Source organism: Canis aureus, chromosome 9 (genome assembly GCF_053574225.1).
Source record: "Canis aureus isolate CA01 chromosome 9, VMU_Caureus_v.1.0, whole genome shotgun sequence".
NCBI lineage: Eukaryota > Metazoa > Chordata > Mammalia > Carnivora > Canidae > Canis > Canis aureus.
Window position 1 is genome coordinate 35,944,619 of NC_135619.1, and position 144,179 is coordinate 36,088,797.

Sequence of the window (144,179 nt, forward strand, 5' to 3'; positions counted from 1 at the left end):
TGAACTAAACCCTGTACTGTATCTGTACAATGGAGTAGTTTTGACCCCTAAAGCACATATTTACTATGCAGATTTTTAAAAGGGTTTCTTTTATGACTTATCTATTGATATGAAAATGTCCCCATCCTAATATAGGTTCAATTTAAGATTACAAATATGTTGCAAATGTATCATATCTTAAATATCCATTCATTGCCAAATGCCTTACTTCTTTTTTTTTTTAAATGATGGCATAAATGGAGCTATTTTACATTCAAATTAAACTAGCTATTAATTTGAATGCAAAGCAGCTCAATGTACAGGATGCAATTTCAATGACAGGTTTACCCCAAGACAGAATGCAGGAGTGAGTCAACATGGGTGAGTCCTGGTGGATTGTCCCCTACTCTTGGTGCCTGGCAAACTTGCTCACTGTGAATAGTTTTTGAAGTGAAGATTAAAAGAGTGGAATTATAAAGTATAATTACATTTTATTGAAACTCTAGAAATCAGAAAAAATTCAGCAGGAAACTTTTAGTGAAACATGATGTGTTGTCATTATCATTAAAAGATAAAAGTTCCATACTGTTTTTATCTGTTTATTTGGAAGAAATCCAGCCTTTACAGTTATGCAGGAAACAAAAAACGGGAATGCAGGAGTAATTATTAAAACTGTGTGATTTGTTATCTCAGCTACTGTCTTTCCAAATGGTAATGCGATATCAGCAGCTGCAGACGGTGGCTGGTTTCGTCTATTAGTAAACAAGTGCTTTGGAGACCTGTGTGAGGCACTTTAAGCTCGCTACTCCCCGAAGTGCTGTCAGGCTTAACTACTAATCCATGGTATTTCAGAGCACTGGAAATTCATCTTTATAAAACCTGAACAAAAAAGGGAAAAAAGCCTGGAGGGCATGAGCTCCCTCTGGTGAGACAAATGACATGTTCATTTATTAATGAAACAATAACCCTGGAAAGAGGATCAAAGCACATTCCATCCTCACTTTACAATCCCCAATTTTCTCAGGCCAAACCATTTAATTGAGCCATGACAATGGAATACTTAATTGTTGCCTTAAAGTTTTGAAGAAGCGACTTCTTCGGCATCAATGTGCATTTCAGGATTATTATCCAAGTACAATATAGCTGGATTGAAGCTGGTGGAATTTGATTCATCCTACATTGGGGGGTCTTCAGGCGGCAGAAAAGGGGTTTTCTTGAACCTGCTAGCAGCACTCACCACCAACACCTCTGCCCCTTTCCTTGCCTGATACCGCCCTGATGGGTTGCTTCCTCAGGATGGAATACAGGTCTCATTTGTGAGTGAGTGGGTAAGACTCTGGTTCTTTTTGGCTTCTCCTTGCATCTGGGATGTAAGTGAGAACAGAGAATTGCCACTCCGAGAACCCAGAAGTTGATGCCTTTGGGAGTACCCAGCATGGAGTCAGAAGTGAGTCTTCACAGGCCTTTAGCACGTGCCGTGCTGAGGAAGAGTCAAACTACTACCCTCCCTGTGGGTTCTTCTCCAATTGCGTTTGAGAGTGATTATCGTGATTCTATCCCATCAAAACTAACAGACATACATATAAAAATTTTGAAAACCCTGAAAATATCTGTATTTAATTTCTACATTAGTTAACCTTGGATTTCACCACAGCATTCTGGCTTCATAATGTATTGTTTATATCCACATAACAACTTCATGTGACCATGGCATTTTTCAAATTAAGCAAAACTTTCAGGAGAGTCTTAAGGCACAGAAGTAGAGTGTCCAAATGTGCTTGCAGATCCATTGGGCAAGAGGACCATGAAGATTTTATATGTAATCTCTACAACTCACCTGTTTTGCATTCAGATATTCTAGGCCAGTTTGATTCTCGGCCCAATTTCCTATTACATGGCCTCATTTGGAGTTTATAAATAGATTTCTTTTTACTTTGCACCTGCTCATATTTATTCCTTAGGAGATCCATTAAGGCAATGAAAACCAATAGTCAGAAATGAAGGTTGCGAGCAATAAAAACACTCATGTTTCTATGTTCATGAGCACCATCCATTTCATTTTATTTATTTATTTATTTTTATGTAAGCTGTACACCCAATGTGGGGCTTGAATTCATGACCCCAAGATCAAGAGTCACCTGCTGTACTGACTGAGCCAGACTGGCACCCAATCACCATCCATTTTATTAAGCCTTATGTGAGATGGACAATGTATTTTAAGATGATTTTGATTATCTCTACCCAGCATCTTTTTTCTGATCTGCTTTTGAACACCAGCCTTATAAAATTATTTCTTTTTGCTCTAGGTTAACAGATTGATGAGTAAATGTTAGACTTAGGAATATTTTTTATGTTGAATTTTAGTGAAGTACTTAGAGAATTCTTTACAAAGAAATTTTTATGATAAGGTCATCAATTTGAAAAAGTTGCATTTAGTTGGAGCTCTTCTTAGAAAAGTTTTCTGCAGTATAATTATTTGGGCAGGGCAGCTCAGGTGGCTCAGCGGTTTGGTGCTGCCTTCAGCCCAGGGCGTGATCCTAGAGACCCGGGATCGAGTCCCACATCGGGCTCCCTGCATGGAGCCTGCTTCTCCCTCTGCCTGTGTCTCTGCCTCTCTCTCTCTCTGTTTCTCATGAATTAATACATAAAATCTTTTAAAAAAATAATTATTTGGGCTGCACATAGGGGAATGATGATTATTCAAAGTATATGGTATAGTTCTACATGAGCCCTTTGGAAGAACACAGAACTCTCTAAGTCAACAGCTGTAGCAGGGACTGGTCTAAAAGCCAAAAGGGGGATGCCTGGGTGGCTCAGCAGTTGGGTGTCTGCCTTCAGCTCAGGGCGAGATCCTGGAGTCCTGGGATCAAGTCCCATGTCGGGCTCCCTACATGGAGCCTGTTTCTCCCTCTGCCTATGTCTCTGCCTCTGTGTGTGTGTGTCTCTCATGAATAAATAAATGAAATCTTCATAAATAAATAAATAAATAAATAAATAAATAAATGCCAAAGGGAATTTCAAATGGAAGGTCTGTATCTGCAGCAGAAACAATTATTTTTCCAGTCTCCTCATTTGGCTATCTTTCATCCTATAATACAGAGCACTTATTTTCAAAAATATATATCTAGAAAGACTTCGTGGGCTTGGTATATCAGTGTTCAAACTGCCGTGACATTGATGGTCATGCCACAAATTTCATACAATTCAAAGATGAGACAGAGCAAAGATATTTACACCTGCCAAAAAGATAGACTTCCACATCTCCATGTGCACGTTCAACTAATATTTATATTATTTACTCATTGTTTTTTTCTTTCACTTAGTCTGTCAGTTAATCATTCAATGACTACTGATTGAAGTCCTACTGCATATATATCATGTACATGACAACAGATGTAGCTTGGGTTGTGTGTGCTTTTGAAAGGTGTGTGGAAACTGAGGTTATATAAAATGAAGGGAAGCAAGGAGTGGGTTGAGGATGAATAACAAGGGGACAGAAACCGAGTTCTCCTTTAGCACTGTTTGGGAAAGGGGCAAAGACCCTTTGGTGTGTGTGTGTGTTGAATGTATGATGGAAGTATTCATTCAGTAGTATCTATCAAGCAACTACCTCATCCCATGTATCATGCAGAACATTCACTCAAAACAAGACACTGTTATGTATGGAAAATAAAACAATTTAAGAACCTAAAAAAAAATTTTTTTTTTCTCCCAAGATCTTCCATTCCATAGTCTGGATGGGGACCCATGATGTATACACATAAAACACTTAATTCAGGGACGCCTGGGTGGCTTAGCGGTTGGGCGTCTGCCTTCGGCTTGGAGCATGATCCCGGGTCCAGGGATGGAGTCCCGCATAAGGCTCCCTGAGGGGAGCCTGCTTCTCCCTCTCCCTTTGTCTCTGCCTCTCCCTGTGTCTCTCATGAATAAACAAATAAAATCTTAAAAAACAAAAACAAAAACAAAACCACTTAATTCAAGGTAAATGATGAGGCTCCATATTGAAAAGTACAGGTAATTTCAAGATGAATCGTAAATTTTGAATACTTATAATTTTCATGATGTGGTCTGAAAGTTGGGGCTTGGTCTTCCTATCTCCCATTTTGTTGAGAAATGTATACTCTGAGAAGAAAGATGACAAGAGGGACATAAACAGGTGCATACAGTCACCTTTTGGCTCTTCTCATCTCCCACTCTTATGAACTTTGTTCCTTGAAAAAAAAAATAACCTCATTACTAAGAGTGTAATGTTTGATCATTTTAACAATAGCAAATACTTAAACTGATACTGCTACTATAATGGTGAATGACACTTTATTTATTTATTTATTTATTTATTTATTTATTTATTTAAGAGAGAGAGAGCACATGCTCATTCAAACCAGAGGACAGATAAAAGGAAAGGGAGAGGCCAAGAATATCAAGCAGACTACCTGCTGGGCACAGAGTCCAATGAGGAGCTTGATATCATGTCCTGTGAGATCATGATCTGAGCTGAAACCAAGAGTTGGATGCTCAACTGACTGAGCCACCCAGGCACTTCTGATCCCATATTCCTTAAACCTGCATGATGAAAGATTACTGACATTTGAAGTAGGAATTTAAATAAGATAAATGTATATGTATATATGGTTACATGAAAACCTTTAATAAGCACTAAGAATTAAAAACAACAACAAACTACTATATGCTTTGCCTCTTTTGCAGCCTAAATAACTAAAATATAAAACAACACCAAACCACAAATGTAAGGAAAAATTAAGATAGGGTTTAAAAAATTATTATGATGATGATTACTTAGAATTATTTAGGGATTATTGGAATTCCTTAAAAAGTCCATCACAAAATTTAAAATATCTGTTTTTACCTTTCTCCCCTGGTGCCTCTGGGATGTTAGTGATGGGTTATCCTGCACTGTTTCTTTTTTTTTTTTTTTAATACTTTATTTATTTATTCACGAGAGACAGAGAGAGAGACAGAGACACAGGCAGAGGGAGAAGCAGGCTCCATGCAGGGAGCCTGACGTGGGACTTGATCGCAGGATTCCAGGATCACGCCCTGGGCCAAAGGCAGGCGTTAAACCGCTGAGCCACCCAGAGATCCCTCCTGCACTGTTTTTGTATTAGAGTTTAAGATGTGATTACACTGTTCTCCTTGTCTCCTTTTTACTGAAAAATGAGCTATCAGAATACTCTGGTGTGGATTCAAGTTCTAGTTTCTTTCTATTCCCAAATTCTGTGCATAGCATACAGGAGGTCTAATAACATACTTAACCAGTTTCACTTCAGGGCAATTACTTCTCTTTAGCATTCTCAGCTATGGTTAAATTCTCAGAGATGTAGCACAGGGACAAGGGGCATGTATTATCTCTCTAGGTTCTCCTTGGTCTGCATCCATTTCATCCTAAGCTGCAAAAGGAGCTTAAAGTGTGGAATATTTGGAAAATATATAAATAGTTCAGGATAAACAGTTCAAAATAAGATCATGGCTCTTTATTTAAATTAAACATTTTATGCTTACTGTTTGCTACTGGTTTCATGAACTTAATAAAGAAACGAATAATTGCTTAGTAAATGCTGAGATAATTAGCAGTAAATACTTAATAAAGTCAAACCACAAAACCTAACCAAAACCGTTTAATTTTTGAGGTTGATGTTTATATTCAATATTCTTAAAAATCATGTGATAAGTATAATAAAAGGGGCACTTTAAATAATAAGGAAAATTCTAATTAAAAATTCAACACATTTATTCCTAGTTAAGTTTTATCTTTCTCTGTTATCTAAGGTGTTACAAATCATTTTTAGAGTTGCTATTGTATTTTTTTAAAAAAATCAGTAACTGGTAATAAACAAATACTGCTTCCTCCAATTACTTCTGTACTCTCCACTCCCACTGGATATATGATTTTATGACATAAAATAAGTTAATTTCATTGATTATATGTACTTGGTAGCATAATAATATCAATATATAAAAATAACACACCAAATAGACACAAAATAATTCATAACTCCTCAAGTAATTTCTGATTGCATTCCACAGGTACTGTGTTTATATCAGGGGTGAACAATTGTCAGAAATATAACTGGAGGTCATAAAGATATAGCTGCTCTCGGCACTGGGGAAACGAAATGGCTCCCACAGTCTATGTGTGGGAATACAGAGGATAGTCTATGTCACTTAAATGAGACTAAATACCAAATGCCTGAACCATTTTTAAATTTGCTGCCATATTTCTAAAATGCAAGTGGTTTATCATAGATACTGAATGTTATTAATTAATTAAGTAATACATCACCTCAAGGCTTAGGTTGACATTTAGGTCCATGTTAGTGATAGCAAAGTAAGTCCTAGAATAGCTTCAAAAGGAGACCATATTCTGACAGAGAAACAGACGTAACAAATCTATGTTACCAACGTGGAGCTAGCCACAGAGATAGATGGGCCTTGAGGTTGTTTCCTGAGGGCCTCTGACGCTCAGGACAGGCGCCAAGAGGACCAGTTTTAGAAAGGTGAAAAGTGGCTTAGGAGCATCCCTGCTCAATTCACCAGCCAGGCAAAAATGAGAGCTTATAAACAAAACAGAAAATAACTTTCTCAGACTGGAGAGAGAACACTTGGCATTCCTGAGAACAGCTGCTTGCTGGTAGAAGTTTATGATAATAAACTAAACTGGGTGAACATTTCTTAAGAAGAAATATTTAATTATCCTGCTCACCATTATAAGGAACTTCTGCCACTCTTCAGGTTATTATACAGTAAATAACCATTTTTCTAAAGGACAGAGCTGTTTTAATTATATGACAATGAATGCATAATTATTGTGTTTGTTAGGAATGAATCACAAGACAGCAGACTTGATATTGCTGCTCTGGTTAGTGCCATCTTAATTACTTTTTCATTTATTTTGCATATAAAAGCTATTTGCTAATTGTCTTTGCTGTAAATATGCAAAATATAATTAGTCATTCATAATTCTTTATGTGTTATCTAACTGTACATTTGTTTCTGAGGAACATATATTAAAGTGTGAATATTTAATGGGCTTTTTTGTGCGTGTGGATTTTTTTTTAATAAAGTTTCAAGTAAATATTAGGCACGTAATAGTTTTAACCCTATTCTTAGGGAAACTTGCTGTGAAAAAAAACAAGGATGAAAAACTATGGAGTTTAGATTGAATACCAAACTGCGTGGAATTTTAAAAAATCTTCCATGGGAAGATACTGATAATGACAAGAAGTATCTCTTATTAAGCCTTTAAATTAACCTTTTAGATAATCTCCCAAGCTACTCAGATAAATCTTTAAGCATTACCAATTTCAATTTAAGTTTTTACATATTTCTGTGGATACTTATCAGAAGGAGAAAAGAAATCCATGGATGTGCTTAAACAGGGCTTTTTAAACACTACAAATAGATTGTCTTTTATTTCTGTTTAAAACATTGGGCAAACACTCTCAAAATTTTAAAATGTTAGCTACGAGTACTTTATAAAATCTATGTAAATGGCAGTATGAGAGTTCTTTTCAATAAGTTCTTTTTTTTTTTTTTTTGGTGAATAATGTGGACATTCGTTACAGACATAACGGCATCTCAAAAGTGAACCATACTGGCCAGTTTTTCAGCCTTAGGCACATTTTTTTCTTCTTTTTTTATTTATTGGAAACAGAACTTGGACTACTTTCTTCTGTGGCTATCACTTCAATATGAACTCATATTGCTGGGAATGTCTTAATGTACTCCGATTCATCACGGTGACTGACTGGTTAAATGGGCCACGTGCTTTCAAAATTGTACAGATATCAGGAACATCGATGAATGATTACAATTTTTCTTTTCACTTGTCTCCATAAAATCCTGCCAGTCCATCCTTCTGATGCATGTCACATTCCACTTTCTTCACCTCAAACATTTGATTTACTAACCGGTTGTACTGTTAATCCCATGTCATGACACTTCTATTCACTTCTGCTTTTCAACTGAAAGCAGCTTCCTATGAAGATAAAGCTAGGTAAAATCTATTGTAAAGAGGAGAATAACTTGAATGCAGCTATCATATCAAAATGAAAACACACTTCTGCTCTCTTCACCCACTAGACATCCTGAATACTTTTCTTAATGATGGAGTCAAATAGGATAACTGAAGAGAATACAACCGGTGATCTTTTTTTTTTTTTTTTCTTCAGAAGTAATCCTGCTCTGTAATGCTGTAATTATTCTTATTTATGTTTGGCAAATCTTTTTAAATGAACATATAGAAAAACAGAATGATGGCAGGGTATGAATTAGAACAGAACTAGTAAACATGCTTTGGAAAATTGTGATATGAATACATTATATTGATTCCTGTTTATCACAGAAGTATATTTCAAAGCAGCTTCAAATAAGGATTTTTAAACCAGCACTTGCAAAAACTGTAACTGTTATATAGGATTCTTTGTTTTCATTGTGAGATTTTCTTTTTGGTTCCTCAAATATTTTTTTTTCTTTTGCTTTCAGAGTAGCCAAAAAAAGGGGTGAAATATATATTTCAAATAGCATTTCACTTATTTAGGAAAGTGGTAGGGATAACACTCTACCCAAATCACAAAAACCTACTGTCCTATAGTGGAAAGATTTAGTTGGATGGGGTTGTAAAATGAAGAACGTTGTGTTAAAAAAAGAATCATTTCACTCTACCATCTAAAATGGTGAAATCCATATCGATGAATTTCTGTAAAGAGAATGTTTCATACCTTTTATGCATGTATTGATAACAAAAGGTAGGTTTGAAAATGAAATTTCCATTCATATTACCGAATACCTTCATTATTACAAGAATAATCATAAGAGTGATTTTGTTTATAATTTTTGCAAACCTATGGCATTTATTCAAGTATATGGGAATAACCAGAAAATGCAATGTGTCTTTTGAAATATGACTAAATGTTTGAAAGAGGCAATAGGCCTCAGGAAAAAAAAATCTAATATGTCACCTTGGCAAAAGTAACTTCAATTCTACTATGTAGCATGCAAATATAAAACATTGACAAATTCTAGATTTGCCTTCAGTGATGACAAGGATCACTATCTGTCTTCCTTTACAAGAAGTTTGAGAACATAATCATTTGAGGGGCTTTTGGTCTTTTAAAATAATCCTTATCAAGCACCTATTTCACAAAGAATCATGTCAGAGAAGTGAACATGATCTTCCCAGTTGCATTATGCAGGATAAAATTCAGAAGGTTATGAATGTGGAGTGACTGATGTTGAACAGATGATAGGAAAGTAAGAGCTATAAAAGCTCCCTATCAAGTGTGTTGACCGAAAAATTCATGGTCTTTTGTAGTTTTCAAGATTCTGGATATTTTTTACATAGAATTTTCCAAAACATACTTTAATTTAAAGTCTTCTTTACAAGATCTAAGAAAGGAACTATTCCAATCTTATGGGTTCTGAATTGTAGGCCATTAAAATAAACCACTTCATGGCCCTGAGTCAACTAGCTCTAGGATCTCAGTGCTCATTCCTAATGTTAAAAACCTCAAGAGAGGGGAATGGCAAATTGCGTGTGGAGATGTTTTAATTGTGTCTGTAAACTTGTGAAGATAGTAAATAAAAATTATTGCCATGAAAACCCCTATGACATCGTTGGAGGAAATATTGCTCATCTAATGTTGTTTGGCTGTTAGGAGGATGTGTTTGTGTCATGTACCATGTACTATGGACTATGCACACACACATACACACACATGTATTTATCCTAACCTTCCTTATGGGGAGACAGGGTTTGAGCTAAATCTATCAAATAATGTAATATCCCAATGACAATCAGTATGACCTGATTTCCTGTCCCTTTATTTTTATATTGTCTGTTAATTAGGATTTGAAGTCAAGAGATAAGACACTAGTTCATTTATCATTTATTTTTCTTTTATGTCCAAGCTCTACTTCCTAACTCTTTACAAATTTTACAACCTTTAACAGTTCAATCAATTTTTATCACATGGTGCCATTATTTTTCTCCTGAAAAATGGTCTCAGATGATCATCTGAAGAACCAAACTTAAAATAGCCTACATTTCTAGAAATAAAAACAGCATCTTCTTCTCTGGCTTTAGACAAAGTCTTTGGGCTGGGGGAAAATTATCCGCCTAAGAAAAAACAAACACTCTTTCTACTCTGTGTTTGTGTTTGCATGGATCAATTGTGAGACAAACAACCTTCATTGACAGTTGCTGGCCATGAGTCTGCCTGTTTGAAATACCTTAGTCAGGAGAAGTACCACAAACTGAACCGAACAATCTCTCACAAAACATCTGCAACCATCTGACCCTGGCCTTAACCTTTAAATCTATCTTTTCATATTCATCTCAAAAGACCTTGTCAATGGCCAAGGAGACTCAAGAAAAGGATTCTTCAACAAACAAAAAAGATACAGAGGAAATTCAACCCAGATTAGGTGGCAGAAGATAATACAGTTTGCTCATTTTTATTCTGCTGCTCAAACTGGAGTTGAATTCATTTTCACTTTATCTTTATTCATGTTATTTAAACATAACATTCATTAGGATTGTGAACTGCAACAGATAGAAGAGAACAAAACTACTCGCCAAATTTGTTGGGCATCTGTTCCCACTAGAGGCGGCCCTTTGCCAGCTCCACATCATGTCATTTTTTTTTTCCTGAATTCATTTCAAAGTCAATCCATCAGTTTATGAACTGTTTGATCAAACTTGTCATTAACCAAGTGAAACATTTAATTTGTATTAACAAAAATGGGACAAATAATTAGTACAGGGATTAACCATTTTACTTTTTTTTTTGCATTCTTATTTATCAAATGTGTTCATTGTTGATATAATTTTTTTCATGTGACACTATCTGGTTTCACTGGAAATAATGGGAAACATTTTTTTTAATGAAAATACTTATGAACTGATGGCCATTTAAAAAGAAAACTCATACAAATGTTTGGATCTAACAGTTTCTACGAGTAAGTGCTAATTTCTAGTCACCATCTTCATTAAGGTAGAAGCATAGATTCCCCAAAGGCAAAGAGAGAGAATGAGCCAACTGGCCAAAGATTTATGAGAAAATCACTACAGCTATATCAAGTATCAAAGGAGATTTTATTTTCAATTTTGAGTAAAACTAACATATTGTTTTAGCATCCCACCATACTCTAACAAAATGGCATCGGTCATTTACCACAAAGAGCTCTTCTCCTCCCAACAATTGCCTACAACATTTAGTTCAGTCTTTCTACCCCAAATTGCTTTTTATATAACACATGAATTGGAAATGGAAGGACTGCTGCTGGTTGGGATTTTTGCTCTCAGGAAGACTTAGTCATCATCTCATGCAATTGCCATGACCGTGACCTCATTGGGCACTTGTCGGCCTAGCTATGACAATTTGTTAATGAACTAGTTTTGTTTTTAATTGCTTACTTAATTATGGAGCACCAACATAATAACATTTCTAATTTGTATCATAATTGCATGCAGAGATGAAATGTTGGTGTCTATCATATGCTTGCTTCTAATCATCTCTTGTTCATGGAAAATTTTCCAAAGAGATATCTTCTTTAATGTGATGATGTGGTACCAGTCATTTGAAATGTGTTCCTCTTAAATGCAATTGTGTCAGTAAACTAATTTCAATCTTTCTGCCTCTATGCATGTATATAAAGTTATTTAAATGTTTTCTATTTTTAACAAGATAAAAGTACATAACCATGAAAAAAAAAAACCAACCTGTCATTGCCTAAAGAACAAACATTGGTATTTTGACAATATCTGTAACCATAGCAGTTTTAAAGAATAGTTTATAAAAATAGTTAATTTAAACTGTAGGAGGTTCTCCTCACTACTGTGTCAATGTTATTACTGCTCTGTAGAATGTTTAAGATACACCAATGGCATGCATTGTGTGAACCCGTTTTCGGTATGCTCTGAATCCATCAAGAGAAATTGAGGGCCATCATTCTTTAAAATCAGATTGCTAATACAATAACCCTTCTTTCTTGTCATGACCTAAATTTGAAAAATTTAGAGGATTAAACCAAGTCTCTTATTAGGTAAGGAACAAGTGAAAACAAGACTTCAGAAAGGAAGTCATGATAGAGGCCACTGAAGTCACCATTGACCTGTGTCCTTCTCCATGAATTTTCTTCAGTACAGTTAGCTGCCCGTGGAAAAATATATTCAATGCCAAACATTAGTTATGGACCTAAAAGCACAGTTCAAAACATGTGTAGCTGACGTATGTTTCCCCCCAAAAATACAAGTATTGGCCTGTTCATTGTCATCTACACAAAGAACTGAGTCCTAAAATCCTTTACTCAACTAAATTCTTAATAAGTAAACTGAGACTAACCCTCTAATACCAGATTTGTTAAACAACATGATTTAGGTCCTTGCTATTCATGCACCTCGTACAACTAAAATGACTGGTAAAGCTAGAATCATGAAAGAGTCATTTTATGTAGCTGCTAAATTCCTCTCAAATCTCCTTGCAACTTAACGAGTAAAGAAAGCTCAATGTGTAATGCCGGCTAATGTGGTTTATGCTAGAAAATAGTATCAACCTATCTTTGTAGCTTATCTAAGCCAGGATAATACTTTTAGCCTTTATAGTAGACCCAACTCCATTTTTTCAACTCTTGACTATGTATTTCCTGAAATCCTTTTCCAAAGAGTTAAATTGGATGTGAAATCTGTACTAGGCTATGGAGCTGTCTTTGTTCTAAGTCTCGCCAGCAAAGCCTCGCCTCTGTATCACTTTCATTGCGTTCTGATTGAGCTTGACAGTGTGACAGGAAAGCAAAGGGAGGCAATACCAAACTGAATGAGAGTCTTTTTCAGCCACACAGCAGCCTCCTCCTTAGCCTCTAAGAAAAAGAGGTAACAGATGCCGATAGCAAAGCATCCCTAACAAAGTCCTAACTTTGATGCAGGCAGAAGAAAAAAATGTAAAAGATTGTCTCAGTGCAGGAAAACCTTGAATGGTGCACAAAGGAAGCAACAGGAGAAAAATTAGGGCACAGAAAATGGCTGGGCGAGTTATACAGCTTTGGTGCATTTAAGAAATTATTTTCCTCTTAAAAGAGGTTAGGATCTTCAAAATCTGCTCTGCCAGGTGTGGTGCAACCGTAATAGTTCCATTATATGGGGCCTGAGCAAAAGGTGATTAACGATGCTGTGATTGCTTAGAGGATGTTTGTGGGAGCGAACATACTGTCCCTTGAGTGGAAAGTAAAACTCTGGGAAAAAGGCAATTTGATAATATAACCCTTACCTTTGTACACTGGACAGTAGAGTTTTTTCCAATTGAAAAAAAAAGATGAGTGGTTATTATCATTTTTTACTTGAATATGTTCTGTAATTAAATGGTTGGAGCTTCACCTACTTTGCTTCACACTCTCTAAGGTTCAGCATCTAAAAATCTGGCCTCATCAGAGAACAGCTTCTGAGGATACTTTGAACTTGGAAAGGGAACTATGTTTAGTGGCATGAAAATAATCTTGTGAAATATAAGTACTTGGAATGCTTAGTCTTCTTTACTTATAAAGGAACCAATTTAAAATATCAATATCTGCACCATCTGCTTTAATACTTGGGGCAAGAACGTGAATCGAAGTAGATAGACGAGGTCTATCCAGTGGGATCAGGCATTGCTGATGATGCCTCTATCGCTGCTGAGCCCACTGCTAAGATAAAGATTGGGAAACATGGAAACATGAATGAGCCCCTTGCATCCACATTCAAGGCGTGGGTTGGAGTGCTAGGTCCTGAGAGTTTGTAGAAATAAGTCTCTTCTTTGGTGGTAGGAGTGGGAGACAGAGAGAGAGAGGGAGAATGAAGTCTCATGGTGCTCTTGTCTGTATTTGTCTTCATTTATTTCCAGAGACTAAAAAAAAAAAAAAAAATCAATATGATATAAAGATTGTTATAACTTCATCATGAAAAATAGTGGGGAGCATTTAAATGAAGAATTCCTTTCTTGATAATCCCCTGGCTGATGTGCTTGGTGAAGCTCTGTGAATTCAAAGCTCAGTGACATGATAAATATCCCCTAAAGAGTCGTTATTGGCTCTGGTGATATCTGTATGCTGGTGGTGCGGCAGTACAAACACTACAAGCATTGGTCCTTTTTGCAGGCTAGATGTGTGCAGGACCCTGGACCACTACATTGAACACATTTGTTTTATACTCATATTGTGGATAATTTTCTTTTTTGTTCCTTTTAAGTAGACTTTATTTTTTAGAACAGTTTTAGCTTCATGGCAAGATTGAGCAGAAAGTACAACCAGATACCCCCTGCCTCCACACATGAGCAGCCTCCACCACTGTCAACATCACCAGAAGAATTTTTAAAGTACAGATCCTGTGGCATTCCTTTTCCTCCAGAAGTTTTATGACTTTTTTTTCCATCTCAAATATGATAATGCTACTTCGTCTCAGGTTGAAATGTTGAAACTGCATACATGTACTGAACTAACAGTTAGTGAGAATCTATGAAAATAGAGCTTGGACCATGAACATAGGTAGAGCCTATGATAATTACAGCTGTGTTAAAGTTATCTGCACATTTTTGCTAGAATTATGCTTGGAAATGTACTGAAGATAAAAGAAATGAGGAAAACGAGACTAACCTGGATTTCTAGAACTCCTTATAAATGATTAGCTATCTGTGCTAAAATAAAGTCTGTGTATATTCAATTGGTAATCATATCTTGAGGGCATATATTATAATTGAAGTGTGCAGATAGAGAATTCATATATGGGATACTTCTGTAGGTTGACAGGTACGTATACATGAGCTCTCATTTACTTAAAATGCTAGGAAATTAACAGTGATTTAAATTATCTCTCTCATACTCATGTTCATGTACAGGTTATGCTATTATGTTTTCCAGATAATTAATGTCCTCTGTCTATATTTAACATGATTTGATTTCCTTTAAAGATAGCTAATGAGATAAAGCAGGCACTATGAACCAGTTAAATCAACCACCTAATCTTGCACATGAAACATTAAACAGAAAGGAAGCATCTGCAATTAGTAAATTGCTTTGATGTGACTAAATATCTGGCTCTCTGCATCATCAACATTGTGGGTCTAAGTCCCAGATGAAGCTGCTGATCTAGACGTGCTGCATGTAAATATAATGAGCGTGCATCTTTTCATGTAGCTCACTTCTTGAGGATGGTAGTTCTATTCGAGATTCGAGAGAGCTCAGGCGCTGTGGACAAGGTGTAGAGGTGGAAGGGAGACAGGGAGAGACAGTCCCACTGTTCATCTGGAAGATCTTTATTTCCTTCCTGAAAAAGAGAAAATAGCACATTTCCAAAATGCAGAAGGGGGTCACATTACCTAAGAAAATGCTGAAATGCAGAACTGTTTAGGGGACGGCAAGGTTCCAGATGTTGTCAAAAAAGTGGATCTGGCCTATCTAGCATATATCTGTTGGACACAGGAAGAAAAACTCCTAAATGAACTTCTTCATTGTCTGTCTTCACTTCTTCACTGTCTTCACAATTCTAAAATTTACCCAGGATGTGGATGGAAAGGCACAGGTGCGACTGTGGGCAAAGCCATATGGAAAGGACCAATGGACCTTAAAAAAAAAATTCAACATGTGAATATTCATTTAGAAAAACAACTGTTTTACTAAGAAAAATAACTGCTAGTAGTCACTGTTCTAAGTCTCATTTAATTGTCTCAAAAATAAAAACAGGTGAAGGAGGTATATTTTTTATCCCTCCCAATTAACAGATGAGAAGACAGAGGCAGGAAAAGTCCTATAACCTGCCCACCATCACCCAATCCTTTGGTGGGTGGTGGAGCTGGGATATAAAAGCAGGCAATCTGGCTCCTGCTCCCATGCTCTTCACCACTGCCCAGTAGCTGCCATCAGGATTTGTGATGCGAGAAGACTTGCTGGTGAAAACAAGACAAGAATAGAGTGGCATCGTGGGAAACAACTAGAACATGAGCATTTTGAAAACGATCTAGATGTATTAGGGAACATGATGCTCAGATATTGCAAGTAAAGAGTTGTAGGTGTGACCACTGTCAGGAAAAACCCCTGTCAGTGACTAGGAAGGGGGGCCCCAGACGTTTGACAGGCAGCATGCTAGAAAGTAGTTTCTAGGTGCCAGGCAGGCTCATGAGTGTCACCTTCTTAATCCTCTTGACAACATGGGCAGGTAGATGTTCAAGTCTATTAAACAAATCTAACAGACTTTTTGTTTATTAGAGAAGTTTTAGGTTTACCGGAAAATTGTGTGGAGAATGTGGAGTTCCCAAAGTTCCCATAAACTGCCTCCCAGTTTCCCTTATTATTAACATCTTGGGTTAGTGTAGTACACTTGTTCCAACTAATGACCCACTACTGGTACGTTATTATTCATGAAAGCCCATAGTTTGCCTTAGGGTTCAGTCTGTGTCAGGAGGTTCGGCAGGTCTTGACAGATGCATAATGTCCCGTACCTGTGGTGGCAGTGTCTTACAGAGTAGCTCAGTGCTCTAAACTACCCCCCCTCCCCGCCCCCGCACCGGCTCCACCTATTCATCTTCTCTCTTTCTTTCCTCCATCAACTGAATTTTCACTCTCTCTAGTTTTGCGTTATGTAGTTGGAACCATACATTACGCAGCCTTTTCAGACTGGCTTCTTTCTCTTAGCAACAGGCGTCTCAGATTCCTTCACGACTTTTCAAGGCTTGCTAGCATATTTATATGTACCACGGAATAATATTCTATTGTAATAGGTATATGACAGTTTCTCCATTCCCCCACTGAAGGATTCCTTGGTTTTTGGAAAGCCCCATTTTTTAAATGTGGAAATGGAGACTCAGAGAAGTTACGGATGATCCAAGCTCCTGCAGCTAGAAGGCGGTGGAGCCAGACCTCCTGCGGCAAGGCCTGGGCTTCTCTGCCCCATGACAGCTGCTTGAGGAGGATTAGAGAAAGAATGGGTGCGCTGTGGGTGATATCATAAACTGAGGCATTCAGTCAAACCGTTTTTCTTCGTAAGTTGTCTAGCTGTATTTTCATTGTTGCAAAATTTGTGCTTCTGGAAGGACTAGCCCCAGCAGAGTCACATACCTCCCCTGAAAGTAAGAGCTTTGCCCGAAAGATACTTTTCGGGAAGACAGACTCTATACCAGGCCCTGGTAGGCCAAGTGACGTATCTCGGAAGCCCTGGCCGTAGGTTGCCACCTAAGGTCGTCTTTTCAAGGGCCCTACGAACGATGTATTGGCTGACTGCACAAGTCACCACTCTGAACTTTACTCCTCTCACTTAAGGGTTTGGAATTCTTGCTGAGGGCCTAGGCCCCGGGGGAAGGAAGCAGTCGGCCTTCCTATGAGTAAGGCACTGGCAGCCAGGGAGGAGAGGAGGGGGGCGCTGGGGTAGAAGGAGGTGAACAGGGGTGGGATGGGGCTGGGTTCGGAGTAGGAGTCACCGTTTCCTCAGCCAGGCTGCTGTTTCCTTCTCCTCAGAACACGCTGCGCTGACGTGACACCCGGGTCTCCCGTGCCCTGGCTCCTGGCAGCAGGGTGATGGCTGGTTAGAGTGAGTCTGTGAAACCTGGGCCTTTCCCCCTGGAGCGGGCTCATCCATCCTTCTCTCGTGGGTGCAAGTAACAGGAGGCCTGACTGACGTGGGGCGCAGGTAGGGTAGAGGCGGCCTGTCTCTGTGGTCGGCACCTAACGGCCACATTCCCCAGTCTCGGCTTTGCCAGTGGTAAAGGTGACATTTTGGTCTTTATTTGCTTTACTATTTCGTCTGTTTCTCTTTGGCTCAGAATTAGTGAGAGGAGAAGTGATATTTTTTGGGTGCTCATCAAACCCACTTTGTGGGAAATCAGAGACCACTTTTTATTCCTTTATAAATGTCCTTAATTATGGTTTTTCTCTCCAAGGACATCTTGGACTTTGACAACAAGAGAGAGGGTGGTGGCGGAGGTTTGAAGGCAGCCATCAATAGTCATCATAACTACTATTGTCTCATCGCGGCCTTATGAGAATTATACCTGTGGGGTTGATATTATTATACCCATTTCATAGATGGAAGGCAGAGGGACTTGCCGAAGGTAACAGAGCTAGTATGCGGCACATCTGATTCTGGTTGAGTCCAAAGCCTCTGGGGCTTTCACCAAGAACTGTTATGTCTTCCTCCTGGATGTTCTTCCCCATCCCCCTTCCTTTCCCTTCCTGCTGCACTCTCTCTGTCTCTGGCTCACATCTGGAGTCACCATAGGCCCCCTCCACCTCAAGACTTCCGTGGAGTCCACTCTACACACTTCAAGACCAGCCTTCCTAACATTTAATTTAATATATACCTTCCCAGATCCAAGACTCTTCTTGTATATTCTGTCTCCTTCTAGAATATGGCCATCCCTTGAAGACATAGCATACTTATCAGCTGCTCTAGTTTAGAGCCAAAATCTGACCTGGTATGAACCATGTATATAGAAGTCTAAGTAAGTCAACTCACCCTTCTTTGGATAATAGCACTCATTTTTTTTCTCCTCCCATGAGAGTTATTATAATCCACTCAATAATCCCATTTCTTAATGTGGAATTATAAACCGTTCCCCTGTGGGAGCACTACACAACCTACAATATTTACTTGTCCTTGGGCTTCTCTGTAACCTCCTCAAGGGATGTCACAGATGTATCCCTTGAGCCCAGCAGAGCATGGGAAAGACAGAAATTGCCCCATAGACGTCTGTTAAATGAATTAAATGAGCTCCCCTTTGTGGTATTGGGCATGAAAGTTCCAACTTAATATGTGGCCCTTAAATACTTTTGAATAAATGAAAAAATACTTATTTAATTACTTCAGGTAGATAAAATATTTATCTTTCCTATCTCCTAAATATTTCACTCAAATCATACAAGTACAATTTGAGATTTTGTAAGCTTTTTTTTTTTACAAGTGGCTGCAGTGGTTGTACTGGGACCTTCATTTCAGCCGAGCTCTATTACTTACTAGCTGTGAGTTCTGGGGCAAATTACTTAAACTGTGATTTGTTTCCTACCAGGGGATAATACTTAGTAGGATTCTTTTTTTTTCTTTTTTTGGGTAAAGATAAAGAGCTATTATTTTAAATACTTACAGTAACAAGTAGCTCAGAGGACACTCAATAAATATGTTATCACCATCATCATCATCATCATTATTGATAGAACAATCATGAATGATACGGATCTTTTAGAGCTAGCATATTTTTAAAAGTGCAAAGGATAGGAAAGAGTTGTTCTTAGACTCGTGTCTTTTATTTTTTTTAAAGATTTTATTTATTTATTCATGAGAGACACAAAAAGAGAGGCAGAATCATAGGCAGACGGAGAAGCAGGATCCTTGTGGGGAAGTCCCAGGACCTTGGAATTATGCCCTAAGCTGAAGGCAGATGCTCAACCACTGAGCCACCCAGGTACCCCTAGACTCGTGTTTTATTCAAGTTAGCATCCTTTGAGATCCTTCTATCTTAACCATTATTTTTAGTTTTCAGAGGTATTTTGGAAACTTGCTGAAGTTTTTGCTCTGATATGGATGTTGTGATTTGGGGGGACCAGTTTTCTTTGAGCAAAACCACCTACAAGTGATTTTTGAGCCCATGCTAAGCAGTTAAGGGTTCACTGGATAAGCACAGGGAGTAGCAATGGTAGTGTGAAAAGGAAAATAGAGCAGCTGGCAGCTGCTGGAACCTAGAGTTAGGTGGAGAAATGTAGTGCTCTAATTAAGCAACAATTAGTTCTTTAAGCAGGAGATGGGACACTGGAGAAGTAAAAAGAGCAGTCTCTAGGTCTCTAAGAAGGAAAATGAACAACTTGAAAGGTTGATACTGACACCCATGCCTTTCCTTTTTAAAAGGAAAACTTTTGCTGATTAACTTGAAGGCATTCATTGGTTGCCCTGAGGGTGCATCTGTACCTGTTGTTTTTAGTGAACTATATTATTGGCATAGAAATGAGAGTGAGGCCCGTGCATGTGGCTGATGCAGCCAAAATTAGGATATGCAGTAAGACCCTAGCTCCAGCACAGATTATAAAGCCTTAGAATGTCCATTAAAAAAAAAAAAAAGATTTATTTATTTGGAAGAGAGAGACAGCGTATACGTGGTGGGGAGGGACAGAGGGAGAAACTTAAGCAGCACAGAGCCTGACCTGTGGCTTCATCCCATGACCCCCCAAAACCAGACCTGAGCTGAAACCAAAAGTCTGTCACCTAGTCAACTGTGCCACCCAGATGCCCCATAGAAAGTGTATCTGTAACCCATGCTTCTACCTCTAAGAATTCTTTCTGAGACTATATTTGAATAAGTGGGAAAAACTCAAATGTAAAAAACTCAGTTTACCATAGCAAATCACACTACTGCCAATCTATTAGCAAATTATTATTATTTTTTAAAGATTTTATTTATTTATTCATGAGAGACACAGAAAGAGAGGCAGAGACACAGGCAGAGGGAGAAACAGGCCCCCTCGGAGGGAGCCTGATATGGGTCTCCATCCCGGGACTCCAGGATCACGCCCTGGGCTGAAGGCAGGCACCAAACTGCTGAGCCACTCAGGGATCCCTCTAGTAGCAAATTATATGAAATAACTTAAATATCCCATAACAGAGGATTGAATCCATATATTTTGGGACATCTGTCATTTGAATGCTATGTTCATTTAGAACAATATGTACGGGCACCTGGGTGGCTCAGTCAGTTAAGTGTCTGCCTTCAACTCTGGTCATGATCCTGGGGTCCTGGGCTCTAGCACGGTGTCAGGCGCCCTACCCAGTGGGGAGCCTGCTTCTCCTTCCCTTCTGCTGCCTCCCCCTGCTTGTGCTCTCTCTCTGTCAAATACATAAATAAAAAAATAATCTTAAAAAAAGCCAATAATGTGAATGTATATTTATTGACACAGGGAGAGGCTTATACTATATTGTCAAGGAATAAAACAATATGTAAATATTGATCCCACTGTAAGCAAATGGATTAAGGTATAGATATAATTACCTGGGAGAGTATTTGCCAATATGTTAATGAATGATGATCTCTGGATGTATCCAGACAAATTTTAAAAATATTTATCTGTATTTTAAAAATAGTCTATGGAGTATTTAATTTATGATAAAAGTAAAAGAGCAAACAGCAAAAACATGAAGAGATGATCTGGTCAGCAGCTGAAGCGGAATGCCTGGGCCCCCCTGAGAGGCAGATATAGGACTAAAGAAGCAGTCTCTCTCCTGGTCTCAAACCTAAAACAGAGCACACATGTTGCCTAAGCCAATTCTCCTTTACAAAGAGGGTTAGGGGCGCCAGGTTGGCTCAGTCAGTGAAGTGTCTGCCTTTGGCTCAGGTCAAGATCCCAGGGTCCTGGGATTGAGCCCCGTGTCAGGCTCCCTACTCTGTGAGGAGCCTGCTTCTTTCTCTCCCTCTACCACTCTGTCTGTTTGTGTTCTCTCTCTCTCTCTTCCTTTCTTTCATAAATAAATAAATAAATAAATAAATAAATAAATAAATAATCCTTAAAAAAAGAGTAGTTAGGTTCTTTTTGTTATAACTGTGCTTCTTGTGTCGTGTTCTTTCTCAAATTGGTGAAAATTTAGCCATTTATAATACATCTGTGGGGCACCTGGGTGGCTCAGTTGGTAGAGCATGCAACTCTTGATCTTGAGGTTGTAACTTCGAGCCCCACATTGGAGATTGGGATTACTTAAAAATAAAATTTTAAAGGTGACTGGGTGGCTCAGTTGGTTGAGCCTCTGACTCTTGATTTCAGCTCAGGTAGTGAGTGATCCCTGAGAGGTCATGGGATTGAGCCCCGCATGGGGCTTGTCCCTACCCTCCTGCCCCACTCTGAGCTCTCTCTCTCTCTGAAATAAATGAATGACTGAATTAAATATGTCTAATGCGTAAATAGGCAAAATAGTTAGAATAATATGCTAACCCATCTCTTACACTAGATGGTCAGCTCCATGAAGGGCAGGGCTCCTGTTTGCTAGTTTGCAAACTACTGTAAGTACTTACAGAGGTGATCAAACCTCACTGAGCACCTTATATTTGCCACTGAAAAAGAAAAAAAAAAACTAGCATTAATTAGTTATTCAACAGATGCTCTTTGATCATTCAATTGGATTATATCTTATCATTATACTGAGAGTTCAAACCTTTGGCATAGATTCATCTCTATCAAGATAGATGCATTTCAATTCTATTAGGGTTAAGGGAATAAAGTCTATTCATAACTAAGAGAACAAATCTTACTTACATTTGGTAAATCATTACAGTCACTCATGTCAGAAGAAATTTTGGCAGCATGTGAAAATTATCCACTGTGGCAAAATAGGGAAAGTAGCTTGAGAATTACATTCTTGGGAATATCTTTACCCAGGTTTTTGTTTTGCAAGCTTTTTCTTTGTTCTCATTTTCTCTTAAAAAGTTCAGTACATGTTTTAAAAAAAAGATGAACCCCAAACTATTTCTTTTTTTTAATTTAAAGGTTTTATTTATTTACTTGAGAGGGTGAGTGCAGAGCAAGAGAGTGTGCAGGGAGCTGGGGAGGTGATGGGAGGGGGAGAGGCAGACTCCCTGCTAAGCAGGAAGCCCCATATGGGGCTCAGGACTCTGAGATCATGACCTGAGTCCTAAACTGTTTCTAATTCCCTGAATTATAAACCATTACCACTAGTTGCCCTCTGGAGATCTCCATAGGAATGTCTTATAGTCACGTTAGACCCCAAACTGAACATGTTCCTCATGAATCCAGTTCTTCATCCTCAGTTTCTTAACATAAGAATGTGGAATATCTCTTTAGTTCCCTGGCCCAGAAATTTAGAATTGTCCTCAGTCCCTCAGACTTTTTCCATTGACTTTCTCTGTTGAATAGGTCTCAAAGTCCTAAATAACTCAATTCCATTCCCTTTTCTCTATTCCTACTGCCATTCATTGATGATGAACAAATGTCGATGAAGCACCTACTATGATCCAGACACTGGGCTATGCACTGGGATTACAGTGGTGAACAAACCAGATTAAGTCCCTGTCCTCATGGAGCTGATCATCTAGTGGGAGAGACAGATGATAAACAAAGCTATCTTAAGTAACAATTTCAGAGATTGATAAGGGCAAAGAAGATGAACCAGAAGGTTCTGGGAAAGCAGTATGTTAGATAGGATGGTAAGGCATGGCCTTTTTGTGGAGTGGACAAACAGGAAAACTCAAGGCATGTGAAGGGTGAGTCATCTGAAGATCTAGGGGAAAAGCTCTGGCAAAGAGAAAAGACAATGCAAGGATGGGGAGTGGAAGAAAGTTTAGTGTGTTCTAGAAGGCTACAGTGTCTGGAGTGGAATGAGTGGGCAGGAAGTGATGAAGTTGAAGAACATGCAGGGGTGAGGCATGCAAGAGGAGGTCTGCCTTTTGCAAGGAGTTGGGATTTTTCTCAGTGTGTGACAGGAAACTATTGGGAGGTCTTGAGGAAGGGAGTGACATCACTTAATTTACATTTCTGAAAACCCACTCTACTGTAGTGTGGGCAGCCAGGCTGCCCCTGTTTTGTTTCTTTGATCTATTTATTCCTGACCACACTTCTCAAATTCCTAATTAAAAATTAATTAAAAGTGGGGAGACTGTGTGGCCCAGTTTGTTAAATGTTCAACTCTTGATTTCGGGTCAGGTCATGATCTCAGGGTTGTGAGATTGAGCCCTGTGTTGGTCTCTGTGCTTAGCATGAGTCTGCTTGAGATCCTCTCTCCTTCTCCCTCTGTCCCTCCCCCTACTCATTATTTCTCTTTCTCTAAATAAACAAATAAGGGGTAGCCCCGGTGGCTCAGCGGTTTAGTGCCACCTTCAGCCGGGGGCCTGATCCTGGAGACCCGGGATTGAGTCCCGCATCCAGCTCCCGCATGGAGCCTGCTTCTCCCTCTGCCTGTGTTTCTGCCTCTCTCTCTCTGTGTCTCTCATGAATAAATAAATAAAATCTTAAAAAAAAATAAATAAGTTTTTTTTAAATTAAAATTATTAATGTATTATCAATGTATGCAGTATATAGTAGGTTATAAATAAATTAATAAACAGTAAAATTAATTTTCTAATCATTCTTACTTTTCCAGCTCTGTTTTAGTTTTTCTCAGATGTTAATTCTACAAGTAAATTTAGAATCACTTTTGTCAAGTTTCTCAAAGAAGACCTGTTAGGAATTTGATTGTTTTTGTATTGTAATTATAGCTTAGTTTAGTCTGAAATAACATTTTTTTAAAGATTTTATTTATTCATGAGAGTCACACACACAAAGAGAGAGAGAGAGAGAGAGAGAGAGGCAGAGGGAGAAGCAGGCTCCATGCAGAAGCCTGATGTGGGACTCGATCCTGGGTCTCCAGGATTAGGCCCTGGGCCAAAGGCAGATGCTCAACCACTGAGCCACCCAGGGATCCCTTTATTTGGCATTTTGCATCTTACTCATAAATAAAATAAGTTTTTCTTTTCTTTGCCATTTTTGCCATCCTTTGGTGTCATTGTTGTGCTGGCTTTGTGAGGAAAAATTCTTCCCTTCAACTGATAAAATTAAATGACAACTGATCTACCAATGCATGGAAAGCCATCTGGTTCTGGCCTTTGAGTAGTATTTTCTTAACCATGTTGTAGCAGCTATATAGGCTCCCCCCGCCCCCTTCTTTTAACGTAATCTGTACACCCAATCTGGGGCTTGAATTCATGACCCTGAAATCAAGAGTTTCATGCTCCACTGACTGAGCCAGTCAGGCACCCCTGCTATCATTTATTAAAAAACAAAATCTATGATTTTGTAGATTCATATATTTTTAGGAAATGGTTCATGTTACCTAAGTTTTCAAATTTATTAGCACGGGATTATAAATATTGTTTAGTATTCTACATAAAGTTGGATTTTGCTTTCTTTAGTTTTTTTTTTTTTTTTTTTTAGGTGTTCATACCGTTTACATTTATTGTTATAGCATATATCTTTGGCTTTATGTGAGTCTTCATACTGTATCTTTTATGAGTTTAATGCTTTCTTTCTGTTTTCCTTGTTACTGTCTTTTATAATAATAGAGATTGTTTGTTTAGAAGACCAAACATTGGAAACATTCAGACATTGGAAATGTTCTACAAGTCTGCATTGTCATGGTAGCTCAATCCAAACAACATATGCAAGATAGAGAGCCTATAATGGATGAAAATTAGCTTCTAAGTTGTTTCATATTGTAAAACATTTCCTAAATTTCATAAAAAATAGGGATTTATTTCTAAGAAGGAAATACTCTATATGTACGTCCTGAGAGAGAAATGTGGGAATGAAAAGATTCGTATGTGCAAGCAGACACCTCTTTCCAAGAGAATTTGTTGCTTCATCATTCTCTTTTCTGCTTTGCAAAAGTTGTTACTATATATCCTGATAACAAGTGATTTTGCCACTATGTAAAGATCAACCAGGATTTCTTGGTGAATATAATTTCATATATTCATATTCTTTCATGATGTGCCTTCTTCCTCTTCATTTTTAAGGAAATGGGTGTCAGTTTTACAAAATAATATTAAGTAAGATGTATTCATTGTGTTTAGATTACTAAATAGTTAGGATTTTGCATAATTCGAGCTTTTTTCTTTCAGGTAAGCCTAGGTTCTCATTGTTCTTTCAAATGTGTCTTCTTGGGGTGCCTGGGTGGCTCAATAGGTTGGGTTGAGCATCTGCCTTTGGCGCAGGTCATGGTTCTGGGGTCCTGGGATCAAGCCCCATGTGGGGCTCCTTGCTGAGCCGAGAGCCTGCTTTTCCCTCTCACGGCCACTTCCCCTTTTTATGCTCTCTCTCTCTCTCTCTCTGTCAAATGGATAAATAAAATCTTTTTTTAAGTTCTCTTCTTGTATGTCTTTATATGTCTCTTTTCTACGTCTCCCTCCTTCCTCCCTTCTTTTTTCTGCCTTCCCTCCACCCTCCTTCCTTCTCTTTCATTCTTCATTCCTTTAATAAAAACTCTCCAGATGGGTTTCATCTGCCACGTATGTAACTGTGGCTCAGATTATCCTCCGGACTCTTGCTTGCTTCCACACTTATTCTCTTCACACCTGCTGGCTCCCACACAGGCCTTCTTCCCTAAATCATAGAGGCCAAGCAGTTCCATCCTGTGAAAGGGAGGATATTCTTTCTTCATTTTCCCCCCTCCATTAAGGCTTTCAACAGTACTACTTCCTGGATTCCAAATCACTGTTTAGTGTTGCACTTCTCTGAATTCATAAGCATTCAGATTTTTTCCCAAAGTATATATGTGGTGCTGCATTGGCATGAGTTGCTAACATCCATTGTGCACTGTGCCTGAAATCAGTACAGCTCTGAGGATCCAAGCCTTGGAGCTGACTTTGGTCAGCAGCTCACCCTAACTCCTCCCATGTGATGAGTTTCTTCTTAGGAGTCCCTTTGTTCTTACAGCATGTCTTTAGTCAGACACTCTGGTTTATTAGATATATCATAATACTTTGAAACTCTGGTGGGGAGGACAGGTTAGCTACAATCCTATTCTTTTTCTCCTATGAGGATGCTCTGACTCTACATGAATTTAGGCTAATCACCTTCCTTGAGTGGCATCCATGACCCAAATTCTCATAATGTTTAAAGGTCAATAATAACTAACTCCATACCTTAACTCTGTGCTCAAGATCCTTTCATGTTTCCTACTTATACCCAACATGCTCCAAGTTGCACATTACAGCAAAAAGTGGGATTCAAATGATCTTTGCTCCTGGACCCATCTAGCCCTGTGGGCCTGAGCAGCAAGTGTTAATGCCCATATAATGTGGCTGTTACATAGCCAGCCTAGTGAGTGATATATTTTCTCAGCACTTTCTTCAAATAGGAAAAGTTGGACCTACTGGTACCCAATTACTTTAGCTTCATTCCTCCTTTTAAGGTCTAGAAGTTCAGACTCATTCATGCAATAAAAAGACCTTATAATGTATATTAAGCTCTACTCTGTGTTAGGAATTATTTAAGGTTCTGGTCATACAATTGTAAATAAGAAATAAATTCCTGCCCTCACAGAGCTTTCAGACTGAAGGATGGAGTTGTTCTTCTCCTTGCCATCCATGAAGAGAGTTTGCATTCTTGTGGTTTGTGTATAAATTCAAAGATGGTGCCTCTTCAAATGGGAACAAATATCAGGAATATGAATTCTTGCTGTATTAGTTCATCTTTGCTTTGCAGTTATAACCCCCCTTAATTAAAAAAAATGTATGTATGTATGTATGTATGTATGTATGTATGTATGTATGTATTCATCCATTCTTTCATTTTAAGTAATCTCTATATCCAGTGTGGGACTCAAACTCACAACCCTGAGGTCAACAGTTGCATGCTTTACTGACTGAGCCAGCCAGGCACCCCCAAACTCCCTTCCCTATAATAAATGGATTTAAAATGTATTTCCTAAAGTAAATTCACACAAGAGAAAGTTCTGGAAATGCTGCCTGGGCCTGCAGGGCAAGTTAAGCATTAGCATCTCTCCTTGAAGTTTCATTTCAACACTCCACAGGTCCATTTGCAACCTGTATTTTGAATCTGATTAGTTGCATAATAACTCTTTACATTTTCATGCAGTGTGGCACCTTTCTTTGGATGCGCTTAATGTGTTTTACAGCCATTATCCTATTAACCCTCACCCTAGGGAGTGTTGGGGGTGCATGGAATATGTTATTATCTTTATTTTATAGAAAGGACAGGATGGCACAAGAAGTCAAGGAATTTGAGCAGTGGCACATGTGAAGTTGGGTGGAACCGGAGACAGAAACAGGTTTCACAAACAGGCTTTTGCTGCTCTGGCATAAATCTCTCTGCTTCCTTCTATCAGAAAGAACCAAATGGCCTTAGTGGTAATACCGAAGATTTGATCTTTTGCCTGAAAGGAGGGGTTAGGTGTGTGCTGGGAGGAATCAATGAGCAGTTGATTCATCTAGGATAATAAGAGCTGCTCAATAACCTTCTGCAAGCAATATGCTTATGTATTTCACATCCACTTGACTATATGGTGTCATGCTGCCAAATGCTATAGGAGCAACCCAGTAAGTGTTCTACTTGGCAAAGAATAGCTACTAAATGCATATTTGCTGAAGGAAGCAAGGAAGAAAAATGGGAAGACTGGGAAGGGAAGATGTCACTCTCATCTTCAAGGAGCTTATAATTAGGGAATGGGAAACACTACAAACTAATATAAAGAACGATTATGTGCTGAACTAGGGAGTATTGTCCATCGATGCAAAAATAGAGCAGAAAGGGAAGGAGCCACTGTGGCCAGGAGCCATCAGAGAAACCTTCTTGCAACAGATGGAATCTGAGTGAGCCTTGGAGGAGGGAGGGTTTCTGCCCAGATGAAGAGAAGGAGGGAGATTATTTTGGGAAGTACAAGAGCCTCTAGCGAGTATATGCTACAGAAAGAGTGCTTTTAAAAAATGTATTTTTAAAGGAAGAAGTAGATCTTGTGAGATTGAAAAGAAGGGTTGTTTCTTTCATTAGATATTGCAGAGTGCCCTCAATTTACTAGAAGAAAAGGGGAAGGAATCAGAGCAAAGTCCTAGATTTTGCGATTGAAAGCATGCTGTTGTTGAGAAGGAAAGCCTGCATTTTGAAGCCTTGTTCACTTTTTGAGTCTGTAATAATTTAGGAACCAGTCTCAACACATTTATTTTGAAACTATATGGATGCCATGCTGTTGGGAGTGTTTGTTTCTCTCTCAAAGGTGAGACTGAGCTCACAACTATTCTCTATTGTGACTGAAATGGTATTCCTTTTTTTTTCTATTTTTGTATTTTTTTTACTTAGTTTTAGTTAGCGAAATACATATATGTATTTATCATTATTGTTCTGGTATTATTTTTACTACTATTTAGTTCTTATTACACAACTCCATTCATCACGGTCCTATCTCCTCCACATTTATCCCTGATCATGGTCCATGTCTGGCAAAGTTCCCTAGCAGCTTTCTTCTTCTGACCTGGGTTGAATAATTAGAATTGTATATTTTGAAAATAGTTATTATTGTCTTTTGGCATTTTCGGTATCTTCAGGGATCAACACTCTTGTTTTATTTAGGGTTCTCTCTTCCTCCACAAAAAAACCTTTAGAAACTGAAATCTCTTCTATTCCCAAATGATGCTGGCCTCTGACTAGAAGTAGATAATCAAAATAAGAAAAAAAAAATCAAAACCTAACTCAGTATCATGGAAAATGCGTATCAACCCACGTAGGAGATTTCAAGGTCTTAAAAGGTGATTGCCTTTATTTGGAGGTCTGAAGAAGGAAAGAGAGCTTGTTGCTGGAGTCTCCAAGGTTCTGCAGGCTCTCAGCAGGGTGGCTGAGTTCGAGTATTCATATGCACCGGAGCAGAAGAATAGGATCTGTAGATTTGCAGCCCGGTCCCAGGTATGATTGGTGGCCAAGCAGGGTAGAGGAAGCACAGGAGCAAGAACCCCAGTTTTCTATGCTTTCAGCATCCTAGTCCAACAGCAGCAGGGGGGACATATTTGGAGGAGACTGGCAGAGTTTTCTGAAATGCATTCTCCATTTATTACCTTTCCATCTAATGAAGAGCCTGGCTAAGAATGAGGTTCATATCAAATTCCTATTTCTCTTTTCTCTCTTTGAATGTTCCCAGTTTAATTCGGGCACATGCATTATCAAACATCTGTTTTAATTACAGCCATTGTTAAGGTAGTTAATCAGTTGTCGTCTCTCACCAGCCAAAATCCTATATTGCTGAATTTTTGTACAATCAAAGATACAATAAATATAAAAGGAATTCTTGTATATCAGCGCGGAAAAAAAATGCATACAACTTCTTTGCTCACTGATGCAACCAAAACACCCAGGAGTTATTATAATGTGCATTCCCCTGACACAGACTTTTATTTCATGCAAATGACTGTGATTAAGATTCAAATACTTTTTTTTCCATTTTCACACATTACTTAATCAATGTGAAGTACTGTGTAAAAATTGCATCTCTTCATAACAGTGATTTTGACCAAGTCAAGTGTTGCTCCTAGAATTATAATCCAGACTTGTGATTCAATTATCATTTGGAGACTTTCTAAATTCAAATTAAGTTCACTCTTTCCTCCTCCTCCCAACACTGTAAACTTAATATCAGTATGGATCATTTGTAAGGTGTGACCGAAATAACTTTCCATTGCAAGGAAATATACAATGTGATGTGTAAATTTTACCTTACTTGCAAAAATAAAAGCATAGCAATCAATAGTGACTGGCCATTAAAATGTATGAAATGCACAAAGTAGAGTCTATTTATGTTACACTTAGCTTTTAGGCTGGATAATACTGACATTCTGCAGCATACTTATCTATTTAAACTTACTTGGAACACTTGTACAAACCACTATTTAAAAAGTTAAAAAAGAACCCATGGAATACATAAAGTTTGGCGTCGCTGTTTGATGATTTAACTATTGGACATTCAAAAGCACATTCTTATAGGAGTCAGCAAGGAATGCATAAAATACCGTAGATTCCAGAGGCCAACTAGGTAACTCTCATACAACTACACAACATCGATCTATTTACAGTTTACTGCACCCAAGCCAGAGGCTGAATCTTGTTTTGTTATTGTCTGTGACTATCTCTTTCTTGCTCATCTTGCATTTCATTTATACTGGAAAAATTAGATTTTGCCAATGACTAGGTCTGAGTTATTACTAGGTACTATCCACATCAATTTTCTTAAAATACGTTCCATACTCTCTGAGATGAAAATAAAATCTAATTTTAATTGTTTTCCTTCTTTTAATATTTCCCCCCAAATTCCTCCTTTTGTATCCAATTGCAAGGAGCAGACAAAGACACTCATCTTTTATTCTCCATGGTCCTGAGAACACAATGCTATCTCCATGCTAGAGCTGAATCTGTTGAATTTGAATTTTTTTTTTTTTTAAGAGAGAAGCAGAATTTGCATTTGACAGAGTTTGATGATGTTTGAATCTGGACATTCCTTTTGGAAGTTGTTTCTTGAACATTCTTATGAAGATATCCACATTTTCTGCCAGGAAAGATGGAGACATTAGCAGTTGGTTCATATGAGGGCCCCAACTTGTAGAGACCTTCCAACTGACCACTTGGAATCAAAGGTCTAGTCCTGAGTTTACTAGAAGACTAAGAAACATCTGTGAGGTTGAGGAGGAAGCCATGGTTGTGTTCTACAAGAATAAGTAGCCAGCCATGTCTAGGTCTTTTGAAGCATTTGAAGTCGGTGAGGACTACTTACAGAGACACAAAGACACAATTCCTATTTCTTCTGATCCCATTCAGGGAGTTTTATGGGGGCTTTATGATAAAGCTTTGAGGAAGAAAGGAGATTGGATCAGAGACACTGGTCCCCATTGTCTCACCTTCCTTATTCCATAGTAATAGAATAGCTGTCCAGAAGAATGTGGTCCTTTCACATAGCACTTTACATCACCCTTGGAGCTAGTGGTTTAGGGGATCCATGAGTAAATTCTGGCCAATAGAATACAAGAGTGGAGATCCAAAATTCCTTATCCCAAATAAGGAATAACTTGGGGCCATATATGGTTTGGAATTAAGATTTTTTTTTTCAGATTTTGAAGTGATATGATGCATATACTGCTAATTATAGAATATCTCCATTGGAGTCAGAGGGAGCATCTCACCTTCCAATTGCAGCAAAACATAGCAGTATTCACTCTGGATGGGTTAAATAAAGACCATGGTTTCATGGTGATGCAGGCTGGCTGAGTCTGAGAACCCAGAGGAGGGTCCCACAGGACCAGCCAACTGAATCCTTGGCTTTACCCAGGATGGACGTCAAATGGGAGCCAGAGAAAGTGAAAACAGAGTTTATTGAACGGTGTAAGTGACAGGTAGAGAACAGCAGACAGAGCGTCTGGAATACTCAGAAAAGAAAGGAGGATGAGTCTTGTCAGTGCCTGGGGTTTGGGGTTTATATTAGAAAAGGGTCTAGGGTATGCCCTCCTCCAGGAACCTGGGTAGGGTTCAATCAAATGCAAGTGTCAGGTGAACAATAGGTGTCATTCCATAAATTACCAAAGGGAGGGGTACTGTTGCCAATGTCAGCTGAGGTCCTGGAACATATTTAGGATCTGGCTCTTCTTATCTGTTATGTGGTGTTTGGGGCACAGGACAAAACTCAGAGAATGATTAAGTTTCTTGCTTCCTGCCTGAAATTGGAACATAGCTTCCTCTTTTTAAAAAAAATATTTATTTGACAGAGAAAGAGAGAGAAAGAGGGGACTAAACTTTTCTAAAATGAAGTCCCGGGCAGCCCAGATGGCTCAGCAGTTTAGCGCCGCCTTCAGCCCAGGGCATGATCCTGGAGACCTGGGATCAAGTCCCACGTCTGGCTTCCTGCATGGAGCCTGCTTCTCCCTCTGCCTGTGTCTCTGCCTCTGTGTGTGTGTGTGTGTGTGTGTGTGTGTATGTGTGTCTCTCATGAATAAATAAATAAAATCTTTAAAAAAATAAAATAAAATGAAGTCCTTTCAATGGCAATTTAGGTCAGGTTTTCTCCTCAAATGAACTTTTGTTGGAAACCATGAAAAGAATTTTGGTTTTTAAAGTTTTTTGGATCCTAGCATTATGTGTCATGTAGCAGCTTCTAGAAAACTGTAGAGACAGCTGACAAATATCCTCCGTCACTTCCTTGTTTCTTTCTTTCTTTCTTTCTTTCTTTTTTTTTTTTTTTTTAGATTTTACTTATTTATTCATGAGAGACACAGAGAGAGGCAGAGACATAGGCAGAGGGAGAAGCACGCTCCATGCAGGGAGCCTGAGGTGGGACTCGATCCCAGGACTCCAGGATCACGCCGAGCCAAAGACAGATGCTTAACCCAGACGTCCCCCCTTCCTTATTTGTTTGTTTCTTTCTCTTTTTAAAGATTTTATTTATTTATTTACTCATGTGAGACACAGAAAGAGGCAGAGACACAGGCAGAGGGAGGAGAACCAGGCTCCATGCAAGGAGCCCCATGTGGGACTCAATCCCGGGGAATCTGGGATCATGCCCTGAGCCAAAGGCAGAGACTCAACTGCTGAGCCACCGAGGCGTCCCTCCTTCCGTATTTCTATCTACATCCTGCCTTCTGTAATGTAAGGCTTCCTTAGGCCATGAGGACTGTGGTTTTAAAAACAATATAAATTGCCCTTATTTATTATTTTCCTCAAAGAGCTATCATTTTTATTTATTTATTTTTAAAGATTTTATTTATTTATTCATGAGAGACACAGGGAGAGAGAGGCAGAGACACAGGCAGAGGGAGAAGCAGGCTCCATGCAGGGAGCCTGATGTGTGACTCGATCCTGGGTCTCCAAGATCAGGCCCTGGGCTGAAGGTGGCACTAAACCACTGAGCCACCCGGGCTGCCCAGAGCTATCATTTTTAAATGTGGATATTTTTGTTTTGTATCATAACTTAATATTGAACACACATTATGTGCAGCACACTATACTAAGTATCTCATTTAATTCTGTGATCAATTCCATTTTACAGATGAAAAGACTGAAGAATAGAAAGTTTATATAACTTGGCTAAGACCCATATTCAGTAAGTGGCAAAGCTAGGATTTGAAACTAAAAGTTGTATGGTCTCTGTCAGGAGACCATGGTGCCATATTAAAAAGTTTGGGAGGGACACCTGGTGGCTCAGTAGTTGAGTGTCTGCCTTTGGCTCAGGGTGAGATCCCAGAGTCTTGGGACCGAGTCCCTCATTGGGCTTCCTGTATGGAACCTGCTTTTTCCTCTGCCTATGTCTCTGCCCATCTCATGAATAAATAAATAAAATCTTAAAAAATAAATTTGGGAAACTCATTGGTCAAATTGTATGTTTCCCTGTGGTTCTGGAATTGCATTTTTTAGATGCACCATTTTAGTTTGGCAAGTTTTAACTTGCAATTAGTCAGCTTTCTAACCATGCCAACAATGGACAACGCCTAAAAGTAAAGCTAAAAGCTTACTGCTTTCTGTGATCTGGCTAACAACACTCACGACCACGGCCCATCATGATGTAAAGCACTTGTCAGAAGACTTTATGATTATTTTATAGCCATACTTCCCAGCTAAACTAAAAAGGAATATAAATTTGGGAAACCAATCAACCTGTCATCTTGGCCATATTTTCTGGGTCACATCTATGTCTCATTTGAGGCATCATACACTCAGTGGCAGGTGACTTCTTCCTGTTAATACTTGAGTGCAAAAAGAAGTCACAGTCTAATAGCAAAGCAGTCCCTGCTGAAATCTAAGATTTCAGAAGTTGTAACTGTTATATTCACAAGTAACTGTCATTACATTATTGGCATTTCTGGCACAGTTAACCTAGAAACTGTGGGGAAAAAACTTAACTAGTTAACAATAGAGAAGGACAGTGCTATTGGGATTGGTTTGGACTCCAGAGAGATGTGTGTATCTCTGACTAATGACTAAGCCATTTACAATTTCATATCTTTGGTCTCAACTCATTAAAGTAGTTGGACCTCAAGTATTAGTGTAGCAAATATGGTAAAATATTAAGTTGTTAAATCTAGGTGATGAAACCCTACTTTTGTGTAAGTTTGATAATTTCATAATAAAATATTGGAAGACAAGAGAAAAGTCCATCCTAATGATAACTTTAAATATCAGCTCCCAAGTGGCATTATTTAAGTGAGGTTATCAAGGGGTTTAACCCTGTACTGCCCAACACAGTGACCATTAAGCACATGACACTATTTAAATTTAAATATAAATCAAAAACATAAATAAATATAAATCAATTTAAAAAGAAATAAATTAAAAACTCAGTCCCTCAGTTGCAGTAGCCACTCTTCCTCCTCCTCCTTCTTCTTTTGTCTCCTTGTCCTTCCCTTTCCTCTCCCTCTCCCTCCCCCTCCCCTCCTCCTCTCTTTCCCTCTCCCTCTCCATCTCCTCCTTCTTCCTTCTTCCTCCTTCCTCCTCCTTCTTCCTTCCTTCCTTCCTTCCTCTCCTCCCCCTCCCCCTCCCCTCCTCCTCCTCCTCCTCCTCCTCCTCCTCCCCCTCCTCCTCCTCCTCCTTCTTCTTCTCCTTCTTCTTCTTCTTCTTCTTCTTCTTCTTCTTCTTCTTCTTCTTCTTCTTCTTCTTCTTCTTCTTCATCATCGTCTCCTAGAGAGAGAAGGGGAGGGCTAAAGTGAGAGGGAGAGAGAGAATATTAATCAGGTTCCACACTCAGCACAGAGCGTGATTTGGGCTTAATATCAGGACCCTGAGGCCATTACTCGAGCCGAAATCAAGAATTGGATGCTTAACCTACTGAGCCACTCAGATGCTCCAAGCCACCCATTTCAAGTACTCAGTAGTCACTGGCTCTTTTTAAAATAATTTTTTAGATTGCAGTAAAATATACATAACAAAACTTATGATTTTTAAATGCACAGTTCAGTGTTTAATTACATTTGTATTGCTGTGCAACTAGCACTACCGTCCATCTCTAGAGCGTTAAAAAAATAATTTTTTATCTTAACTATTTTGTATTGTAGTAAAGAAATACATAAAATTTCAAAACCTTATACATTAACTATCTTTTTTTCTGAAAATGTTGAAGCAGGAGGAACTCCATTCTTCAGCCATAACAATGAAACAAACCTCACTCCACTCATAATGCCCCAAGTTCTGGTCCTTTTGAACATAATTTGTGATGCACAATTCAATCAAGCACAGACATTGATTCAGTCAGCAAACATTTCTGGGGAGCCTACCATGAGCCAGGCACAATGCTGGTGGTGGGAATATAAAGGAAGATAGGCAAGCGTCTGGTTTTTCACGGAGTGATGTGGCGAGACAGACAATAAAACAATTACTCAGTTGTAAAGACCAAAGATATCAGATGGTCATAAATACCATAAAGAACATAAAGCAGGATGATGTGTTGGAAAACTTCACTGACCCTAAGTTAATGTCATATTCAGAAGCAAATGTCAAGTTAAGTTGTAAATCATTCAAAAACAATGAAATATGATATTCACCAAAAAGAAGTTTGAGTTTCTACTCAAAAACTTCTACTCAAACCGCTTCAGTGGTTGCTTTTCTTGCCTCTGACTATCATTTATTGGCTGGTTCTACTCAGTTACTTCATAAGCGTGAGTGGTATAAATTTGATAATCATTCGGGGAACTCACATCTTATCTTTATGTTCAAAAAAGAAGACACCTATAACTTGTGCAAAAGAAGTTCATCCAGATTGGAACTGTGTTGCAAATGGAACCCTAGGTTTTAAATGAATAAAGGAAAAATCTGAAAAAAAACATAGAGAAGAAAAATTACAGATACACACAGATGCAAACAGATGCGCATAGATGCACACAGATGCACACAAGTACACATAGATGCACACATGTACACAGATGCACACAGATACACACAGATGCAAATACACACATATGCACGCAGATACACACATGCACACAGATGTACACAGATACACACAGATGCACAGAGATACAGATGCACAGAGATGCATACAGATACACACAGATGCACACAGATGCATGCAGATATGTACAGATAATGGCTGTAATCATCTCCTCGAACCCACTCAAGACCTAGAGCAATGCAGGTTAGTCTTTCCACCAGCTTTTTCTCCACTGCATGTTTCCCAAGAATCACCTCTACTCTAGGGACAAACACTGATTCACAGAGTGTGCAGCTGTGTGAACTTAGGAGGAAGGCAAAGTGATTCACACAACTTTCCTTCTTTCAACAAGAAATACAGCAATGCGTGTCCCATGTTCTTCATAAGTTCTTATAAATTCTGTGAACCTATTACTGATCAGAGGAAAAACTATATGACAAATATTTTATTTCCATTGAGTAAAGGTTCAAATTATTGACATGAGTAATATTATAACTGTCCACATGAAAGGAGATAAACCAGTTGGGCAGTACCGAAGAGAGAAATGCAAACTGTTTCAAGTTCTTATCTTGATTGTAAACCTTAATCATTTTCAAGCCTTCTTGATTTTCCTGCCTCCGTCTACACACTTCTGCCAATGTTTCATCTATAAAATCTATTTACAGCCTTCAAAACAGTCCAGGGCGAATAGCAAGAGGGCCAGAGAATGTGGTTTTCAATTACTCTACTATTTGGGTGGCTCCTGAGCTGGAATGATGTGATTTTTTTTAATGGATTTTTAATGGTAGTAGGGGGTGGTCAATATTTACTTATAAGTTTTCTTAGCTGGCATGCTATTTCAATTTTTATACATCTCATAAATTTTGGAGAAACATATTTTCTTTTTTTAAAAAAATTTATTGGGCAGCTCCAGTGGCTCAGCGGTTTAGTGCTGCCTTTGGCCCAGGGTGTGGTCCTAGAGACCCAGGATGGAGTCCCACTTCGGACTCCCTGTGTGGAGCCTGTTTCTCCCTTTGCCTGTGTCTCTGCCTCTCTCTGTGTGTCTCTCATGAGTAAATAAATAAAATCTTAAAAAAAAAAAAAGAAAATTGATCAAAATACAGCTATCCTTCAGTGAAATTCATAGGGATTTGCCAGCCATAATAACAACAATACTAATAACAAAACTGTATCGACTGTGCTAAGAGTTTACTATATATTATCTCGTCTAATTGTCATGACAACCTCCATGTCAGTGATGAGGAAACCAAGGGTAAGAGAAATAGAGGAGCCAGCCAAAGTACTCCCCAGCGACTCTTTGTTATATGTCCCACGTTGGCAATGAGGTCATGTTGTAGGAGGGTCCATTGAGGAGTGTTTAATTGATCAAATCTTTATCAGAACTGCCTCCTCCAAGCTGCCCCAAATAAGCATTTTATTTGAGTGAGGGCGGTATGGTTGCTAAGTAAATGCAGATTGCAATTGTGAAGGCCATCCCAGGAAGACATCTGGAGCTGTCATTATATATCCACACGACTATTATCATCAAATTCCCATTTATTTAATGCCCATCCTGTTTGGAACACTAGACGCAGACACTGACATGGTCAAGGGGCCTCAGGAGATATGAGAGGAACCCAAAGCAGGAGAGCAGCATGGGATGGTGGGACAAGACCAGCCCCTGTGGTCAGACACACCTATCTTCTAGTTTTGGATCTTACAGATTATTTCCTTGACCTTAGACAAATTAGTTTCTTTGAAACTGAGTTTATTGGCTATAAAACGAAACTTTTGATTTAGTGACTGTTTAAGTTCTATGTCACCATAAAATATGGTGATTCCATAGGTCCTGCCTTCCAGGAACTTTCAGTCCAGTATGACGATGAAACAATATCAATATTTGGAAATGTTTCTAAACTTTATATTGTAGTTGCTCTGGTGTATTTTATTCCTGGTGGTCTTGAACCTCAGAGCCAGGGGCATATTCTTTGTATCTCCTCCAAGGTTTTGCATGTGGTAGACATGGTAGGGGCTTCATGAAGGTCTGTTGCATAAGTGGATGAATAATATAATGAATGAGTATACAAATAAACACAGAAATTTCACTTCCCACAGAAACAGTGTGTATGTAATGACACCAGCTTCTTCTTACATTCACATTCAGGCCCCATTTTTGCATCATTTATCCCCAGGAGCAGTTCTCAGTTTTGAAGAGCTCAGTTACTACAATTTAAGGGCCCTTCTTTAAGAAAAATTAAAATTTCAAATATAAAATTAGATCCAGCACCCTTGCAAGCACCTATGCAAGTGAGGAACAACAAGGTGCACGCTCTATTGCTTCTTGGCCAACCCGTTTCTGGCCATAGGTCGGTCCCCTTTTGCCCTCTGCTCCAGTTATATCTGCCTTCTGTCTTCCTCAAAAGTTTGCTTCTACCTCAGTGCCTTCAAAAGTGCTTCTCCACCACCACCCCAGTCATTCTCTACCACAACTCCCTGATTATTTTTTTCAGTTGTGGTAAAATATACATAACATAATGTTGATCATTTTAACCTTTCATAAGTATATAATTTGGTAGCATTAAATACATTCACCATGCTGTGCCATCATCATCACTCTCTATACCCAAAACTTTCTTTTTTATTATCCTCAACATAAATTCTGTACCCATTAATCAATAACTCTCTTCCCCTCCCTCCCCCTAACCCCTGGTAATTTTTATTCCATTTTCTGTGTCTATGAATTTGTCCATTCCAGGTATGTCATATAAATAGAACCATATAATATTTGTCTTTCTGTGTCTGGCTTATTTCGCTAAGCATAGTGTTTTCAAGGTCCATTCATGTTGTACTAAATATCCAAAGTCTATTCCTTTTTATGGCAGAGTAATAGACCATTATATGTATATACCACATTTTGTTTATCCATTCATCTGATTTGGGTTGTTTCCACTTTTTGGATATTATGAGTAAATGTTGCTATGACCATTATGTATCTGTTTAAGTTTCTGCTTTCACTTCTTTTGGGGATATCCCTAGAAATTGCCAGATCTTATGGTAGTTCTGTGTTTAATGTTTTAGAAATGGCCAAACTGTTTTCCACAGCAGCTATACCACTTTTACTTTCAATAGTAATATATGAGAGTTCCAATTTCTCCATATCCTTACCAATGCTGTTATTTTCCATTTTTTAAAATTATAGCCATCCTAATAGGTATGAAGTGGTATCTCATCGTGAGTCACATGATTATTTTTCCATGACCTTTAACCTTATATGGTCCTGTTTATTTCTTTTTCTTTACTTGTTTTACTAGTCTAGAAATCCATGGACCACTTCCATTATGTTCACTTCCATATTTTTAGCACCAAAAACTGTTCCTGTCACACGTAGGCATCTTGTTGAATAAATGAATGCACAGGTAGTCTCCCCACAACACCACACGACTATTGATACGTTGCTTGTGCTAAAATCAATGCTCAAACAATAGCACATGAATTAGATAGCAAGTCCACAGTTGCTTGTATCAGGCATCAGAAAAATCTTTCTGGTAGCCTTGAGCCAGTGGACACCATTATCTTAGGATCTTTAAAAGTGAAGACTAATCACAATTTTAGTGAAGAGATGTGTCATAAAAGATGTCCATACACTTCAGTAATCAGTACTGGAATTCAAAGTGAATCACTTAATAATTTTCAAAAAACTTGCATGGACAACTGCATCCAGCTCCCTTTCCAAGCTGCCCAGCACTAAGGTTGCTTTGGATCAAGTATAAATGGAACGAAAATTTTGCACTGGGGTTCAGAAGGAGCTATGTCACAGAAACCCAGGTCTAAATGGCTGACTACTGTGTCAAGTTGGGTTGATAAGAAAGTCATGGCGCTGCCCGACTTTCCATTTATTAACTGTAGGGAGAACAAAATTTCATTTCTTAAACTGAAGGCTGAAAATTACTGAATCATTCAGAACAATATGTGATCTTAACTCTTAACATGGCTTCTGGGCATTCTATAAACACAATTTCACAACTGAAAGCTTTCAACAATTCCATTCCCTATTGCTGAGAGCCAGTCTCTGGATGGAGAGATCCCGGAAATGACCTGAGGGGCTAGAGCAAACAGGACCTGTGTGCAGTGTTGCACCATGGCAAATTGCAAAGCACACTGCCGTGCCATATCAAACCTGCCCACCTGGGCACCACCCAATTTCATATGATCTGTTTGCTAATGCTGCAAACACAAACCAAATCGCATCCTTTGTGTAGTCCACAATTGTTCCTGGCCACTCTTGGAGTTACTAAACCAAGTTGCATAATGTTAATATTTTGAAATCAGGAAATTTGTGTCTCTGAAGGGCTCAAGGATGTTTTATTAAGTGGTCAATGTAACTCCTGTAAAGGAAGCAGAGGAAGGGATCAGATGGGCTCCTGGGTAGGAAAGGAGGACAGAAGACACACTCCAAGACAGCTGTCCTAGCCAGAAGCAGATTTGCCCTGAAGCTAACGAAGACGGCACTTGCCAATACCCAACCTATTTGGGTGCCTTCCAAGGGAAGAGGGAGGAGGGAACATTGTCTGTAGATAATGAAACAATTTTGTGACTTTAAAAATTTGGCATATATACCATTATATTTTGTTCTGTTTGTTGGCAACTTATAAAAGATAAAAACCTGTGCCTTTTAGATTGGGATATTATTTATTTCTATCCAAATACCACTTCAATTAAAATAGATTTGTTCAAGGGTACCTAGCTGACTCAGTCAGAAGAGCATGAGACTCTTGTTCTCAGGGTTATGAGTTTGAGCCCCACATTGGGTGTAGAGATTACCAGTAATAGTAATAATAATGATAATAAACTTTAAAAAATAGATCTGTTCAAACTTCTTGGGATGTACTGCAAATCTCTTTGCACAGCTAAAGTTGACTATTCGTATAAGAAGTGAAATTTTAAAAATGGCAATAGCTCCCATACACACACAAAAATGTCTCTTCTGTCCTTCCTGGGTTTTGAAATCCAGGCTGAGCAGAAGGTCTCTCTGTGAGAAGGCCTAGCTAGTTCAACTCAAGTTAGTTAATATGAGTACTTTCAGGTGAGGCTTCTAAGCGATTGCGTGGAAAATTCTTCAAAGAATCCATTCTACAGCTGCTCTGTAAACGTCCTCCTCACACAGAAGGAGCTGCAACACCCACCCCCACCCCAGGCCCTGGGATCTGTACCCCACACCCATTTGTCTGTCCTGCAAGTGACTCACTTTTTGAGGCCTTAAGGGTAAAACCTGACCCTCCAGTTTTAAAAGCTGTCATTCATCTATGAGCTAGGAACTTGGTGGGCATTTCATATTTCTTTTCTTTCGATTCTGAGAGAAGCATTAGCAGGGCAATTCAAAAGCAAGCAGAAAACTGGCATAGCTAATTTAGGCTAATTAGGGTGGTGGACGCCGAGCCTCTTACTTCAGAGCTTCCCGTGCCCTCCCGGGTCTCCACCTGATTGCTTTGTCCAGCAGCAAACCCAGGAGGCACTTCCAATTACATCATATCCTCTTCAAACACCAAACCACTCAAGCTAATTTTATCCTATTAAACAGACTGAAGGATCCAGAAGAAAGGCTCTCTCCACCTCCCCAAAAGCTTCAATTACCAGGGTCTCTGATTATCATCGCTTCAATCCTATATGCACTGCTAAATACTTTTTTTTTTTGCTTAGCGTTGCCTTCTTGATTCAGATGAAAAGCAAATATTATAAGCATGTCTTTACAGCTCTGGTAAGTGACATTAGGAGTAACACTAAAAAGAAACTCCCCGGTTATTAGTGTGGTTAATCAAAGTCAAGTTTGAAGTTGCCAAAGACATTGGAATCTCAGAAATCGCAGCACCTCTTAGAAAAAGCACTAAGGATTTCTTTTCTTCTCTTTCCCTATCCTTCTCTTCCCCATCTCCTTCCCACCTTCTTGTCTTCCTTTTTTCTTTTATCTTTTTAAGGACTATCAAAAAAGTTAGTAGCAAAAGGAAAATTTGTGATTTGTGATAATAACTATGGAATAAACAGCTTGGCCATGAAAGAAAATGTAAGAAGTTTTAGAGAGAATAGCATAGTCATTCATCATCGGTCTACTTTTTTCCTAGCCAACAAAAGTGCAGAGTGTAGTTTTCATGACACATATACACAAAAATTAACAGAGAGTATGAACTTACTATTTCCAAACTCAAAATCAACTTTCCATTAAATTTTGACCCATTTCAGAAATCTTAATCGGCATATCTCTCTTCCAGATTAAGGCTCGCTCTATCTATCTATCATCTATCATCTACCTATCTATTCATGCATGCATCCATCCATCTATATTCTGATTATAGTCAGAATAGAGCAATGTTCTAATTCTGAATGTAAAGTTCTTTTTTAAAAAATTTTATTTATTTATTCATGATAGACACAGAGAGAGAGGCAGAGACACAGGCAGAGGGAGAAGCAGGCTCCATGCAGGGAGCCCGACGTGGGACTCGATCCCGGGTCTCCAGGACCAGGCCCTTGGCTGAAGGTGGCGCTAAACCACTGAGCCACCAGGGCTGCCCTGAATGTAAAGTTCTTTCCAAACTCTAAGTTTAAGACTTGGAATCGAATGGAACATTTAATTGTTCTCGATTCATTTTGGAAGATTTATAAAAGCCACCTTAAGATGTTCCATGCTTTAGAAGACGTGTCAAGTTAAAGATATGAATTTACGTGAAGGGGTGGTGATGTCTGAAAGACTTAAAAAACTGTTTTTTAAGGTTTATAATACATTTACTGTGCCAGCACTGTTCCTCTTCTCAAGGACAGGAAATAGGTTTGACAAATCTTAAAAGCTACAAGTGTAACAAAGAAAAGTTATCTTGCCTTCAGTATCATCCAGCTGCGTGGAGGAGCTTTTTGCAATGAAAGGAAGAGTGATTTTTTTTTTCATTTCTCCTAGAAATGTACTATAACTTAAAGAAAAAAAAATCTTTCTAAGACTTTTGGTGGTCCTCAAAGTATCTGTCAGTTTTGTTTTCAGAAAATCTCATTTATATTCTATGTAGTCAGTCCAAACGATTGAAATTAAATGTTTGCTTGTTTAACAATCTCTTTCCTTTAGCAGAAAATTTGCCCAGTGGCTCTCACCAAGTGCCATAGTTTCACAGGTATCAAGAAGCCATTGTCTTGCGACAATCACCCCTCCCCCACAAAAAAGAAACAGCCACTAAACAGCAATCCATCCAAACTCTGTTTGGGCCAATTTTCTTAATGTTTCAGCAAGGCTTAATCTGTTGGCATAAGTGTTTAGTCCCATTAACAGCTAAAGTCACAGAGTCCACAACTCACTGTGCTGACAGTAAACAAGGAATTTGAGGAATGGCTTTTAAACAATGACTAAGCCTCAAGCCATTTTGTCTTCAGATGCTGTGAAACTTGTCCATGCCAGAGTTGCCTCCTCGCTGCATCTATGCTTTTATTTAAAACGCATCTCCTTCCCACTGTCTTGCTCTGTGCTGATTAGATTTGTTTTGCTAACTTCACTGTCCTCTGATTGGCCCCAGAGGACCCACATGATCCTGAAGATAAAACACTCCATTATTTTTTTTAGGAGAATAAGCTTTGGTAAAAACTGGAAAATGGGCGGGTGTGCCCACACTGGATTTCTTTGCAGAGAAGACCACTCAGTCTCTGGTGGGATATGTCCTTTTGGTAGGAGCAGGAATTTCTTGACCTCTGTTCTAGTCTACTATGCCCAGAGAGCAGAAAAAAATGTGCACAAATGGACCTCCTCACTGATAGAAATGATTCCAGAAGAGGTGTCAAAGCAGGATATTCACTAGAAGTGGTTCATTCTTCTCTTTATTTTATTTTTTTTTTTTTCATTCTTCTCTTTAAATATCTAACTTCAAGGTGCCTGGCTGGCCTAGTTGGTGGAGCACGTGACTCTTGATCTTGAAGTTGTGAGTTTGAACCTCAAGTTGAGTATAGAGATCACTTAAAAATAAAATCTATAAATGAATGAATGAATGAATGAATGAATGTCTGACTTCAGTTTAAAGACTCAGTGTTTCAGCAGGAGATCTGTCCTATTACCTCCCACCTAGTATTCTGTATTCAGCAGTTGCACTATAAGCAACAGCCAACAGCTTCACTTCTGTGACTTTTTTTCCCACTCTCCATCCTTTTGCTCTCTTCCCATCACCCCCATTGCCACCCAGGACTTACAAACAATAACAAAGGAGAGTATTCTCTGCCTCTGGATCTTCATATGGTTCCAGGATTATGGAGATTTCCCAAGGGATCCAGGCTCCACTTTGGGGGCTTTTTTATCTGTGTTTTTTTTTGTTTTGTTTTGTTTTGTTTTGTTTTTTAGTGTGAGCTCACATCTTCTACTTGGCCAACAATAATGCCAGTTTCTTTTCCTGGACCTATCATTTCCCTCTGAAATGTCACATACCTGATATTCAAACTCTCTCATGCGTGCCGTCCGGGATTGCTGAGCAGAAAGGGGTCCCGTTAGGAGAATCGTATTATGGCAGGCTCAGGTTAGACTTGTAAACAGAGAGCGTAAGGAGAAGGACCATAAATGGAGAAGTTGACCTAGGTGGTAGGGAATTTTGAAACTTTTCTTGAGCTCTATCAAATTAAAAGTCAGAGGCAGAAAGAGAGCAAGGAAAATGAGGAAGTGATATATTTCTTTTAACCTTTCAGCAACATTTAGCAAATGCCTACCCTGTGTCAGACATTGTGTACTGAGAGTCCTAGGGGCTGGAGATATGGGTATGGCAAGATGTATTTACCTAGCTGTGGTCTGGGACAGGGAAGCAGACCAGAAAATCTCTGGTTGGTACTAGCCACTACTAACCACTAGTAGTGGTTGCTACTAGCCAGAGTGTTAAGGTGCATTGGGAACCCAACTCTAGGGGAGAGGCACCTAAGTTATCGGGGAGTGGGGTATGCTGGAGGTTAGGGATGAAGGCTACTCAAAGGAAAGGGTGCTTTGGATGGGCACCGAAAGGTAAAAGGCAACCACTCAGGAAATGCAGGTGGAAGGTTGCAGGGATGCAAGGTATGATGAGGAGAGGGGTGTGCTAGGCTAACAAAAAACCCTTCAAGCCCAGGATGCAGTGCATTTGGATATTATAAGCATCTTGGTATGACAAGAGATTAGTGTAGCCAAGAGTAAGCAGAGTCCTAACTCCTAACTTATAAAAGACTATAAGTCTGTGAAACATAGCTATAACTTAGTTCTATACTTCATCTATTTTAATTTGGGGGAAACATTTAATACTCCAAGGTCTATGGTCTTAACCAGATAACACTATTGCAGTGTCTGAAAGTCTCATAAATGTCAATCATGAGTCTTACTGCTAGACTCGTAAGTTATTTTCAGAGTTACAGTTATCTTCAGTCCCTACAGAGTCCCTCAACTCTAAGACCACCCTGCTCTTTCTCAGAAGCCACTCACCAAACACTGATGCTGTCCAGGGTTCCATCTCCACAGTGTTTGGACTTTACTTACTTTCTCTGGGCAATTTTAACCAACACTTTAGACCAGTAACTGTCCAATCGATACCCCAGACCAGGTCTTCTTCTGAGCTCCCAATCCTTATTCCACTTGCTGACATCAAATGCAACACTTTCAAGATTGGACTCTTCCCAGTACCAATCTGTTTCTCCTCTTTCAGTCACCTTCTTGTGCTGCCACCACCATCCATGTAAAGCTGGACACTTGGGGATGATCTTAGAATTCCCTCTTTTCCTTCCTCACTCTTGCAGCTAAATCCAAAGTCTTGTCCATTCTATCTCTGAATAGCTTTTTCATCTTCCTCTTCCTCTTCATCTTGATTGATCATTACACTAGACCAATTCAATTCAGTTCAGTTCATCAACTATTTATTGAGTGGCTACTATCTGCTCTTTATCAAGTTGATAGCCCTGTGGGAAATCAGACTAGTGATGGATTGCCATTGTTGCAGATCTCTCTGCCTCCATCTTCTCCCACATCTTCTATCACGTTATTGCCTGCTCAAAAATTTTCAATGGCTCTCATTGTCTAAAATCCAAATGTCCTAATATATAAGGAGCTTTAAAACTGGCTCCTGACATTCTGTTGAATATCACCTCTCCACACACTCTCTATAATAGCCATTTTTTTATTCATGAGAGAGAGAGAGAGAGAGAGAGAGAGAGGCAGAGACACAGGCAGAGGGAGAAGCAGGCTCCATGCAGGGAGCCTGACGTGGGACTCGATCCTTGGTCTCCAGGATCGTGCCCTGGGCTGAAGGTGGTGCTAAACCACTGAGCCGCTCAGCCATTCTGAAGAGAATGCAACGTTTGTATATATTTTGTAAGCATAGTATACTCTGGCATATCTCCATGATAAGTTATTCCCCTTCTAGGAATACCTTAATAGACTCAAACAACTTTTCTTTGTCCTTCAAGTCTCAGCACTTATGTTACTCTCCCCCCGTCTTGATTACCCTTAACTCTTACCCTTGTGATTCTACTCATAGACATCACCTTCCTTGTTCCCTTTATACTGTGTAAAACTCTCCTTTAAGCAATTTCTATATTGTTTTGTAAATGATTTCTTACAGGTCACAGTTCTCTCCTCACTGATCATTAATTCCATGAGAGTGGGCTCTATGTGTGTGTTTGTTCATCTCCATATGGAGCCTGGAATACAATGGGTGCCCAACGCATCATTCAAGCTTTTCTGGCAGTGAGATCTTACTAAGTATGTACCTCAAGGCTTAATGAGCAACTTTGGTTCCTAGGCAGAGATCTTGTGAGTGACCCAAGTGATCCAGCTCCTAGCTGCTCCTCAGTTGCAGGGATAGTGAGACCTAAGCCCCATAGGTTTCCTGGCCACACATGCCTCGTTTCTCTTCCAGGGATGTGAGAGAGGGAGGACTAGTGGAGTACCACTCAGACGGCAGTGCCTGCCATCGTCCCCCTTAGCCAATCTTCCAAGGGACCTGGTCCATTTCTCCAAGAATCTTCATCGTGTGTCCTCTTGTTCTCCCCTGCCCTCCCAGCTCAGTCAAGTGCAACCATTTGTTTCTCAGGATTTCTCACCTCTGTGGTCTTGTTCATATCGCCTTGCTTGGACTGCGTGGCTTTTGATTCTACTTATGAATGCATGTCCAATCATCCTTTGAGACTTAATCCTAAATGCCATTTTGTTTGCAAAGTTTTCTCTATACTTCTAATTGGAATTGATCCCTCCCCCTAAGAACCTTCTGTTTCTACTTTATAGCATTAATTATATCTGCTTGTTATTATTTGCATCCCTTCTACCAGATGGTGAGACTAACTCAGAGTTGTTTTCACTGCTCAGAATCTAGTACAATTTCTTGCATAAAGTAGGTACTCAACCAGTTCAGGTCTCAGCTTTGATATTTGTGCATCCAGGGAGCCTTCCTTAGTTTGAGTCGTGTGTCCCTTGTATGTTCACATTTAGCATCCTATGTTGCTCGGCCTGTCTGCTTGGGATAGCAGGGATTGTACTTCTCTTGTCCACAGTGATATGCCCAGTATCTAGAATAGCACTGACCTCAATTAACACTTGTTGGAAAAGATGACTAAACAAAGCAATTATGGGTTGTTGAAGATGAAGAACTCAAGAAGAATGAATCATCCTGGGGCCTGCGGAATGGCTGCCTTTTAATATATTTGATTGAGTGGCTCTGTGCCTTGATTTCACTCTCCCAAGCTATGTTGCAAAATGTCGATTCTACCTTCAAAGCAAAGGAATATCCCATAGCTGGCCAGAGCTATTAAGGAGTCCTGGCTCGTTGTGGAATGGATGTAGTGATGGTGGGAAGGAGTTGGTGGGGAATTGGTGGAGATGAAGTCACAGTGAGCCTCAAATTCCCAGCTCATCTTCCTTTATGGATTGGTAAAGGGCATGTCCTCCCCTCCAGATACTGCCTGTTTGTCCGTTCCCAACCACTTACAGTTTGGAGAGATGGGTCGTGATGGGTCAGAATGCGCTGAGGGATGTCCTGATACTGTAGTCCTAGAATAGATTTCCCATCCTTAGAGCACGTCCTACTCTTAACAGACTCAACCATAGCTACCCCTCAGCCAAGGAGCTTTGGGAAGGGTGGCAGGTTTATCCGGGTGGGGGAGGGGGTTAAAGGGCTGAGGGCAGGGTGAGGCGGGCAAGGTCCAGGTTCATTTGGAAAGGGAGTCAGGATGAGGAATTTTTTTTCTTTTCAATTTTAAAGGTTATTTAAATTTTGTAGTCAGCCTACTCTGTTCATCATTCTTCAAAGAGTGAGATTCCTTTTCCTACCTCAGCAGTAAGCCTCCAAACTTCACATGCACAATTTTCACCCCAAATGGGAAAAAATAGGCCATATTCAAAACTGAAAGGGAAAAATTCATCATAAAACCTTCCCAAGAGCTGTATTATTAAAGTTACCATCATTCGGTTGGATATTATCAAGGCAAAAAAAATTAAGGTAGAGATTGTGAACACTGCTGCTCTCTTTTCCTCCCCTGCTTGTAAATGAATGTTTTTCAGCTTTCCCATCCATCTTCATTAACATTGTGAGCAATTTGTATTGGCCTGCAATGCAGCATCTTTACATTGTGCGAATGTATGTGATGTTCTGGAAATGGGCAATTTAATATGAAAAGCACACCATATCTCAGTTTTTTTTTTTAATTTTCTAAACAGTAATTTCTGTTAGGAATTATTCCATGATTTGTGCATAATTTCATGCAGATGGTTATTTAAATATAAATAGAGAAATGTGTCCTTTAATACTGTGCCTGCCTCTACTGAGGTTGGCATTCCCACATTTTAAAATAGTGCCATAAATAAAAGATAAAAAACATCCCTAAGCCACACACTAGTCGGAAGATAATTGTGCCTGTTTGTTAATTGTCATTTGAGTGACCTCCAATTAACTTTCTTAATATTTTCCAGTTTCTTTAAAAAGAAACTTAAATGGGTCTTTTTTGTGAAATGTGTTTACAATGTAATGAAAAACCTCTTTGTTTACCTAATTAAGACTACATTCTCCCTGTAGTGAAAACAGAACTCCCTTCTTTGGTGACCAACCCACTTTCCTCCTCTGCAAATGCTAACTTAGGTTGCTAAGCTAACATGAGAGTGATTGGGGTTTGAAGCCATATACACAGACGGATGAGGGCCTGATCCAGGCATTTTGTAATTCATGTATATTTTTGGCAAAAAAAAAAAAAAAAAAAAAAAAAAAAAAAAAGGCCATGCAGTTGTTTGCCTGGAAAAGCTTTGTAATAATTAAAATAGACAATGTGAGGAAAAATGTGCAATTAACCTTCTTTATTTGAATAAGATCTAATTCAGTGGCAGTGGGTTTAGAACTAAAGGTTTTATGAATGCTGGTCCAAAACATTGCTTAAATAAATATACCACAATACTTTTTAACCAAAACATATGATCTTGAACAGTGATAATGAGAACTTATAAAATGGAAAAAGAAAACATACAGTCCTCTCAAAGCTCTGCCTTCTGTTTTGTTATTCTGTGCACTATTTCCTTTTGTGTTCTAGCTGAAGGGCTGTGGAGATTTTTCCAGACCAAGTTTACTGCACTGAGTATGAATTGGAACCCTATTTAAGACAAAGGTGATATTTTCCTATCCCTAAATGGAAACTTGAGGCAAGAAGTAAAATAAGAGAAAAGGTGAAGATGTGTGTGTGTGTGGGCGAGTGGGTGCATGCACGCATGCAAAGGATTTATTGGATCTCTTGATGTCAATTCTTGGCTTGCATTGATCCTCTCTTCTACACTCCTGGCCTAGAACTTTCTTCCCTTTTGTATTTCCAAACTTCTTAATGGCAATATAGCATCTGCCTTTGGAGATCCAGTTTCCAATTAAAAGCAGGCGTGCTAATACTCAATAGCTTATTTTCTGTCCTTGTCTCTCAATTTCACCAATATCTTGAAATTGAATTTTTGATGCCTTCTTTTATTTTCATGTCTACTCTGTTACATGACGCTTCAACCTACAGACGCTTGCTTTTCACAACTTCAGGTCACTTCAGCGTTGTCTGTGCCTACCAGCAGAAGCAGGCACCATTGTCATACATATCTTTTCACCCACTTTGCTCTCTCCCAGAGAATTCTGAAGTGGTTTATTGATTTTGAATATTGGAAAAGCCTTAGTTTCCAACTGAAAAAAACTGGGAATTCTTCTCCCAGTTTTGCCTTTGACAGGGTAAGTCTCTTCATCGACTGAGCCTGTTCCCTTCATCTGGAAAACAAAAGGGTTAAACTTAATGAACTATTAACTCCTTCCCAGCTCATCCTAGGTAGAGGTCTGGATTAGAACTCCCAACAAGGAGGGTAGGGTCTTAAAACAATTGCTGTCTATTGCAGGTCCTATTGACTCCATCTAAATCGTCTCTTGTTTCCTTGGGTATGTGCTTCCCACTGTAAGAACCTTGCAGGCCCAGATGTAACTTGATATTTTCAGTTCCGTGGAATGCGTGAAAGGCGCTAGTGTAATGTGGCTCGAAAGAACTCTAGTCAGATTACTTGGTTTTGAATCCAGCTCCATCACTTACCAGCTGCATGACCTTGAACATGTTACTTGACCTCCCTAAATCTCAGTTGCCTCATCTATAAGGAGAGTATAATCATAATAGCATTTCATAAGGTTATAAAGACTAAATGAGATCGTTGTTGTAAAGCCCTTAGAACAGTGCCTAGATGTTGGTTAGGACTCAAAAAATACTAGCCATTAAAATGAAGTAGCTCCTGGGACACTCGGGTGGCTCAGAGGTTGAGCCTTTGGCCTTCAACTCAGGGCGTGATTCTGGAGTTCCGGATGGAGTCTCACATTGGGCTCCCTGCGGGGAGCCTGCTTCTCTCTCTGCCTGTGTCTCAGCCTCTCTCTCTCTGTGGCTCTCATGAAAAAATAAATAATATCTTAAAAAAATAATGAGATAGCTCCTCAGGGACACCTGGCTGATTCAGTCAGTAAAGCATGCAACTCTTGATCTCCAGGTTGTGGGTTCAGGCCTTATATTGGGCATTGAGTTTGCTTAAAAAAATTTTTTTTTAAGATTTTATTTATTTATTTGACAGTAAGAAAGAGCACATAAGTAGGGGGAGCGGCAGATGGAAAGGGAGAAGCAGGCTCCCCGCTGAGCAGGGAGCCTGATGTGGGGCTCCATCCTGGGACTCTGGGATCATGACCTGAGCAGAAGGCAGACACTTAACCGACAGGCCACCCAGGTGCACCCCCCACACACACACCAATTTTTTTAAAAGAATAAAATGAAATAGCTCTTCTTTTCACATTATAGTCAGTAAAACATACAAATGTTTAATACAAATGTTAGATACAAATGACTCATATTATCTTTTTTAATTTTTTTTGAACATTAGCTGTAACACTTGCCTTTACAGCTATTTCTGGTAGGGAGGTATGCTTTTATCACATTATAAAAAATTATACGTGCTTATCTTAGCTTTATCATAACAATCTCTACTTGTAAGACACAGAGTCTCTTCTTTCTTCATAGTAGAGTACATGTACAGCGTCAAAAAGCCAGTTGATTCAGTCATACAGAGGTAATGATCCATTTAGGAAAAAATTATACTAGATCTACCTACAAAAATTAGTTTAAAACATCCTAGTTATATACATTAAAGTAAACAAATGTTAAAAAATAGGAACTATGCCATAATTATAAATTTAAAATGCTAAGTCTCTTTGTTCTTCCTTAATAAAAGGCACAAGGTTTGTCAGGCTAGAGTCATATTTAAATACCCATAGTTTGGAGAATCTTATTTTTGTCTTTGAAGGCCTATCTAATCATTGAAAAATCTTTTGCTAGTGATATTTAATGAATGTGTGGCACTGACTTGATGACATGTTATATCAAACAGCACCTGCCATTATAGTGATTAAACTTTCGGAGGCACATTATTAATGTCATAGAAAGATCAAGTAGGTTAATCTGAGTACCATGCTCACACCATGTAAACAATGTAAAATGTACATACAATATTCTGTATAAAAATATCACATTGCTAGTGATACATTGAGGAACTAAAAATATTAAAGATACTATTAAGATTAGCAATTAATATATTTTGATTGATCACAAATTATATTCTTTTTTTTAAAGATTTTATTTATTTATTCATGAAAGACACAGAGAGAGAGAGAGAGAGAGAGAGAGGCAGAGACCCAGGCAGAGGGAGAAGCAGGCTCCATGCAGGGAGCCCAATGTGGGACTCGATCCTGGGACTCCAGGATCACACACTGGGCTGAAGGCAGACCCTCAACCGCTGGCCACAAATTAGTTTTCTTTAAAGCTCAAGGCTGATAGAAAGGTATCTGTGCTGTTTCTCTGTGTTTGATCATCAGAACATCTAAAGTAGAAAGTTTGTCATCACTCTTCCCCCCTTCCCCGCACCTCATTATCTCTGTGAATTCTCTGTCCTGCGGGGTTTTCTCTCCAGCCCACGCCCTTCCATTCTCTGTCCAATATCGACTTGGTGCCACTCCCTCATCCTGAATAACAGAAACATCACTTTACAGGATGCCCTCCACATCTCTGTGCCACTGCCCTCAAGTCCTTAAACAAAACTCCTGAACCCACTTTCAGGTTACCCAGCAGTGGATTTTTAGTGTTTGTTTGACATTACCTTTCTCTGAACTCAACAATTTGAACTCTAGATTTAAGCATCATTCTCTTATTACCTGGAGCACCAAGAGCCACATTTCCGAGGCTGGTCCCCTGAAGGAACGTCCAAATCTCTGACCTCTGTGGGTGTAAGAGTATGTGTGCATGAGAAGGATCTGGGTCGTATGTCCTGAGCAGAGGGGAAGACCATAAAACTTCTGTGAATAATTAAATAGCCAATGATTTGGGGACAACAAAACACAAGTTTGATTAAACTACTTCCCTAGAAAATTAGTGGAAGTGTTAGTGACCAAGGCTGACTTCATGAGCAATCATGAGCAACTGCATACATGGCTAGTTTCTTGCAGGCACTGACATTTCTGTCCACAAGTAAAAATTACAAAAATTATGCATTATAGAAATTACAAAGACTTAAATAGCAAGAGTGATCTTTAAAAAATATTGTCATGGTAATGAAAGAAAAATAATTAAAGATGCCATCTCTAATTCACAATTTTTACAGTAATTTTATTTTTTAAAAAGATTTTATTTATTTATTTATGAAAGACACAAAGCGAGAGAGGGAGAGGCAGAGACAGACAGAGGGAGAAGCAGGCTCCCCACAGGAAGCCCGATGTGGGACTCGATCCCCAGACCCGGGACCATGCCCTGAGCTGAAGGCAGATGCTCAACCACTGAGCCACCCAAGCATCCCAGTAATTTTATTTTTATTCTTTCTTCCTTGCCATGTTGCTAATTGCACACATAGTCATCCATGGACACGTCACGAAGGCAAACCAAAGTGGTCTTCCCTAAATAAAGACAACACAATGGAATTCTCTGTACTACCTAGGTCCACAGTTGATTTCTAGCCAACAGGGAGCCATTTGACCCAAAAGTTTAAACTAGAAGAAATATGAAAATAAGGAGCCAGAGCTGAGTTCTCTAATTCCAAGAAAAAGCTCAACAAACGCTCCTTCCAGGATCTTAAGTGTTATGGAACTGAAATAACTTCTTCCTATGGACCTAAGTGTCCACTGCCTCTTATTAACAGTTAAAGTAAGCTAGTTTTTGAAATTATTGCCACAAAGATAAGCTCAGAGTGTCCTCAGAAAATATGAAATGGGGGATCCCTGGATGGCTCAGAAGTTTGGCGCCTGCCTTTGGCCCAGGGCGTGATCCTGGAGTCCTAGGATCGAGTCCCACCTCAGGCTCCATACATGGAGCCTGCTTCTCCCTCTGCCTATGTCTCTGCCTCTCTCTTTCTGTGTGTCTCTCATGAATAAATAAATAAAATCTTAAAAAAATAATAACACTTAAAAAAAAAAGAAGATATGAAATGAAGTTGAGCCAGAAGCAATGCTGGGATGGGAGAGTATTTTGTGGGGGAAGGATAGTGGGACAGGAAGAGGCTACCCATAGGAGAGGGAATAAAACCAAGGTAAGTCTTAAGGATTCAAAACTAAGAATCCGGAAGAACCCAGATGGACATAACAACACCTAATCTGTTAAACAAAAACATCGGCTATCTCAAGAAATTTAAACAGATGAAACACTTTTACTTTTAGTGAATATTCTGTTAAGTCTTAAAAATACACTTTTGGGGGGAAAACCCTTCTTTTTCCTCTCCTCTCCTCTCCTCCTGGGCTTCTCTGAAAGCCTGAATATCTGGAAATATAAGTAGATAGCCATCCAGTGAAATAGGAGTTCATTAGACAAGTCTGCTTTTACCTACGTGCTGAATGTAAAACTGCTTAAGCGTACACCTCGAAGAGAAGAGAGGGGAGAGAGAAAAGCAGAGAAAGGGAAGGGATCCAAGACTTCTGTTTTCTTACTTGCAGATAAACATTTTTCACACCTACGAACTACGAGGGGAGTTGTAGACAGCTTTCAGCAAGCCCCACAGAATTATTCACTAAGAGACCCCAAATGCACATTTTACTGCCTTCAGTTGCCCAATTACATTTTTGATTACCCGGTACCTTTCGCAGAGTAAAATGTCATCGTGTGAAAACCACACATTTCCTTTAGAGCACTCCCACCCCCTCCAGAAAAGTTCTACATTCATTTAATCCCGAATCTGATTTCATCGGTCTAAAATTTTGAACGTGTTCAACTACACAGCGTCTCCCTCTTAGAAAACCTGAGACAATGACAGGAATTCATAGCAAGTTTTCCCATTCAACCAGACATTTCTTGAGGGAATTGCAAGAGGCTCTGCAAAGAAACAGTTAATATGTATATATCTCTCTGAAATTGGCAACTGTCTTTTATTTCCTCTAATATTCTCGCCAAAGATCTGAGCTCATTTTTTTCTGTCCATAGGCTCCAAAAAAAAAAAAAAAAAAAAAAAAAGACTGTATTCTCGCTAATTATACATCCTGAAAAGAATTTGGTTCAGTGTAAGATGATCCTAGTGATATGCTAATCCCTTTTTCTGCTTGGTGCTGCCTGAAGCTTGTGTCTAACATTTTTTTCAACTGTATGACAATAAAAGTTCTGGCAACAAAAGAAATAAATGGGCAGCTAAAGAAGGTATGGCTCAAACACATGGCAGGCCGGCGCTCCCCTCTCCTTCTGGCTGCTCTTTTGTAAACTGCAGTTTGGTATCTTCAAGTCAATAGCTGAAATCCAGCCACCTTAGCAACTTAGTATGACACCCAAGCCCTCTCTCTTTACATTCATGAATAGTCAGCACCCAGCAGACAAAATAGAACTAATCTTTTTTGACAGAATTGTTCAATTTTGGAGGAAAAGCTTTTGAGTCTTCCACACATTTGCAGAATATGAGACAACAATGGCTGCAATCAAATTTTAAAAACAACAGTGGCCAACAGGGCTGGAAAAAAAGTCTCTTTGAATTCAACAGCACATTCAGCCGGTCCCAGTGGTCATAAACTTGGGGCAAACATTAATTTCAATATGAGAGAGATTGAGAGAGAGAGAGAGAGAGAGACGGGAGAGGGTACCCCACGGCCCGCTCTAGCTTCACGCAGTAATTCCTTCTGCTGTGTATGATACACGCATCTTTTTTTTTTTTTTTTGGTTGCCTTTTTATTTTTCTTTTGTGTGGACCAATACAAATATTCCTCCCTCTCTAAAATAATTTTGTCTGGGGGAAGGGGGCAACGAGTCTCAATTTAAAATGCTTTTTATCCAGCAGCCTTTTGTAGTCATTTGAAAGCGGTTTTACCGTTTAGAAATCCTGTAATGTATCCGTCACTTACAAGTCTAACATGTGCTAAAAACGAATCTTCTCTCCACTCGCACCCCCGCCCCTCCCCATTTAATACAAGGCATCGCTATACCTTTGGAGACAATATGAACAAGAGGAAAAATCTACCCAGTTCATGGCAAAAACAGAAGTTAGCAACATGGTCCATGCAGCTGCAACATTGCATTTAAAATTCAGTTTCCTCATAGGAAGAGGGCTAATCCTGCCCCCGTAATTCCCTACAGCCAAAATGTGCCCCCTCCCCTAGTGACAGTGCAATGCAAAGACACTAGCACGCTTATCTTGCCTAACCAGATGGCCGACTTGGATCAATGCACACACGCCACGATCAATGGGAGAGATAAAGAATTAGGAAAACAGTGGTACATGCTCCCAGAAAGCTTGTACACTGCATAATTATTTTATGATTCTACACATGGCTACATGTGATACTGAAGTAGAGAAGGAAAGGATAATTAGAGTGCTAGGAAGAATTTTGTAGGAGACTACACTGTGTCTGTCAGCAGTTCCCACTCGAGCAGACTCACTGCCCTTATCGGAAAGTGAATTTAGAAAACATGAGCAAAAATGTCAGGGAAGGTATTTCCATTTTTGCCAGGTCCTGTCACATCCCAAAGTTTAGTTCAAAGCCGGAGGAGGAGGCTTGCTGGGATTTGGATATGCCTCTCGTCATTAGCCACCCCTCGTTCCCCAGCCAAGGAAACCCACCGGATAATATTTGGATGTGAGGCAGACTGTCACGAGGAAGAATTTGGTCTCCAAGCGATTCAGTCAAGTTCATTCAGTAAAATAGAGCAGGACCAGGCATTCCCCTTAATTTCTGCTTCCTGATTGGCTAACCGAAGCAATGTTTTTAAGCAGGTTAGTTACCCACGTCCAGCTAAGAAAAAAAAATGTGGACCTACATCCCTGTTAACCACCCAGGTTAGGAGGGACGTATACGAAGCAGCTGAAACTGGCACCGTGCCGCTTTATTCTGAATTCAGACCAAGATCATAAACCAGAACAATAAACTGCTGCAATCCTCCACTGTGGCAGTGTGCTAATCAGAAAAAAAACAATGTTCCTTCAGCTCCTAGCACACGATGGGTGCTTAATAAATGATTATACTGTCGTTGCAAGTGGCAGTAATAATGATGTTTTACCCTATGCTAGTCCAATGTTGTATTCTTTCATCACCTTGTGTTAGATGCAGTTAAAAAGTAGTATTAGGGTCTCCTTTGGATTTAAGACTCAGCTTGCATGCTAATTGAAACATTCAATGAACTTTTTACACCATTTCTTATGTAAAGAGAGACGGGAACTGGAATCTTGAATTAGACACAGCTCTCCACCACTATCAACCTCACAAAACCCGGTGTGTGTGTGTGTGTGTGTGTGTGTGTGTGTGTGTGAGCTAGTCATTTTAAATAGTCTATTACATTCAAAATAGTGTGAACATTCAATATCCAAATAATTACAATTACTATAATTTAATTCCTAAGCATAAATAAAATACAGTCTGCGTAAAAATGCAGAAGGGAAAAGAAAGAAATTCTGACAATCATAAAAAGCCATAGTAGACCTCTTTCTCGTAATTTTAGGTAGGTTAAATGTGATGCTCTGGATTTTTACATGATTCAGTTGTTCTCTGGGATGTTCTTTGTAGAGTTGTTTTGCTATCTCTGCCCCGAACGCTTCTTTCCTCCACCTCAGCACAAAAAGGATAGCTATATATAACTAGCATTTAACTTTGCTGCCCATAATCAGATTTAAAGAGAGATCCTGGGTTTGGGGATATGATGCATATTATCAAATCTATTTTTAGCTCAAAACCCTTACAAGACAAGGCTATCATTTTACCATTTAGGGCTCGCGCCCCTTTTCTCTGAGGCTCCAAAAGATGAGTGTAAACATGCCATGCCCTCCCAGCAGCATAACAGATTCACTGAGGTTTCCTTTTACTGTAAAACAGCTGATCCACTTGTGCCATACTTTCTGTCATGTAGCTAGGTTCCCAGGCAGTACGAGAAACCTCTGGGTGTTAGGGAGAGGAGAGATTCATGAGGTGGAACTGGAGCATTTGAGGAGAAAAAGCATGTGAGTTTTCTCTGAGGGCAGAGCCAAGGTGGGCTCAACTTTGGGCTGGAGACAAGGTTGGTGGCTGGACCTGAGTCCCACCATTAAGCTGGAAAACATGGGAAGCCGGTATGCTTTTGGCTCAGTTTTACCTCTGGCTCCCTGTAAAAGCAAACCCAAATCCTGTCTGCAGTAAAAGCATCATCAAGTTAGACCTCCAGGTTTTCAAAGGATTAAGATTTAATGAAATATAAACTTCCAATCAAAGATCACCAATGACACAAGAAAATAATCCTCTATAAGTGAAAGTCAGTGGAAACAGTTAACAGCATTAGATCTTTTAGGACTAAATGATCAGAATTTATCAGATACAGAATACAAGATAAATAGGTATAAAATGTTTTTAAAATTAAGGTTGGAATTGCTAAAGTGAGTCAACAATAAGAAATATCAAAAATGATATTAAGTTGGAAAAGAATCAAATAGTGCTTTTATTTTTTAAAATTTATTGGGAAATAATTTACAGACAATACATTGCACTCATTTAGAGTGTACAAATCAATGAGTTTTGATATGTTTATAGAGAAACTATTACCTCAAGCAAGAGACAGAATGTTCCATCAACCTCGAATGTTTCCTCATGCCCCTTTGCAATTGATTCCTCCCTCCACCCTAGGCCCCAGGCAACCACTGTTTGGTTTGTGTTGCTGTAACTACTTTACATCTTCTAGAATTTTATATAAATGAAATCATACGTTACAGACACTTTGGGGTCTGGTTTCTTTGACTCAGCATAATGACTTTGAGATGCACCCACTTTCTTATGCATATCAAAAGGTCATTTCTTTTTATTACCACTGGTTACCACATTTTGTTTATCCATTCCTCAATTAATGGACATTTGGGTTGTTTCCAGTTTTTAGCTATTGTGATTAGAGATGCAGTGAACATCCGCATAAAAGTCTTTGTGCGGGTGTATGTTTTCAATACTTCTGGGAAACACTTAGTAGTGAAATGACTGGGTCATGCGGTAGGTGTATGCTTAACTTTTTAAAAACCGCTAAAGAGTTTTCTAAAATGATTGTACCATTTCATATTCTCACCAGTAGAATTTGAGAGTTCCATTTCTACCACATCCTCTGCAAGACATGATATGGTTAGTCTTTTTAATGTCAGCCATTATATCTACTATGTAGTAGTATCTCATTGTGGCTTTAATTTGCATGTCCCTACATGAATGATATGCTTACCATTCTTCTATCTTTTATTTTTATTTTTAATTTTAATTTAATTTTATTTTTAAGTAAATGTTACGCCCAAGGTGGGGCTTGAACTCATAACCCTGAGATCAAGAGTCATATGTTCTATCGACTGAGCCAGCCACCCCCCCCAACCATTCTCATATCTTGTTTTGTGAAGTGTTTGTCCAAATTTTTTGCCCATTTAAGAAAAAAAATTTTTTTTAGTTATATTGACTTGCAAGAGTTTTTTATTTATCCTAGATACAAGTTTTTTGTCAGATCAATCAATTTAATATTTTCTCCCATTCTGTGATTTGCCTTTTTTTGTTGTTTACTTAATGGTGTATCTTGCCAAACAAGTTTTAAATTTTGACAAAATCCAATTCATTCTGTTTTATAGCCGTGTGCCTTTTTGTGGCTAAGAAATATTTGCCTATCACAAATTTGCAAGGATTTTTTTTTCTCCAACATATTGTTTTATAAGTTTTATAGTTTGGACCTTTAGGTCTGTGTTCCATTTTGGGTTAATCTTAGTGTAGGGTGTAAGATAAAAGTCTTATGTAGGGTGTAAGATAAAAGTCTGTGTTTTCTTCCCCATACATATATCCAATTCTAGTGCCATTGTTGATAAAGACTTCCTTTTTCTTTTCTTTTTTTTTTTTTTAAGATTTTATTTATTTATTCATGAGAGACAGAGAGAGAGAGAGAGAGAGAGAGGCAGAGACACAGGAGGAGGGAGAAGCAGGCTCCATGCAGGGAGCCTGATGTGGGACTCGATTCCAGGTTTCCAGGATCATGCCCTGGGCTGAAGGCCCAGGGCTGAAGGCCTGCTAAACCACTGAGCCACCTGGGCTGCCCCAAGACTTCCTTTTTCAATTAGATTTTCTCAGGCAACTTTGTTGAAACATTAACCAAATATGTGTGGGTCTGTTTCTGACTCTTTATTCTGCAGATCTCAATGTGTACCTTTCATCAATACCACACTGGTGTATTGATTTTAATAATTTTATAGTAAGTTGAAACCAGGTAGTGATATCTTCCCATTTTGTTCTTTTTTTTTTTTTTTTTTTAATGCTTAGGCTATTCCAAAACACTTGCATATTTCTTATGCTTTTAAATCAGTTTGCCAATTTCTATAAGATTGCCTACTGGGATTTTGATTGGTATTATTTTCAGTCTATTAATCACTTTGGGGATAACTGACATCCTAAGAATACTAAGTCTTTCAATTCATGACCATGGTATATGTTTTCACTTACTTAGAACTTTAAAATTTCCCCTTAATAATGTTCTGCAATTTTTAATGCAGAGGTCTTTTTAGTGTAGAAATCTGAGGATTTTATTTGTAAATATTTTTTGGTTTTGGACACCATTGTAAATGGCATTGATTTTTATTTATTTTTTATCTTTAAAAATATTTATTTTAGAGAGAGAAAAAGAGAGAGCCTGTGGGGGTAGGGGCAGAATGAGAGAGAGAATCTCTAGCAGATTCCCTGCTGAATGTGAAGCCTGACATGGGGCTCAGTCTCACAACCCTGAGATCATCACCTGAGCCAAAATCAGGAGTCAAATGCTTAACTGACTGAACCACCCAGGCACCCCAGAACTGACTTTTAAAATTTGACTTTCTAACTGTTGTGGTCAGTATATAAACATATAATTGATTTTATATTAACATTTTTATCTTATGATCTTATAAACTTACTTATTAGTTCTCATAATTATATTTCAGATTCCTTAGTATTTTCTATATAAATAATTGTATCTCCAGCAAATAAACATTTTATTTTTTCCTATCCAATATTTATGACTTTAATTTATGTCTTGCTTTATTGCAATGGCTAGGACCTCCCCCCACCCCACCTCTATACAGTGTTGAATAGGAGTGGTGAAAGCAAGCATCTGTGCAATGATCCCAGTTTTAGGGGGAGAGCATTAAATTCCTCATCATTAGGTGTATTAGCTATAGGTTTTCCATGGATATCCCTTGTCAGATTGAAGAATTTCCCTTTTCCTATTTTGCTGAGTTTTTAAAATCATAAATTGATTTTAAATCATGTCAAAAGCTTTTTCTGTCTCTATATAAATTATTATATAGTTTTTCACCTTTATCATATTAATAAGGTGATTTCTGCTTATATACTTGATTTTATTTTTTATTTTATTTTATTTTAAAGATTTTATTTATTCATAGAGACACACACACAGAGAAAGAGGCAGAGACACAGGCAGAGGGAGAAGCAGGCTCCATACAGGAAGCCCCATGTGGGACTTGATCCCGGGTCTCCAGGAGGCGCTAAACCACTGCACTACCGGGGTTGCCCTATACTTGATTTTAAACATTAAAACTACTTTGTAGTTAGTTCTGGGATACACCCACCTTGGTCATAATATATGAGTTTTAAAGTATTTTGTTAATATTATTCACTAATATTTTGTTAAGAATATTTGTTCTATGTTTATGAGGGCTCGAGGATCCATTATTTTTCTTTTTTTTTTTTGTATCCTTGTTATCTTTTGGAAGTAGGATATGATATCTGTATAGCAGTGTGCCTATTTACTAGCTCTACATATTTTTTGATGAATTTGACAAGTGCTTAAGTCTGTTTTAAAATATAAGAGATACGGTCTCTTAAAGGAACTGTTCCTTAGTGAGAGGGTGGGTCATTATAGATTTACTCAAATGTTGATGGAGAGGCCTTTCCTGACCATGCTGTCTAGTGCAATACCATCAGTCCATCAGTCTTAGTTTCTTACCACATTTTATTTTTTTCATAGCTCTCATCAATACTAATGTACTACATATTTTACTTTTTATTTGTTTACAATCTATTTCCCCCACTAGTATGTAAACTCCATAAGAAAAGGGTTCTGACCTTTTTCCCTCATCTTGACTCTTGGCTACTTGTCTAGGATGGATTCCAGTAGATTTCTTCAAAAATCCGGAGAAAGACCTCAAGGAAAACAGAGACTGGCTTTTGAATTGAAATGAGACACAAAAGATAGTGTGCTCTGGAGTCACACTACTTTGAATTGAATCCTGGCTCCACCATTTACTCACTATACAAACTTAGGTAAATTACTGAGTCACTTTTTGCTTTAGCTTTTTAATCCAGTTTGCAAGAAGGTAATAACAGCATCTAACTCATAGGGTTGTTGTAAGAATTAAGTAAACTGATACATGTGAAACATTTAAAAAAGGGCCTGACATGTAATAAATGATCTCTTAATGTTTATAAAGGAAGTAGTATGCATATCCTTAGATTCAGAAGTGATTATTATAATGCTCTTATACTATGCATTTTTAAAATATTTTATTTATTTATTCATGAGAGACACAGACACAGGCAGAGGGAGAAGTAGGCTCCATGCAGGGAGCCCGATGTGGGACTCAATCCCAGGTCTCCAGGATCACGCCCTGGGCCGAAGGCAGGCGCTAAACCGCTGAGCCACCCAGGGATCCTGGATGCCCTGTTCAAGCCATGTCTGAGTGGTGCAGTTAAGGTTACCTCAGTCCAGATGTCCTACTGCAATGAAATCTGAATGAGGTTCTTTTACAAACAAACTATTGGAAAATATCTGAATAACCCTATTGAGGAATTTACATACAGAATTACTCATCATTAACTTAGATAGACAATGGTCTTATTTCAATACAATTCACCCTCCCTAGATGATGGATCTATAGCCACATACAACTGAGTCCCATTCTACTGTTTTTCCAGTTTTCATCTGCTTTTCCTTTTTCTGTCCTGACCTGAGTTGTCCTCTTCTTAAGTCCCTTGCTGTTTTAGGTGAGTAGTTGACATCTGCTGGGGCACTGCCTGTAGTTGTCCAGAGGTTGTGGTGCTTTACTGACTCCCTCTGTGAATTGCCCAATGTCCAGTTATAGTACAGAAGTTTGTTGCCCTAACAGAAAAAAAAAAAAAAAAAGTCCTCGGTTACCATTGCTTTTTTCACTTCCACCATTTTGCCATACACATTCCATACAATGTTAGGGTTATTTCTCTTAGCCTATCAACTCCACTCAGTGCTGAACAGGAAACAACTCTTACCCAGTGGAGGAAACTGCTTAAGTCCATTTCAAATAGAGCTATTGTGAAAAATACTCTCTTCTCTAGAAAGCTAAAACAGAGCCTTATCGTGGTTTTTCCCTTTTCTACTTTGGAGTGACCTGCTTGGATACAACAAAAGAACTAGAATCAAAGATGCTATCCAGCAGTGAAATACTATCTACCTCTCTACTGACTTTTTGTTAATAATGATTTGTATTACATTACTGAAAAAAAAAAGTATAGTCAACATTTACCAAAAGTTAAATCACTCAGTTTTTGCTCCCATCCTAGCACCTGGGAATACAGAGTAGACCAGCTGGTTATAAGAAGGCTTAGGCTGCTGCTACCACGCTTTCTGTTCTGGAAGGCTTAGAAAATCTTGGGCCATACATCCTTTTGACTTCTCTGAACATTTACCAACAACTTCTGGAAAACAATTTGTCATATGATCATCCTTAAAGATATTGTCCTTAGAAGAACAATTTAATTTGTTGTTGTTGTTGTTTTTAATGTAGTATGCAAACTTATTTGGGTAGTTCTTTACAAATGTTCTTTTTTTTAAAAAAAATTGTTTATTTTTGAAAGAGAGAGAGGGTGCAAGGGGAAGGCACAGGGAGAAAGAGAGACAGAATCTTGGGCAGACTCCCCACTGAGTGCAATACCTGACGCAGAGCTCCATCTCATGACCCTGAGCTGAAATCAAGAGTTGGATGCTTAACCAGCTGAACCACTCAGTCACCCCTTAGTTTGATATTTCTTAAATTCCTTCCAATACTCTAGACTTCTGAGCTTTAGTGGAAGAATCCAAAGAGACCCACTCATGATCTAGCTAGGGATTAGACTCCATTCCAGTGTAGATATTTATTAAAAAAAAAAAAAAGTCTGTAAGCTATGAATATCAGATGTAGGATTTGCCTTGAAGGTCCCAGAATGATAAATAATTGCTAATTTTATGAAGCCTTATCTTTCATTTAACAGAATAACCATATTCATGACATTTTTCTAGATGTTACTAAAATGCTATCTCATGTGAAGACCCATAAACACATAATCAAATGAGAAAAATTAGACTTATTGTTCAATAATTGTCAGTCTTACTGCCTTTTTTCTTTAAGTACTTATAGCAGACATATTTATCATTGCCTCTCCTGGCATGGTCCTTGCTTGGAAGGGCCATGAATTATAGGAGCCTACTTCATGACCAGAGTTAAGGATCAGGCCTAGACATCTATCTAACCAAGGAGATCTAGTCAAATTTTTTAGCTTGTGAATTTGAATCAAAAGATGAAGAGGAGTTCCCAGCACTGGAAGGCTATTCAGACGTGGGAATGGTGGGCAGTTTTGTGACATATGAGATTAATAGATACTTCTGGTCAGTCAATAGAGGGAGGGCAGGCAAACAAAGAAGATACCAGAGAGAAATAAAGGCAAAAGATCCTTCAGCCCCAAGAGCAACAGAACAGACTTCATTCCTGAGGACCTATCAGGAGCTAAAATACCAACACAGCTTTATTTCCTATCCTTGGATTCTGCAAGAACCAGATCTTTACAATAAACTGCCCTTTATTTGTGCTAGCCTGAGTGGGTTTGTTACCTCCAAATGAAATGCTTTGAGAATAGGCTCTGTATCTTAATTTGGCTCTATAGGTGGCCCAGCAGAGCACAGTGTTTGACACAGAGTAGGGACTCAGCAACTTGGTTGAAATTCATGACTGTGACTCACCGTTTTTCACTTTCAAACTTTTTAAGTGTTTTTCTACCACACAATTTAACTCATCCATAGAGTACTACTGTTACATTTATTTTCTTTCTTTCTTTCTTTCTTTCTTTCTTTCTTTCTTTCTTTCTTTCTTTCTTTCTTTTTCTCTTTCTTTCTTTCTTTCTTTCTTTCTTTTTTAAAAAATATTTTATTTATTTATTCATGAGAGACACACACAGAGAGAGGCAGAGACACGGGAAGAGGGAGAAGCAGGCTCCATGCAGGGAGCCCGATGTGGGACTCGATCCCAGGACTCCAGGATCATGCCCTGAGCTGAAGGCAGGTGCTCAACCGCTGAGCGACCCAGGCATCCTTATTTTCTTTAATAACAGAAAAAACATAGTTCAAAAAACCCACCAGCCTTCTAAGTAAGAAAAAATATTGAGAACATACACAGTATGATTTCTGAGGCAACTAGAAGCTCTCATATTTACCTGTCCCTCCTCCTTATTTTGTGGGTCTCTGAAACACTATTAGAATTGTTCCTAACGTTGTTTTCTTCTTCCAGTTGTTAATTAAAATACAAAGATCTTGGCCAAAGATTCCTAAAATGTGTTCTGCAAAACTCTGATCTCTCAAGATCCTCCCTGAAAAAAAATTAGACAGGGAGACAAATAAATAGAGAGCCACGGGGTGTTCTCTTCTCATCTTAGAGACTCATGGGCCTGCAGCATTCTATAGGCTCTGAGGACTCGTGCATTGAAGAAACCTACTGAGGCTGGGTTTGGTGGTGGTGAGTATGGTTTAGTCATTAAGGAGACTCTCTGGTGAAGTGACTCTGCCACTCACCGGTTGTGTAACTCTGACAAAATTAGGATCCTGGGAACCCCTAACTCATAGGTGTATTGAGAGAAAAAATGAAATAATGAATATAAAGCACCCAGCACGTGAACAGCACATAGAAGCAGTCGATAAAAACTGTTGCTATTGTTGTTTTTTAAATCTTTTATTTCATCTGTAAACCCAATGTGGGGCTCAAACTCACAACTTCAAGATCAAGAGTCATATGCTCTACCAACTGAGCCATCAGGTGCCCTGAGATAAACTGTTCTTATTATTAATGTAGCTTTTCCTAAACTTATTGAACTAGGCTTTAAAACAAAAGTCATCCGGACACCTGGGTAGCTTGGCTCAGGGCGTGATCCCGGAGTCCCGGGATCGAGTCTTGCATCGGGCTCCCTGCATGGAGCCTGCTTCTCCCTCCGCCTATGTCTCTGCCTCTCTCTCTCTCTCTCTCTCTCATGAATAAATAAATAAGATCTTAAAAAAATGTAATTAAAAAAGATAAAACACAAGTCATCTATTACACCTCTCAGAATATATACTTTGAGGATATTAGGAGAAGAAAAGCTGTTTAAGAGAGGCAGGAGGCAAGAAGCACTGTAAGGGGAAAGAGAAATTAACAGGTAATTTTGCTTATTTCATGATTCTGCTTAATTTAGGGAGGAGACATGTAGGTATAGCCTTCTCTCCAATCCTAGTAGAGTGCCAGGCTCACAGCAGGCATTTAACAAAAAAAGCCTGCTACTTAATTAACTACAAATGCAAATAGCAAGTTTATTTTAACTCTCCTGCATATGCTGTCACCTTATATTTTAACCCATTTCAGAGCAAGAGAAAAATCCTGATCTAGAAAAAGTCTTAGAAAATATTGATCACCTGGACATTTCAAAGCAGGCCTAGAGTTAGTTTTCAGGGCTCCAAAAATACTCCCAGTGTTCCAAAGCCGGCAAAACCAAGGCAAAAGCCTCTCCACACTGCCCACTTTCTTTGGCTCTGAACTTAAGGACAAACCCTAACACCAGGAGGAAAGCAAAGTGAAATGGCAACGCCTCTGCTACTTAGAAAACAAGTAGTGAACAAGCAGAGGCTGATCCTAGCTCAAGTGCAATTTTAACTGCTTTTCTGTGAGCACTCTGCGCAGAGGTGTGGCTGGTGTTCCCTCTGTCTTGCATAAGAAATTAGCAGCATCCATTCAAAAGAAAATTGATAATTGCTCAGTGGAAAAAAACCAACAACATTAAAGCATAGCATTGTTTCAGAAACACCTGAATGAAGAACGTATAATTAGGGGTAAACAAACCCAGCTCTGGCTGAAGTTTGATAAACATCTCTGAGTCTCGAACCAGTCTCCAAGTATTCGTGTCTCCATAAGTCTGTCATTGCTTTTGTGGCCAGCACCTCTTTGCTTTCCATTGGAGAGATAGGTAGGTACTCAGGCTGACAGATGCATGGAGAGGAATTGCCATATTAATTTATTATATAAAAATTAATATATTAATTTTTAAAAACTCTCATAAAAATTAAAATTAAAATTAAAATTAAAATAAAAAAAAAACTCCCTGATGTATGCTACACTCCTCGATCCTTGGCCGCTCCAGGAAGGCAGACCAACATTGAGAATTTGAGAACAAATGGTGAGAAGGAACACTATACAGCTAACGGCAGTATGCAGAGTGGGTAAGAGCATAGGTCTGAGAATCGGAGACACTTGGGATCTCAACTCTGGCCCCCTACATAGTAACAGTGGGATGGCTGGCAATGCACCTCCCCAGTTTAAATTTACTGAAGGAAATGATATGTGAGCTTCCGGAGGTTGTAAGGATGAAATGATAGTATAGTCATAGCATTCAGCTGTGGCCCTGGCAGGTAGCTACAAAAGCTAGCATTTCAGTGAGTCCTATGTGCAGGAATGCTGCTAAATACTTTAAATGCATTATTTCACCTAATCCTCAAAATCACCTTTCCTAACTTACTCCAAAATAGCTTGCATCTATTATCTCCTCTTTGTAGGGAAGGAATCTGAGCTTTAGAGACATTAAGTCATTGGCCACAGGAAGCAGTAGAGCTGAGTTTTGAGTTCACCTCTGGCTGACTCCAGAGCCCTAACTCTTGGCTGCCACATATAATAGAATCAGATGGTAGTTACTTTGTTTACTGAGAACCCACTCTGACCCTGGAGCTTCACAGGTTTCACAAATAACTCGTTTAATATTTGTTATGCTATAAAGCCAGTTTTGCCTCTCATTCTACAGATAGGCAGAAATTCAGGCATCCAAGAGATTAAAAATGATCTTCAGGTCAGACTGCCTACATGGGTCTACCATCTTGTGCTTAGAAGGACTCCGGGCTGGTTTAGTGTCCTGCTGCTGCCATCTTAAAATTCTTAAGCATCTTTTTTTTTTTTTTTTTTAAGATTTTATTTATTTGTTTGAGAGAGAGAGACATCGAGAGAGAGAGAGCATGATGAAGGGAGAGACAAAAGGAGAGGGAAAAGCAGTCTCCCTGAAAAGCAGGGAGCCCCATGTGGGGCTGGATCCCAGGACGCCAGGGTCATGACCCTAGTGGAAGGCAGACATTTAACTGACTGTGCCACTCAGGTGCCCCTCTTAAGCATCTTTGAAGAAGATCTATATTTGTATTGAGCCCCACAGATGAAGCCGCCGGTCCTGCCTTCTAACTTCTTCCCATTGTACTGCACTTCCATGACTGTGATATGAAAGCCAGAATGAGGGGGCCACTTGCTTCTCTGAAGGCAGCACTAGAATCCTCCTGTCTTAAGGATCCAGAAATAGAAGGCCACAAATTAATGTTTGCCAGCGCTACCTAGCGACAGGACTGTCTTAGAAATTGAATGGACTAGTCATAGAGCTGGAGTTGGAAACAAAAAACATGCTGCCTTCTTTTAAGTACTCTTTCAAGGAAGGGAAACTGGAGTCAGTCTTCAGTGTTCATGGCAACAGCGCCATAGATTTAGTATCAAAGGATAATCAGTACCCTGATCAACACCACACCTAGACACCATCACCCTGCCCGGGAGAACTCTAGAGAAAGAAGGCCAAACAGATAAGGGAATAAATGTTTACCGTGGCATTGTGGCCAAGATGCTGGCTGAATTTAATGTGTCTTGTACAGTAAGAACTTGCAATTGGGTGAGGTAGGGGATGAGCACTTAATCACTATCAAATGTTGGCATACAGCACCCAGAATACCTCTAAACAGAAGAAATCATCAGAGCATGACTCGTCTGTCTTTACCTCTTGATTCTTCATAGTTACCCTTCTTTTCTCTTACCACAAGCATGCTCTGTCCAGATGGCAGGAAATACACCTGTTGCCCACAGGCCTTACATCTTTGTAGCCTGCAACCAAAGTGGAAAGGAGACCAGCTCTTCCCCAGCCTCCCTCTAGCAAATCACAGGGAAAAGTCCTAATTGGCCCTATACTAATGCATTAGACCAATCAGGGTGAACAGGGGATAGGGATGCTGTGATTGGACAACCCTGGCTCATGGATCCGCCTATATGCAGTTGGATGCTCTGAAAGGCCGATAAGATTGCTTCATTTATTTGATATTCATTATTTATTCAAAATTCAAATTAAGCTGGGTGTTCTGCATTTTATCTGATAAATCTGCCTCCAGAACTCTCCCAGGGGAGAGAGGAGGAGCAAATCCCAATAGAAGGAAGAGTTGTGGACTACCAAGAATACTTGCTGAAGACCGTGTTCGGCTCAGCTCCCATTGGTTTCAAACCTGAGCCCAAAAGCCTAGGTCTCAGTCCCAAATTCCAGGAGAAAATGTTAAGTTCCAGTTTTCACTGCCCCATTTTCAGGGTCACACCCTTCACTGGTGAGGTAACATATTACTGATGCTCTAGATTGATTGTTTGTCCCTACTGACTTCTGTGTTCAGAAGCTATTGAAATGCTATTTAAAATTTAAGTTCATTTTTCTAGTGGAATGAATATTAATGGATCCGACCTAATTATACAACACTTATGCCATTTATACATTTGGGTTTGTTATGTTGAAAGTTCAATATGAAGTCTAGTTATTTTTATTTTTTTAGAAACCAGGATATACTTTTTGAAAATGTTGAACAATTTTTTTTTTTTTTTTGCCAAAGGCCTATACAATATAATCCTGTTGCAGAATTAATCTATTTAATTGAAAAATATTTAAGGGAACTCTAGCCAATGGCTCAGATATTGCAAACAATATTAAATAGAATTAAATTATTGTACAAAAGGAAAATTTGGATGGCCCCCTGCAATATGTTGAAATGTAATTTATTCTGAAAACCAGGCTCAAGCATTTTGACCTGAAGGTGTATTTAAAAATGAAGATAAAAAATTTCCCTTCCTTCCTCTCTCAATCTTCTGGCAGTCCTTTTGCCCTCCCTTGGATTCTCATCCTCATGTAAAACATGATAATAATGTAGGAAAAAAGTCTAGAACAGCACTGTCCAATTGAAATAAAAGAAAACCAAATATTTAATTTAAAATTTCCTAGTAGCCACATTTTAAAAAGTGAAAAGAAACAGATGAAAGCAATTTTAATTATATATTTTATATATATTTGGAATTTGGAATATAAATATAATTAAATATATATTTTAAACTGCTATATTTTATAATATATATAAAATATATTTATATTCCAAATTTTGTTATTTTTAACATGTAATCACTATAAAAATTACTGAGAGCATATTATATATTCCACTCATACTTATAACACATCTCAATTTGGACACTAATTCAATTGGAAATATTTGATCTGTATTTAGCTTTCACAAAATTTATAGTTGAAAGAGTAGATTCATATACCCAAGTTGTTCCAAAAATACTAATTTTCTAATAACTGAATTGAGTTTCATTTCTGATATATCAGTCAGGGTCCACTTAGGAGACAAACCACATCAGTATTTGAGCAGAGAGAATTTCATTCAAGGAACTGTTTGCTACACAAAATTATTAAACAGGCTAAAAGAGAGAATTATATGCTCTCACAGACATAGCAACTACAGGAAGCAGTGACCATGACCAGGGCTGGGGAAACAAAAGGAAGAGATTATAATTAATAAAACTTAGAAACTTAAAAGGAGGGCCTTATGGAGATAAATCAGCCCTTAGAGAGAGAGGCAATGTTTGTGTGGTGCTGCATCAGCATTTGAAGGATTTCAAATTAACTGCAGTAAAACTTTTATTTTCATTTCCAAACATTGTAATACTAGGTTCAGTACATTTTTACATGGCTGCTGAAAGGAGCCAAAACTTATTTTATTCTAGACATAAATTAAAAGCATTAAGCTGATGAAGAGATGGACTGGAAAGGTTATTAAAATTTTCATGGTGGGAAGAGATAACTCCCAAAATTGTCTTCTTCGATTTTAGTCATAGACAAATGATCACCTCTTCCAGGGATTAGCAAACTATGGGATGGGGGTCAAATCCAGTGTGCTACCTGTTTTTATAAATAAAGTTTTATTGGAACAGCCATGGTCATTTATTCATGTGTTGTTTATAGCTGGTTTTCCACCTCAATGATAGAGGTCAGTAGTTGCAACAAAGATCATATGCGCCTACAAAGCCTAAAATATATACTGTTTTGCTCTTTATAGAAAAGTTTTGGCTGGATGGCTCAGCTGTTGAGCATCTGTCTTCGGCTCAGGGCCTGATCTCGGATTCCCAGGATCGAGTCCCATGTTGGGCTTCCTGTGTGGAGCCTGCTTCTCCTCCCTCTGCCTGTGTCTCTGCCTCTCTCTCCCTGTCTCTCATGAATAAATAAATAAAATCTTAAAAAAAAAAGTTTGCAGAATCCCGATCTAAATCTTTGCTGAAATAAATGTTCATTTAAACGTGATACTAGTAGCAAAGCATTTCCTAATATGCCAGACAATATATGTCTCTGTAGTGCGCAATCCAGCACCTGTTTCTTAATGTTGGCTTGCTTTAAGTTTTCCTAAAATCTTAGGAACCACATAAGGCCTGCAAACACATGCATTACAAATAGCCTGGCTACCCATTATCTCCTCTAGATTTCTAAGTTCTCCTGTACATATTTTTTCATGGAATATATTTTAAACTTAAGACTAGAGTATATCCATATATCTATTTAAATATTAAATTCCCTCGAAATAAGAAGACTAATCAATCAGTACAAGAAACAGAAAAAACTCAATACACATATTATGGGGTAAAATAAATCTTATTCATTGTCAACATCAATTGCAGTGCAAAATTATATTTAATTTTCTATTCATTACATTAAAATTGTACAAAGTCTGAGAGATTCTTTCCAAATAACTTTTTTTCCCAAATAACTTTTAATAATACAATTTTTCCAGCAATACGAATGCCAGTATTTTTACAGCCATTTTAAAGCTCTAAGATTTAAAAAAAAATTCAATATCCCATTTAGGCTCTCATGTAGAAAGCTAATGTGTTTAATTTTAGGGTCTTAGGCAAAAGCTGCGACTCTTAAAGAGAAAACAAATTTTAAAAAGTGAGAAAACAAAATCTAGACTGTTCTCTTAGACTTTTTTTTTTTTAAGAAGGCAGCTGTATTCTTCTTCTTTTTTTAAGATTCTTTTTATTTATTTGTCAGAAAGAGAGATTGAGCGCAAGCAGGGGGAGCAGAGGCAGGCTCATCTGCTAAGCAGGGAGCTGGATTCCAGCTCCATCCCAGGAGCCCAGGATCATGACCTGAGCCAAAGGCAGCCGCTTAACCAACTGAGCCACCAAGGCGCCCCTCTCTTGGACTATTTATTTATTTATTTATTTATTTATTTATTTATTTATTTTTATTTATTTATGATAGTCACAGAGAGAGAGAGGAGAGGCAGAGACACAGGCAGAGGGAGAAGCAGGCTCCATGCACCTGGAGCCTGATGTGGGATTCGATCCCGGGTCTCCAGGATCGCGCCCTGGGCCAAAGGCAGGCTCCAAACCGCTGCGCCACCCAGGGATCCCTCTCTTGGACTTTTTAATAATGTTATTCTTATTGCCCTTCATCATGTGGGCAATCTATTTCTTTATCTAAAGTCACAGTCAGACATGCAAATGAACAAGAAGGCAAATAGCCGCCAATGTTATTCAGAGCATAAACAAATTCCGAAATTTGAGCATAGTCCCTTCAATAAAAAGCTTGCCATTGTGGGAACTTGATAAAACTTCCTTTTCCTCTCCCTCCCTCACCTATTTCCTTTCCTTCTGGCTTATTTCACTCAGCCTCATGTCTTTAAAGTGCATCCATGTTGTAACATATGTCAGAATTTCCTTCCTTTAAAAGTTGAGTAATATTTCATTGTTACAGTTGCAATTTTTAAAAATGTCACTTTTTTTTTTTTTTTAAATGTCACTTTTAGAAGTAGAAAGATGCATGAAAAGATGAGTAAGGAGCTCATGAATTCTCCCAGGAGCCACCACTCTTCTTCTTCCCCGGAGCAGCCTGAGGTGACCTCCAGAGATGGTTTGCTACTTGCTGGACCCAGAAAACCCTATAAAATCATGCAAGTTGAGAGGTTCAAATCTTCGTGTTCACTTTAAGAACACACGTGAAACTGCCCAGGCCATCAAGGGTATGCATATCTGAAAAGTCACCAAGTATCTGAAAGATGTCACTTTGCAGAAGCAATGTGTGCCATTCCATCACTACAATGGTGGAGTTGGTAGGTGTGCACAGGCCAAACACTGGGGCTGGACACAGGGTCGGTGGCCCAAGAAGAGTGCTGAATTTTTACTGCACATGCTTAAAAATGCAGAGAGTAATGCTGAGCTTAAGGGTTTAGATGTAGATTCTATGGTCACTGAGCACATCCAGGTGAACAAGGCCCCTAAGATGTGACATAGAACCTATAGGGCTCATGGCCAGATCCACCCACACATGAGCTCTCCCTGCCACATCGAGATGATTCTTACTGAAAAAGAGCAGATTGTTTTTAAACCAGAAGAGGAGGTTGCACAGAAGAAAAAGATACCCCAGAAGAAACTGAAGAAAAAAAAAAACTATGGCCCAGGAGTAAATTCTGCATAGAATAAATACAAAAAAAAAAAAAAAAAAAAAAAGATAAGGACAGAGAAATTAAATAATATAAGCAATAAAGTAGACTAATAAAATTATATTACATTGGTATCCTACCAATACAGAGCATGCATTTTTTATGACTATAAAATGTGCAAAAATTGATGATATATTTGACTACAAAAAAATCCTTAAAACTCAGGTAAAGTACTCACAGAACTACAAGAATATTACAAATAAATAACAAACTAATGACTAAAATTATCTTAATATTTTGGAAGTTAAGAAACACTTTCCTAAATAACCTCTGAATAAAAGAAATTTAATTTTTTTAAAAGATTTTATTTATTTATTTATTTATTTATTTATTTATTTATTTATGAGAAGCAGAGAGAGAGAGAGAGGCAGAGCCATAGGCAGAGGAAGAAGCAGGCTCCATGCAGCTTGCCTGATGCGGGACTGGATCCCAGCATCCAGGAATCATGCCCTGAGCTGAAGGAAGACGCTCAACTGCTAAGCCACCCAGGCGTCCCTCAAAGAAATTTTAAAATGACATTACATGCTATCTAGAAAGCATGGGAAAAAGAATAATTTACATTAAATATTTTATATTAACAGCTTAATTATATTCAGAGGAAAATGCACAACCTCAAATTCCTTCGTGTTTGAAGAAAATTGAAAATGTAATTTAAACTCATTATTATGGCCTAAATTATATCTACCCAAAATTCGTATGTTGTAGTCCAAACCCCAGTTCTTCAGAATGTGACTATATTTGGAGACAGAGCCTTTAAAGAGGTAACTAGGGTCCACTGAGGTCCTATGAGTGGGCTCTAATCCAGTATAACTGGTGTCCTTATAAGAAGAAATTTGGACATACAAAGAGATACAAGGGAGCCATGCACTTGGAAAAAGATTGAACAAATCAAACCTGTTAACATCTTGACCTTGGATTTCTAGCCTCCAGAATGGAGAAAGTGAGAAAGTACATTTCTGCTGGTTAAGCCACTCACTGTATGGTATTTTGTTATAGCAGCCCTAGGAAATTAACATATTCATCTAAATAATTAGTAAAATAAAAACAAAATAAATCAAAGGAAGTATGCAGTAGGGATTTAAAAAGACAAAGTATAAAACTGATAAAATAGAAAAACAAAAATAGAAAAAGGAAAAAAAATGATGTTATGAAAAAATGATGTAATAAAATCAGTAAATTGTTACTGGAATAGAAAAAAATGATATAGAGAGAAATATGTAAGATTAAGAATAGGCTCATAATCATGAATATAAAAGATGAAAATAATTATAAGAACATACATTGGGGGGCAGCCCGGCTAGCTCAGCGGTTTAGCGCCGCCTTCAGCCCAGGGCCTGATCCTGGAGACCCGGAATTAAGTCCCACCTCAGGAGGGAAGGAAGGAGGAAAGAAGGAGGAAGGAAGGGAAGAAGGAAGGAGGGAAAGAAGGGAAGAAGGAAAGAAGGAAGGAAGGAGGAAGGAAGGGAAGAAGGAAGGAGGGAAAGAAGGAAGGAAGGAGGAAAGAAAGAAGGAGGGAGGAAAGGATGAACCTAATTCTAATTGAGTTTATAGATTTACACATTTATGGAACCAACAGGAGGCTAGAAGAATAAACTGAACAATCCCAGGAGAAGTTAAGAGCCAAATCCAGAATGTGAGAAAATCAACAAATTCAATGACTTCGTTCTTTCAAATCTAATGGTAAGAATAAAAGGGGAAGGGATGAATCATAGATGAAAAGAAAATTGAGAAATAGAACAACAAAGTATGCTGCTGTATGGTCATTTTTCGATCCTGATCTGAACAAATGATAAAAAGTCATTTTTAATTTTTATTTATTTATTTTTAAAAAGATTTTATTTATTTATTATTTATTCATGAGCGACACAGAGACAGGCAGAGATATAGGCAGAGGCAGAAGCAGGCTCCTTGCAGGGAGCCCGATGCAGGACTCCATCCCAGGACCCCGGGATCGTGACCTGAGCCAAAGGCAGATGCTCAACCACTGAACCACTCAGGCACCCCAAAAGTCATTTTTTAGATTAGTCAGGGGAACTTGACTATGGGTTGTGTGACCCGATTCCAAAGAATTTTTGTTAATTTTGTTAGTTGTAGAAATGGTATGTGACATTTATTTATTTATTTATTTTATTTGCATTTATTCTATGCAGAATTTACTCCCGGGCCATAAGTTTTTGTTTCTTCAGTTTCTTCTGGGATATCTTTTTCTTCTGTGCAACCTCCTCTTCTGGTTTAGGAACAATCTGCTCTTTTTCAGTAAGAATCATCTCAATGTGGCAGGGAGAGCTCATGTATGGATTAATCCGGCCATGAGCCCTGTAGGTTCTACGTCGCATCTTGGGGGCTTTATTCACCTGGATGTGCTCAATGACCAGAGAATCTACATCTAAACCCTTAAGTTCAGCATTACTCTCCGCATTTTTAAGCATGTGCAGTAAAAATTCAGCACTCTTCTTGGGCCACCGACCCTGTGTCCAGCCCCACTGTTTGGCCAACTCCACCATTGTAGCGACGGAATGGCACACACTGCTTCTGCAAAGTGACATCTTTCAGATACTTGGTGGCTTTTCGAATATGCATACCCTTGATGGCCCGGGCAGTTTCACATGTGTTCTTAAAGTGAACACGAAGATTTGAACCTCTCGACTTGCATGATTTTGTAGGGTTTTCTGGGTCCAGCGAGTAGCGAACCATCTCCGGAGGTCACCTCAGGCCGCTTGGGGGAAGAGCGGTATGTGACATTTAAAGTATCTTTATCTGTTAGATGTGAGTACTTAAGTGTGTGTGAGTGACATTACATAGTGTCTGAAATTTGATTTTAAATACTCCAGAACATGGGTGCCTGGCAGTCGGTAGAACATGTGACTCTTGATCTCGAGGTTGTAAGTTTGAGCCCACATTGAGTGTAGGGATTACTTACACATATATAAACAAACACTCCAGGAAGGGAAAAAAAAAGTGTCTACGTGTGGTGGAGAAAGCTATATTGGTGAAATAAAATTGATGAAATGCTGAGTATGCTGGAGTTTGTAGACTGTCCTTACCACTTTTGTGTATATTTGAAAATATCTGTAATTAAAATTGAAAATAAAATTCTAAAATTCAGACTTTCACCTGAAGAAAAAATGTTTCTGCTCATAGTTTTGGTGTAAGTAGACATTGCCAGGGTTTGCCAACGTGGACATTTATCATTATTTAGAAATGTAGATCTTATACCTCTGACTGGCACAATGAGATATTTGGGAATTCCTAATTTTGCCTGCACCATTACACATATTTTTCAAAAAAGACAAAGGAAATCAGAGTAAAAACAGATTTGGATGGGCACCTAGTTGGCTCAGTCAGATGAACATGTGACTCTTGGTCTTGGGGTTGTGAGTTTGAGCCCCATGTTGGGTGTGGAGATTACTTAAGTAAATAAAACTTTTTTTTTTTTAATTTTTATTTATTTGTGATAGTCACACACAGAGAGAGAGAGAGAATAAGGCAGAGACACAGGCAGAGGGAGAAGCAGGCTCCATGCACCAGGAGCCCGACGTGGGATTCGATCGCGGGTCTCCAGGATCGCGCCCTGGGCCAAAGGCAGGCGCCAAACCACTGCGCCACCCAGGGATCCCCAAGTAAATAAAACTTAAAGAAAAAAACAGATTTGGAGAAGATGTGGGAATAAATATGTCTGAAAAGTCAAAAAGGAAAACAACAGCTTCTTGAGACACAACCTAACTTCACTGTAAGGTATTTATTATATAAGAATGGTTGAGGCTTTCTGGTTCCCTGAGAAGAAATATAAGTCATCCAACTACCTGCCTATCCAAAAGACAGTTTTGTAGGGAAAAAGGCACCATGAGTATTTTAAGGGATGCATTCTCTCTACTGTACTAAATCCTACAAAGGGATGTACTTAGTTACCTTTGAGTGAGGAGACTGTAAACGCTAAGCTGACAGTTGTTAGGTATGACGGGCTCATCACACTCGCTCTGTACCTGTCCTGCCTGCTAGAGTGTTAGTGTCCTGAGAGTAGGGCCTGGGCTTGTAGTCATGACACAATCCCATCCCGTCTCCATGCCCGGAGCACCATCAGTGCTCAATGAATGATATTTAACTGATTGAAAACCTTTTTTGTTATAAAATGATTTCTCAATCTTCCCCAACGTATTCTATATGATAAAAGTTTGTTTTCATTGAGAAATGGCAAATAAAGGCTTCAGTTCCCCTGCAGATTAAATACTAAAAATCCCCATAACCGTTTTTTTGTTCTTATGGGACTTCATGGGCTCAAAAGACATTTATAATGCCGACTAATGCTCGGGGAAGTTAGCCAAGAGCTCCACCATCACCCGGGAGTTTCGAAACCTTGCGAACTTTCCTCCTGGTGTGTTTCAGAGTATTCAAGCTCAATCTGCACTGGGAATGTACTGGCTTACGTTGACATTTTTGTCTTTCCCTACCTCCTCCCAAGTAACACTGCAGTTTCTTTTCAGGGTCATCCACGATTCCAGCAGCCTTTTTGTGGAAGATAGCTCTACATGCTTTCCTCCGCTCTCACGGCTCTAATAAGAGACAATCCCCAGAGCACAGTACAGTTTCTCAGCAGGATAAACGCTAGTTTCTATAAGGTAATATTTCTCTCTTGAGAAAGTATAGTTTGTAACTCTGGCACTATCAAATTTCCAGGTCATCTTTGCTTGCTGGGAAAAAGAATCCTTGCGAAGAGAAGTTGCTCCCTGGAGGGAGAAGGCAACGATCTCCCCCAAAACTGACCCCTGCGTCCTGGAAGGATGGCTACAATGGGCCATGGGGAGGCCGCCGAGCTGTTGGGCAGAGGAGGTCTGGGGGACCACAGAAGGGAAGATCCCTTAAATGGAATGGCCTTCTGTAAAGCTCTCGCAGGCTGACCAACGCGGTCATCAACCGTGCTCTGATCATTTTTAAGTTGTTGAAGTGGCTCAGCGGATTAATAGGATATTGCCCTGGCTTTCTCAAATGCACGCACACAGAATTATTTAATGCCATTTTCAAGGGCAAAAAGGAAGATAGCCCTGCAAGTGAACAGAGAATAACGACATAACAACAGAGCCCCCATCTCCACCACCAAACGGAGAGGAAGAGTGCTGTGTGGGAGAACGCAAGCCTTCCCATTGCACCCGACTTGCCCTCTCTCCATTTAAACTCCTGGCCAGCTCCTCTCTACTTTATGGGGCCCCTCATCTCAGAGCTGCTGAGGGGAGGTCCACTGCCCTCTAACACAAACCCAAAGGTACACATACCTGCTCATCTCACTGCATTTCTAGTTTCACCCCAGTCAGGAGAACACTGCCAGGCAACTTCTTTGTGACCTTTGGAGTTTACCTCCATTTTTCAAGAATCTAGATAGACCTAGTAAAGGGGGGAAAAGAACCATTTGACGTAGAGTTGCACGCTGGGTAGCTGATTCAGGTTGAGGTTTGCAACACCATTATTTGGTTCTATTGACCGAATGTCTTACCTGCTCTATTATCTGTTTTTTCAGATGTGAGCTGTTTTTGATTTTTAATTGCTCTTATTTACCAAATGTCTTACTCATTACACTATCTGGTTTTTCAGATGCGCCCTCTTTTTTATTTCACTGTGAAGAGTCTAGCCTAACAAAATTAGTAACTTGCTCAATAATCCAAGAGTTGCCGAGCACCCCGTACAGGTTGAGCTGATAGATTCCGTAGCAGTGACTGGCACTTCTTTGTCTTAATCCGTATGATCAATGCTTTTCATAAGAACTAAAGAATTTGCCTTCAAAAGGAAATTTTAAATACTGACAATTTATTGATAAGAATCAAATATTTTGTTGCATCAAATGCCTTCAAGATTCAAAGGGACTGTTTCAGTATCCTCCCATTATCTTCTAAAAACAAACAAGCAAACAAGTAAACCTTTGGAATCTTTTAGAATTTAAAGGAGTTATATTAATGCTTAAATTTCTGAAAATACCCATGTAGATGAATATATACTGATATGTCTATGGGAGGTGGTAACAATGGAAAATCTTTCCAAATAAGTGTAATGTCCATGATAGATTGAATGAATATATTTTATAATATTTTGGGTGTTTAATTTTTGTCATTCTTTTTTTTTTCACTCAAATACTGGGCGGAAAAATTTTTTTTTATATTTATACTGTTTTGAGAAGGTCTATGTTGCTTTACTGGGGCCAAACATATAATTAATTAGAATTCCATAATAATACAGTTCACTGTAAAGATTCCGATATGCCATGGGACAAATCATGTCCAAAAAAATCATAACTGCACAGAGAGCATATGCCCATCCATTTGATTTCCTTCTAAGGATTTTACTTTCTTGGTGCACTATACTGTCTTTGGCCAACTACATTATCATTTGAGTTTTAATCAGTTCTCATAAACTCTCTTTACACACACACACACACACACACACACACACACGATATATACAATGAATTTATAGGTCTTTTAACCACTTGAACTCTCAGCCATTAGCTGTGTGTATTCAATTACCAAAAATGTCTTTTAGAGTTCCTTGTCTCAAAGGTATTTGTTCTTGCAGCTATATTCATTAAGAAATAGCTTCATAAAGGCAGATTAGCCAGGTGAAGGTCCATGTGGTTATGTAACAGAGAGATAAAGCTATTCAAAGTTTTAATTTTTTTCCTTTTAAGGCTTCAGATCACCCAGGAGCTGACATGGAAAGACCAAAAATTTACATACCTTTGCGCGTTCATAGTTAACTCACTTCAACACATACTCACTTGGGCTTGGTCCTCGGGTTCAAAGATGAACACCCCATGGTTCCTCTTGAAGGAGCTAACAACCTGAGAGAAATTGGTAAATAAGATAGCCAACTGTGTAACAGTATAATAACTCTGAAGTTATCACTATGAATGAAAGAATCTGAGACTATATCAGAGCAAATGATCAATTCCTCCTGGAGAATGTGTGGAAAGGTCATAGACTCACTTTATTGGCTGCTTCCAAATATTCAGTTCTTCCTTTGGGTGGGACCCTAAGGGATTGTTTCCCATTTTGGTGCCAGGGATGAGTCTTCACAAGTACAACCCACTCCAAGACTCCTGGCAGATGATTAGCTCAAAACCAGACTCTTATTTTCATTGGCTGTAGGGACTGGTTCAAGGAACCTAAACTGATGCACTCGGATGGAAACTTACGACTTTTGTTTGAAAATTCCACCCTTCCTTCCATTTTCTTTCCATCACAAGTCTCCTTTGCCCTTCCCTTTTTCTCTCAGACCTCTTGGTTTTGAGGGCCCTGTGGTTCCATTTGGTCTTCTCTTCTCTACCTACTTTGGCTTCCTTGCTGATTCATCCAGTTGTATGGCTTTAAGTATTATCTGTATGCCAACAATTTTGAAATGTATCTTGCCAGTCTAGACTTCTCTCCCAAATGTAGATTCAGATCCCTCTGCTTACTTGACATCTTCACCTGGTGTCCAATAGACTTCTAAAATTCCACATGTCTGAAACCTAAGACTGGATCTTCCTCCCCAGACCGGCTAAGCCAAAAATTTTGAAGACATTCTTGACTCTTCCATCATGTCTCACATCCTATCTGTCAGGAAATCCTGTTAGCTTTATATTCAGATTCTTTCCCGAATCTCACCATGTCTCATCACTTCCCCTACTACCACCCTGGTCCTGCCATATTATTTCTTGCCAAGATCAACAGACTCTTTTGAGTCTACTAACTGGTTTCCTAGATTCCATCCTCACTTCTCTACAGTCTACTTTCAACACAGCAGCCACAGAGATCCTCTTAAACTTGAGTTGGATCATTTACTCTTTAACTCAAAGCCCTGCCGATGAAAAGCCCTTATAGTGGCCCATGTGACTTGGCCCTCTGTTACTTCCATGATCTAATACTCAACTGCTAATCCCTTACTCACTCCACTTCAGCTATCTTGGCCTCCCAATTCTGTTTAAACATGCAGGGAATATTCCTGCTCAGGATCTTTGTGCTGGTTGTTTCTTATGCCTGGAACACTCTTCCCCAAGCCATCCACATGTCTCTCTTACATCTTCATGGCTTTTGCTCAAATGCCATTTTCTTGATGAAGGCTCCCTGATCACCTACACAAACTACTACCCACCACTTCCTGCACTCCCAATCATCCTCCACCTGCATTATGTTTTTATTTCTCCATAGGCTTTGTCATCATTTAACATGATAGATGATTTATATATGTGTAAAATTTATGTATATAAAATATAAATATATAAGTATAAAATACATACATACATACATATATACACTTTTAAAAAATATGTATCTTCTCCTATTTGAATGCCTGTTCCACAAGGGCAGGGACCTTCAATTAGTTTTGCTTACTGTCATATCACAAAAACAGAGAAAGTTATTTTAAAAATCTATTTATTTATTGTAGAGAGACAGAGAGAGCATACATACAGGACCTTGAGATCATAACTTCAGCCGAAATCAAGAGGTGGACACTCAACCGACTGACCCAGGCAGGCACCCCTACTGAATACATATTTTTAAATAAATAAATAAGATAGGAAAGTCACAAAGGGAAAGAACTGAGAGAATTGGATCCAAAGCCCTGATCAAACTATGCCTGAAGTCCATGCTGAACCTTTTTCAGTATCCTTTAGGCCACTACTGGATTTTACTTTTTAAGCCAGTTTGAGTTCAGTTTTCTGATACTTACCCACAAAAGCAGCCTGAGAAATACAGATGGGAAGAGAAACTTCAGAGACCTCATATGAGGAGGACCTTAAAGGTGAAGAGGATTGGAATGTCTGGCTGGCTCAGTTGGTGGAGCATATGACTTTTGATCTCAGGGTTGTGAATTCAAGCCCCACATTGGATTTTGAGATTATTTTTTAAAAAATCTTAAAAAGAAAATAGGTGAATAGACTCTCATACTCCTTCATAGCCATGACCCTGGAAAGAGTGGTCTGCACACCTTGCACACCTTATCTGCATTTCCTCCTCAACCCTAAGCAGGCTTCCACACTTAGCACAGTGGTGAAACTGCAGTCAGGCCACCGGGGATCTTTTGATTGGACATTTGTTCAACTCTTATCTTGTTGTCCTCTCTGTAGGTTGTCTATGCAGAGTTGGCCTCATACATCTCTCTATGTCATACCTTTTATTATACTACTTTCTCCTAGATTCCCCACTTTCTTTCTGGAAACTGCTTTACCCCTCCATGATAGAGGCTTGGCATCTTATAAAAGTTGGTGTTTTCCAGAGCTATTATCTGTGGACCATATCATCTCTTACTCTGCAGTCTCCCAGTGAGGGATCTCACCCATTCCCATGACTTCTGTGTGTGTAGATGATATGCTGCTCATTCCCAAATTTCTGGGTCCACCTTAGACCTCAGAATATCACACACACACACACACACACACACACACACTTCCGTAGCCAAGCAGATGGTAACTCTTAGATCTCCTATAGAAATCTCAAGCTCAATAAATGGAATTCATTGATTGATTCTGAAGTAAAGTCCTACACCTGTATTCCCTATTTGAATGGTTCCATTTGACTCTTTCTTTCCTCCCTACTACCTAACTTCCAGTTGATTCCCCAGCCATTTCTCCCTTAGATAAAAGCAGCCACCTGTGCTCCCAGCCTCAAGGACCATTTTCTGCCTCTCCCCTCCACAACACCAATCCTTTCTGTAACTGGTGTTCATTACTGGGAACAGCACCCCACCTAGGGGGCATTTGGGAAAGGTGACCAGGGTGGGGGGTACTTTTTGTTATCTTGAAGATCGTGAGGCAGTGCAAGCATTTAATTATCAGGGTCCAGACACCCTGCAGTACCTGGGGCAGCCACATGTCCCTCGAATGTCCTGCCAGACAGTCAATATTGTGCTGCCAAAGCAATTGACTGTTGAAATAATTTTCTTTTTATTTCTTCTTTATCTTATAATTAGGGCATTATGTTGATTTAAAAAATACTGCACGTAGATAGATTGTATCATCTATGAGTTTTATTTCATCATAATGAACATGTTGACATGAGCTGTTTGCTATGAAAACATAGTACACCCACTCTGGAAAAGTGTGTGGAGGTTCCTCAAAGAGTTAAAAATAGACCTGCCCTACGACCCAGCAATTGCACTGCTGGGGATTTACCCCAAAGATACAGATGCAATGAAACACCAGGACACCTGCACCCCGATGTTTATAGCAGCAATGTCCACAATAGCCAAACTGTGGAACGAGGCTCGGTGTCCATTGACAGATGAATGGATAAAGAAGATGTGGTCTATGTTTATAATGGAATATTCCTCAGCCATTAGAAACGACAAATACCCACCATTTGCTTCAACGTGGATGGAACTGGAGGGTATTATGCTGAGTAAAGTAAGTCAATCAGAGAAGGACAAACATTATATGGTTTCATTCATACGGGGAATATAAGAAATAGTGAAAGGAATTATAGGGTAAAGGAGAGAAAATGAGTAGGAAATATCAGAGAGGGTGACAGAACTTGAGAAACTTCTAAGTCTGGGAAACGAAGAAGGGATAGTGGAAGGGGAGGTGGGTGGGGGGTTGGGGTGACTGGGTGACGGGCACTGAGGGGGGCACTTGACAGGATGAGCACTGGATGTTATGCTATATGTTGGCAAACTGAACTCCAATAAAAAAATATACAAAAAAAACCAAAAAAACAAAAAAGTGGCACTCTTCAGGAATAGTCCAGAACCACTGATCGATGCTACAGGCTGCCAACTGGTAGCTCACATACCTAATGTGATCCATGTGTAAGCTCTGTTTGACACCAGTTAAATTTGATTTTAGATAAACAATAAATCGTGTTTTATTATGTCTCAGGCAATAATTGGGATGTATTTTTACTCATTCATTGTTTATCTGAAATTCAAATTTAACAGTGTCCTGTACTTATGTTTGCTTAATCTTGCAACCTTAATTTGACTGGTATGTTTATTTTGTTTAATTTAAAATTGGCATATTTTTACAATAAAAATTTTGATCTCAAGATTTCTTTGAAAACGCGGAGGTCTAGATTTGTCTCATACTCTTGCATGGCAACAGTCAGCTGGCCCTGAGTGGGGGCTGCACCCCTCAGTTGGGGCCTGCTTACCAGAGCTCACTTCAGCTCCTGCCCCATGTTCTTCCCCACTGAGGCAAGAAATCAAAGCATTGCCACTCATCAAAGTATTTACTGTTAGTAACTCTTAATGGCTAAGAGGAGAGTAAAATGTTCCTTTTATTCATTTATTATATCTATTAAAAAATAAAACTAATGAAAAACAAAAAGATAAATTAAGGTCACAATGTCTTCAAGAAAATGGGAGGAAATATATTTCTTTGAGGACATGAACAACTTTCTCATGTGTTTTCTTACTTTTGACCAGCTTTACTCAAGTCTTGGAAATGTTTAGGTTTCTGGCATCTTCCCTAAACTATTTTCAAATTGATTTAACCAAAGCTGCAAATATGATTGTTGTTTCCTCCCTTAAGTACAGAAATCCCACAGTAGCTGTCCATTTTTTCCAAGTTATGAGTCCAAAATCCTTTCCAAGATCCGAAAGCCCCTTCCAGCCTCATCTGTCACTCCTCCTCCCTTATTCTCACTTTACCCATTTGAAAGTTTCAAATTATTTTCACATCTTCACCAGTTCTCTCATTCCCTCTTGCACGTCTAGGAACATTCTTCAATCCTGAACTCAGGCATTACCTCCTGTGAAAAACCCCTTGATGTGAATGATCATTCCCTGCACCCCCTCCCTACCCCCAAAATCCGAGTTCGTTCTCCCCAGTGAGCTCACAATGTGCCCACCCCCCTTGGTATGTAATTTCCTGATGCCTCTCTCTGTGTGTCCCACCAGACTGTAAACTGGTTGAGGTCAGAGACCTGGATTTATTGCCCTCCGTAACCCCAGAGCCTGGCACACAAGAGGAGCTCAATCTATGTGGAATCAACAAACAAATGAACACGGAAAGGGAGTTCTGGGTACAAGAAAGAGCATGGGCAAAGACACAGAAACAGAGGGCACAGGTCATGTTTGGGAAAGAGCAAGAAGTGGGGCAGCTGGTGCTGTACTTGGTGATGTGGTGGCAGCCGAATGAATCTGCGAAGGATGTGGCGTTATTAGAAAGATGCTTGGGAAGCAAGACTGAGGGGGCTGGACTTCTCTCTATAGGTGCTGGAAAGCCAAAGATGGGCTTAAGTAGGGGAAAAAAAGGAGAGAAGAGAGCGAAGAGATGAAAACGATGAAAAAAATAAAAGTACAAGAGTTCCAATCAGATATATGTGAAGTTTGAATTTTGGGTCTGTGTGAAATTTCTTAATTCCTAATTTCTAACACTGTTTCCTCATCTAGAGATGTTAGGGTGACAGCCTCAGAAGGTTGTTAACGATGAACTGAAATCAGGTGTGCAAGTGCCCGACTGGCTCAGTCAGCATAGTGCAGACTCTGGATCCGGGGGTGGTGAGTTCGAGCCCCACGTTGGGCATAAGGCTTACTTAAAATAACATGTGCCCATTGTCAAGCACAGGGCTTGTCTGAAGTAAATGTTCAAAGCACATTGGCTGTTGGTGTGGCTGCCCAGCGCATGCTACCTCCACAGCCGGCTTCCAGAGCCATGAGGAGAAAAGGGCCAGTTGAGCATGGGGGTAAGTGTTCCCCCTCCGAAGAGAACAAGTTGACCGTTATGATGCCACCACCTTGCTCCCCTCCACAAGTGAGGTCACATTCCTTTGTCTTTCCTCCTACCTCAAACTGGCTCCCTGAGGTAGCAAGTATAAGCACCTGGGAGGAAGGGTTGCTGTAGCCTGGCTGTGCTGTGGCCAGCCCCAGGGGCCTCCTCTCCATAACCCCCTGGTCCTTGAGGCCTTCTTGACGTGATCCTGGTGCAGATGAGTTGCTGGGGTCGAAGCTGTTCTCATCCTGCCTCTGACTCAGGTCTCAGGGCAGTCGTTTCTCCGTAGCCTCATCTTTTCTGTCTAGATTCTGTTCCCTCACATCCTTCAGAGGTGGCTGAAGGCAAAGTGACCACTCAATTCACAACAAAGGGGGCAGTGGCTTTATGTGTGAGCCCCCTCTCATCCTAATAAAGGCTTGTAAGTCTCCACATAATGGGGTGTTCTCTGACTTCCAGGCACCAGAAACCTGTGTGATGGAAGAAACACAGGGAGCTGAAGAAGCTTCTCACAGAGTGAGAAATGATTACTGCAAAGGATGTGGTCAAGAGAGACCTTGGAGCTCATCCCACTGGAATCCAGAGCAGCTCTGCTGGTGTTTGTTCTGCCTCGGGGACCTCGGGGACCACAGGATTGCCTTGGGTTCTGAAGATGAGGGGAAGGAAGGTTTGAAAACCAGCAACCTAATTCAGATCCCACATTTACACCAAAGGAAACCGAGGGTGAGGGAGTTCATGAAGTGGGTTGAATGAGGTCACTCAGCAGCAGAATCAGGATCTGGACCTGGGTCTTGCCAGTTCTAGCCCCAGACTCTTTCTGCCGAGCCCTGCGTTCTAGAAGGTGCTGGGTATCCCCAGGGAAATGGCTATCCTGGGATAGGCACCACGGCTCAGACCCAAGAGAGGACAGTGGAGCAGATTAAGTTGGCATCTTGCCAATTAGCCAGGGCCACCTCTGATTAGTTCTGACCCATCAGTCGGGTTGGGAAGGCAATTCTGACCCGTGGTGAGGAGCCCAGGGACACTTTGATAGCTCAGATCTCTGCACCTGCCAAGGAGGCCCTCGGTGTTTGTACCATTGTGTGCACATCACTACATAACTAGAGTTTATTTGGGAAACTCTACTTCTGAAAATGCTGTTATGAATAGAACCAGCATTGGTTCTATTGGTTCTATGAATAGAACATTGCACTTCCTAAGGAGCACAAGGAATGATCCATGACCCCTGAGGAGTGGACTGAACGAACAAATGGACAGACGAAGGCTCCTGGGTGTCTACTGTGGACAGCGGTTCCGCCATGTGCTTTGGAGTCACAGTCATCTCATCTGTGCTCTGCGACCCAAACTCCTGTCAAGCCGGGTCCTATCCCACCCTCCGCACACGGGAGGACACTGAGGATTCCAGAGTTGAAGGGTGTCTTGCCAAGAGTCACATTCAGTGCGGATTTCGCCTTAGTCCCCTGACCGCAGCTGAGTGTCCTACCACCTAGAAGCTGCTATCCTCTGTGGCCTGTTGGATGAGGTCACCCATACAGACTCTTCACTGTCTTGTCAAGTACTTTGCGTGTTCCGCATAGACTTACTGAAAGAAAAGATTATTTCAAATACTTCCGTTCCCCTGAATGCCTAATAAGAATGATGGAAGGGCTGCTTCCTTGTGGAGTGAGGGAAGCTCTGCCCTTGAAAAGGGACCCAGGTGCGTTAAGTTTCCATTTGAGCGCCTCTCTTGCCTCAGGTTGCCTGCGGCTTTCAGGACAGCGGCCCCTCCTGCCCGAGGCTTGTTCTGCTGTCCTGGCTGTGGTTACTGTGGCCTGCTGGGCTACTGATCTCCTCAAGTAATTCCCCTCTGGGGAATTTCCATCTGGGGAAAGAGAGTGAACTGGGAATTCTCTTTGTGCGCGTGTGTGTACACACACACAACATATACACATCTCTATGTATGGATAAACATCTGTACACATAGGTGTATGTATGTATTTACACAATTTTGTTGTAGTCATTAGTGCTGTTCACCAAGTATTTCCCGCTGTCTGCCTCCTGAGCATATGCCTTTCTGAATAGGTGGGGTCATACGGCTGGTTCCTGCCAATGAGTTTGATGAGAAGTGATATGTGTCACGTCTAGGCTGAGCCTCAGATCGCTGGCATGAAATCCCTAGAGCCCTTTTCCCCTCTGCATGGGACCAATGAGGTCCAAGATGTTGCTGGATTCCTGAGTGACTGTCATGAGCAGACCCCCCACCCCGCCACTAACCTACATGGACGTGTAGCATAAATAAGAACTATCTCATTGTTTTAGGCCCAGGGGAATATGAGGCAGTGTGTTCTGTAGCATAAGCAGCCTACACTGACCCATACACTTCATGGAGTTAAGCACTTTTAGGCATATACTATTTCATCCTCCAAATAAATCTAGGAGGCACGTACTACCGACATGCCCATTTTACAGATGAAAAAGCCAAGGCTGAGAGTTTATTAAATTGTCTAAGGTCACTGTCAATGATGAAGGCAGTTTTTTATTCCACATCTCCGAGGCTCCAAATCCTGGCTCTTAATCAGCACTCCCCACTCTGTTCTCTCTGTCTAGGTGCTTTCTGAGCCAGGAGGAAAATAACACTTGCTATACATTCTCCCAAAACGCATATTTACTCCATTGTGTCATCTAACACAGAACCTCAGATTTCCTACCATACTTAAAATCCACATGTTGGAAAGGGAATGTTTTGTTTTTGGACAAACTACTGTAGCACCATCAATTATAGTTTAACGGCTGGCATTCTATCACTTTCTAGAAAACATGACCTGGCAAATATAACTCCTTCTCACAGCAAGCAGCCCTTGGCTAAGAAAATTAGTTTTATTAACCAAAAAATCATTCTTAGACTTGATGGCTGTGTAGATGACCTTTGGCCTACTGTAATATAGCAATGTGTCTACCGCGGTAAAAATGCCAGAGTAAGACAGGTCCCACAAAAGGCAATAAAGGAACAACATTCCAAAGACAAATGCAGTTGAGACACATATGACAGCCATGGGAAGGGAGAGTAATCAGTTATAAGAAATGACAGTGTTTTGGCAGCCTCGGTTACTTTAACTGACAGGACAAATAAAACTAATGTAAATGATTTTTTTAAAGAGCAAGTCGGAAGAATTTCAAATATAAATCAAAGTTAGTTTTGGACTTTGATTTAAGTCTGCCGGGTACTTCTAGTTTGTCAACACACTGAGGTCAGCCTTTCCCTGTTACAAACATCAAAATCTTTCTTGTCCTACTAATTTTTCTTTGGTTATTTGATTTAATCTGGGTTTTATTTTGCTGTTAATCCTCTCAGACTTACTCTGCCCTTCCAATATTCTCTTTGAGGCATGCCCTCATCTGGGTGTGTTTATGGTTAAGTGCAAATCCCCCATGAATTTCGTTGGGAGTATAGCGGGCAGTCCATTAAAACAGCCATGGATGCTTCAAATGCAACCTGTTCTAAAAAGATCACCAGATAGTCTAACTTTGGGACTTTTAAAATTTGGACCCGTAAATCCTCACAGGACTTACTTTTATAAAATGCCTCTAAGGTGCTTTCAGGGAGGGAGAAATGAGAGTCTTAAGCTGTGTTCACATTTATCCTGTGAATAGAAAGAAGAAACCAAACCAAATCCTTCACCTCGAGTATCACTGCTCGCACTGGGATGAACAGGTTCCGCTTTACGTGCTGGTCATAGACAAGGGTATTGGGATTCTTGCTAAAGAGCGGGACGTAAATCCGGGGCTTTTGAAGTCTTTAGTGGCTTAATGTTCAAAACTTTCCTTCCTCAAGACGAAGGTTCGGATACAATTTAGGTCAAAGGTTAAGGAAATCTGCCACTTCAGGGGACAGATGAGGGTTTCGAAGGTTGGGGCCAAGGCCCAGTGGCCTGGGGAGGCCGGGGAGGGGGAGGACAGAGGGGACTGGGCTCTACCCTCAGTGATCTGCCTCTGGCTTCCTTAAGAACTAATGTTCATTAAATTCCTCTCCCTTCATAAAGACGAAAAATTCACAACCACCAAAAAAAGTAAATCCTCTTCTGGCAAACTAGGTCAGCATCATGTGTTCCCGCTGGCGGCTTTCTGCGGTGTGGACTTCACAATGAGTCACCCGTATTTGTGAAACTGTGCTTGATTAAACTTTCCCTTTTTCCCATCTGAAGGCTCTAGAGTCTCTTCGTCAGAGAGAGATTGAGTTGGTGGGTCTCTCTCTTGGAAGACTGGTGAGTGGGGACAGGAGACCCCAGGTCTACCTTTGCTCCCGCTTGATTTGGAAAGGAAGCATCACAAACATGCACGCTGCAGGCAGAGATGCCACTGCCACATAAAAGCAGCTTAGCAGCATGGAAACTTTATTTCTTTTTTTTTTACAACCCATTTTAATGGGATTGGATTCAGTGTTATCAATTTTACCATCCACATTTATTTATTTATTTGTTAAAGATTTTATTTATTCATTCATGAGACACACACACACACACAGAGGCAGAGACACAGGAAGAGGGAGAAGCAGGCTCCATGCCGGGAGCCCGACGTGGGACTCGATCTGGGGACTCCGGGATCACACCCTGGGCTGAAGGCAGGCCCTAAACTGCTGAGCCACCCAGGGATCCTCTACCATCCACTTTTAATTTTTTTTTAATTTTTATTTATTTATGATAGTCACACAGAGAGAGAGAGAAAGAGGCAGAGACACAGGCAGAGGGAGAAGCAGGCTCCATGCACCGGGAGCCCGACGTGGGATTCGATCCCGGGTCTCCAGGATCGCACCCTGGGCCAAAGGCAGGCGCCAAACCGCAACGCCACCCAGGGGTCCCCTACCATCCACTTGTAAAAAAAGAAATTCATACGCATTTCCCCCAGACTTCTGGTTGTCTCTCCAAACTCATCAGTATTGCCATGGAGCACTCCTGGGTTAATTGTAAAGCCAAGATAAAGATTTTCTTATATAAGCAGTAAGGCAGTAGCAGTCTTTGGATCTAGCTCTGGGACATCACAGAAGGGGAACACGGGCCATGCATGTCACTGCAGATGTGGAGAGTAAACCTCTCGCACAGCAGACGAGGTGGCATTCATGATTCTTCCGTGCACTTGGCCTCAGAAATGGAGACAAGTACCCAGAGAAAAATTTTTGTAAAGGAGGACTCAGTAATCAGTAAAAAGGATGATTTCACGTGTGCAGTCCCATTGCTGGAGCCAGGGAATGAAAGCTGGGAATTCTTGGGTCTTGTGATTACATCTATTGCTAACTCACTATGCACTTGAGCCTTAGGTGTTCTCCACCGCTGTTTCTCATGACTATACATGAATATAAGTCGGCCACCAGTTAGTGCAATAAACCTCTGGGAGTGGTTATCTTTTCCCTCCACATTAGCTGGCCTCTCAGAAGTAGCTTTTTTGGTACCTTTCCCATTAGCATAGGTAGAAACCAGTGCAGGGCATGGCCAGGCATGGAGTCGGCACCCTAGAGGAGCAGATATTCTCTAGCTCACACATCTGTGACCTGAGTTCCTCACTTCTCTTGTCATGTGTCCCCAAGACTTTCTTGAGTTGTATTATAAAGATGCATTGCTATTGGTTAGAAGGGCTTTAGTTTATTATTTTTATTATTTTTTTGGGGGGGGGCTTTAGTTTAAAAAGAAAAATTCTCACCTCAAACCTTGGATAAGTCCATTTGAAAGGGAAGCAAAGACATGACCATGGAGAAAGCGTTGGGTTTAACTCTCTGCACACATGACTCCTAGCAACTGGCCTGGAACAGGGCTTCACAAGCACATGGGTCATCTGGGCATGTTGTTGAATGCAGAGTCTGATTCTCCTGGGCCTGGGGTGGCCTGAGATTCAACATTTCTAGCAAGATCCCAGGCGATGTGATGTTGTGAGTAGCAAAGAAACAATATAATCTGTAGTTCAAATCCTGGCACTAGCAAATGTCATCACATGCAGCAAGTCCTGAAGTTAACACAACTTTAGTTTTTTTCTTCTGTTATGAGTGCTTACTTTGATGGTGTCATGGAAATCCAGCTGAGAAATGACAAGGGCTGGAATGAAGGCAGCCGCAATGCAGTGGACATAGGGTGAGTCTAAGCAGCTGAGCCATTAAGAGGCCAAATTATTACAGGATTGTCTGACTGTGAGAGGTGGGGTGGAGGAAAGGGTCAAGGGCGATTCCCAGACAGTGGGAGTGGCTGGGCAGATGCACCTGGCTGCCTGAAGACAGGGGAGCACGCGATAAGAGAGGAGGAGGCAACACTGGGGAGAAACCAAGGATAGAATTTTGGGCACACTGAGCCGGGAATCCAGGCTGGAGACACAGGTTCCAAAGAGCTCCCGTGGGAGGTCACATGGGGTGACCAGAAAAGAGAAGGCAAGAGGAACCTGGCAAACCCTTGTGTTTAGGGCACAGGTGGCAGAAGAATCTACAAAAGGGATGGGTAAAGAAGGGATCCCTGGGTGGCTCAGCAGTTTAGCACCTGCCTTCAGCCCAGGGCGTGATCCTGGAGTCCAGGGATCGAGTCCCACTTCGGGCTCTCTGCATGGAGCCTGCTTCTCCCTCTGCCTGTATCTCTGCCTCTCTCTCTCTGTGTCTCTCATGAATAAATAAATAAAATCTTAAAAAAAAAAAGAAGAGCCCAGAAGTAGGAAGAAAGCCAGGAAAGCATGTTCTTGGGCAGGGGTGGAAATCGAACACTGGTGAGGACACAGTGAGCAGGAGAGGAAGCCTGTTTGGGAGAGGACATAGCGAATCTCAAGTTGGATGCGCTGATTTTGAAATGTGGGATGGTGACAGTAGGGTTTGCAGAACTGGGCAAAGGCGTCTGGGAGAGTGCAGCATCAGGGGCAACCCCAGCAGACCAGAGCGGCAAGGCGGCCACGCACCAGCTGGGCCAGGAAATGCCCACGGAGGCCACTGGGGAGGTGGTGGTGGCTGGAGTGCAGGGCTTCACCCAGGCTGGCCGAGGCCAGCTTCTGCCACTTTTCATTTTTAAAAGTTAGCAATTTAAAAAGCTAGCAATTAGAATCCTAAGGGGTGCCAGGGTGGAGCAGTTGTGGAGTCTCCATTCCTGGTTTGGGCTCAGCTCTGATCTCTGGGTCGTGGGATGGAGCCCGGCTAGGGATCCCGTTTCAGTGCAGATCAGCTTGAGATTCTCTATCCCACTGCCACTTCCACTTATGTGCACCCTCTCTCTCTCTCAAATAAATAAATAAATAAATCTTAAAAGAAAAGAAATGCTAAAAAAAAAAAACCCTCCATGAAAAATTGTTTAAACCTTTCAATACAATATCATAAGTATTAGAGATTGAAAGCATGGGTGGAAATCGGAAGGGAGCCTTTAAACCTAATCTCTGTAACAGCTGCCCCACTAGTTGAAAAGTTCAGTGCAGCAACTTTTTGTGAGCAAAATGACACAAAACTGACTAGAATACTTTTTGACAGAATAGGCCAAATGCTTGATGATTTTAAGAAGTGTGTACGTGTGTGCCTGAGATGTTAGTTAAATTCCTTTTGGTCCAGGGTTTTGGGGTGCCTCTTCCACAGTAGCTCTGAGAGATGTCTGAGGTAACAGCCTCTGTTGCCCATCTGATTTTCCCTGCACTTGCAGTCACCAGAAAGCCAACATCAGTGCCTAGATCTAGGAACAGTTACGTAAAAAGTCTAACATGATCCAAGATATATCCTGTGCTGGGGCAAAATTAACAACTAGGCTTGGGAACACAACCTTGTCTCGTTCATCTTGACCCCCCAGACTTTCACTAACCCAGGACCCAGCCCACAGAGGCCCTTCACAAACGTTTGTGGAATGAAAGGCAACAGAAAATACTGCATTTAACGAGCGCTGCTCAAATCCCACTACTTCAGAGGGCTTTTCCTGACGAATCCCACTCTCAGAAGGCACTTTGTACTCATGGATTTCTATATAAGCTTTTAATCTTGCCATCTTGCAATTATTATTATTCATGTGTTGTTTTTAATTATTCTCTTATTAATTTGTGTGTGTGTATGTGTGCATGTGTGTGTGCACACGTCCGCATGTGCTTCACTTCTTCAATAAACTACAGGTCCCTTCAGTTAGATCCTTTATTTTTTTCTATTTTGAATTCCCAAAGTGCCTTATACAGGTCCCGGCACCGTGGCTACTTAAAAATACTCGTCAATGAAATTCCTCTCCCTGGATTGCACGGCCAAATATTTTAATCACTGCCAATAATTCTTTTGCCCCTCATACGTATGCTTTTCTACTTCATAGAAAAAAAAATTAGAACTACTCGAGCGCTAGGATTTTGCAATAGAATGAATTTCTGAAAGAACTAAGACTTAATACTTCTCTAGAGGTAGAGCCTTTATTTTTTGCCAGCAAGCTTCTGCACACACAACTAAAGGCTAAGGTGAGGTAGATAATACATCACATGCAAGCTGGAGCTCTCACACACCAAACACATACAGCACTTTAATTCTGCAGATCAGGGGTAGAACAAAACCAAAACCAAGATATGTTTCCCATTTCACACACAAACAAATCTATTATGGGAAATAGCCAAAGCAGCGATTATATGAATTAAGTGAATTCTTTATGATTTACTTAAAATTGGACATTTTCCTGTAGAGCATTCATTTCACTAAGATTCTTTATGGAAGCAGAAAGTTTTCCAGGCCAGAAAAGGACCAGTTCTGTTTGACACAATAATCAGTATTAAAACGGACTAGGGGCACCTGGGTGGCTTAGTGGTTGAGTGTCTGCCTTTGGCTCAGATCATGATCCCGGGATCTTGAGATCCAGTCCTCCATTAGACTCCCCTCGGGGATCCTGGTTCTCCCTCTGCCTATGTCTCTGCCTCTCTGTTGTGTCTCTCATGAATAAATAGATAAGATTTTAAAATAAAATAAAGCAAAATGGACTAGATGCTCCCTGTTCATATGTAGGGAGATGCAAACATCAAAAGGCAATCTCTGTTTTTACTGTGATAACCATAATCACAAACTTCATGCAGTATATAACTACAATATACACATTTTGCAGGCTTAACATAAAATTCACTCATTCATTTGACAAATATTTATCGAGTACCCACAATGCTAGGCACCGATGTAGGTGTTGAGGAGATGTGAGAAAACAAAATCCCTGTCCTCAGCTACCACATTCTGGTTTAATGAGACAAAATTAGCACAATGGCATTATATTTTTGAATTAAAAGAAATTGCTCAGGGGTTAATTTTTTTCTGGAGAATTGTCATATATTTAAAATTAAGAATCACACCATGGTAAATTGAGGATAGAATTGTCATTTTACATAAAAATCTAAAAATATTTTCTTATACAGCATTTTAAGCCCACCAGGTAATAATCACATATAATGCTTACACATGAGGCATATTGAGACTCTCAGGAAATGCACATTTTTCTAATTTGTAAGCTTCCATGACAGATTACCTGGAGACTTCTATAACATAGAGCCTGATTACATATCAGATTAATTAAAATAGAATCTTTTCTAAGATTGATAACGAAGAATTTACTGACAAAACTTCTATGACCTATCAAAAACTGAGTTTCAATTCAGGCTTACCAGTTTTATTTTTATCTATGAGGCTACTGAGATGAACAAAGTCTTCTGGTGCCAAGTACTTAGCTCTAGCTCAGCACAGATAGCTGTGTTTTGAAAAGAAGACGGTTTGAGTGATGGATTCTTTTGGCCTACATGTTGACCTTATCGTTCTGCTTCCCAAAGCTCTTCATGTTGTGGTTATTGTAATAAAGCTCAGCTATAGAAAACCTGAAGCTACGCATCATAGCATGTACTTATTAGATGACATGTTTATTATTTTTCTTTCTGTTGGTTTTATGGTACGTTCCCACGGTGGCACACGAGTAACTGTATCTATTTGTTTTTGAGGTGTGTGAGTTGGCTCAGAGATAGACAACAGCGCTACCTCACCTGTGGCTGTAAGCTTATTAGAATTCTAAGAACCATAAAGGTAGCCCTAGTACCTTTGAGCAATATGGCCCAAATTTCCTAGCCAAAGACTTCAGCTCATAGCTCCTTTATTAACAGGGCTATTAATTGGTGTGTCTGTCTCTTCTGTTACAAATAAGAGCAGACCACATGTTATGGGAATGCCAACGTTCTCAACTTAGTCTCTGAGATGTTCCCTTGTAATTCACCTTTTTGAGAGAATGGATTCTTTAGAGACATTTATGCTGGTTTAGACAAGTCTAGCTTGTCGACTTGCTATGAGGAGAAAAAAGCCAACTCTAGTGTTTGATGATATTACCTAACAGAAGAGCAGTTATCCCAGGGGGAAGTTTTTTTTTTTTTTTAACATCTGCCTAAAAAGTACATTTTAGAAAACAATTTGTCTCTTTAGTGCCAAATATTAGAAAATCTACTTGGTTAGTACTTTTGAGGTCTGCTACTTTGTCACATTTCTTTTTTCCCATTAGAAACTTTGACTTTCTCATTGGTTCTTGATTAAAATTCCTTGGATTGCCTCAAAGTGCAATCCCTTAGACAAATTTAGTTGCCTTTAAAAAACGCCAGCAATAGAAAGCCCAGTAGAAAAACAAGCATTATTCTAGAGAGCAGCAACCCTGGAAAGACAGTTTTGTTAGTGGAAACACATTAGTCTTTCACAAACTAAGCAAAGATGATATTTACAGAGCAGTTTATAAAAGGTCAAATGCACGTTCTCTGCCAAGGAGTGATCCCTCTCCGTGCAAAAGGGAAAGCAGGTTTTTCAAACTGGGGGTTCATGGACATGTTTTCAGGATTCCAAGACTTTTGGGGCATTTAAAATATTTTTCGTTGCTTTGCTTCAATAATAGATTAAAGATTTCAACATTCCACCTTTTAGCAGTCATAAAGACAAAACTTTTCTTTGCAGTTATAATTCCGAATTCAAAGACGTGGCTAGTAGAATGAGATCTTAATTTTTAAGCCAGTGTTTCCCAAAGTGCACTCCACCGATGTCTTGTGGGTTATGTGAAGAGTAACCTTCTAACAGGGGTCCAGGCTTTATTTGAGTTTGAGAACCAGTGCTCAGCAGTGGGACCGGCTCCATGCTGCAGAAGGGGCCGGCAAAGGTAGAGGGCGCCACCGTGAGGCTCCCATTTCAACGCTTGTCATTTCAATTGTGGTGGGTTAGAGATCACAGGGAAGCAGTGCTATCTGTTGAAGAGACATCAGACGGTGTAGTAAAAAGGGTAATCCATTTATTTTTAGAGAAGTTTTCCACTCAGAGATCATACAGGCTGCAGATCACAGAAACACATGCAAGCATGAAATTTAATTTTTAGGAACTCTTTCCTGGGGCTTCCATAGAAAGCAACAGTGAAAGGAAAATGATAATCATGACAAGGCAATTATAGAAAGGTTTGGGGGAAATGAGAAACTTCAAGAATACATAGTTTAAAATATTTTTTTGATTAAAAAAATCACGCAAGCTGCATTATTTTAGCTCAAAAGAGCTAAATTAACGTTGTGGAGACAATACTTTTAAACTTTAAAATAGTAAAAAAAAAAAAAAAGAATGATGTGCATGCTTTTCCCCAATGTGATTTTTTCCCCCTAGTGATTCAGAATTTATAAATGTGATAAATATTGACTTACTAGGCTTCCAACAGATGGAGTGAAACATGTAGTAAAACAAAAGCAATACATTTGTGCTTTCGGCATGAAATGAGTGAGAGATTAAGCTGAGGCTTCCCTAGATTATTAAGAGGGAACAGAGTGGATAATATTAGTGTTTATGCAGAACTGCATGCTACTTCCAGCAAATAAATATGGCAAATGAAGAAAGGAAACTCAACCATGATTTCTCCCCTGCCTCCCAGGGCAATAATTCTTTTTCCTTTAATTTTCTGTTTTTGAAAAATATTCCTGAAAAACAATAATACAAAAGTTTATATTCTCTTTGAGTTTCCTGACGCCCCTTTCAACTGCAGGTCTTCAACCAAATATTCAGTGAGCATTTGCTTCAAAAGAGAATCCAGGTTTGGCATGCTGAGCAGCGCTGAGGAAGAACACCAGCCCCGGAGAATATACCCTCGCTGAGATTCCCCAGCACTCAGGAAAGTCCTCCAAAGAAGATAGACTTTTTGAAACTTACACTCCCATCTTCCTGGGCGGCAATGGCACAATGCAATGGAAATTCAGATTCTGGAAGAACAGCTTTATGACACTATATTGTCACACTGCCACATGAGTGATTTCCCCTTCAACAAAAATAAATGTTTGGGAGGAACTTGTAGCTGAAGTATGGGCCCAAATGGCAATTCTTCCCTGCGAGTATGAGATGGAATAATACGTGATGAAAACATGAAAGCCTACCTACCAATGTTGTGCTCTTGAACACACCCATGCACATACACACACGCCTTTTTTTTTTTTTTTCCTTTTTGCAACAAAGGTTGCTACCTTTGCTGCATTGATAAGATGCTCTCTCCGTCCAGCAGGGAAAGGGGAGGCCTCAGGGAACTACAACTCTTACATGACAGGTTTTCCAAACCATCATCGCTGCAACAAAATAATTTGTCAAATTGTTAAAATTTACAGCCATCCCAGGCACGGAAAATTCTGACCCGGGTTGTGCCTTCACAAGGTGCTAATCTCACTCCCGGAGCTGTAAACATGATGGTCGAAGTGACAGCCTGGCTACAAATCCGTCTGGCAGCTTCATTAGACATCTCTCGCCTGACTGATTAAACTGCATTTAAGACCTACTTTTATTCTTTCAAGCCTTTTGTTTAAATTAAAAGGTCATGTTTTCCAGCAAATGATCCGCGGCTCCCCTCAGCCCAGCACCGTAACACAGTTACATTATTACCAGCGTTACCCCAGGCTTCCGAGCCGAGGCCGCTGTCCAGGCGCACCGGCCAGGGCCTCTGCCCTGGGGATGGCCGGGACACCGGGCAGGGGACAGATGATTTATTTGCAGTAGGACCCAGTGAGGGGGCCTGGCTGGGGAACATTTAAGTTGTTTAATAACAAAATCCTAATGGATGCCTAATGGCAAAACTGGTTTGATATGTAAGATACACCGGCTATTTGGACATCCTTCCTTTGCAATTTGAGCAGTGGGTTTTGATTTGGTTTAAATGGACAGCAGTCCATAAACCTCTGTATTTTGTCTCTGTCCACGTTTGAATAAACAATGAAAAAAAATCCACTTTCTCAGGGCATGGATAATTGCATCAAGAAAAGAATAGAAACATACATCACACTTTAAATAATATTTGCTAACATTTTACTGCAGTATATCACAAGAGGCTCATACTATGTGTAAAACACAGAGGGGGCCCAGGCCCTGAAGCCCCTACTTCCACCTTTCAAGCCAAATAAGGACATGTAGGAAGCTTTGCTCACTCTTTACTGTGGTTTTTCTGTTGGCGTTCGTGGCAAATACAGAAGAACCATCTGCGAGATAAAGTATCACTGGGCTGTTGGTGGATGGCCACTGAAGGCTGTGCACCGTACATTTCACAGCGGGCCCAGGAGGAGGAATCTAAAAACTAGAGACTGTGGCTGTGAGGACATCTCTGTTTCAATATAAAAGAGGAAGAAACCGTGTCTGTTTGCAGCCCTATTTTTGCCTTTGTTTCACATGGTTTGTATTGTTTATAGCGCCTGTCCTTACTTCATAATGTATTTACCATGCCTCAGTGTGAGAGCAATCCCTTTGTCATGAAGTTGATGAAAGAAGCCAGGTCAGGAAGCAGCTACACAGGTGTTGGATTGATACTGGAAATAGGTTTTACTTCCTGGTGCTGATATTTTTCATTTGTTAGTTATAGAATTTTGAGCTTTTATCTGTTATTAAATTCTGTGCAAGATTGATTTTTGGATTAGATTTCATCTTTCTCTTTTCTTTCCTTTCTTTCTTCTTTCTTTCTTTCTTTCTTTCTTTTTTTTTTTTTTTTTACATTTTCAATTATAATTAAATCCCCCATAATCATCAAGGGTTGAGTAGAACTGGTGCTGGCCAACCCCTACTGAGCATAAGTAACTCAGTGTGAACAGGGTTAGTGAACCATAGTAAAGAAATAGTATTGCCTTTTCATTTTCATTTCAATGAGATTCAATTTATAATAAATAAATTTGCATATTGATAATGCAAATAAAATCCAAAAACAAACAAAAAAAACCACACACCCACATTTTTACATACTTAGAATGTAAGCAATTTCCAGTTCTTTGAGAGTATTGCTAGGCTATCTGTACCACAAAGCCCACATTCTTAAAAAACACATGCATGTAAGCCTATTTGTGGGAGACTTTGCTCCCCTTGATGTATGGGGAGTTTACACATGGGCACTGGTGAGAAAAGAGAATGTAGATTTTTTACATTTAAATGAGTGACCTTCTCAATTTTCATGTATCTAGCTTTCTGATGCTGAAAATTAAAACAAAACAAAACAAGAAAACTAGTTATAGAAAAATAAAATACACATAATGCTATCCCATCATTACTTAATCTGAATAATATACCAAAGGCTAAAATGGAGCTAGTTTTAAATGATTCTGGCACCTAAAATTAGATGAATAATAAAAATATCTTTTGAAAGGTACAGAATTCCAAAATATATTTATCAGCTTGCAAATTTCTAAGAAATTAGTTTGCTGTTACCCCTTTTTTCAAAAAATCACTATAAAAAGTATATTAACACATACTCTAAATCAGGATCACTTGGGATGTTACATGAGTATGTCCTTATTCATTTTATGCAGCACAAACTCCAAAGTAATTTTAAAACTTAAAATTGAAAAGAAACATGTATGTAAAGTAACTTGTATCTAGTAAGTGCTCAGAAAATGTTGTTTGTTGTTTGTGATTAGTTTCTATTAAATATCAGACTACTAATGATCAAAGTACTTGATAGTCTATAGCTTCTATTCTTGATCCAATAGTTCAATAAAATAAGCCAATCATGACTTATGAAATACAAATACATGAATAAGCAAAGCAAGTAATTTCAAAATGTTTTCAGTTATCAAAACATTAAACTTAAATTCATGTCATCAGTCTTGGGTGCAAAAATTTTCCCCAAAACAATAATGCCAGATTGACAAGAAGAAGGGGAGACGTTTTTCTAGTCTTCTCTATGATGTTTTTACTCTGAAAGTAAGGATCTACTTTCCATTTGGAAATGTCTTCCAAGTAGATCTGACTCCAAATAACTTCCAATTTGTTCCATTCATTAGTCATGTAAGCTCTAAATATGTTTTTGAAAAGAGAATATTAATATTGACGGACATATTTGGCAAAGCAATACCGGACTATATACAAAAGCCATTTTAAACAACCTCTTTAATAAAATAAGAGATGAAAAATACAGTGCACAACGGTATGTGTTTAATTAGGAGGTATACTGTACTTCAGAACATTCTAATGAATGATAAATGATGTTTTATTTCCTGTGTCTGAGATACAAAGCCAAATAATCAAGAATCAAAGCAACTCAGAGTATTAGGTAACAATCAGCAAACTTGGGCAAGATCCCTTTTCCCTCTCAAGTTTAATTGGCTCATTGTTCCCAGGAACTATAAACCATGGGGTTGGTGGCAGTGCTGAACTTTACTTCTATAAAGGAAGATTAACATATTCTGGAACTTTACACTAATCCTTGTTTTGAGTTAACTCAAGCAGATTGGATTAGTAATTCTTACCTACCACCCACTAGAAGGGACCCCAGCTTCTTTTCTTTGACAACCAGTGGTATTGTACACCTTCTGTGCATTATCTCCCACCGAAAACATTCTCGGGAAAGAAATTGTGTTAGAGGAAAAAGAAACTGTTTTATATGAATGGGGCAGGAACCTAAAGTTTCTCCATTATGCACATTTAGTTAATGCAGGCAGTGGTGGGGTGCTCTGAGAAGTTCATTAAACATTTCCTCATCACTGAATTGGCTCTGCTCTGCTCCCCATCGGGGAGGGCTGCTCCCAGAAGGCAGGCAAGAGAAAAGCCTTCTCCCTCACAACCCTGCTAGGCCGTTTCCACATCCTTTCTTCTCTTGTATGCCTTCAACTCTCAGATATTAACCTCAAAAAGTAACTGTACAATTCTCCAGGAGAGTGATTATTTACCTCTGTTCTTCTTACTGCAATGACTTTATGTACGTATCGATCTGGAGTCTTTAGTCTTTATAGCAAAGAATACCAACAAAATCACATGCTGCCAAGCCCTACGAGGAAGATGCCCTTGGCCTGTGAATCCCCTAGTTCTATGTTGGTTACCATATGTGAAGGAATTTCGGTTTTCTATTTATAAATATATGTCTCAAAATTTCTTTTTTTCCAGTTTCATTGAGATATAAAGTATACAGAACAATGATTTGACTAAACATAAATTGAGAAATGGTTGCCATGATAAGTTAACATCTATCATCTCATAGAGATACAAAAAGAAGAAGAAGAAGAAGAAGAAGAAGAAGAAGAAGAAGAAGAAGAAGAAGAAGAAAAGGAAAAAAGAAAAAAAATGTGGTTATTCCCTTGTGATAAGAACTCGTAGGCTCTACTCTCTCAACGACTTTCAAATGTGCCACTCAGCAGAGTTCATTATAGTCACCATGCTGTACATCACATCCCCAGGACTCACTGATCTCACTGGAACTCTGTACCTTTTAACTACTTTCATCTAATTCTCTTTTTATTCCTTTCTCTAATTTTCCAACAATCTTAGACGGTGAACCAACCACAGCCTTTGAGGACCCACTTCCTTTCTATAAAGAGCAATCTACTGCTGTCCTCGTTTGCGTAGTTGCTTTTGCTGCCGAGCGGCCAGATGGCCCTTCTGTCATGATGGGACGCAGTTAATTACTGGTTTTACTATGAAAAACTATCACAACCAGATAAAATAGTCCATTTTTCATTTTAGAAGTGGAAGTCTAAATATTAACTATTGTTTTACTCCAAATAATCAAAACAGTGTCATTTGAAGCAGAACTGCCAAATTCGTTAACTTAAAAACTAAATCTGATGTTTAAGATGACTTGACCTCATTCCTGTAAGTGGAGTCCAGAAAACAAAAACAAACTACTGATCATTAAATGGGGGATACTGATCTGTGATTTTGAGGATTTTGAAAGGAGCAAAGAGAGGGAGAATTATTATTATCTTTTTAAGATTTGATTTATTTATTCCTGAGAGACACACAGAGAGAGGCAGTGACACAGGCAGAGGGAGAAGCAGGCTGGGGGGTTGCGGGGGGGGGGGGAACTGATGTAGGACTCTATCTCAGAACCCTGGGGATCAGGACCTGCGCCAGAAGCAGAGGCCCAACCACTGAGCTACCCAGGTTCCGCAAGAGAGGAAGAATTACTTGGCATCTGCTCAGGGCCAGAAACCAGGCTAAGCAATTTACATACGATCCCGAGTGAAGAGACAATGGTTCCCAAGTTGCATGGATGTAGACTCAGAAAGAATAGATAATGGGCTTGGGGCCTTGCAGCAGGTGGAGGGATCGGAATCCAGGTGGGCTTGATTCCAACCCTCCTATCATTTCTGGTACCGAGTGTCTTTATGTTTTGAGAGCTGTATGTTAGTAAGTTATAAACACCGAACAGTAAACGAATTAACTTTACACTTTGGCCGCACACAGATGACATGATGGGAAGGATGAGAAGCAGGAGGAGAGATGAGCTGTGGGCCTGCGCCCACCCCCCGCCCCCCAGCAGGCAGGCCTGTGGAGGACCCGAGCATCCTCAGCAGCTAGGGTACCTGTGGTAATGAATACCCAGAAATATGATAAAAGGAGGTGAGGGCTTCAAGAATGAACATCATCTCCTTCTAACGTGTGCCCCCGCCTCCTTCCCTACTCCCAGTCTGCCCAACCGTGTCTGTGCAGCGCTGGCCTGGAAACCAGCCGAGCTGTCCTCCCGGCCCACACAGGAGAATCCCAGAGCAGGTCCAAGACCCAGACCGTCTGCCCTCGGCTCAGCCTCTTGCTATGTGCCTCAAGCTCATTTTCACTGCTGCAAAATCTTGGTCCATCGACAGCGCCCCCTCCTCCCGCCTCCCTCCCCCCAGCCCCAGGGCAGCTCTGGGGAAGCCTTGTCAACACCAGGCCCCAGACCGAAGCATCTGTGAGCAGGGTGGGGTCAGAATGCGACCTTGACAAAACCTCCACCACTCTGTCCGCCCTTGCTCCCTTCTACTTCATCTTTTCACCTCCTTAGGGATGGAAAGCAAAGAGAAAAGGAGGATGAAGAAGAAATAAAGTTAACTTTGCTAGAGTAAGAAGTAACTCAGGCTTAGGTGAGAACTTTGAGGTAAAGGATGGGATGAGTCAGTGACGCTTCTCTTGCTCCCTCCTTGCCTTGTGTGTGTGGCTCTGAAGCCTGGGATTCCTGTTTCTGAGGTGCTGGCTTCTTTCCTTGAAGCAAGACAGCACCCTGGGAGGAGGTGGAGGGGAAGGCCTGAAGGTGGCCTGAATACCTAGGCTCCTCCCTGTCGGGAAGAGTAACCCCTCCTACAGGAAGAAGGCCCCTCGCCCAGCACACACCAGGACCTGGGGATAGGTGCCTGCAGGCCTCAGAGAGACTTGTGGCCTTATGTCACGTCCCTCCCTCTGTTGGCCATAACTCTGTGCACGTCCCCTGAACTGTTCCCATGGACGCCCAGAAACCAGGCAGGAAGCCTATGGCTATGCATACCTGTGAATGGGTCAGGTATCTGGACTTATTAATATGTCTTCTACTCTGGATGACTAATCATTTCTGCTCAATCTCCCGAATGTTCTGCTCATGAAGCACGGGGTGGCCACTCACCACTTGAAAAACATTAAAAAGCACAGCATTTTCACTTGTGTTTGTTACTATTGTCTCCTTGCTCACGATGTTTTCTGCAATACTCACCATTTGAGGAGCACTTGTGTGGCTCTCCTGCGTTAGAAACGGAAAGAAGATCTGAGTCCTGTCCTCACAGAGCTCACAGTGCAGTAGACAGGAGTTTGGCTGATGAGGTCGGGAAGCTGAATGACAATGCATTATACCAGCCAGTGCTATCAATGCGTGTCCACGTGCTTGTTGTTTGTGAGTATTTTTAACTGGAGTCTCCTTTCAGCCTCAAACATGTCCTAATTTAGAGGCTAAATTTTGTAGTTACCCCAGCTGTTGGGTGAGGATGTGCACACGTGCACCCATCAGCCAAATTCCAGAGCTTTCCTGGAAGATACGCCTTCCCAAGGAACTGTGGGCAGGGAGTATATTGAATTTCTGTGGGAGGAAGGAGGGGGAGCCAGATTCTGACCTTTCCTCTGAAGTCATGTGCAGTGACTAGACTAGAGTGCAGGGACTAGCATTTCTTAGGTACTTCCTATGGGACAACCAGGCATGGTAAATACGTTTCAGTGGTGGGTCATCCCCAACAAGTGGCAGTGTCTGTGGGACCTTGTGGCAGCCCAAGAGCCTTTGCCCATGCTCAGGTGCACAGATGCCACCATTGACCTGCAGTGTGGGCAGCTTCTGCAGAAGCATCAGCTTCCACTGACCAAGTCCAGAGACTTGTTCTACAGCAAACACTCTTGGTTTTGGGGTGTACTTTCCAGACTAGATTTTAAAAGGTCAGCTTTTTTTTAAAAAAAAGATTTTATTTATTTATTCATGAGAGACAGAGAGAGAGAGAGAGAGAGAGAGAGAGGCAGAGACACAGGCAGAAGGAGAAGCAGGCTCCACGCGGGGAGCCCAATGCAGGACTCGATCCCAGGACTCTGGGACCACAACCCGAGCCGAAGGCAGACGCTTAACCACTGAGCCACCCAGGCATCCCAAAAGGTGAACTTTATTTAATAAACTTTGTCATTTGTCTTTGTCATTTGTCTTGGTCTTTTTTCTGTTTTGCCAATATTCTTTCTGGTCCATGTGTGTGAAGACAATTTTCTGATGTGGCAACCAGGCTTAATTTTGTTTTGTTTTGTTTTGTTTTACTGTCCTGTAAATGTTTAAATCTATAGAACATTCCTTGAATATGCATTGAGTTGTCCCATGTATTAATCAAGACTCTTTGGGGTGCTAGCAAAAGAGAGCCAGATCAAGCTAGTGTAAGCCTTAAAAAGTATTTGCCTTACATGTTTAAATGAGAAATGCAAGTGTAGCTTCACATCTGGCTGAATCCAGAGGCAAATGCCATCCAAACTTTCTCTATCTCTCAGATTTACCTTCTACTATATATGGGTCTTGTTAATTCCTTTGTTTTACAAATGTCCTTCCTCAAAAAAAAAAAAAAAAACACACACACACACAAAAACAAATGTCCTTCCTCAAAGGGCCTGGTTGCCAGTAGTTCCCAAATACACACACACACACACACACACACACACTCTTTACACTGAATACAGAAGCAACGCTAGGAATGCCAATGACCTACTCTATCTCATCCATTCTAAGACCCCTTCCATCTTTCTTTTCTTTCATTTTTTTCCAGCACTTTAACATCTATGAAATCAGTGTTTGCTGTCGCCAGGTGGCAGTTAAGTTGTCTTTCCCTGGGCACGTGCATAAAACCTGTGGAATGAATGCCTGTGGCTTGGGAAACACCTCCTGAGACCACAATAGAGCAGCCTTTCAGAAATTCTGCACGATTGGCATTCTTGATGGCACAAAGAACACTGGGTGGGACACATGCAGGGCAACAGTCACAACCTGGAAGAACCCTGCACATGAAGAAGTCTTAGAAATATCAGACTTGCTTATGTCTTCTTTATATTTATTGGCAGAGTAGAACAGCCTAGAAATCAATGTCCAAGTAAGTCTACAAGAGTTCTTTGAGTAGATAATAAAATACAATTTCATAAGGATCCAACTTACATTTGAGGGCACCTTAGTACAAATAAAACAGGAGTTGTCCCCGAGTCCACGTCCACTTTCTATTCACTAGCACAGAGTTCTAGACAAGTTCAAGTCTGAGCTGATTGTCCTCAGGCATTGGAATGGTCTCTCCACCCTGCACTTCCAGCCACACAGGAGGCAGCAGAGCTTCTGCCAGACTGTCTAGTGGGAAGAGTGCTGGTCTGCTAGAAGGGAGCTCAGGGTTCTGACCCTATGTCTCACTCTCACCAGCAACTGTGGAGGACTCTCCTCCTGTACCTCAGTTTCCTCATCTGTAACAGAAACTGCATGATCACTAAGACCTCTTTTGGTTATAAAACTTTTCAAGCTAGCAAAGGCACATGCTATACAAGCCTGGTGTTCCTATCATAGAGCTATATTAATTGTTTAATTTTTTTTTAATTTTTAAAAATTTTAAAAAAAAATTTTTTTATTTATGATAGTCACAGAGAGAAAGAGAGAGAGAGAGAGAGAGAGGCAGAGACACAGGCAGAGGGAGAAGCAGGCTCCATGCACCGGGAGCCCGACGTGGGATTCGATCCCAGGTCTCCAGGATCGCGCCCTGGGCCAAAGGCAGGCGCTAAACCGCTGCGCCACCCAGGGATCCCTGATTGTTTAATTTTTTAAAAGCTTTTATTTATTTATTTGACATGGAGAGAGATAGCATAAGCAAGAGGAATGGCAGAGAGGGAAAAGCAGGCTCCTTGCTGAGCAAGGAGCCCGAATGCGGGGCTTGATCTTAGGACCCGAGCCAAACAGACTGAGCCACCCAGGTCCCCCAGTATTGATTGTTTTAGAATGGAAGTGCAACAACTGTATCACAAAGAAAACTTAATAGCTCACAACACCTATAAGACATGAAAGAGAATGGCTTGTTCGAGCAGCAACACCCGTGGTTTTTCCGAAGTCCATCAACATAGCACAAAATATCAGGCAAAGCTTTAATAGAAATCTTTTTGACCTGCCCGTGCTAAACACACCAAGATATACGGGGTCTAATGAGTTCAGCCTTATTGGGTGACATCAGGAAACACTGATTCCTGACTCTAAACTATTTTTTCTGCAGCTTGAATCTGTCTGTGCAGAAAAGGTGTCAGTCAATTTCTTAATTTCTTCCCCCCCAAAAAAGAGAAGGATGCAGTCACCAGGTGAGCAGGCCAACTAAAGGCATCCCACGGCTAAGAACCAGAGTGCAAAGGAGAGACAGCTTGGTGTTCAGAATCACATTAAGTGTCTGTTAGAGCACAATGCAGACTAAATATTCCGGTTTACAGAATGGTCTACCAACCCAGGAAGCTGGGCGGGGGGAGCGGGGACAGACGACGGTGACACGTGACAGCCCTCCCTGCCACACCCCCCCCCCCCACCCCAACGGAACCTAACGACAAAGACAGTAGTTCTCAGGAGGCTGGAGTCAACTCCTGGACGGAACATCAAGGCAGCTATTCTTTGCTTTGTCCTAGTTTATATTATTCATTTCTTTTCATCACATCTGCGTAGAAACCCTGGGATATTGGTGCTTTGATTTCTACAAAGCATGTAAACAGTGAAAAGCAGGCAAAAAAGGAAAAAATAAAAGAAAGCCATAAACTTCACTAAGCTCTGGAAGCCCGGTACTTGCTAAATGTGCGAGAGCCTCCTCCTTGGCAGTTTCTTTTTGGTGAGGAAATGAAGGCAATTGAGGCAAAATGAAGGAGTGAGCGATCCAGGGGCACAAAAGCATCAATGCCTAGAATTAGAACAAGTCTGATTCCTGAGCCATTGATTACATGCAAAATTAAGCTCTCATTTCAATGATGACTGCATCGGGACTTTCACTAGAGCAAGATAATTTCGGGCTAGACATAGGGAAAAGTTTCCTAATATGAATATGTCAGGTGGGAGGCGATGCCACGGAGGAGAGTATGTAAGTATTCACCCTTTGAAACAAGAGGCCCCAGCTAATGAGTTCATCCTTATGACCGCTGCTGGCCCAGCATCCTTTCAGACACAGAAATGTTCTTCTTACGCACCTCTCTGACTGCTTTTTTCTCATTTCTTCAATAACTCACACCTTCTTTTAATACTCTATCATTCTCCTGTGTCTCAAACTACTTTAAAAAATACTAATAGTATTTTTAAATGCTGTGCCCCAAACTGAATGCACCATTCTAAGAGTGGCCTGCCCATTAGAGACGAGAACAGTCCAGTTACCTTCCCTTTTCTCTGTACAAAAGAATTAATGCAACCAGTGTTCCCGTGGCTTTCTTTTTTTTTTGTAAGTTTTGCCTCATTTTGATGTCAGTCTAAACCCCTGGAGCACTTGTGCTATTATGTCACAACGTTCCCCCCATCCCATACTTGATTTTTGGACCCAAGTGCAAGACTTCACATTTTTTCTGATTACATTCCTTTTTGTTAGGTTTGGCCCATTGAGATATTTTTAGATTCTGAGCTTGCCATCCAGTAAATAGCTTTTCCAGCCAGCTCCAGGCCATTTGCAAATGTGATTAGCATACCTGCTACATCATCATCTGAGTTATTGATAAAAACGGTGAGAGCAAGAGGAGAGCCTGGCAAAACGGGAGTCTAAACCTCTCTCTAGAGTGACATTCAGAGATGAGCCCCCGTATCAGTCAGGGTCCAAGCAGGAAAGCAGAAATAACCTTGAGTGTTTAAGATAGAGAGAATTTAATACAGAGGAGTTGTTTGACAGACAACAGATCTGAGAAGTCAATCAGGGAACAATGAAGCAAATGAGTGTAGCAGTAGCGGGAAGCTGTTGTCACTGGATTCCCAGGAGGTGAGTGGAAGTGAAAGGTGGGCCCAGGGTGGAGATGCAGCTACTGTCAGAGTTGCCACCCAAGTCGCAGAGGTCGGGGAGAAGTACCCAACTTCTCCCTTCTTGTCATTGGCCTAACCCAGTTGGAAGCCAGGTGACACAAACCAAGTCTCTGTGTTATAGGGCAGGGCAGCAGAAGAGCAAGAAATAGATTTGAGTTTGCACAGGCCCCAGCTGGTATATCTCCCCATCTTCTTTTTTTTTTTTTAATCTACAAAACTGTATTGAGGATGATGGTATAACTCCCTTTGTATGGGGCTATTTAACTAGTTACTAATGGAGTACTCTTGAACCCAAGATAATTTCTCCATCGTGATCCCAAGAAAATAAAGAATTTGGAGATCCCTGGGTGGCTCAGCGGTTTAGCGCCTGTCTTTGGCCCAGGGCATGATCCTGGAGTCCCGGGATCGAGTCCCACGTCAGGCTTCCGGCATGGAGCCTGCTTCTCCCCCCTCCTGTGTCTCTGCGCCTCTCTCTTTCTCTCTATGTCTATCATAAATAAATAAATAAATCTTTAAAAAAAAAAAGAATTTGTCAGGTGTCTTGGTGAAATCCAGATCTGTAATCTTGACTCTACTTGATTTATTCAAATAGACTGATAGGTCAATAAAACAAAAAAATATATACTATCTTATTTTTAGTGATTCTTTGCTTTCTTGTCTGACACCTCATAAGTTATTGGGCTATATGCATGAGTTGGCCAACTACAGCCTATAGGCCAATGCTGCCCATTGTCTGTTATTGTAAATAAAGTCTTATTGAACACATGTTCATTTATGTAATGTCTGTGGCTGCTTTCATGCAACAAGGGCAGAGCAGAGCTGCTGTGAAAAAAACCAGATGGCCTAAAAAGCCTAAATTACTTACTTTCTGACCCTTTACATTAAAAACCAACTCCTGGTGGTATGCCGGGAGTTGAGAACAGTGTGCGAAAATGGAATTCCAAGCAGTAGTGATGGCAGTTGGAGGGGGATCTCGAATGACAGACCTGACTTCCAGCATTCCCAAACCTCTGCTTCTAGTTGGGAACAAACCTTTAATTTGGTACCCATTGAACCTGCTTGAGCGTGTTGGATTTGAAGAAGTCATTGTCATTACAACCAGGGATGTCCAAAAGGCTTTATCAGCAGAATTCAAGATGAAAATGAAGCTAGATATTGTGTGTATTCCTGATGAAGCTGACAAGGGGACTGCAGATTCTCTGCACCAAATATATCCAAAACTTAAGACAGATGTACTAGTTCTGAGCTGTGATCTGATAACAGATGTTGCCTTACATGAAGTTGTGAACCTGTTCAGAGTTCACGATGCATCACTTGCCATGTTAATGAGAAAAGGCCAAGATGACTTAGAACAAGTTCCAGGTCAAAAGGGAAAAAAACCAAACAGACTTTGTTTATTTGAGAGAGACAGAGTATGAGCAGCATGAGCGGGGAGAGGAAGCAGAGGGAGAGAGAGAAGCAAACTCCCCGCTGAGCAAGGAGCCAACCTGAGGCTCTATCCCAGGACCCTGAGATCATGACCTGAACCTAAGGCAGAAGTTTAACTGTCTGAGCCACCCAGGCACTAACTGAAATTTAAAAACCTGAAAAGTAAAAAAATAAAATAAGATCCAGTGAAAAAAAATAAAACCCAACTCCTGGTCTATAATTTACAGAATCCAACTGTTTCTACCTTCTAAACATCAGACACTTCCCATCTCTAGGCTTTTTACTCCTCTTCCATTTTCGATTTTATCTCTTAGATATACAATAGTGGTTGAGCAATCTTTGTTCTTTCTCGGGGGGTCCTGAAAATGTCCTCACAGCAGTCTCTAAGACCTATTACAAATGAGCCTCTCTGTATCTAACCTCATCTATGACCACTTTCCCATTGTCCACCCCTGTTAAACTCCGTCTTGCTTGGGTTGGCCCACTGAGACATCTTTGGATTCTGATCCCTTCGTGCCACCTGTGGGGACATAGTAGACACACCTGCCACAGGGATTTTGCATTGGTCTTTCCCTCTGTCTGGATGGCTCTCACCCTGGATGTCTACAGGGATGCCTCCCACACTCTTTTGCTGAAGATTCACTTCTCAGTGAGCCTTCCTTGACTTTCTGATTCAAAATTGCCTCTCCCTCCCTCTCTTTTCCTGCTTTACTTTCCTCCATAGCATTTACAACATACTTATTCACTAATTGTCGGTTCTCCCCCCTCCTTCTAGAATGTAAACTCCAGGAGGGTAGGATTTTTGTCTGATTTGTTCACTAATGTACCCGCAGCATCTAGAACAGTGCCAGGCAAGTAATAGGTGCACGGTGAATAATTTTGAATAAATGAATGAAGGTCAAGACACTAGCAAACTCATCTGGAGCAAACAGGTACTCTCTTACCGTCTCTTCAGCCATCCTGGATTCTCTTGTATCATCCTCTGCAAGCAGAGACAGCGGGTACAGAATCCTGCCTTGCAGCCGGACCTGCAGAAACAGAGCTCCAGTGTGGTTAACCATGAAGGATCTATTAGAGTTTGCATGTAAGTTCATCACAAAGGAGTCTGTAGTCAACATTTTAAAACCCACGATTAAAGAAACTTGAAAGAGCCCAGTCTAGGTAGCAGCTGGCTTTTACTTGCTTTTTTAAGGACTTTCCCCACCCCCACCCATGACCCTCCTTTAATAAAGGTGTTATGATTCAACCCTACATGGGCGCGACAACCATATTCGAAGAGCTCTGAGAAGTTTCTTACAACTCACTGAAGCCACAGGAAGCCCTTCCAGCACCTAAGTCAGAAACAATTTGTTCACGCAGATTCCTGAGCCTTTCTCAATCCAGAAAGTCTTCAGGGATAAAAAACCGTAAAGCTCTAAACTCTTGACACACAGTCTTAGCATGGGTCTGATAAAAGATGGCTGGCCTAAATAAATTTGGTTGGATAAACTTTATTTCATTGTTAGCTGATAATTATTGGCTTTCAGACTGTTTTTATTGGTCAAGTTGACTTTTTAAGATTTTGAAATATGCATAAGTACACAATACTGTATACATATTTTTTTCAGTGCAAAGTTTCCACGGGATATTTCGAATTTAAGCCCTTGGCACAATTGAAATTTTTGCACAACCTGAAAGTTAGCATTCTGTCTTTTTTTTTTTTTTTTAATAAACCTTTACTTTCAGAATACAACTTCCTTTTTCAAACACTTGTCTGTCTTCACTGTGGATTTTTTTCATTTTTGGATTATAAAATCTTTTTATTTTACCTAACAGAAACATGTTACAAGTGTTTGGTCATTAAGACATCGTTTAAGATCTGTTAGATAACATCACTGTTGTTTTAAAATTAAACATGAAGCTACACTGCCTTAGAGTGTTTACTCTGAGTCTCTGGGTAAAGCTCATATAAGCAAACTATGAAGTGATCTAAGCTCTTTCTAACCATTCTTTAGGTTCTAACTGCAGTGCTTATAATTTACTTTTAAACATTTTTATAGTTAATAAAAATATGATTAAAAAAGATTTAATTGCATCTCTGGTGCTAACCTAAAACTGTTTCCAATGACCTCCATTTCATTACTTCACAACAGCCTTTTGTTCTGGGGTTTTCCAACTGTTTGCTAAGCATTTTTCAATGGAAGTCTCAATTAGAAGGAAAAAAAGGGGGGGGGACAATCATTTAATTCAAAAATTAATTTGGAGATCAGGCAACTGACTTAGGCTCATGCCAGCAACTTAAGGCTTTCAGCCTTGGCCACATGATCCAAAGGAACTGAGCAACAACTGTCTGGCTGCTTTAATCCTCCTTAATTTGAGAGCAAAGAAACTCACATGTGTTTCTAAGAACATTTTTGGAGTACAAGAGGTCCATTTCTGGGGGACACTGTCTAATGCCCTTGTTCCGTTGATCTCATGTACTCTAAATTAATTTTTAAACCACACATGGGAGGGGGGAGGGGGGCAGGGGGAGGGGGCATAGGGACAGTAAGGCTGTCCCATGTCAGTGAAACAACTACAGAAGGAGGCTTCAAGAACCTCGTCCATACCAGGACAGAGCCCCAGACACTAGGAAGAGAAAGTCTAGATGCTCACCCTGACTCCCCTCTGAAAGCGGGGGAAATATCTGCCACCAAGCAGGTTGCTTCTCCTCCTTTGTAGGAGCCCTCTGGGTTCATTGGTCTTTAAGAAGAACTTAATTAAAATCTGTGGACTATTTTCCAGGAAATATATTATGCCCTCATGGTAAACGTGGTGGGGGGGGGGGGCGGAGAGCGGGGGGCTTTGGTTCTCTCTGGACCTTTTTTTTACGTAGGAGGGGAAAAACTTACAGACTGAAAAAACTGGTGGGTGCTCCTATGCATTTCGAGTCTGGCAAGTTGATAGGCAACTGAGTTCTCAAAACTTTCAATCTGGGCTTTATGAATCAAAACAGAAACTCAGGAAGCCAGGCAGGGCTGGCCTAAGAATTTTATGTGTGTGATCACTTCATTCTCAGAGCAACTCTATAGATGGGCATTATTATTATTTCTGCTTGTTCTCTTAAGCACACACTCTACAATCCTCACACCTCAGTATGTCTGTACGAGATGTCTGGAAACCGTTCATCGCTTCTCCCAGATTGGCTGCCTTTGACCAGGGGACACAGCCTTCAGCAAAGGAATGAGGCTGTTATTGTGTGCGTTTGCAATCAGTGGAGACTTCCTGGGGCCCCTGAAACCCAATCCCAAAGCAGTGGTCTATCCTGGCCTTGCCATCAGCCTTTGTATACACTAATGAGCCCATTTGGAAGTGGAATTAGGTAATATTTATAAACCTATGACATGGAGTTATGTTACAGCAAAAATATTCAGGGAGTCACAACCCTTTCGGTTATACGAATGTTCAAGTCTCCTAATCCAACTTCCCATTCAAAACAGGAACCCCCTTTCCGAATCCTTGAAAGATAGTCTGTAAGCCTCTTACTTCCAATGCCAGCAAGCTCATTGTACGCCTCAGCTGACTGATCTTCACTAATTGTTAAAATGTTCTTATTCATATTGATTGAGTGCAAGCCTGCCTCCCTATAAATGCACTTTGCACTGAGGGTAAGACAAGTGCAGGGGTGCAGCTTTCCCCTCCTCAGACCTTTCCAAATGAAATTACATTCTCAAGGGCACTGTCATGGACCGGAGGGGATACCTATGGGACTGGGATGGGAAAGCCCCTGAGGCCAGCTCCACCAGCAGCAGCTCTGAGGATAAAGAAGCTGAGTTTCACCATTTTCTGTAGTGGTGACATATCTGAGGAGATTAACTTTAAAGAGTAGTCTTCAACCTCCCCAGCCCCCACCCTACCCCTGGCCATGTGATCGACCCCTGTTCCTCAGTCCTTACTCCAAATTCCCCCCTGACTTTGACCATATCCTTCCTCGACTGCACCTCAAACAACCAAAGAATAGTGGGGTACATGCCTTAAGTGTCTGAGCTGTGTGCTTCATTTTGTTACTGGCAGTCAGATCTCCCAGACCCATAGTATTTGAGGTTTTCAATATGTGATTCTTTTCAGAACCCATGGCTGTATTTTTTAAACAGGTTAATAAATGAAAATATTGATTTTTACCAATAAAGTATTGACAAAAAGTAAGCATCAAATCAGTAAGAAACCGACTTTAAGATTTGAATAAAGAAAAAGGAATCTTCTGTGAGTGAGATTCCTGCCACAAAAAGCAAGTCTTGTTTGCTTCTGGTTTGATGGGTTTATTTCTGGAAACTTTATAGTAACCTTTATGAAAAGAGGAAGATCTGTGTTCTTTCTGGAAGTATCATTATGAGACGGTGAGGGGACGACAAGAGAGACCCACCTCTTGACCTCCAAACTCTGACCCAGAGTTTGTCTAGTCCAGTAGGCAGCTCTGGTGCTGGGCCAGGTAGGTATTTAGCCTCAATATGCACACTCAGCTGATGAAGAAGTACCACCAAAGTAATTCAAACAGGGTAGCAGAAGAGACAGAAAGGTTTGTGATCTCTCCAGTGTTGATGACAGTGAAGTTCTGGAATATTGGTGGGAATAGGTCTCCCAAGGAAATAGCAATGAAAATTCCAACGTTTTGTGAATATATTCTGGGCATGCTATAATCAGTATGTAATACATACTTTATTGTTATTATTATTAAAATTTTTGAATCTTCTTGATAGTTCACCCATTTCCTACTTATTGGCCATGTTGTAGAACTAATTAAAACACAGACCCTGAATTATATGGATTATAAGAATCATTGTGTTGGAAAAATCAATGAATACGAGTCAGAGATCAGTTTTCTAGTCTCAACTCAAAAACAGCCGTAACCCTGAGCAAATCACTTAAATCTGTGAATGTCTATGGGAGAAGGATTCTAGAACCTCTTAAGTTTATTCCAATTTAATGTTTCTGTGCTATGTACCTATAACTATCTATTTTTTATCCATCCATCCATCTGCTCATATATCCACATCCATCCCTGAGAAATGGTCCAGTGTAGTCTGTTTCACTGCATTTCCTAGTTCAGCCATCAGAGGTCTTTAAAGTAAACAATGTTGGAGGGAAGACAGAAATATATGAATGGCCAAGCGAATGGTGACTGAATAGTAGATCTCAAAATAGCCGAAGAGGCAGGAAGAAGGAATTAAATTGTGGTATTAAGAAAAATTTGAATAGGGCAGGGGCTACATTTAATTAGGGCAGTGCCAAGCACAGTACTTGTGGGTTCTCACTGAACATTACCGAAGGAATGTAACACTTATAAATGAAGACTCTCAGGTAACGGATTGAACATGTTTCAGTGTAGGATTAAGTTGCAAGGGGGGGCACTACCATAGTTCAAATCCTACCCAATGACTCTAGAAGTACAGAGTCAGACAACCACAAAGTACATTTTTGTATTCATACTATGGAGTCTATGAGCGCCCTGACTTGACTTATTTAAGTCAGAAAAGCAAAAGTGTGGACAGACGACTCCACTACCAGTTCTGGATCTGCTTTATGGAGAAACCTTGCACAGGGTAATGTGGCTGGAATGAAGGGGCCATCCAGCTGCAGAGGTGAGCACTGGAAGAGTGAGCAATCACTCTTGCTCCTTTCCTAGCACACATCTCCTGGTGAGGAAGAGCAAGCGCTCTATAGATGTCATCAGCAGGACCCAACCTGGGCACAATGACAAAGAAGTCGAAGTTGGCCTTTAGCAGCCCAGGATCTGCTTTCTGCCATTTCCCTCTGCGTTAGACTTGTTGCTGGCAAGTCTTTGATTCAGAGGTCTGGCAGCAGGAGCTCTGGGGAGGAATTCTTTAGAGCTATTTTTTTTTAAAAAAAGATGATCATTAGGACAACAGTACATTCGACCAGTCATGCTTAACTATATATCTTGCTGTTGGATGCACAGTTATTCCACTACATGTCCACAATGGAGAAAATATATCAAAAACCAACGATTTGGCTTCAAATTCTCTATACCTCTGAGCCTGTAAAATGGGAGGGCTTGCGTAGCCCTTTTGGCATGGAATGGGGTTCATTCTGTTTTGAATAGAGACACCAAATCTGATCCAAAATTTGGTTCAATTATCACCTGGGTTACAAGTTGCCTGCTTCTATGCTTCCATTTGAAGGGCATTTTTCCGCTTTATAGCCAGGCTTCTTCAGCCAGTGATTGGCCCTTTTGCAAGGCAACTGCAGGACAGCAAAGAGTTAAGGTGCTATTATCCACATGCATTCCAGCAACTTAAGAACATCGTGTCCTCCTGTTTACTGAGAAGCAAAAGAAAAATTCCCCCAAATATTTGAATCTCCCAAATAAAAGAGCAAGATTGAGGAGGAGGACCAGACTGGAGAACAAAAGAGAGGAGAAACCTCCAGGGAGAGGTGGCAGATGGTCCACCAGGTGGACCTTGACAGTCCACAGAACTGGCCAAACCGACTGGTGGACCGGGCAATTTTTAGCAATGATTGCAGTGTGAGCCAGAGTGCACCAGCCATAGGGCACGCTGCCAGTCATCACTCCTAGTGACATTCCAACCAGATAAGCAATACGTGCATTGCTGGAAGGGGGTTGAGGAACACTGGGAAGGAAGCTAAGGAGAACAGGCAGGCAGGCAAGAGAGAATAAGGACGGAATAGAGCATGCTCGCATCCCACATCTAACAGGTTCCAACATGTCTGAACAGGTAACTAGTAAGGTGGCTTAACCTTTGGTCCTTGCACAACCAGGAACATTGCTCTGTAAGAAAAATTTGATTTACTCAAAGAAGTAATTAAATCTGGTGGCACAGAGCTAATCAGAATAGCATTCATCAGCACTCAGAGTTGGAAAATTCTTTCTCTCCCCTTTGTAAATGCCCAAACCCTGGGCACTTTATTATTCAAGTTTTTAATTAAAAAGGAACATGAACAGTTCAATAACCTGGAGCTATCCATCATGCTCACAACCTAATAAAAGAATGCAGAGCTGCGAAGACGCTCGCCCCTCAACAGGGTACTGCGAGCGCCACGGCGAGAGAGCAAGGAGTTGCTTGGGTTTCTACCTCTCTGCTGACTTAACTGTCATATTGCATAGTTGCTGCTAAACTGCACGAGAGGTATTTCTAATCTCATGACGGTGACTGGACGAGGTTGAAGGACACAAATTAAGTCTCAGAGCTGTACAGCTGAGTAAGAATGGAAGGGTCGGTCAGTTGACTCTTCCCACAATTCCCCGAACAAGGCAATTATTCATGAAGGAAATTTCAAATTATTTTCATTAGACTTGTGTTTTACCAATCTAACCAAAGTGATTAATTAGGGATTAAAATATTTACTCTGCACATGCTGCCTTGGCTCAGCACTAGCATATTTAAGCATTGTGCTAAAAGGGTCAGCTGTTTCCAGTATTGTTTGGAATTCATTTCCTATTTTCTATGTAAAAGGGCACTGACATGCATGTCTATACCATACTTAGGGTCTCTCCAGGCACCAAACTGGGAAAGAAGAAAGAGGCTTCAGAATTCCCATCCCATACCCCCAAATTTCTTTCCCTTAATGTCAATGGCCATAGTTTTGCCATATCCTTGTCTTTGTGACAGGTGTCCAGAACAACGGGAGCAATGACAACACCCTAATCAATGACACGTGATGGAGCAGTGACAATTGTTTAGCGGGACACATAGTGGCACACGGGTGTGAAGGAGACTAGCAGGATGGGGGGATATTTCGGGACTTCAGAGGGGTTTTCAGCACCATGTGATTGTATAAAGCAGGTTCTAGTAACTATTTCCTGTGTGTGGACATAGTGGCAGCAGAGGCAGTTATTCAAACAGGATGCCTGAGCCCACTTGTTCCAAGGGTACCCAACAGGGCCAGAGCATTTATAAGCTTAATCTGTCACCTTAATGAGACTCCAAATGGGATACCAGTATTGGAAGATATGCCTTGTTTCTTCAGAAATTCCTAAAGTTTTAAGACATTGCTAGGACCTTGCATGGGAAGGAGGGGGTGAGAGAGCTACTCACTCATACTGCTACTGGACACCCTCACTGAAAGGAGGAGACCATTCTGGGGGTTCCACCATTGCACCTCTAAAGATTTGTGAAGAGTAGTTAAGAAGATGCAGATGATGTTTAGGCATTTCCTCTTTAGCTTCCGGCCAGCAATGTTAATCACATTCCTTCAAGTGTTCTCACCAAGCCTTTAGAGATACAGAAAAGAAATCATACATGCAATATATATATATATATATAATATGGGAATAAACTAATTGTTCTAGCAGCAGAGATGGTGAATACAAGGTGACAAATATGGAGAGGTAAATAAAACCACAGTCTTTGTAGGGTACAGTTGAAGAAAAGGGTAGTAAGTCCAAGACTTTGTCTGCAGGTATAGGCAGAGCTCAAAAGAGTGGGATGGGGGAAGTGGTGCCATGAGAAGAGGGGAGAGCCATGTCTGAGGAAAATCACTGGGTGGGGGACACCGATGCCAAGACTGCAGAGCATGCAGTGGAGAGGGATGAGTCCGCAGTGCCCCAAGCAGGAGAGAGGACTTCGATTGGTCAGAAGGAGGCATCTATTGACAAGGAAAGCAGTAGTTTCAGTGGAGTATTGAGGCCATGAGCCAGGTTGGCCGGAGCCCAAAGAGACAGCTGGTGTGGAGACGTGGCTATGGCAGCAGGTACAGCAGTGTAGCTCTGGAGTTTATGTGGCAATCATCATACTAGCAACGAAAATTTGTAATGTGCTTTCCATGCACCAGGTCCTATGTAGGCAATGTCTTACTTTCTTTAATCTTCACAACAAATCTATGTACATTTTATACACAACTATTAAGACTCAGGACCAGGATTCAAACCCAGGCCTGTTGGGAAGCAAAGCTTATGCTCTTAATGAGCATAGAACACAGTCTTAATGGAAAAGCTGTGGGATGGGCACTAACGGAGCTAAAAGGAGGACAGCTGGGGACATTAGCGATGGTCATGGTGTCAAAAGGGAGAGGGAACGTGGAGACTTGAGACCCATCCCTCACCCCAGAGCAAGACTGAGGCCCATCTCTCACCCCAGAGCAATGATGTGCTCAGGAGACTCTAGGGAACAAACGTAAGGTTGGAAGCCAGCAGACTTGGATTCTAATTTTGATTCAGGTCCCTAAAAATCTCTTGAGTTTAGGAAAGCCTAAACTTTTCAGCCTTTGCGCCTTGGATTCAAAGGCACCCATTACACACAAAATAATACTGCTTACTTTATCTATTTTATGCAGCTATTGTGAGGATGAAATACAGTAAATTAGTTTATTAAAACAGTTTACAATTATTTGGCAAACGCTGTGGGCCAGCACTGTGCTAATTGCCTCCCATGCCCTCTTTCATCTGGCTCTCACCATAACCTCATGGGTCAGTACCATCATTCCCATGAGATAAAGGAGAGAAAAAGAAATATTTCCTAAAGTTCAAAGAACCACAAGCATGTAGGGTTTTATGATTATGATTTTGTAGGAAGTAGTATGATCCAGCTTAAAGAGGAGATGGCAAAAAAAAAAAAAAATCTCTTCTGAACCTCCTAGAAAGAAAAAAGAGGTAAGGCATGCATAGATATGTAATTAGGAATCATGTGATGTAACCGAAGGCTCGGCTACAGGGGACCTCTTATAGGGAAGCAATGTCAGTTACCTGAAATTCCGAATCACTGAATCTGGGATCATCTTGGCTCTATTTCGGAGAAGGAATGTAGCGGATATAAAACAAATTGCTCTTGGCCAACAGCTCTGAAACATCATCTGCCCCTAGAAGTTGGACATGCTTCAGGGCATTTTCAATCTCAAGAGAGGTATACTTTCCTTTACCTTCTACAAACTTTGATAGCCACTGCCGCCTCCCCAAGATGAAAAAGATGCATAACAGGATTTGCATTCCTTCTCAGGATATGACTGCTGCAAGCAAACAGTGCAGAACTTTCTTGTTAGCAATATTATTAGAAGTTTCCATCGTCTCCTCACAGGGCACAATGCCCTGAGGGGAAAGAAGTCACCTGCCACTTTCTAATGTTATTTAATCGTTTTAGTCCGAGCTGTAAACTGTCAATCACGGTGAATGTTTAGTCACCTTGAATGCTGTTTAATCAGTAGAATGCTTTGTATATCTAGAAATACCTGATGACACAGGAATTAAGTCTTCACAATAATTACCCCGCTACATCATTTGACATCATTACTCACAGGCAAGGCCAAAACCATTTTTAATCTCTCCTGGTTTCTCACTCAAAAATGTTGCCTTCCTGCTACAGAAATGGAATTGCTGTTTTGCGTTGGGAAAAACGGGTAACTGAATCTGCACACAGGGCTGTTTATAACGTCTGAATGGCCCTGTCTGTCATTAAATGCTGCTGATGACAGGATAATTATGATCATGCGAACCGATCACCAAGTGTGTGCAGCACGGAACAAGGGCAGCCCTGCTTCAGCATCTGATAAGTGATTGATGTTATGTGCACTGAGGTTCATGCTAATGTATTCAGTTTATTAAGGTCATTCAAAGATGACTTCCTTTTAACGTTAAGAAAAAAGGGGCATCTGGCGGGCTCAGTCCATAAAGCATGGGGCTCCTGATCTCAGGGTGGTGAGTTTGAGCCCCACATTGAGGAGATAGATTGCTAAATACAAATGTAAAGAAAAAAGATGGGAGGCCATGCATCAGTATGTTAACTATATATGTCTTTGTGACTATGGCTGTTCCTCCCTTTCCAACTTTCTTTCTCTTTCGCTCTTTTTTCCTTTATTCTTTTCTACATTTTCCAAATTACATATACAGAATTTTTACAAAGAGAAATCTAAATATGTTTTAAAACATGTTAAAATTATAACCACTTGGTAATATTATTAAGATAAAAACACACTTGGTTTAGTATATTTTATGTTAAATCTAACAGCACTAGCTTTGAGTGCCTGCTTGCCATGGGTTCTTGGAATGCTGGTCATAAGACCCCAATCTTCTACGAATGGCTCTGTCAGCATGATTATTGGGATGGATTCAATTTTGAGGGCTGTGAAAATGCTGGTTGGTAATGGTGCAGAGTATTTTCTGTTAAAGCCATCCCTGTCTTTCTCTTTCCTGCTCTTATTGTCCTTGCTTTCTTTCACTTACAGTCTGGTTTTTAAGAAGCACTTTAAAACTTAGATACTCCTGTCTGGTTTAAAAGAAGTGCGGAAAATTCATTCATTCATTCCATCAGCATTTCTTGAACACTCTGGTGTGTGCCGGCCTGTCCTGGGAGCTGAAATACAGCACAGAGCAAAACAAACAAAAATCCCTGCCTGCATTGAGCTAAATCCTAGGGAGGGAAGACCAAAGAAATAAGACAATTTAATCAAATGAATTGTAAGCATGATGATGATAACTGTTGTGGCCAAAGACTGGATAGGAAAGGAGAGAAGTGAGCATGAGGGGATGGGTGCAACTTAAATGGGTGGTTATGGAAACCTCACTGACAAGGTGATATGTGAGTCCAGAAGATAATGGGTGGAGGCCCTGGGACCATCTGAGGGAAGAAACAGAAAGAAAAGAGGCTGCATGGAGGGACTGTGAAAAAGCGGCTATGAGGAGTCCAGCATGGCAGGAACATTGAGATGGAGAGTATAGGAAATGAAGTTCAAGAAGGAATGGGCACTTCATGCAAGGACTTGTAAGCCATTGTAAAACTCCTGTGTTTTTAGAAAGTGGGATGCAAAGCCAAAAGGTTTTGGGAAGAGGAGTGATACTATCTGACTTTCATTCTAACTGAGTCATTTTGTTGACTAGCTTTAGGACAGACAGGAAAAGGCAAGAGCAGAAGTGGGGTGACCAGTAAGAGGTTCTTGCAACATTCCAGGTGCAGCTGGTAGACCAGCATGATCTCTGTGGAGATAGTGAGATGGGGACAGACATTGGATATATTTTTAATATTTGTTTGTTTGTTTGTTTATAGAGGAGGCGGAGGGGGGAGGGAGAGAGAATCCCAAACAGACTTCCTGCTGAGTGTGGAGCCCCACCTGGGGCTCGATCTCATGACCCTGAGATCATGACCTGAGCTGAATCAAGAGTTAGATGATTAACCAACTGAGCCACTCAGGCAGCTCTGGATATATTTTGAAGGTAGAGCCAATGAGATTCATTGACTGATCAGGTGGGGTTCAAGAAGGGTTTTTAGTCTGAACAACTGGAAGGATGAAGCTGACAAAAATATGAAAGGCTGGAGGTACGAGGCTGGATGAAATCATAATAGAAAGCACAGGAAGAGAAGAGATCTAAGGACTGAGTCCTGAGCATGGTGTTGAGGGAGAAAGGAGATAAGAGATTGGTCCAGGTAATTTTACCTGTTCTAACAAACAAAACCAGAAAATAAGAATGGTTCAAACTTAATAGGAGTATACTTCTCACATAAAGTCCAAAATGTGTGTTCTGGTTGGTTCTCCTTCCATTTTGTGGCTCTTCTGTCTTCACATGGTTTCCAAGGTCATTATGAACATCTGTATCATGCAAGGAGAAGGGGAAAGAATGTGGAAGATGGTGCATGAGAAGATTTTAGGATCACACCAAGAAGTGGTACCTGTGGCCTTTCTAAATTACAAAGGAGATTCAGAAATGCAGTCTAACAAAATGCTCATGAAAAATAGAAAGCATGTTTGGTAAGCAGCTATCTAGGCTCTGTCACAAGGAGAAACCAGTAAAGGAGACTGAGAAAGACTGGCTAATTAAGTGTTAGGAAAGTTGGTAGAACATGATGTCCAGAAAGCCAAGTGAAGAAAAAACTTCAATGTTTTTGAGACATTGAAGAGAGAATGAACAGTTGTATCCAATGCTATGAAAGATCAAATAAGATGAGGGCTGGGAACTGACCAATGGATTATCATTATTAACATCGGTGACTTTGACAAGGGCAATGACTTGCTGGAATGAGTTCAAGAGAAAAATAAAGGAAGCAAACTAGACAATGTAGGCATGGATTACTCTCTCCAGAGTTTGTTGAATGTAGATCAACACAAAGGCTTATCAGCTACCTTCCTTGCCATGGTTGTGGCAGGGAAAAGAATTCACCCCAAGTGGTTCAAATGAAGAAACTCTAAGAAAGTATTACTTGTGGAGGTGTGAGTTGTGTTGAGGAACAAACGACAGGTGATGAGGTACCCAGGAACTAATATAGTAGGAACCCGTTTCTACCCCTAAACTGAAGGGACAAAGGGAAGAGATCAGGTTAGTGGACCACAATGAGGGACAAAATGCAAAGGAGAATCACCCAGTGGAAGCTGTGGTCATGGAGAGAACCAGATGTTGCCTGAAATAGAGCGTGGAAGGAAGGAAGGAGTCAGGAAGACTGACCCCAAACATTTATATTCACCCTCTGATTTCCCAATATTGGCCAAATCTAATCATAAGTCCACCAGCAAGGGAACTCAGGAGATGTGGTCCACAAGGGTTGTCCTCCCATGGCGCAAAGCAAGGCCAAGAAGAGTGGAGGATGAATCAGCAGATGGTGAGGGGAAAGACAGAAAATAACAAGCCCAGAGGGGTTGCTTGAACTTGTAATACAGAAGAGGAAGGATGTTTGCTGCATGCCTTTTGCTTGATTGCTGATGGGATAGTCACTGTATCTTTCCTGTTGACTACCATATGGCGTGAAGAAACCATGATGACCCCAAATAGCACTAAACAGGCTTTATACAGGACACCATGCTAGTGTAGGTATGCACACTATGTTTACTTAAAATGGGCAACAGCTATTTGATGAACTCTCCGAAACCTGATTCAATGATGGCAACCATCCCATAGGAAGGGATACATAAGTTCCATAATGTTCCAAGGCAGCAAGTTCTGTGCATACATAAATAGAGAGAGTTTACTTAAAAACCAAAGTGATTTGCATTTAACTGAGAAGGAAGTAAATTTGTACTGGTAATCCACATGCAAAGTATGTTTTGTGATTATAAAGCCAGGTAATGATGTTATACAGTTAAGTCATGCGTGAGCATATGCACAGGTGCCATTCACAGACTGGAATTAAGGAGAGATTCCAAAGTATGTGAAAATCAGCATAACCACTATGCCCTCCACTCCTGCCCCCAGCTCCACCTTTTCTGATTTTGTATAATACAAGCCCATCCAGGAATCATCTCTCTTTTGTGGAAGGGAGAACAGCTTTACACAATATTCATGTTTTCAATAATATCCCATGCAGAGCACACTTGAGGTTTCTTTTATAACTCTCCTAATCATCTTCCACCCAATACAATTAGCATTATCTAAATTAGTTATCAGTTTACCAAATTGTCTCCTCCTTTAAAAAAAAAGTCATATTGCAAAATTATAGGTATAGCCATAGACAGAACCGGTATTCTATGCTTGCAGACATTTGGAGAGAGATAATGTTCTTAATCCTAATTAGAATTCTTTCCCTTTCCTATATGAACTTTGCAGAATCAGGGGTGACCTTATTTTCATTTGGATAGAGGCCTGGTAAATCAACTGATTTTCATTTGTCTTGCAACACATCACCTCTTATTCAAATGTGTTTATTTAAGCTCTGGGCCTTTTACTATCTTTCTGCATTACTGCTTCTCCCCAAAAATATCCATTTGGAATAGAATGCATTCTATTTCCCTTATTCTGCAATATGATCTTTAGCACAGTTTTACCATTGTTTGAGTCCTAAGTCCTGCCTTTGGAAGCTAGCGCTTCCACGTTCAGTATTGTAATGTTTCTATCACGTGTCTCACAAAGATCAGGAAACTCTTGGTTTTCTGTCAAAATCTTTTCTCCCTTCCTTCCCCAGCACTAGAGTTTAAACTAGACAACTGGATGTCGAGCTAGAGACTACATTTTCGGCCTCCCTTGCAACTGAATATGGCCACAGGACTCAGTTCAGGCGATGGGATGTGTACGACTTCAGGAATCTCCAACTTTAAAGACAAGCCATGTGTCCCTGTGCATCTCTCTTCCCTGTTATCATAAGCTGGGGCATGTATGTGACCATGTCCATGCTTTGATTAATCAAAGCCAGCTTTGACTATACAGACAAGGACAATGCTCTAAAGGATGGCAGACCAACAAGATGGGTTCCTAAAGACCAGGTGGTGTAGAACTTTCCCACCATTTGGGAATATTCTCCCTAAAACTACCTTCCTTAAGACACTGTTTTTCAGGTTCTTTTGTGAAAGCAACTTAGCCTCTACCTTAATTAAAACTATTATCTAATCAGCTGAATTTTTCAAATGTATCAGAAAGGATGAGATTAGGTCAAAGTGTAACTCCTTTCAAACTGGAATATCACTCTTCCTTAATTGTTTTGAGTAAGCAAAACATGGACTCCTCCAGAATATTTTCCTTGACAAAGTCTAAATCACAACTCTTACTTTTCAATATCCAGTCTGTTTTCAAAGATTGTTCATTCAAACTAGAATTTGAATAAAATTATTATTTCTAAATAACATTGCAGCTATTGGCTAAGTTAAAATAGGATCAATTATCCAGGAACAGTATTGTTTTTTTTTAAATACACTTTTTTTTGTTGAGGACTTCTAAATTCAGGTTAACAACAACAAATAATAATAGTAACAAAATAAAAAATAAACAAACTCAAACAAACAAAAAAATCACAGAGAAATTTGGGTGGTCTTAGTCTTTTTGATTTTCCAGTTGGTGGATCTCAGTACCCATCTGTTCAGTTGCTGAAGTGAACGGTAGTATTTGTTGGTATAATTCTGAGTTGTCACTCAAAATAAGAAGACATCTTCCTCCAAAGAAAGTTGACTCCTAAAAACACTGTGAGCGATAGAAGTATGTGATATTTCTTTGTATTTCTTCAGGAAAGCGTTCTATGTCTTGCTAATAATAGAAAGAGCTTATGATGTCCCATTTGCTGCTATAATGAGGCATTTTTTAAAAGAAGCAGAACAAATCAGCATGAAAGTTTTCTCAGGCCCTGAGGTTGTAGCAATAGATCCATTAAAAAAAAAAAAAGATTTATTTATATAATTGAAAGAGAGGGAGGGAGAGCCGAGGAGGTGGGTGGGGGTAGAGTGAGATGGAGAGAATCTCAAACAGACTCACTGCTGAGCACAGAGCCTGTTGTAGGGCTTGATCCCATGACCCTGAGATCATGACCCGAGCAGAAATCAAGAGTCATTCCCTCAACCAACCACGCCACCCAGGAGCCCCACAATAGATCCATTTTTATCTTTCTAAATATTCACACAATTTGAATATTCTGTCTCTCTTCCTTCCTAATTTTTGGGCCAGGACAGTGTATAGGTGCAACACCATACACAAATGGATTCCTGTCATAGAACTACTCAAATGCTTGAGGAACTAGTGTATGCTGCTGACCCTGTGTCCCATTATGAGATCCAGCTGCGGGATCTTTTGATTGGACTTGAAAAAAAAAAAAAAAAAAAAAAAACAGAATCTGCATGATTATAGCAACTAAACCTAACCCCCAAGCTAACCCCCCAGTCATGTGGCTTCTGCCTTGAAGCTTAATATTTCAGTTTTCTATGTGCTCCTAGGTTTACCTGAAAGAGGCTGGAGCTACCACGAGGATCCAGCCGCAAACACAGAGGGAGCTGGTGTACAGCCCCCTGTTTCTATGGCACTACTCCTTCCTAAGAGGCGTCTCTAGAATCAGACCATTTTCTACACCTCCTGCCATCTAGCCCACTCTTACATGTTGGTGTTTCTAAGGACTCTGGCCTTTAATCTTTTATTAATTTATACCCTCACCCTGGGGGATTGTATTCATGCTTATAGCCTGCCCACAGAACTGTCAGATGACTATTTCCAGCTGTACCTCCCACAGAAGTTTCCAACTCAAAATAACCAAAACCCAGCTGCAAAACCTCTCTTCAAAAGCGCTCCTCTTCTCAATTTCCTATTTAGTGAATAGTAGCATTACTCAAGTCAGAAACCTAGGGGGAAGTCTTCTCTCTTCCTTCTCCATCAGCCCCTCCCTCTAAGTCCCCTCCTTCAGGAATTCTTGCTGATTCCCCCTTTTAAGTATCAACTCTGTTCCTTCCTCCTTAAAACTGCTTATCCGCCCTTGTCTCCACTTATCAAGTCATTTGTAAGTTTCTGAATTGGACTCTCTGGATCCTGGCTTGTTAGCATCTCACCTTTAGTTCACTCTCATACCACCACCAGAATAATCTTTCTAATATGAACATTTCTTGCTCTGATGGTCCTCTGCTCAAGAAAACCTAGGAGCTCCCGATAGGGCAAAGCCCAAAGCTCTCAGCCAGGCACATGAGTCTTTTGGGTGCTCATCTCCAATCATAGCCCTGGAGGCAATTCTTGCTTGAAGCCTTGCTGGCTCTATATTCTGATCTATTGCCTATTTATCTGTCCATCTGCCAATACCACATTATCTTGATTATTGTAGCTTTATAATAGGTCACAAAATCAGGTAGCAAAGTCTTCCAAATTGGTACTTCTTTATCAAAATCATATTAGATAGTCTTAGTTCTTTGCATTTCCAAACAAATTTTAGAGTCAAAAAGTACTCATATACTCTTAAAAACTTCAGTTTAAAAGGTTTAATACAGCCATGCATCCGAGTAGAGTTCTTTGCATTCATGTTTCTGTGTAACATCTTGGGATCACATACCTCATCACGGGAATCAATTTTTATTCCCATTTGTACACAAACTACTCCCAAATCTTGTGGTATATTGCTTCTACCAGTGAGCCCTTTGTCCTTAACCAGCAACTCTGCAGTTTTAGGACTGGATTAATTAACTAGGTCCTATCACATTGCAAACACAGCTAGCCACAACAACAAAATAGCTCATTACTTTGACTAAAGCCAAGTGAATTCAAATATCAAATTTTTAATTGATACATAAAAAAAGATTGTGGCTTGGGATGCCTGGGTGGCTCAGTCAGTTGGGTGTCTAGGTCTTGATCTCAGCTGAGGTCATGATTTCAGGGTCCTGGGATAGAGCCCCGCCCTGGGCTCCATGCTCAGCAGGGAGTCTGCTTGAGATTCTCTCTCTCTCTCTCTCTCTCTCATTCTGCCCCTATCCTCTCCCTCTCTCAAATAAATAAATAAATCTTAAAAAAAAGATTGTGGCTTATTTTGTCTCAAATAAGCCCTGCTGACTAAGTTCAAACAGAATCGGTAATTTTTAAACTGTTCTTTAAACTAAACTTGAGGAAATTTCATTCACATTGCTAAACCAAGTTTCAAATAAAGATTTCTATAAAGAACAGCTTTCCATGACTTAAATATTCTTTCTGCAGGGTATCATAGAGTGATACTTTCCAAAGCCAAGTTATTTTATCCATCATATGGTAATTAATAACAACAGGGTAGCAGGGCTTCTCTTTTTAAATTCTAGTCAATTCCATCGTTTCCCAAAGATTCTTTCTATCTTGAGAAAATTATTTTGAGAAAAAGACTAACCAGTGGAAGGGGAAATGGAAAAGGAATTCTTTCTTATAAAATTAAATCTTCTTTAGCAGACACTGGCATGTACTTAACATATTCACAGAAGTATCCCCTCCAGTGATGTTGCAAAAGCCACGCAAATAATAATTGTGGCTAAGTGCACTACATTGACAGTCAATATTGTATTTTCCAGGCTTGTACTCATTATTCTTTATAGTATTCATGCATTTTGTGAAAGATCAAAAGATTTACATATCATATGGAGTGCTTTAGGGAATAACTTGCTGAGTACTTTAAATGCACAATGTTCCACAGCCTTTTAAATACGGATTTCACTTCTCTCTTTTTTGTGATAAAGAAATAACAAGATAGAGCTAGATGTTTTTTCTTAATATAATAAAATGGCCATTTTAAAATATAAGATAAAAGTCTGATATTTCAATCTGTAATTCTAAATACAACTTTGTGATCCAAAACAATAAATTGTGGTTTTCCTTCTTTATGTGTGTGTTGAAAAAAAATCCATACAATCCAACTCTGACAGCTTCGCAAGCAATCCATTACATAGATAGGCCACAACTTTTTTGATGTTATGAAATAATAGAACTGAGTCATCTGCCTGAAGACGCTGAGAGTATTGACTCCATGCCCTTTATTCCACAAAGCTTTCATAGAAAATAAGGTGGGATGAGCTACCACCAGCCATTTTTCAGCAGGCATGGTTGTAAAAACAGAAGGGAGGAAGTTCTTAAGAGAAAGGGAATCTGAGCTAGAAGTTAAATAAAAACTTGAAACATAAAAAAAAGGAATCTGGCTTATTGGCTCCATATTTTCCTGACCTGAGATGGACCAGATAGGAGTTTCCAAGTCTCTCCATAAGCTCATCGGCATTTCTCCCACTCATAAGGTTATTATCAACAATAACGTGAATGGATAGTTATTGACATGAGCACCACCAGCCAAAAGACACTGCTCTGCAAACAGCTGCTTTTAAGAGAAAACAAACATTTCTTTAAATCACCTATGCCAATGTGAACCACACCAAAAGGACAAGTTTCTCAATAATATTAGTGATTAGTAATTTTAGGAACTCCTCTTTCCTGGTTTTGTGTTTGTGTTAGATAAATCATATCAGCTTTTTGTACAAACACTACTTATCCAGATCAATAATTTCAGTGTCTAGCATTTAAAAAAAATTGTTTACAATCAGTCACTTTCCCCTGATGCTCTCTATAGTATGTATGTTCAGCTGGGGAGTACGGAGAGGGCAGCTGAAGCAGAAGTGGGGAAGGAAGACCCTATAATATCCTAGGACAGGAATCCTGACACCATACTACTTTAGGATACTATACAGAGGACATATTTTTATGCCTTCCAGTCCAGCCAAGTACCTGCAAGCTTCTGCAGCATAGGAAAACGCACAAGGAGGAGGATGTTGAATGGGCCAAGTCAAAGCATATACATCAGCCAGCGACTGGGGGAAGAATGTCAGTGGTATTTAACCACTTTACATGGGGTGCATTCAAACACCCTTTATTTTATCCATTTCAGTCACAATGTTTTCCCACCACAGACCAAATTCTGGTAGAAGGGCGTGAATAAGAGAGAAGGGCTCATCATAATAAAGCTTTTCTTCCTGAGAAGCCCTTGTCTTCCTACCGTGATGGGGCAAACTGGAGAGTGTATTGATTCGGAGCATTTCACTTTACTCCAGAACAAACTGAATGAAAACTGTTCTTTAATGAAGCATAACAGTGTAGAGAATTCTGCTTAAATATTTGCTCAGATAATATTTTCTTACTCTGAAGCTATGAATCTGGCAACAGAGACAGATTAATAATAGCAATGAGCCCTGTGGCTGTTTGAAGAGAGACTCCGTGTATCCAGAGGTAGCACTCAAATAAGCTCTGATAGCTTGCACCACAGAGCCATATAGAGATTGCCAGGGGGCTGGCCTCCATGAGCCCGAACGTTGAAAGCTGTGACACTGGTCCTTCTACATCTGAGAGAGTCATTGTAGCAAATGCTACATGAAATGTGCCATCTGATTCAGCTTTAGCAACAGAAATCATATTTCAGAACATTCCAAGTTTTAAACTCATATCTACATTTACCATCATGATAAAGAATGTGTCTGGATAATAATCCTGAACTACAGAAGCCCAACAATATAATAGTGACTTTAGGGAGAAGAAAAAATATATATACAACTAAAAAATATAGGGTTTGGGGGGTTTATTTTTATGAGAAGAAAGAAGAGAGGACAAAAGCAACAAAATAAAGGGAGGTTTGGTTTTCCCCTGTCGGATTGTCAGACCATTTACATCCAGTGTTGGTGATGTACAAAGTAATAGGCACTAGTAGAGCTGCTGGTGACCTTGGAAATTGATACTTTCTTTGTAAAGGGCAATCTGGCAATACATATCAAAACTCTTTGTAATGGACTTAGAAATTCCTCTCCTACAAATTTACATTGTGGAAATAGAAAGGAAATGAAAACTGTTCATTTTGGCTTTGTTCATAACAACTGAAAATTTAAAACAACCTGAATTTTTAAAATGGGGAAGGTGTTATAAAACTATGTGGACGATATACACAATCTCTACTAAGGATTTAATAACAGTGATACAGAATTGATAGAAAAATATGTTCACAGGATATCGTGTGACAAGCATATTGGAGAGCAATATTTTCGTTCTGTTCTTGATTTTATTAAATATGTGTTATATGTCCAAATACAGAAAAAGAATGGAAATTATCTCAGACAAAAGATCTGTAAATAAACTCTTGTTTTCTTTCTTATCCCTTTCACTATTATCTAACATATTTGTTATGGGCACAAGTTCATTTACAATCCAAATTAAAGCTATAAAACTATTTCCATTTTGAACAATGATAGAAGCAACATATTTTATTTTAAAATAAAAACTAAGTTCTCAGCACCAAATTCTAGTTTTAGTACATAAATCCGCACCTAAATGATTCATATATTTTATTTTTTGTATATTTTTTAATTGGAGTTCAGTTTGCCAACATATAGCACATATAGCATAACACCCAGTGCTCATCCCGTCAAGTGCCCCCCTCAGTGCCCGTCACCCAGTCACCCCATCCCCCAGCCCACCTCCCCTTCCACTACCTCTTCTTCGTTTCCCAGAGTTAGGAGTCTCTCATGTTCTGTCTCCCTCTCTGATATTTCCCACTCATTTTCTCTCCTTTCCCCTTTATTCCCTTTCACTATTTTTTATATTCCCCCAATGAATGAGACCATATAATGTTTGTCCTTCTCCGATTGACTTACTTTACTCAGCATAATACCCTCCAGTTGCATCCACGTCGACGCAAATGGTGGGTATTTGTCATTTCTAATGGCTGAGTAATATTCCATTGTATACATAGACCACATCTTCTTTATCCATTCATCTTTCGATGGACACCGAGGCTCCTTCCACAGTTTGGCTATTGTGGACATTGCTGCCATAAACATTGGGGTGCAGGTGTCTCAGTCTTTCACTGCATCTGTATCTGTGCAATTGCTGGGTCGTAGGACAGATCTATTTTTAACTCTTTGAGGAACCTCCACACAGTTTTCCAGAGTGGCTGCACCAGTTCACATTCCCACCAACAGTGCAAGAGGGTTCCCCTTTCTCCACATCCTCTCCAGCATTTGTTGTTTCCTGTCTTGTTAATTTTCCCCGTTCTCACTGGTGTGAGGTGGTATCTCATTGTGGTTTTGATTTGTTTTTCCCTGATGGCCAGTGATGCGGAGCATTTTCTCATGTGCTTGTTGGCCATGTCTATGCCTTCCTCTGTGAGATTTCTGTTCATGTCTTTTGCCCATTTCATGATTGGATTGTTTGTTTCTTTGCTGTTGAGTTTACTAAGTTCTTTATTGATCTTCGATACTAGCCCTTTATCTGATATGTCATTTGCAAATATCTTCTCCCATTCTGTAGGTTGTCTTTTAGTTTTGTTGACTTTCTTTTGCTGTGCAGAAACTTTTTATCTTGATTAAGTCCCTATAATTCATTTTTGAAGTTGCTGTGGCCAAGTTCAAAAAGGGTGTTGCCTGTGTTCTCCTCTAGGATTTTGATGGATTTTTGTCTCACATTTAGATCTTTCATCCATTTTGAGTTTATCTTTGTGTCTGGTGTAAGAGAGTGGTCTAGTTTCATTCTTCTGCATGTCGCTGTCCAATTTTCCCAGCACCATTTATTGAGGAGACTGTCCTTTTTCCAGTGGATAGTCTTTCCTGCTTTGTCAAATATTAATTGACCATAGAGTTAAGGGTCCATTTCTGGATTCTCTATTCTGTTCCATTGATCTATGTGTCTGTTTTTGTGCCAGTACCACACTGTCTTGATGATCACAGCTTTGTAGTACAACTTGAAATCCGGCATTGTGATGTCCCCAGCTCTGATTTTCTTTTTCAATATTCCCCTGGCTATTCGGGATCTTTTCTTTCTTTCTTTCTTTCTTTCTTTCTTTCTTTCTTTCTTTCTTTCTTTTTTTTAAGATTTTATTTATTTATTCATGAGAGACAGAGAGAGAGAGAGAGAGAGAGAGGCAGAGACACAGGCAGAGGGAGAAGCAGGCTCCATGCAAGAAGCCCAATGTGGGATTTAATCCTGGGTCTCCAGGATTAGGCTCTGGGCTGAAGGCGGCGCTACACCATTGAGCATCCCCCGGGCTGCCCCTGGATCTTTTCTGATTCCACACAAATCTTAAGATTGTTTGTTCCAACTCTCTGAAGAAAGTCCATGGTATTTTGATAGGGATTACATTGAATGTGTAAATTGCCCTGGGTAGCATTGACATTTTCACAATATTAATTCTCCCAATCCATGAGCATGGAATATTTTTCCATCTCTTTGTGTCTTCCTCAATTTCTTTCAGAATTGTTCTATAGTTTTTAGGGTATAGATCCTTTACCTCTTTGGTTAGGTTTATTCCTAGGTATCTTATGCTTTTGGATGCAATTGTAAATGGAATTGCCTCCTTAATTTCTCTTTCTCCTTAATTTCTCTTTCATCACAATGAAGCTGATTTTGGGGCATTGATTTTGTATTCTGTCACACTGCCGAATTGCTGTATGAGTTCTAGCAATCTTGGGGTGGAATCTTTTGGGTTTTCTATGTACAGTATCATGTCATCTGCGACGAAGGAGAGTTTGACTTCTTCTTTGCCAGTTTGAATGCCTTTTATTTCTTTTTGTTGTCTGATTGCTGAGGCTAGGACTTCTAGTACTATGTTGAATAGCAGTGATGAGAGTGGACATCCCTGTCGTGTTCCTGATCTTAGGAGAAAGGCTCCCAGTATTTCCCCATTGAGGATATTTGTTGTGGGCTTTTTGTAGATGGCTTTTAAGATGCTGAGGAATGCTCCCTCTATCCCTACACTCTGAAGAGTTTTGATCAGGAATGGATGCTGTATTTTGTCAAATGCTTTCTCTGCATCTATTGAGAGGATCATATGGTTCTTGTTTTTTCTCTTGTTGATATGATCTATCACGTTGATTGCTTTACGAGTGTTGAACCAACCTTGCACCTGGGAATAAATCCCATTTGGTCATGGTGAATAATCTCTTAATGTACTGTTGGATCCTATTGGTTAGCATCTTGTTGAGAATTTTTGCATCTGTATTCATCAGGGATATTGGTCTATAATTCTCCTTTTTGGTGGGGTCTTTGGTTTTGGAATTAAGGTGATGCTGACCTCATAAAATGAGTTTGGAAGTATTCCATCCCTTTCTATCTTTTGGAATAGTTTTAGTAGAATAGGTATTGTTTCTTCTTTAAATGTTTGATAGAATTCCCCTGGGAAGCCATCTGGCCCTAGACTTTTGTGTCTTGGGAGGTTTTTGATGACTGCTTCAATTTCCTCCCTGGTTATTGGCCTGTTCAGGTTTTCTATTTCTTCTTATTGCAGTTTTGGTAGTTTGTGGTTTTCCAGAAATGTGTCCATTTCTTCTAGATTGCCTAATTTACTGGCGTATAGCTGTTCATATGTTTTTAAAATCGTTTGTATTTCCTTGGTATTGGTTGTGATCTCTCCTTTTTCATTCATGATTTTATTAATTTGAGTCTTTTCTCTTTTGTTTTTTAATAAGGCTGGCTAATGGTTTATCTATCTTATTAATTCTTTCAAAGAATGAACTCCTGGTTTTGTTGATCTGTTCTACAGTTCTTCTGGTCTCTATTTCACTGAGTTCTGTTCGAATCTTTATTAACTCTCTTCTTCTGCTTGGTGTAGGTTTTATTTGCTGTTCTTTCCCCAGTTCCTTTAGCTGCAAGGTTAGCTTGTTTATTTGAAATTTTTTTCCAATTTTTTGAGGGATGCTTGTATTGGGATGTATTTCCCTCTCAGGACTCCTTTTGCTGTATCCCAAAGATTTTGAATGGTTATATCTTCATTTTCATTACTTTCCATGAATCTTTTCAATTCTTCTCTAATTTCCTGGTTGACCTTTTCATCTTTTAGCAGGATGCTCTTTAACCTCCACGTGTTTGAGTTTCTTCCAAATTTCTTCTTGTGATTAAGTTCAAGTTTCAAAGCATTATGTTCTGAAAATATGCAGGGGACAATCCCAATCTTTTGGTATCAGTTGAGACCTGATTTGTGACCCAGTATGTGGTCTATTCTGGAGAAAGTTCCATGTGCACTTGAGAAGATGTGTATTCAGTTGCATTTGGATGTAAAGTTATGTAAATATCTGTGAAATCCATCTGGTCCAGTGTATCATTTAAAGTTCTTGTTTCTTTGGAGATGTTGTGCTTAGAAAATCTGTCATTTGCAGAAAATGCCATGTTGAATTCTCCCAGTATAAGTGTATTGTTATCTAAGTATGTCTTTACTTTGGTTACTAATTGATTGATATACTTGGCAGCTCCACATTAGGGCATAAATATTCATGATTGTTAGGTCCTCTTGTTGGATAGATACTTTAAGTATGATATAGTGTCCCTCTTCATCTCTTACAACAGTCTTTGTGATAAACTTTAATTTATCTGATATAAGGATTGCTACCCCTGCTTTCTTTTGAGGACCATTTGAATGGTAAATTGTTCTCCAATCTTTCATTTTCAGGCTATAGGTGTCCTTATGTCTAAAATGGGTGTCTTGTAGACAGCAAATAGATGGGTCTTGCTTTTTTATCCAGTCTGAAACCCTGCGCCTTTTGATGGGGTCATTAAGCCCATTCACGTTCAGAGTTACTATCGAAAGATATGAATTTAGTGTCATCATAATGCCTATTCAGTCCCTGTTTTTGTGGATTATTTCTTTGGGCTTCCTCTTTCTTTTAGAGTCCCCCTTAATATTTCTTGCAGAGATGGTTTGGTGTTCACATATTCTTTAAGTTTCTGCCTATCTTGGAAGCTCTTTATCTCTCCTTCTATTCTGAATGAGAGCCTTGTTGGATAAAGTACCCTTGGCTGCATGTTCTTCTCATTTAGGATCCTGAATATATCCTGCCAGCCCTTTCTGGCCTGCCAGATCTCTGTGGAGAGGTCTGCTGTTAATCTAATATTTCTCCCCATATATGTTAAGAATCTCTTGTCTCTTGCTACTTTAAGGATTTTCTCTTTATCTTTGGAATTTGCAAGTCACACTATTAAATGTCCAGGTGTTTAACGGTTTTTATTGATTTTGGGGGGGTACCTCTCTGTCTCCTGGATCTGAATGTCTGTTTCCCTCCCCAAATTAGGGAAGTTCTCAGCTATGATTTGTTCGAATATGTTTTCTGGTCATCTGTCCCTTTTGGTGCCCTCTGGAACCCCAATTATACGTAGATTTTTTCCTTTTGAGGCTGTCATTTATTTCTCTTAACCTTTCCTCATGGTCTTTTAATTGTTTTTCTCTTTTTTCTTCAGCTTCTTTCCTTGCCATCAACTTGTCTTCTATGTCACTCACTCGTTCTTCTACCTCATTAACCCTCATTAGGACCTCCAGTTTGGATTGCATCTCATTTAATTGATTTTTAATTTCAGCCTGATTAGATCTAAATTCTGTACTCATGAAGTCTCTTGAATCCTTTATGCTTTTTTACAGAGCCACCAGTAGCTTTATAATTGTGCTTCTGAATTGGCTTTCTGACATCGAATTGTAATAGAAATTCTGTAACTCTGTGGGAGAGAGGACTGTTTCTGATTCTATCTGATTCTTTCTTTTGTGGTGAGTTCTTCTTTCTAGTCATTTTGCTCAGTGCAGAGTGGCTAAAACGAGTTGTACTGGAAAAAGGAAGAAAAAAAAGAAAAGAAAAAAGAAAAAACAAAACAAAAAATAAGGAGGGGTATCCTCTGGTTCTATATACTGTAAATCCCTCAACTTGCCCTGGACCTTTCCAGCACTTCTCGGTCAGGAACTTGCTCTTCCCCTGTCTTTCCAGCTGGTCTTCTGGGGGAGGGGCTGCTGTGCTGATTCTCAGGTGTGTTTACCTGGGGGAGCTGCTCAGCCCCCTGCCAGGTGCATGGCTCAGTGGGAGCTGTTAATTCTGTGAGGCCCCGGTTCCCTGGTAGCCCGCCCCTCCCAGGCACAGGGTGACACCAGGAGGGACACCACCACTGGTGGCGGCCAGCTCTCCAGCCCTGGAGTCAGCTCCCGCAGTAACTCCCGCAGCTCCCAGTCCGCAGGGGCCTGGATGCTCCGGGGGCGGGGGGGCGCTGATCTGCACAGCTCGGGGGCGCCAGGCAGCAGGAGCATCCTCGCTGTCCTGTGTCCTCCCGGCCTCTGCCTGTCCCGGGGGGGAGCACAAGATCTTGGTGTGGATCGCACTCCCGGGCCGCACAGTCCCCTCCGCGCGGAGCCACCGCCTGAGCTGCTCCGGGGCCCGCTGGGCGCGCTCCAGCCCTTTCCCGGGCTCGGCCCGCGGTCTGTGGGGCGCCCTCCCCCGGGGCACACCTCCTCTGTTAGTGACCCCAAGAACCTGGAGGCTCCACTGCTCCTCCTGCGGTTCTGCTCGGTTTCCCTGCAAATGCCTTTCCCTCGGGGAAGAATCCGGTGCAGATTTTTAAAAGTTCCTACTTCTCCGGGACTAGGCTTCCCTCCTGGAGGCTTTTGCCGGCCTTAGCCCGGCTCCTCGCGGGGGCCCCTCCCCCACTGAATTCTTTTTTATTTTTCTGCCTTCCTACCTTGTTAGAAATGAAAACCCTTCTCTCTGTAGCGTTCCAGCTGTTCTCTCGTTAAATCTCAGGTTGAAATTGTAGGTTTTCATGATGATTTGAAAATTATCTAAGTAAGTTGGTGGGGACAGGTGACTTGGGGACCCTACTCCTCCGCCAGCTTGCCCCGCCTTCCCGATTTATATATTCAAAAAAAAAAATCAAATCCAGAAGCCTTGACCAAGGGTGGTGATATTAGAATTTAGTTACACAGAGAACAGAATCATCTCTGATTCACTGAGGCAGTAATGAATGTAGTACATTATATAGCATGGTGTATGAAATGGATGTGATCGCAGAAGAAACAGATTCTAGGCTAAGCTTCTAGGAAGAGCCCAAAGCAACAGACCTGCTAATTCTTCTTAACTCAGTTCTATATTTCTCTCTTTGGCAAACACATCTGATTGGTGAAACAAAGTACCTCTGAGTCTTTTGCAGCAAGGGGGTGTAGAAAATGTAGTTTTCAGCTTTCTAGCTTCTGCCGAAAGAGAGGTTAAATGTGGAGTGGGTCAATCCAAAGCTATGCTTCAGCAATTGAGTAGAAGAATGTCAATCCATGTCCTGAGAGATTCTTATTATTATTTTGCCCAGTGTTGTAATCCCTCCCTATAGAGTTTCTATTCATATATCAAGATTGATGGAAGGAGAGAAATGGTGGACTGAATGTATCTAAAGACCAAATAGGTCAGAAAGACAAGTTGATAAATTCATTAATTAACCTTCTCTTTATTCTTCACCTTGTTTAAATAAATATTTATGTTTTAATGAAATATCTTTTATAATTTGAACTTCTTAACATAATTACATGTTTCATAAAATTTGCATACACTTTTCAAATCTAAACACAATTTCATTTGTCAATAGCCTTTAATAAAGCAGAGAATCTTAGTTAAATAATTATCTTTCTAAATTGACTAGCAATAAATGCTTAGTTCATAGATTTTTTTCTGAGTTCTTACTTGCAGGGATGTTTTCAGATAATGATGCACAGAATCTTCATATATTTTTCTGTTTTTCAACATATGGGTTTGTGTATTTACTTTAAAGAGAGAAAGAGCACGATAAAAGTTTTTTTCTTTTTTCTTTTTTCATTAAGTTAAAAGAGGGAGGAGCAGAGGGAGAAAAGAGAGAATCTCAGGCAGAGATTGATGATATGTGGCAGACTCCACATATCATCACTGATCCCACTGATATGTGGAGTCCGCCTATGGGGGACAGGGGGTGGAGGCAGTGCTCAGTCTCACAACCCCAGGGATCAAGACCTGAGCCAAAATCAAAAGTTGAATGCTTAACTGACTATGCCACCTAGGCGCCCCTATTGTTATTTTTAGTAAGATTTGTTTGTTTGTTTGTTTGTTTGTTTGTTTGTTTTAGAGAGGGGGAACAGAGAGAGAGAGAAATTCCAAGTGGACTCCCCTCTGAGGCCAGAGCACTACATAGGGCTTAATCTCACAACCTTGAGATCATGACCAGAGCAAAATCAAGAGTCTATCACTTAACCAACCCTGCCACCCAGGCGTCCTTGTAGGATTCCATTTATATAACACTCTCAACGTGTCAAAATTATAGAAATGGAGAACAAGGCAGTGGTTGTCAGAGGTTAGGAATGGTAATAAAGGAGGGAAGTGGGAGTGACGATAAGGCAGTGGCACCAAGGAGGCCTGTGTACCGATGGCATAGTTCTCTATATCAACTGTGATGATAGTTACACAAAACCACATTTGCAGATCAGAATTCTGAAGAAAAGAAAATGTGATCTAATAAAATTATATGCAATAAGGCAAATGTTTTCTTGTAGGAACTATGGAAGGATATTCTTAAACTAAAACCAAACAACAAAAACCCTCAAAAATAGGGCATACATACACTTTTCCTGAAAAAACTACTTGACAATAAAATTCATCTTACTCTGAGATTAATCGAGATTCATAACTTAGAATGGAGAAGCTATTGAAAAGGGCCTGCTATGAACATCATATTCATTGAAATGTATTAAATGAATTACTATCATACATTTTTAAAGATCAGAATCTCAGTATTACAAACGTGGGTATTGTACAAATAATAACAAAAATTACTAGTAAAAAGAAAGCATATACGAGTACTAATGTTCTCTTATTTTACAGAAAAGCTTAATTGATAGACTTCATATTGAAACATATATGACTCCAAAGTTTGTCATAATCTATTTTCTTAAACTTAGAGATATCATTCAGAACACACGAATCCTTATCATGGAAAACGTTTAGTGAAAATTCAACAACGCCTGAAAGATTTTCTTTTTTCTTCCATTAAATTAAAGGAAAAATGACATGTATTTTGTTTTTGTTTTATTAAAAATAAGTTCTAAATTATGGTCTTTGTTTTATAAAAGCATTTATCTCTCTGTGTCTTCCCATGTGTGTCTATACACAGAAAGATATCCAAAAATACATTCATCTAATGTAATGTTAACAATATCATTTTGGGGTGATTGAATTTGAGGTGATTTTTAAATGTCCAGCATTATTCTTCAATGTCTGCTTCTTTTCTATATGTCTTTCATTTTTTTTGTAAAAATAGTGGCATTTTCTTTCCTTACTTAAAAATACGGATAGGAAATATGTCACTGAGACAACAGTTGTTATTTCTATGTGACAGATTCATTTAAAAATTCTTCTTTGTCCTTTAATTTTCAGAAATAAAATCAATGATATTTTAACTTTTATGAAGAAGATGAAAGGCAACTTGAGCAGCAAAGGAAAACTTTTTTGATACCTGAAATTTAGTGTTGAAATTAAGGCTTATGAAAAACAGCTCAGGAGGACAGGAAGATCAAGAAACACTGAGCTCTATTTTTAGGTTCTTTCTCTACACTACCCTATATAACTTTACATTTTTAAAAGATTTTATTTATTTATTTGACAGAGAGAGAGAGAGAGAGAGCCAGAGAGAGCATGAACTGGGGGATAAGCAGATGGCGAGGAAGAGGAAGGCTCCCCATGAGCAGGGAGCCTGATGCAGGGCTCGATCCCAGGACTCTGGGATTATGATCTGAGCTGAAGGCAGATGCTTAACCAACTGAGCCATCCACCCACCCCTCACTTAACATTTTTTATTTCATGGTAGTGGAATCTACATGCTAACAAGTGGACTATGGGACCACCATCTAGGTTCTGTGTTTTCAACAAAAGATATGGTGCTAGAGAGTTTCTCAACTCCATTGATTTGAAGGTACATCTGTGAGTGCTTCAGTTCATGTGGCATCTATCCAATGCCCCGGGAAAGGACTGGACACATCTTCCCACCAAATGGAAACTTCTTTGGGACTAGAAGATGAGCAAGAAGGTGTGGAGCAAGCTGAAAGTATAATGGAGATCTTAGGGTAGATAAATCTGAGTAGAGAGTATTCAGAGCAAGAAAATGTACTTCAAACATTCCCTAAGAGGATTGATTAAGCATCAAAGCCCCTTGATTAAAACGCCCTGACTTCTAAGAAAGTTCCACGGCTTGGGACCCAAGCAACACAAGAGAATTGGAGACTTGACCAAATACAGCCGCTATTTCTGTGAAGCACACTTTCCATGACCTGTGTCCAGAGAAGTGGCCTGGAGTTGCAGAGCAGAGCTGTCCTTTCTGGGAGTTAAATTATAACTTAGAGGAACATCAGCTAAAGAGAATAGCTGACATTTCTCAAGTACTTAATGTGGACCTGCAACCGTACTAAGTATTGGACATTCATTATTTTATTTGATCTTTATGATCTCCATTATCCTCATTTTATAGATGATGAAATTGAAGACTAAAGAAGTTAAGAAACTTAATCAAGTTTATGTGGTCACTTAGCTGGGTAGCATGGGATTCCAACTCATGTCTGACTGTCCTGAACATTGTACGTCCTTGCTGATGCCTGCTGCTAAGAGGGAGCATAAGGAAGATGATGGTGACTGCAAGGTGTGAACTACTTCAACACTGGGAGGGAGAATTCTTCCACTTGGTTTTAAATCCCAGAACCACTTCCTTGATATATTATGGCATATGTAACAATATCAAAAACGTAAGTTAAAAATAATACAGATAATGCGCATTCCTTTTTTAAAAAAAGATTTTATTTATTTGATAGAGGGAGAGCTCCAACAGGAAGGGGCAGAGGGAATGGGAGAAGTAGACTCCCTGCTGAACAAGGAGCCCAATGTGAGGCTCAATCTCAGGACTCTGAGATCATGACCTGAGCTAAAGGCAGATGCTTTACCAACTGAGCCACCCAGGTGTCCCCAGATAATGCTTATTCTAAAACCACATTTAACCACTTAAAAATCCTCTGGATTTACTAGAATACAAAGAAAAGAATAATTTAATGTACGTTACAAAAATGCATAAAGGTCTACTAATTTCTCCTATGATGCAAGACCATTGAACATGTCTGAAGTCATGGGTGTTTGGAACATATTTAGAAATATTGCTTCTTCATAATGGATATAATTTTAATCAGACAATAATGTTTTCTGTTTAAGGACCACAGGTAGTAGATAATGCAAAAAACACTTCTATTTTATTCAGTGTACAATTTATATTATTTTTTACACATAATTTTGCTTCTTATTTAGCTTCCTACTGAATATTGCTTATTCAGACTACAAACCAGTTTGTTTTCCTTGAGTGTAAACCAACTAGGTTGGAGAGAGT

The 144,179-nt window shown here is 40.0% G+C and overlaps 1 protein-coding gene across 5 annotated transcripts; it reads right to left on the reverse strand.

The window, feature by feature from the left end:
* Positions 1-61,674: 61,674 nt before the first annotated feature.
* LOC144320103 (uncharacterized) lies at positions 61,675-112,967 on the reverse strand. Of its 5 annotated transcripts, none has more exons than XR_013385687.1 (4): positions 112,882-112,967; positions 80,937-80,999; positions 79,444-79,552; positions 61,678-63,430 (listed from the first exon to the last, which is right to left on the reverse strand). XR_013385687.1 is itself a non-coding variant. In XM_077908458.1 (3 exons), the coding sequence occupies exons 1-3, from the start codon at positions 112,894-112,896 to the stop codon at positions 63,191-63,193; spliced, it is 318 nt and encodes a 105-aa protein (XP_077764584.1). In that variant the 5' UTR covers positions 112,897-112,961; the 3' UTR covers positions 61,675-63,190. The 5 variants fall into 5 exon arrangements, 1 of the variants encoding a protein (XP_077764584.1); XR_013385686.1 differs by lacking the exon at positions 112,882-112,967 and adding an exon at positions 105,716-105,842 and having other exon boundaries at positions 61,681-63,430; XR_013385685.1 differs by lacking the exon at positions 112,882-112,967 and adding an exon at positions 105,716-105,842 and having other exon boundaries at positions 61,681-63,430; positions 80,896-80,999.
* Between the last annotated feature and the right edge of the window lie 31,212 nt (positions 112,968-144,179).

Coding starts and splice junctions, on each gene's coding strand:
- LOC144320103 (XM_077908458.1), bottom strand. Junction 63,431..80,936: donor AACCCGAGGACCAAGCCCAA/GTGAGTATGTGT, acceptor TTTTTCTGTTAG/GGCAACAAACTTCTGTACTA.